This window comes from Opisthocomus hoazin, chromosome 6 (genome assembly GCF_030867145.1).
Source record: "Opisthocomus hoazin isolate bOpiHoa1 chromosome 6, bOpiHoa1.hap1, whole genome shotgun sequence".
NCBI classification, from domain to species: Eukaryota; Metazoa; Chordata; class Aves; order Opisthocomiformes; family Opisthocomidae; genus Opisthocomus; species Opisthocomus hoazin.
In genome coordinates, this window is record NC_134419.1 from 6,132,725 (window position 1) to 6,273,150 (window position 140,426).

General features: G+C 46.9%; 5 protein-coding genes and 1 non-coding gene across 10 annotated transcripts in view; 2 read left to right on the forward strand and 4 right to left on the reverse strand.

Annotated features, from left to right (window-relative positions):
• Positions 1–29,076: 29,076 nt before the first annotated feature.
• On the forward strand, positions 29,077–96,123 carry USP24 (ubiquitin specific peptidase 24). Of its 3 annotated transcripts, none has more exons than XM_075424426.1 (68): positions 29,077–29,430; positions 43,898–44,063; positions 45,046–45,113; positions 46,434–46,577; positions 47,099–47,221; positions 48,098–48,133; positions 48,724–48,789; positions 50,286–50,351; positions 51,307–51,381; positions 52,144–52,302; positions 53,591–53,705; positions 54,248–54,351; positions 55,533–55,640; positions 56,135–56,230; positions 56,346–56,507; positions 57,734–57,778; positions 58,349–58,456; positions 59,113–59,262; positions 59,946–60,077; positions 60,599–60,710; positions 60,964–61,040; positions 61,925–62,065; positions 62,220–62,273; positions 62,468–62,583; positions 63,088–63,154; positions 63,325–63,435; positions 63,834–63,932; positions 64,014–64,184; positions 64,840–64,925; positions 65,074–65,167; positions 65,428–65,583; positions 67,924–68,021; positions 68,793–68,888; positions 69,044–69,272; positions 69,888–70,047; positions 70,333–70,488; positions 71,060–71,130; positions 71,867–72,027; positions 72,897–72,958; positions 73,312–73,503; positions 73,795–73,912; positions 75,237–75,381; positions 75,835–75,954; positions 76,206–76,331; positions 76,543–76,641; positions 76,849–76,931; positions 77,161–77,302; positions 77,717–77,836; positions 78,247–78,467; positions 78,901–79,025; positions 79,666–79,807; positions 80,148–80,298; positions 81,648–81,743; positions 82,400–82,503; positions 82,900–83,013; positions 83,779–83,875; positions 85,369–85,485; positions 86,117–86,209; positions 86,556–86,661; positions 87,560–87,681; positions 88,200–88,313; positions 88,590–88,655; positions 88,933–88,999; positions 91,082–91,160; positions 91,756–91,831; positions 92,943–93,029; positions 93,366–93,476; positions 93,645–96,123. In XM_075424426.1, the coding sequence occupies exons 1-68, from the start codon at positions 29,137–29,139 to the stop codon at positions 93,705–93,707; spliced, it is 7,830 nt and encodes a 2,609-aa protein (XP_075280541.1). In that variant the 5' UTR covers positions 29,077–29,136; the 3' UTR covers positions 93,708–96,123. The 3 variants fall into 3 exon arrangements, with proteins under 3 accessions (XP_075280541.1, XP_075280543.1, XP_075280542.1); XM_075424427.1 differs by having other exon boundaries at positions 29,078–29,430; positions 86,559–86,661; XM_075424428.1 differs by lacking the exon at positions 57,734–57,778.
• Positions 96,124–97,941: 1,818 nt separating this feature from the next.
• On the reverse strand, positions 97,942–104,062 carry PCSK9 (proprotein convertase subtilisin/kexin type 9). Of its 3 annotated transcripts, none has more exons than XM_075424432.1 (13): positions 103,964–104,062; positions 103,225–103,400; positions 102,948–103,136; positions 102,711–102,834; positions 102,379–102,512; positions 101,805–101,946; positions 101,519–101,715; positions 101,184–101,367; positions 100,314–100,484; positions 99,980–100,128; positions 99,726–99,882; positions 99,320–99,501; positions 97,942–98,860 (listed from the first exon to the last, which is right to left on the reverse strand). In XM_075424432.1, exons 2-13 carry the CDS (start codon positions 103,384–103,386, stop codon positions 98,693–98,695), a joined length of 1,959 nt encoding a protein of 652 aa, XP_075280547.1. In that variant the 5' UTR covers positions 103,387–103,400; positions 103,964–104,062; the 3' UTR covers positions 97,942–98,692. The 3 variants fall into 3 exon arrangements, with proteins under 3 accessions (XP_075280547.1, XP_075280546.1, XP_075280548.1); XM_075424431.1 differs by having other exon boundaries at positions 103,937–104,062; XM_075424433.1 differs by lacking the exon at positions 103,964–104,062 and adding an exon at positions 103,829–103,858.
• A 2,054-nt stretch (positions 104,063–106,116) lies between these two features.
• TRNAG-CCC (transfer RNA glycine (anticodon CCC)) lies at positions 106,117–106,187 on the reverse strand. The gene has a single exon. It is a non-coding gene; the product is annotated as a tRNA-Gly (tRNA).
• Positions 106,188–108,358: 2,171 nt separating this feature from the next.
• BSND (barttin CLCNK type accessory subunit beta) lies at positions 108,359–111,439 on the reverse strand. The gene is made up of 4 exons (XM_075424728.1): positions 111,263–111,439; positions 110,259–110,338; positions 109,658–109,900; positions 108,359–108,907 (listed from the first exon to the last, which is right to left on the reverse strand). The coding sequence occupies exons 1-4, from the start codon at positions 111,437–111,439 to the stop codon at positions 108,622–108,624; spliced, it is 786 nt and encodes a 261-aa protein (XP_075280843.1). The 3' UTR covers positions 108,359–108,621.
• A 1,392-nt stretch (positions 111,440–112,831) lies between these two features.
• On the reverse strand, positions 112,832–120,786 carry TMEM61 (transmembrane protein 61). The gene is made up of 3 exons (XM_075424159.1): positions 120,754–120,786; positions 115,817–116,228; positions 112,832–113,205 (listed from the first exon to the last, which is right to left on the reverse strand). Exons 2-3 carry the CDS (start codon positions 116,164–116,166, stop codon positions 112,920–112,922), a joined length of 636 nt encoding a protein of 211 aa, XP_075280274.1. The 5' UTR covers positions 116,167–116,228; positions 120,754–120,786; the 3' UTR covers positions 112,832–112,919.
• Positions 120,787–137,150: 16,364 nt separating this feature from the next.
• Positions 137,151–140,426, forward strand: part of DHCR24 (24-dehydrocholesterol reductase) — a 10,560-nt gene continuing 7,284 nt past the window's right edge. The window contains exons 1-5 of the mRNA XM_075424434.1: positions 137,151–137,456; positions 138,694–138,849; positions 139,289–139,394; positions 139,669–139,787; positions 139,878–140,141. Coding sequence (XP_075280549.1) covers positions 137,226–137,456; positions 138,694–138,849; positions 139,289–139,394; positions 139,669–139,787; positions 139,878–140,141 — 876 coding nt within the window. The 5' untranslated portion in view covers positions 137,151–137,225. The remainder of the gene's footprint in view (positions 137,457–138,693; positions 138,850–139,288; positions 139,395–139,668; positions 139,788–139,877; positions 140,142–140,426) is intronic.

A 140,426-nucleotide genomic window follows, 5' to 3' on the forward strand; every position in this document is an offset into this window, starting at 1 on the left:
CCACCTTTCATGTCGAAACATGGGGAGAATTAGGAAACTTTTTAAATTAAACAATTCTACAACTGACGTTCTTCAGTTATTTTTTTTCTTGAAAACTTTTTTCAATTTTTTAATTAGAAACATTTTATTTGTCTCCTTTTAAAGCCCTCCTGGATTGAGTTAGTTGGATCAAAGAACAGCAAGTTCTATACAACTACGATCATGTTAAGTTACTGAATCGTTTTACGAACTATCTGGCTGCCTGCAGTGTGGCTAAAATGTTTTTTTGCCACCATATGAACAGAAGAGAGTCTGCAAGTCTTACATCAGACGCTGCTTTCTAATAACATGTCCTTTCATATATAACCTGTTGCCTCACATTAACTTCAGGTTCTCTCAAAGAGTATTCTTCACCATATTTTTAACAATTTGGGATATTGGAACCAATCTTCTGCTCTGCCAGAGCACTGTCATGAAGCCAGGGAGCTGAGCCTGACCCAAGCAAGACCCTACACAGCTTTCTAGGAGGTATAAGTCACCTCTGTCTTGCTGTAAAGCAAAGAGCCATTGGTTTCTCCTCTAGAACATCACAGGAGTTTCATTTTCCCACACCTTGGACCGAAAAAAATGTTCTTTTCCAAGTTTTCCCCTTGTGTGATGGGAACTGTACTCCTCTTCACAGCCCACTAATCACAAACTTTGAACCAAATGTCCCAGCTCCTGCTGCCTTTCCATCCAACAGCTAGTTACTGCTGTCCCAGAGAGCTAATGCACACAGCGGCTGGTGTGTTCAGCCACCCTGAATACACCTCCATTCAGGACACCCTGCTGTGTCAGCTTGCCATGGATCTCACCAGGCAGGTGGTTCTCCACTGAGAACTCCTGACACCTAACTAGGCTTTGTGAGAGGTAAAAGACATGTGCAGCACCACCAGCAGGTCCCACTCCACCGACTGGAAGGTTTAGTAGGCACTCCAATGTCCAGCACCAGAAGCAGGGAGACCTAGTCCTTTCTCTCCACAGGCATTCCAGCCACTCTCCTCGGCTCTTCCCAGGCTTCTGGAAACACTTTGTCCCTCCTGGGCTTGCTCAGGAGCCACCACAGCTTCCACACCACAAACAGGATTTTGTTTGCACAGGTCTCACTTCAAACTTGACACCTTCCTTACATAAATAAATTATATTTTTATAAAAAAAAGAGATATGAAAGAATTGGATGTTCCCATTATTTGTGCATGAGTGTTTTCCGCAGTCTGCACCAGAGGGTGCCTGCCAGGTTTTCAGAAGTTGGATCAGTTTGGCTGGTCATAAAGACATCTTCCAGCTATAACCCACCTTACAGGACAGGAGCCTTCAGTGGCTGAGTAAGCATCCATCTGACCCTTACAGATGTAAACAGATGCTGCAGTTTGCATGCTGTTGTTCTAAGCTAAGAGAACCAGCAGCCGACGACCACCATGGGTTATGTTCCCTTAGGACAGTAGGATACAGGTTATCTTCAGAAAAAGAAGAAACAGAAAGAAGAAATGGTATATGGGCATCAAACTTACCATTTCAGTATTGGCCTATGAATGCCATGACAGAAATCTCTCTTCCTTATTGTTAGGAAAAATGGCTATTGAAAGGAAGCAGCAGAAAAGACAAGAGAAGTCAGAAAAAATGGAAATTGCTGTATTACAGAGCTCTGACACAGAAATGAGTGCTTGCAATGTAATAAACTACCACACACCAGCTTCTCTCAGTCCACATGCACGCTCATATCCCTGGGGGGCCTTTTTTTTTTCAAAGATGGGGTAGCTTTCTCACAAGTTAAACAGAAAAACACCAAATCTAATTATTTTCCATTTATTGTGGATTGTCACAGGGTCAGAATATACCAACAGCAAGTTATTACTGGGCAGCTGACAGATGCTTGCTTGTGTGTCAAACCCTTTAGATCAGAAGCTGAGCTGAGTCCTGTTCCTTTTTAAGTCAACAGAACTTCTCCGAGATCTTTCACTATGTCCTTTCTAACACTGTTCTTTATGGCAACCTTTAACTATGAAACACCAGGGATTGTCTAAGTTAGACACCTGGCTTTATAGCAATTTCAAGTTAACACAGGGTGCTTAATGCCTTTGAAAAGCCTGCTCCACGTTTTGCCATATATTTGGATTGTGCCAAAGCATGGGCAGTAAGTTTGGAAAGTCACTTGTGTGATGTCTCACTAAAACCCCAAGGTACTATTCAATAATCCAGCCTCTTGGAAATTTTTGCGTGCTGCTTACTCGACACACTTCAACCTTTAGAAATAAATAGGAAAAGTTGTTTGCATCAAAGCTTGATAGGTTGGAAATTTTCCTCTTTCTACATATAATACGTAACAGAAGAACTGCCGGAGCTGAAGCTGCTGAGTGCCAAACCCTGTCAGTGTGAGCTTTGCCATTTGCTTCATCAAAACCCCAGTGTGGCCCTACAAGAATGGCATATACTTTATAACTGCAAGTTAAATTCAGTGTTGTTGCATAAAATATTCTCTCTCCAAATGACAGCACAGGAAAATTATGCTCTCTGCTGCACCTTTGTATTTGTATTCTATATGAAAGTCTTTCAGGCCATACTGTCTTCCTCATCGGGTGGTGGGCTCAGTTTGTCAGCCCACAATTTTGCAAGTGAGAGTGATGAATTTACTACTTGATCTTAACAGGCACTTGAATTCCACCCCCTGTTAAAAGACCTCGTTATTCTCCTGCTTAGGTTTTGGAGATGACTTCACAGGATCAAACTCATCCACCACTGATGGCTATTAACGATTTGAACCACCAGAAGCTGAGTTTAGCACAGAAAATGTCCTTGGATGACCCACCAGCAAGAGGTCATCACTATATACACAGCTCTTAATCCAGCCCTATACCTCTGATAAGGCTGCAGAATTTGGCATTTCACTCCACTGTGTAAAACCTTTGGACTCCCTGGAATTTAGACCATTTAACTTCGAAGTTCAGGCTCATTTGCTGGTGATGGGCAGCCTCACTGAGTCCCCCGGTGTGTTTACTTCCAAAAAGTCTGTCCCATATCCTGTTTCCTGGGATGTTTATCAGCTCCCTTGGGATGCTCATTGCATCTCCCCCACTGAGACAGAACATTTTAAGTTCAGGTCTTACCTGGGCTGACATACTGGGATTTGGAAGCTGGAGGACATGTCATTACCGCTCTGTGGATGCACTTTAAACTATCTGATGTCCAAAATATTGTAGATTAGTAGCCATTTACCAGGTTTCTGGTGAGGATTTTTCTATCTTCTTAACCTCCACAATACCACAGCTGGACTGCTACCAGCCCCTACATTGGTCCACCTGAAGTTACTTTCAATATATCTGCAGCCACAGCACAGCCATCACTACAGCCATATCTTGCCATGATTGGATCACCCAGGACTACAGCCCTGGTGCAAACCAGCTACTGTAAATACATTTATTCTCTGGTTAGCCACAGCACCCCACTGGTGCTTATTACTAATGCCAGTGTAGATATTAGCAAGCAGGCAGGTTCCTATGGCAGCAGGCTGCTAAAGGGCAGCAGAATAGTCTTTGCTCCCTGTGGCTTAATTTGCCTGTGCGGAGCCCCGGAAAGCCAGGCTGGCAGGGAAAACGGTAGGGTAAAGGCATACTGCAGCTGCATTTCGAGTAGACTGAAAGAGGAAGGAGGCTGCAGCACCTGGATGAGCGAGTGAATCCTGGACAAAGGTAACCACCAAGAACAGTTAATAATAGCCCAAGACACAAGGGCACATCAGAGACAAGCACTCCAACATGAAATGCTGTTCACAAAAATCTGCAAATGAGCTAACAATAATGAAGATAAGGGGCTTGGAAACGGGATGGTGGCGGAAGGAGAGGTTGTAGTATAACTTGCTACTCCTGCCCAGACCTGTCAGCGCAGCTGGATTCTGACTTGCAGCATCATCACTTTTCCAGTCTTGGCCTTCTGAACCTGCAAGCAGCCCCTCGCAGTGACCTGCCAAACTTTTGCTATCCAAACTTTTCTTCCTTTGAACAGCCTGATAAGGGGCCAACCTGTGCAGTAGCTTCTCACCATGCCCCGGAGGAAGAATACAATGAGGCCTATAAAGCCAATTGCACTTGTTACCCGAGGCAGCTTTTGAACTCTGCAAGGAGAGGCTGGAATGCCCCCTTCCACTTAGCAGAACAAAGGCCAGCCAACCTGCAGGGTTTTAAATCTGAAAGTTAAACATGAATGTGATTAATGTGTGGCTTTGAATTTCATGTATTATTGAATTGTATACATTACTCCAGGCTCGGAGGTTTTTCCCTTTTATACTACAACACAAATGCATGTTCTGTTTGGGAGGGGTGCAGAGTAGAGAACACCAGGCAAAAGTATTTCCATATGTATTCCCCAAATTCTCTGCCTGAAGGACTTGAGTGAGCCGGGATTTATACTGTGTTCCACTGACCTCGAAAAAACAACTTGAAACAGATTTAGAGAAGATGCACTGGAGCTCATTGTGATTGAAACGCTGGATACTTCTTTGACAGCCTCCAGGAATCCTTCCAGGTCCACCCTTTCCTGTGAATCTGCTAAAGCTCCAGAAGATTATCAGAGCTAAACTAATGTGCGGGATGCTGGGTTTGAGGAGATGGGTTGCCCCTGGTAAGAGTCATAAAAATGATCATCTCTTGCAACCAGTGTTCCGACTCAAAAGACTGAGTCCTTGATCCCATTTAAGTCATAATCCTCTGACAGGAGCCAGAAAGCTGGACCACACCACTCCTGCATGATCCTGTTGGCTTTGGTGGAATGCTGCATGACCAGAAGATTATCCTGGCTTTTACTACCGGGGAAACATTTAACATATTTTTAGAAACAGTTAATTAACCCCATTTGTTACACAGAAGTGGCAACTGGAAAGTGCACCTGGACACTTCCAGTCAGGACTTTTTTGTTTGTACGGCTTTGGGCAAGTCTTCTGACTTTACCACACCATAACACAAGACGAACAAAGGTGCTGAGAAATACTTGAAAATTTTACTTTAGGAATTACAGTTCTTTTTTAATTAGAGGGTTTCTCTGGAGAAATCTTAAATACAGAGTGTCAAGTGGCCGGTATCTGACATGCACTACCTGCCTTTCTGTGGCAATGGATCTCCTTCTGCAAGCCCTGTGCATTTTCATTCATTCACCCAGCCTTCTGCTGTGCTACGTGGAGTTCTCATTACGTTAGTGATTCTGTATAGAATTGAACAAAATGTCTGCATAAATGATGAAGCTACACAATTCAGTGCTCTGTGTTACGATTTTGATCTCCTGAGAAGCACCTTCAGCTTTCTCTCAAAGAAAAGACTGGTTTCTCTCCCACCATTTGTCTCGGTCTGTCAGTATTGAATCACAGGCCCCAGGGTGATGAGTTTCTTGAGATCATCCTACAGGATCCACCCAGACCTTCAGAGAACTATTTGCTTTTTGATAAGACCACTGAGAGGAGGGATTGCAAGTTGTATCATATAGCACCACTCAGCTTGCTATGGTTAGTTCTACAAGGACCACTCCAACAGACCACCATTACAATGTCCAGTGAGCTGGCCCTTCATGGGACACTTCTCACTGGGCTGGGCAGGGAGGATCTGGAAGAAATGAAAGATGATGTCAAGAGTTCCCCTTTTCCAAAGCTCAGATCTAGATGGCTTCTCATAATTTTCTATGCCAAGTTGCATCTGGAACTTCATTTGTTTGTGGAATGGACCATGGCTATTACAGAAGCATAGCTCTGTCTCCAGAAACAGTTTCTGGCTCAGAAGGAAGACTGACCTTTGTTCTGAACAGGAATATGAACTCTGTTGCCTTGGGACACCTTTGAATCCTTGTTTCCTATACTTCAGCCATTACTAGCCCTGTGATTTCAGGACATGAATATAGGTTTATCCTAACAGCACTATTAACTTTCCTAGCTTGCCAAGCTTATTACAGAGTAATGCTTCTTTAATTCTTTACTTCCCAATCAAAAGGTCCAGACAGCGGATATGGGAATTGTAGCAGTGATTCTTAGACCCGATATACATCCAGTACTACTTTTGCTAGAGTCCTCTGGAAATATGTATAGAAAAAACATAGACCACTTAGGACCTTTTAGGAGCAGAGAAGCCCAAAATATCCTATCATTGATCCATGGCCTGAGATCAGCCCTGCAACTTCATCCTCAGTCTGAAATGTGGCAAATGCTGTGCACTAGCATGGAGCTTACAGAATCTTTTAACTGCAAAGACTAAACCTGCCACATCTCCAGCTCACCCTGGTGCAGCACAGATGCAAACCAGACAAAGCATGACAACCACTTTTCTGCCAAACGAGTAAAAATACATTATGTGGTGCTTATCCTGCTATACAGTTAATGCCTGGGACAGAAGGGCAAATAAGCTTTGAGCAGGGAACTGGACAAGGACGCTCTTGCAGTTTTATGATTCTCGATCTGCCCATAAAGCACGTATCAATGTAGTAGTCAAATGTAGCAAAACTGTAAAATACATTTTGGTCCAGACCCCAGAAACAAAAAAGTCTCTACAGCTCCTCTGCAAAATGATGCTTGCACCCCTTAGATACTGCTCCCAAGCCCAGAGAACTGCCTGTTTGCTGAGGACATCTGCATCACTTCTGCTACTGTCTGCCAGCACGAAGGCCTGACCCGCATCTGAACTCATCCCAGGGATTTCTCCATAAATCTGCAGTTTCCCAGTAAGCCCAAAAGTCATTGGTTAGGACATCCCTGTCCTGCAGAAGCTAAACCAGCTCTCCCCATTTTTAATTTGGCATGGCTGGTACTCCCCCAGTCTCTTTAATTAAATGTGAGAGATAAAAATAGAAAGTCTGACAAGACCCACCGAGTGGCCTCTCTTTCCCTCTGCTCTTGTGGCTCCATTCTTGGAGCCTGACCCAGGGCAGAGCTCTGCTCTTCTACATGTATTTTCCAGTGGAAGCATTTTTTTTTCCTTTCGTAGATTTATTCAGACTCCAAACTTCAAATTCATCAAAACTGTCACGGACCATTTGCGGGATGGGAAGATATTGTGAGTCCAATCAGCACGGGTGTCACAAACAATTATCCACTGCAGAATGATCCCAATTAGTAAACACCCTGCTAACAGGCCACCTCCCCAAGGATGCTGATTGCCTGTGACAGTGTTTTTTTCAGGACGTCTGCTGGAAAACTACAACTCAAACCTTTGTGGGTTGGCTTCTGGCAAATTCCTTGTTAACCCTACAAAAGAATCTACACATAATAATTAAAAATAGATTGGAGTAGAAATTCAAAGTGCATTTAGCTTTGTCACCCAAACTCTTTATAATGAGACCTACTTCTCATCCGGAATAAAATGGAAATTCTATTCCCTGTCTTGGCTTGTACAAGGCACCCTGTGTTTTGATGCTTTGCTGTAGGCTTTTGGAACTAAATAAAGATTTCCATATAAACACTCCCTTCCACTGTCTCCTTTGTTCTCTCCTTTTCTGTTGGTGCTAAACTCTTTTAAAGAGTTGCCTGAAGGACCAAGCTCAGTAAGTGTTTGAAACCCAGCTGCATACTCCTTGCTTAAGGGATGCTGCTTTTTCTGCTCTATGCCACTGTCTAAAAGAACAACCTTTAACAATTCCAGAGCTATTTTTATTGGATGAAATCACAAAGACAGTAGCAAATGAAGATACAAAACCAAGTATTTTTTTTAAAAAGTAACCTGTTGACCACCCAGTTCTCTCCTGAAATGGACTGGGGATCATCAGACACTCCACCCTGATCTGCTATCAAATCAAAAGATAGCAAGCCCAAATCTGGCATAACCCTGGAATAATGCCACTATAAGTAGCGGAACTGCGGAGCGACTGAAGTGGGCAAGAACAGGCCTCTGCTTTCCACCACATGAACTCAGCCACTGCAGTTCATGCAAGATGGGCCAGAGGACAACTAGTTGTAGCAAAAATTCTATACATGGTGGGTAATGCCATGAGTACAGAAGTTTGAAGCTGCAGTACAAGCTCATGCTATGAACTCCCAATTGCTTGGATCAGAAAGTTTCAATTGAATGGCTCTCCCATTGAAAGCATCTCATGTTAGCATTACTGCCTATAACGCAAAGGCTATAGTCTGACCAGCTTTGTACATCCTTTGACTAGCCACCATTTTAAAAGCTCTAACATCTAAGTCACTGTTTCATACTGCTATCAGCAGATGCTCCAAAACACTAAGCAGCCAAGCGCCACACAAAGCCATATAAAAAGCCATACCACGAGCAAAATGTACTGAAGAGTAGCAATAATTTGCAATTTTCTTGCTGGTGGCTATTGAGAAGGCCCCAGGCAGCATTTGATACAAACTGGAAATCAGACGAGGAAACCTTTCATCCTTCTCCAGTCCCAGAAGCAGCAAGTCAAGCTCAGCGACGCAGGACTGTTTCAGGTTTAGCCCTTCCATTCCTACCACGCTGACTGTGTTTTATAGTGTTGTGGATGATGCAGATGGAAACTCAGCCGGAGCAGGGAAAATGATAAACAAAGTATTCCTGTTCTCCAACCAGGTGGTCAGAGCTTTATTGGATGCAAGTTGGATGGAGAAATACACTATTGAGGCACACAGGTTTCTTTCCTGAACTGACCACAGAACGTAAACGACCTGCATGCACGCACCTCTCCAAGGATAGGAGCTGAGTATGGACTACGCTGTAATGGTAAAGTCATCATAACTGGACTCCTTCCACTGCAAGTGGGCAGCTTTCTGAAAGAAAATCTCATATTGAGCCACAATTGGTTGAGCTAGACAATATTCATATGCGCTACAGTGCAGAGTAATTTCCTTTTCTGGGGGACTGCTGGGTAAAATCTCATGACTGTAGTGAAACCTTAGCCATAATCCACAGAGCCCAATTATACAGAGGTAGGAAGACTGACTGACAGCCAGCAGTCTTGCTCCCAAGGAATGGGCTTTAGTGCCACACTCCATTTCCTTTCAAGTGTGCCAAGTCCTCCCATGCTGCTCAGTAATACTCCCACACCTCTGCGATTTTGGCAGGCCTCTCTTCTGTACAGCCTCTCTCCTTCTCTGGCCTGGGGTAAGCAGACTGCCTTTAATATGTAGGGGGAAGTAGGTGCATTTAACTCATCCCTCTTACTTTCAGCTCTGATTTCAGCCCAGTTGATTGGTAATTTCTTGGCAGTAAATTCTACCCCAACTATATCATCAGCAGGGATAAACTGCCAAATCTCTACAGATTTCCATGGAGCTGTGCTGCTTACCCCAGTTTACGGTCTGGCTCAATAACCTGACTTCAGTCACCTTGTTGTTACTCTATCACATGCACCCAAGTATGCAAGCCCAGACTATACACTACTCACTTTGCTGTCTCTCACATTAAAGCTTTCAGGGTTCCTCCTTCCAGGAGAATTTGGCTTTCAGATGTTTTTCTCAGACAGAAAAATTTCTTTTCATCCTTTAAGGTTCCATCGCTTTCATTATTTTTATCCCACCAAAATTACCAAACTTCATGGTTTCCTCCATGCTTCACGTACAAGGGACTCAGTAATGTTTGCAAAACATCACACCTAAAGTTGTCATTAAAATGCTCTTTACTGCTTTGCTAATGCAGAGAGGGACCCCTCAGTAAAACACATGCACCAACAACTTCCACCAGTCACACTGGCCGAAAATCCACATGATCAGAGCCATGTATCATTTGTCATTTCTACTAATCCACATGACTGAGTTCCTATCCAAGACAAGCCAAACAGTTTTGGAGGGAGGGCAAGATCTTGTAAGACCCTGTATCAAATGCTCTACTAGGCTCCAACTGCAATATATCTAATACAATCCCTTTGTCCAATAATTTGCCTTTGCACGATCGAGGATGAAATTGCATAACTACTCCCTCCCTGCCTCTCCCCCAGGCACAATACCCTGTGGTTTGGAGCAATTTAAGACTTAGTTCAAGAATTTGTCTCACTTTTCTCCCACCCTGGTGGTCCACACTAAATCCCAACTCTTTCTCCTCTGCTTTGTTATTCCTTTCTTCCTGATCCATTATGGCCCCAGTATCCAGAGCTTCACCATTCTTCTTCTTCATCTTCAGACTGCAAAGACATCAGGACAAAATGTGAGAGAAGATATCCAATCTGACCAGTTCACCTTGCACAAATCTTAACAGTGGTGCTAACTGCTTTCCTAACCACCTTCTTCTTTCTAAAGGAGGTTAAGAAAGACTCTGAATTCCTGTCTGAGTTGAAGAGACCGTTCAGCCCTCTGTAAAACTGCAAGGGGTATCGACACTTGTAACTCTGGGAGAAAAAGCAGGCTGGCTCTCTCCCTGGGGAAGGGCTTTGCACATCAAGCTGAAGACAGAGAATCTGGCCCTGCTTCAAAGAGGACGGACATAGTTCTATTTCTGGCAAGGACACTGTGTGAGTAACTCCCTCTGAAGTTAAAGGGGTTTGCCCTCAGATATCCAGGGGCAGAAACTGGGAGCCATAGAGTCAGCTTTTGTGCCAGTTGATGGAACAAGCACCCCCAGCTGTAAAAAAATAGCTCTGAACACTGGGATAAAGCTGGTGCCACTGAAGTGTCCTTGCAGCCGCAAACAGATTTATGACCCAAAATCCAAACAGGAATTATCATTGCAACCACTGCTGATGCCAGGAGACATTCATTCTCTGCCTGTCCATCCTGTTTGGCTCACAGATGCCAGTGGTCCTCCTCAGGACAGCCACGTAATCTATGTGAAAGCACTTGGCTTCTCTGGATGCCATGAATTTTCTGCACTCTCTACTGTGCACACTCGCCAAGCAAGTCTTGATTTAGCTACAGTAATCTCTGCTGCCTGTTCCCACAGAGAGAAATGTTTATTTTACAGGGTCTGATCTCAAATGGACAGTAATAAACAGCCTGCATCTGCATCAGAACAAGGTCACTGACCCAGTCTGCTGCCCAGCAAACGTGTATAAACTCAGCCAGCCCCAGAACTGCAGTAAGAGCCAAGCCTGCCCCAACCACCTTGGGCTGCCAAGCTGGCCACCTTGTGTTGGTATATTGCAGGCAGTGAAAGCTTGGCCTGTAAATTTGCCCTGAGAGATGATGGGACATCAGGGAATTGCACCCTTGGCAAGACAGAAGGCCCTAACTGCTTTCGCCACTGCAGATCCAGTATAAGCTACAAACGGGAGAGACTTCACAGCTTGGCCAGTGGAAGCTTCCTGAGCTATGAGGAGCAACAGCACTTTGGCCTAAGAGGGAAGAAGCCCACACACAGAGCTGGAGCAGCTCGAGGCACCTCTCCTTCACAGGGACTACTTGGCGCACTATAGATCGGCTTGAGAAACGGGAACGTTCTGGCAGAGCCTGCTTTCTGGCCACAACGCTTCCAGGCCAGAGGACTCAGTGAATGTCTGGGTTGGGCTTGAAGTGTTCTACTGCAAACGGCCACTTCAACACTGCCACACACATATATACTGCCAGGTGTTACAGCAGGGCTCACGGCACTTCCAGAGCCGGAAGCTCACATCTAGTTAGCCAGCTCTTCAGTATGTGGTCACTGTGTCTTCTTCAGCCTCGGACCCCTGACCACACGATCCTGAGCCCGTTGGCACTCTGCTGTGGGGCTACGGCCTCACTTCTGCCTACTCAGCCAGGACACAGGCAATGGAGTTTTCACCAGTTTTCTGTGCCTACACCAGAAGGGTGGAGGACACCTGGCCCAGCATAAAGCCTGCTGCTACCAAGGGAATCTGTCAGGATGGTTTGAACCAGCAGAGAGAGCTTGTACTGGTCCAGCATGCTCTCTCGTGTGGCTGCAGTGTTTTGGATCCAGTACTAAAGGCCCTAAAGACAGTTTTTTGCCATCATTGGGGTGAGGACTTTGCTTGAACTCCTTTGGTTCAAGCTTTGATTTAAGCTAATGCATAATTCACAATGGGGATGATAACAGATGGCAACTTGTTAAGCCACAGGAACTCAATCAGTTCTGATCACATGACAACACCCTAAATAATTTAAATCATATCTTGCTGCAAGAGCTGTTCTGCTGGGGCCCCGTGTTGCAGAGAGACGCCAATGCCACACTGTGGGAGTCATCTTGCAAGGCAGTTGCTACCAAGTCCCCCTGTTTGCAAAGGGAGAAACTGAGGCACCAAAGTGAGTGGCTTCCACGTGCTCATTCCAGGAAAGCAGATGACTGGTGTCCTACTGCTCCTCTGCACCAGATCCCAGCCACAAGGCCCTGGTCTCTCCTTCTCTCTGTATTGTGCATGTTTATAAAGATATTTGCAAGAGGTAAATTCAGACAAAAAGCATTACTTAAAAAAGGGGTGGGGGGTGCCTATCTTCTACAGTATGATTGCTAACTCTGAGCAGACCCTCCAGAGAAGTTTATCACCAGACCAGACCTATCAGCAGGTATGTGATCCAACCAGGATAAAGGGGTCATTCAATCCATAAGGAAATCCACTGAAATCAATGGATCTAAGAAACTAGCTCCCAGCTTTCCACTGGCAAAAACCACCCTTGCTCCTGGTTTACCCTGCTGTACCAGAGAGATTGCGGGGGCAGGTGCAGGAGAGTGTATTCAGACCAGTTCTGACTCCCAGTTTTCACACTCAACTCAGCAATGTAGCCAACCAAACAGTCAGTGGGAAAAAAGTGACTTTATAGAAAAGGATTCAAAACTGTAGCAGTCCAAGCCATCCTACCCTCCAATATTAAACCAAACTCTAGGATTCCTAATATCAGGTCAAAAAAGTCAGAGTTACGTGATGTAAAAGTGGTGATCCAAAAGAAATTCACAGGTTTACCTTTTACTGTTGCAGGATCTGTGTTAGATCAGGACTTTGCCATCTCCCTGCAGCACAAAAAGATAAAGCCATCTCATCTGCTCTGGATAATTCATCAAAAATGCATGCACATCCACTCTTGCCACAGATCCAGTTTGTTCTTTGGGTATGACATGGCAGTAAAATGTTGACTCCCTGATTCTCATGACAGAATTTCTCTTTCCTCTTCGACTGCAGGAGGAAACTACCTTTCCAATACATGGCCTAAACCTCGGTGACACGAAGACCCTGCAGCGTCTCTGCAACAACCAGGAGGCCCTGCCAAATGCCTCAGCCACTTCAGGAAGCACTGTGGGATGCAGGGGAGCAGAGAGTTTTGTCTTACGAGTTTCAGCACCTTCCTGTCTTTCCATCAATTCCCAGGCTGCCACATGCACATGAAATCTGGGGCTCTGCACGGAAGCTTCACTCCCAGCGAGTTGACTCAGTCTTCTGAATGAGAATACTCTTTAGGAAAGAAATGTTCCAGGAATGTTCTAACACACTTTGGTTTACAGAAATGCTTCTACCATCGCAGGGGACAAAGCACCATAATGAACATAAAACTTTAACGAATTGTTATTATCATCTCAGCATACTTATCTACCCCTTTGAGAAGACACACTGAGTTTGAGTCTTCTCTGGAATTCCAATCAATCATAATCAGCCCAGTTAGTCCCGGCTGAAGCACAGGCATTGGCTGCTAACTGTAAGCATAATTAACACAAACTGCTGCCTCCTGTCTCTTGACATATTATAAGCGAACACTGCCTACGCTACATTCATCCTTAAACATTACCTGACTGCCAGACCATTTTTACTCTTCACTTCTAAAATCACCATCCCCTTTTTTAAACACTTCAAATACAAAAGCATTCATGAGCTGACAAGCTAAATTCTCCTACAGTAACTGTTGTGGGCACTTCATCTTCTGAACAGAAAGGAAACTGCCCCCTAAAAATCTTTCCCCATCACAGAGGTGTTTGAAGCCCTGTTTGTTGGTCTAAGCACAACGTATGGAGTTCTTTGGCACACTAGTTCTCACCAAAGCACAAGTGTGAACTGTCTCTCTGGTGCACTATTAGCACTTGGCAAAGATGTCTGCAGAAATACCATTACATAAAACAAAGCCCTGTGTGTACAAGATGGACCAGATTCTCAGCTGGACCAAACTCTTTGATTTCCAGGCAGCTATGCCAAATGACACGAGCAGAGACACAGATCCTTTTTTCCTCTAAAATCTGTGTGTTAGCAGTGAAAGACATAACAGTAGATGGTAACAACCCTGTCCTGATCTTCAGACAACGCTGCAGATCAGAAGACACCTCGTGCCACGGAGGATCCTAACACAGAGGAGCTTCCCCTTCAAATTGGTAATCATCCCAAAACTCCTCAGACAAAGCACTTTTAGATTCAGACCGAGGCCCTGCTAAATGTCTCGGTGCTGCCTGGGGCAGGGTCCAATTCTCCATCACTTCACCAAGTGATTCCAAGAGTTTAGAGAAGTTGAGGCCAGGACAGCCGGTACCCAAGCAGGCCCCAGGGAAAGTGTGAACCGCGCGTTCAACCACTGAGAATCAATCTAAAGTGATTTTGTCCATCTGAGTTTGGACCGAAGGAAGCCCTCTCTTTGTAAGGAGCAAAATCCATTTTTGCCACCATGAGTGAACAGTTCCTAGACAAGGCTCACTTTCTCTCCTCCACTCCCCAGTCCCCAACCTGCCTATATGAGAGCCAGCACAGCCAAGCTGCTCTCCCTGGGGTAGGGTGCCAAGAGGACAATTTCACAGGCAGCAATGGACACTGCCTCTCCACCTCACCTCAAGCCCAGGTTCAGCGATCAGCCCTGAAAGGAGGCCCTTTTTACACACAAGTAATTCAGCTTGCCTTTCTCAGATGGAAACCTGCAGGAACCCACACCACTCACGTGCCCACCTGTTCAGGCTCCTTAAGGAATGTCTCTTTTCATCTGAAAAAGCAACCTGACAAATTTTTTTTATTACTTCAAGCAAGTAATGACATGTCTGTCTTATTGCACAAACCATCAAGGCACTAACTTCAAAAGCAATGAATCTTACACTTCACTCCTATTACAGGGAACAGAACTATACGACATTTTTTAACATGGGGAATTGGAATGGTCTGAACCCAGACTGAACTTAACCTCAGAAGCAGGCCCAGACCCAAATCTCTACTCCGAGCACTTCCAAACTTCAGGGCAGGTTGCGTCTGGCTTATGTCTCTTGGTGCCGAGCATGCCAATTCCGGCAGCTCCACGCAGGTCCTTGACACGCTCCCAGCAAACTGGTGTGTTGGCTACCTGCCCCTGGGGAGGAGAGACGGAACGAAACGCGTGATACTGCAACACGGTGACCTTGCGCGATAAAAACTGCCCCAGGAAAACGAATAGCCGGGAACAGCTCTGAAGAAACGAGTGCCAGAGCAGGGAGTGCCAAGGCCTGCGAGCTTCGCAGAGGGTGGCAGAGAGAGGGAGGGAGGCTGGGAGTGCAGGATGAGCAAGCTGAGACAAACCAGAGCGGAACGGCGACCTGCCATGCTGGGAGGGGTCTATCCATTATCCAACAGTGTCTCCTGGTGGCAGCAGCTAAAGCCTGCCACCCGGTCACCCACAGCCCTCTCTCCATCTTCTAATTACACGAGTGACTAATGTAAGTGGATAAATAACAGTTGCTAAGTCGTTTTGACCTTGCCTGTAGCTATAAGGTCAGGGTATGGATTTGGTCAAGCTGAAGCGTGAGAATTGCAGCACAAATTGTCTACGTGAACGCACACGCTCCCGCTCCGGACTTCTCCGTGGCTGCCCGCAGACCTGCCCAGGCTGGCCACCGACAGCCGGACCTGGACGAGCTGATCACTCAGCAAGGCTGCTGCCACACGTGCAGTGCCTTCCGTGCAGCTGGCCAGCAGGAATCCGAGGCTGTCTTCAAACCCTGGCTTGTTGCATTGGAGGGGGAAAAAAAAAAAAAAAAAAAAAAAAATCCCTTGGCTGTTTTTCCAGCTTTCCCTTTTCATTTTGGTTTTAAAGAAAATTTTAGTTCAAAGGCCCAACCTCAGCAAGGTGTAAATCACTATAAAAATACCAAGTGGAGATTTGGAGTGAACTCAGTTAGGCTTGGACAGTGCTTTCCGTTGAGCTAGCCCACCCAGACAGTGCTAGCAGTGAGCTTGCAAGGCCACGGAAAGCAGTGGTGAGGCTAGGCGCGAAGGCAGGAACTTTCCACTTTCAGACGGCTGGCTGCTCACCGGAACCGGAGTAAGGAAATCACAACACAGCCAGCAGACCATCGATACACGCGAGCATTCACTGCATGGCAGACTCCCAAAAAAAGATGTCACAAACCTCAGAAACCACGGAGGTGACACATACACCCTCCCCTGAAAGGAGGGATGGAGGAGCAGAGGCAGGGGAGATCCAGCGAGACAGAAGCCATTTCTTCCCGTGACAGCAAATTTGTGCTGAATTTTTTTCATGGAAAGGTTTCCCTTCCTGGCACCCCAACTCCTCCCACCATAATCTGACTTCTGGTGGTCCACAGGCGAAGAATGCCAGGTTGTACCCCATGGCCTGAGGAAACCCATGGGCTGCCAGAGGTAAAGCTGAGCTCAAGAAGCGGGCATGGGGCTTCTCTCCTGCTCACCAAAGCCACATGCCAGGCGTGTCGTCAGTCTGAGCAGCGCAGAGAAGCCCCAGTGCTTTGGGGCTATGCCTGACCCATGCTACTCAGCACTACGGAGGCAGATGCCAGCCGAACTCTGTTAGCCAGCATGTGCTTTCCCACCTAATGACATGTTTTAGCTGTCACAGGACAACAAAAGCTGGTCAGGTAACCAGCTCTATGTTAACCCAATGTACCTCTGCACCTACAGCCCCCTCCAGGATTTAGAAACCCAAACGCAGCACCTCTGCCTCCCTAGCATTAGGCGTAAAAAATGTATTTCTCGGAGTGGGAACCAGCAAAGGCAAGCAATCAGAGACATCACTTTGGATGCTTCTTCCTCTGAACACCATGTGCTGTCAGGCTTCTTTACACCGGGAGCTGAGAATGCTCGTCAAGGGCAGGCACTCCCTGCTGAGGGGTACTATGGATCAGAAGTGATTTTTTTCTTTTAAAAGCATAAGGAAGAGTACCAGCCTGGCAGAGTGCTCAGCGGGTGTCCTGCACCCCAGGACAGCGGGTTCCTAAAATAGAAATGTCTCCTCAGGTTCTTAGTAAAAGTGTGCTGAGAGCAGAGCCCAGAGCCTGCTCCTCCTGCCCAAGCGCACAGGGCTCTTTCATGTGGGTATCTCTGCCCTGCTCTACCCCTCTGCTTCCCAGCAAGAGTGCCCCAAGCCCTCCCTCAGCCTGCCCAGGCCTTCATCGGCAGCTCGTGGTTTCAAGCCGTCTCTGGGAGGTGTGTACGAACTCCCCTGCGACGCAGAAAACCCAGCTCTCCCACTCCCTGTGTAGGTGTTTAGAGTTTGACTTTGCCTAGGGTTTGACTCACGATGCGGGCATAGCCCCCGGTGACTCTCCAGCTGTGGGGAGCCAGGCAGCGCAGAGCAGGCAGCACTGGGACGGTGCAGAAACAGAGCTACAGGCACCGGGGCGATTTGCAGTCCACATGGGAGGTGCACAGTGAGGGGAGGTGACTCCTTGAGTAAGGCAGGTAAGAGAGGTGAGACATTTGGGATCACAGAATCTTTTTTTTTTTTAGAACTAGCTCTGAGGCTCCGTGTGCAGTTAGATGAAAGGGGAGATATCCATCAACTTGTGCAGCCCCAGGACACTCACCGTCCTGGGACGCTCTGACCCAAGCACTGCCTATTTCCACCTGTTGCTCCTTCAAGAGTACGCGCAGTGGGTACGTACACTTCCAAGTCTCATTGGGTTTTCTTGCTGACAACAATTATTTTGATAAAAGACAAAACAAAAGAACACAATCGCCCTGAAAAACAGCTAACTTTCCATAGCCCCCCCTGTCTTGCTGTAACATGAAATATCAGTAATCCAAAATGGAGATAGAGCAGACTAATGAGGTTCTGCAGGACATCAAAAATGTTGAACACAATGTCAGACACTGCCAGTAGAAAATAAACCACACAAGGGCAGGAACAAGCACAACATGTAGCAGAAATGTGCCAATGTGAAACCATTACATCACACTTGTTAATACAACTGTATTGAGCAGTCCAGTGCTCAGCTTCACACTAAATTGCTCAGGCAGCAGCCAGGGACAGGCTCTGAGCTAGCATAACCCCAGAGAGCACTGCTGAGATCAGTTCAGAGATGTCTCTTTTAAACAAGTCTCTGTTCCCAGATCATTCCTATGACTCCATTACATCTGGAAGTGTAAATTCTCTTAAATGTTTTTTGTCATAATTATGATTTTCCAAAATCTACATAAAACTCTTATTTCCAAGAAAAAACAGATTAAAGTCTTCACAGAATCACAGAATGGTAGGGGTTGGATGGGACCTCTGTGGGTCATCTAGTCCAACCCCCCTGTTGAAGCAGGGTCACCTACAGCAGGCTGCACAGGACCTTGTCCAGGCGGGTCTTGAATATCTCCGGAGAAGGAGACTCCACAACCTCCCTGGGCAGCCTGGGCCAGGGCTCCGTCACCCTCAGAGTGAAGAAGTTCTTCCTCATGCTCAGACAGAACTTGCTCTGCTGCAGTTTGTGCCCACTGCCCCTTGTCCTGTCACTGGGCACCACTGAAAAGAGTTTGGCCCATCCTCCTGACACCCACTCTGTAGATATTTATAAACATTTATTAGGTCCCCTCTCAGCCTTCTCTTCTTCAGGCTGAGCAAGCCCAACTCCCTCAGCCTTTCCTCATAGGAGAGATGCTCCAGTCCTCTCATCATCCTCATAGCCCTCCGCTGGACTCTCTCTTCCACCATGTGTTCAAGAACCCAACTAGCAGATTTCTGCAGTTTCTTACAGCGTTTTCTTGCATAAAATGATAAAATCACTCATAATTTATTTTTCCTACAACTGATTCCATGTGGTGCAGATGAACCCTTTTGTGAGGTCCTGGAGGGAATGCTGGAATCACCTACAAAGTCTGTAACTCAGATCGAGTTTATAAATTACAACACACACCAGATTCCCCCACAAGGCTCCAGCATCGTTCCTTGGCCACCCGGACACTGAAGAAGGGCAGGTTCCTCAGCCCACACCCAGAGCCCGCTTAGGACCAAAGGAGGGCAGGGTGCCCTGCAGATACAGCCAGCATGCCTGGAGCTCTTGGGGAAAGAAGGGTCTTCTTTCCTCACTGCAACCACACCACCTTAGCCTTGTTTCTTAGGCAGTTAGGCTCATGCTATCCATTTTGGGTGCCTCTGAGTCTATCTCATCCTACTCGAGTCCTTTTGTCAGCCCTAAACAAGGTGGACACTGAGGTGCAGGCCTCAAAGGCAGATAATTTCCCTCAGCTTCATAAAAATTGGGAGTCAGGCAGAAAAATCATGTTTCCACTGAGGACAGGCTGAGAAGCTTGCCTGTTATTAGTCATCAGCAAATCCACATGTGGAAAGGTAAAAGACAATCAGACATGTTAGAAATTCAGCTATATTTATCTCGCTGTTCAAGAAACTGCATGCTTTAGAGAGTGAGGTAATTTGCACCTTTCAGGAGAGGAATAATGAAAGCAAGTTGCTGTATCCGCTTTCAGAAGAGTATTTGAGCAGCACAGAGACTACTTCCCGTGTGCCTGGGACCAGACTGCTCCGGAAAAAGAGCCATTTCCCCCCTGCACACCAGGCTGAACCCGCTGCAGACAGCAAAGAGGGGAAGAAAGCACAGACAGAGGCTGAATGCAGCCCAGGACCGAGCTGCGTGCATCTGCTGTGCAGAGGGAGGGGAGGACAGGAGAGGGGGCTGTGCAGCAGGAAAAGTGCCTCTTCACCCTGAAGATGGGAGATCATGCTGCAATAGGCAGAGCTAACAAGGAAACAGGGTGCCGCTTCTCCAGCCCCACTCCTGCCCCTGTAAATCCACCCCATCGTAAAGACAACGCCGAGGTTCAGAAGAAGTCGATTATTTTCAGCTCTGCACTAACCTCCTTTGAAGTCCTGGACAGATTCTCCCCGCCCGGTGGGGATCACCCTTAAACCAGAGCACAAGACAGAGATGTGGGATCTCTCCACACATTTATAGATAGTTCACCTACACATTTCACATGAGGGCAAATGCCAGTAAGCAGCTTTAACAGCAGCCCCAGCAATGACAACAGCAGCAGCAAAAACAGTACCAATGTGTCCTTACTTCCAGAATCCATCATACTAATAGGGACAATTAAAATCTGGAAGAAGCCCCAGGACACTGACAATTAGTGACTGTAGGCCAGGCCTGAAACATAGTCAAGGATCAGTAGTTACAAGTCTGTGAAACAGGCTGGGCAAGTCATACGAACTAAGCACACAACTGGCACCTCTGGTCCCCGCCTCATCCTCCCCACAAGCCTGGACCACATCTCACATGTTTTCCACACCAGGCTGTGGCCCTTCTCCTGCCCACACACCCGGCAGAGCTTTTAACTTGCCAAATAGTTTTGCACAGATCACAGTGTGGGAGGACAGGTTAGGTTTTAAGGCATAAATAAAACAAGCCCAACCTGGCCAGTGGAAGGAAAGTGATTCGTCACTACTAAATCACATTAGGATCAGCATATTGTGGTCAGGACTCCAGGTGTAAGGGATGTGTTGCAGATATGGGCTGTGCCACTTGGCTGGACCCCATCAGCAGACAAACATCGTAGCCACCGCCTTCCCTGCATGGCACAATCAAGCGTAGCAAACATATCCTCCACCCCATAGCCCAGGCAAGGCCCACCCTTAAGTGTACAGATGAAACGAGTTGGATCACTGATCTGCACCACAACAGCAGGAACTGACTGCTCTGTAAGCGGTGAGATGGCACGGGTTTCTTATACCAGAGTTTCTGCCCCAAATCCTTCAAGTTAGGAAGGATTTGCTAGGTCATCCGATAAGCACCATCTCCAGCAGAACCAGCTCAGATGCTGCTACCGGTCTTGCTTCCAACACTATTAGGAATTTAGCTGATTTTAAGCAAACAAGTTTTAAATTATTATGTTGTCTCTGCTTTTGCCCATCTGTCACTGTAAAAAACCTGTAAAACACAGAAACTGTTTTCAGTCCTGCTGCACACAGAGCACCTGTCTTTCCAGTGAGGTCTCTAGCTTTGACAGACTCAGTCTCAAATTACCAAGATCCAGCCTGGCGAGCAAAGGGGGACTTCCTGCTGCAGGACAGGATTCACCACTGCTCAGCAACACGAGGATTTACAGACCAGTCAGAGCCCACAGCACCAGTGCTGTGCAGATGGAGTAAACAGCCACTGTCCCATAGTTTTAGAAAAGAAGCAGCCACCAGACAAATGCAACAGGGATAAGGAAGGGAAGAATTAACCATACTATTATACCTGCATGTAGTGTTTGATGGAAATTGTCATCTTGTAGTAACGTGATTTCCACTATGGTTATTTGAGGATTGAGGGGAACAAGAGTTTATTTCATGCTTTATAGAAAAATTATGGATGTGCTTGTAAAAGCAGCGCACAGACAGCAGAGACTGCAGCATCTGTGGACTGATGACGGCCTCACACAATGTAACGCAGCATTAAAAAACAAGGGAAGTTGTTCCTGCGGTATGGTAACAGATCAAAGCCTGGGAGCACCCTAGGAGTGAAAAGAGTAGCTGATAACAGCGCACTGTAACAGCGCTGATACATGGGTGCGACTCAGCCCTGAAGCACCTTGCTGGTGAAGATAGAGAGCCTTCAAATGAGACACTGACAGATCAAATGCACTGTGAAAGCGACAACATGGCTGTGTGTGCCAATGCACAGATGAGACAGGAGAAATCCACAGCTTTAGGCCCTCACAGCCTTGAAGAACCTGTTGTTGTTTCTGAAAACGTAAGCTTTGTGTTTGAACCAAAAATAATCACTCACTTCCACCTCCCCTGTAGTCCCGTCCGCAGATCCCGAAGCACAGCACCGAGGCCTTCCTCAGGCACAGAATGGCTGCTGCCTCCCACCCCAGTGCTGAGTTTCAGTTTCAGTTGCTCTTTGGTCTGCACTTAATATATTATCTGCATGAAGTGACAGAATCTGCCCGAATGAGACATTGAGAAATCCTATGCAGATACAACTGAAGCAATGGTAATGTTAATCAAAAGGAGAAAGAGGTTCTTCCATCACACCCCCTCTGACTAAATACCACCAGATTTTCAGTCAGGAGAGTGGTTTTCACCTCTCCCACCTCCAAACTCCTGCATGGGGCTGCTGGTGCTAAGCAGCTGCAGTGCTCTAGCACAAAACCCTGGCAGCAGGAACACGTTTTCAGGTTTCCACATCATTGAGGGCAAACAAGGTGGTGTTTTGATCAGGAGGCAGAGGTGCCTCTTAAGAGCAGGAAAGGAGTTGTGGACCAGTCTTCAATATAAACCAGTTTTCTGTTCTAAGCCCAGCACCACACAAGCCTGTGTTGCCATGGAACAGAGTAAAATAAAAGATAAAAGGCACCAGATCTGTAAAACGGTTTCCACTTGGTGACTCTCCCTCAGCAGACTCCTTCCTGCCTATTCTGTGCTTCACTAATGAGAGCTCAAAAAATCCTCCAGCTTCACAGACTTGTTTCTCAAGCGTCAATGCAGAATTTAGACATTGAGAAACTGAAGAAGCAGGTCTTGCTTTAAAGGTCAAAACCTTATTCAAAAGGAATCTGCGCAGGGCAAAAAGCCAGCACAGAGTTCCCTGTTGCTCTATCACATTGCACCACATTTCAGCCTACGCCAGGGAAACGCCAGCTGCTTTTGTTCCTGGATATTGGATACACACGCACTACAGAAAACAGCCTTCACCGCCAGAGTACGGCGTGTTACTACAAGCGCTGTCACCACACTGCACTGCCCTTAGCTAGACTGATGTAGTCCGTAAGTGGAGCATACCCATCAGCGTTGGATTCACTGTACTGTTTCCTACCTGCCTAAACAGAGTCTCCATGCTGTTCCCCTCCACAGCCTCTTGCTTGTTTGTATTGAATTCACACTTCTATTCACAGTTCTACTGATTATAACAAGACAGCAAAGTCTGTAAATGTTGGGTTGGTACCACAACAGCCATGACACTCAAACACAGAGTGTCATACCACATCTCCCCGCCCTACAGCAGTGTGTTAACTTCAGTGACTTTGCATCACAGCATTGGCAGGATCCCTGAGAAGGGATCAGCAAATGAGGCTGAGACAACTTGAGGACAAAATAAAAGCACCCAAAGGCTACCCTGTAAAACCACGTGGTGCCTCACAGGCTTGTTCAGTGTAACAAGAACATCAGAAGTTTCCATTTCAGACTGGTTCGCTTCTAAAATGCCACTGCATGGGTTTGTCCCTGCACAAACTGAGCTCTATAGTCTACGATTACGTCAAGTTTCTTCAGCTAACTTGGCTGGAGGACAGAGTGAGCATTCAAGTGCCTACCTCTGGGTGGGTCTCTCAGGGTGCTGCTGCAGCTTGACACTGAATATCCTGTTTGTATCGTTCCTCCCCTTCGCCAGTAGCTCAGCCAGGGTCACTCCAGCATCAGAAATAATTCTGTCATTGCAGTTCATCTGATACTGAACTCACATGTCAACACGTCATTTAACTAAAATGACAGTAAAGAACTGTAACCAACACAGGGAGAGAAATGATCTTTAAAAGAAGTGATTTTACCTACAACCACGCACATTAAAAATGGATTAGTCATAACTGAAGGTTTTTTCAGGGCTCTGTTCCAAATCTGATTCTATTGAATGGCTTCACTCTGCATTTTGGCATCTTAGTGCTTTCAGCTTGTTTTAAAGTTCAGCCCTAGCTTTCACGTTCCACAAACAAGCTTGTGAAGCTTGTTTCAGGAAGAACGAACAACCCCCTTGCAATTGTTTCATTTTCCAGCCCAGAGCTGTGGAGCTGTGTTGTGAGACCCATGAGAGGCTCCGAGTCGGGGAGCTGGAAACAAACCCGTACAGTCAAGCAGAGCGGGCAGATCTGCTCAGCCCCTGGAGTCAGCTGTTCTCTCCTTTCAGTTGTGTTTCCCTTAACATACTGTTCCACTCTTTTCACGCTCATGTCATGCTGCTTCCATTCAAGGGAAACAGTATGAAACCTCATTTTTGTATTCAGGAGACCAGCGGGTACTCAGCTTCTGCTGTAGAAAAAACGGTCATGGTTCAGCTCCTGTTCCCTTTGGATGCTAGAATAACAACGGAGACAGACTTGCTGGAGGAAGCACACCAACACCACGAGATCTGTTGACCTTTCTTCTTTCCCTTTCAGCCTCACTATGGTTTGTAGCAGTTGTAAAAATTAATACATGTTGAGGAGCTAATGATACCCCTCCATCCCCCTATAAGGCTTGTTAGACACCCGTCTTAAAAGCACTGTATTAGAGCTAAATGTTGTAATTATGATTAATAGTGTACATGAATCCCAGCTTGAAACCAAGGTAAACAGCCTCTTCGCAAATCACTGCTGACAGCAGGCTTTGCCTTGGTGGTTACCCCAGCACAAACCTCCTTTCTAGACAGCCAAAAGCTGTGAAGGCAGCAAAAATTCCAAGCATAGACAAAGTCTAAAAGTATATTGCATGAATCTGTCAGCTGGTGCTCATGAATAGACTCACACACTTCTTCTGTCTGCTAAAATCTTTGGTTTGTGTCAAGCTGCATAGCTACCTGAGGAGTCAAATGCATTTTCTTATCTGTCCGTGGCAACTGCACTTCTCAGGGAGTTTACATAGTCCTTCACTACACAAATGCTTTTAACCCCTCTGCTAAAGGCAACTAAACACGATTCATCAATATCTACATATCATAAATGTGATTTGCAATAATTCAGGGGGATTTGCACTAACTGTTCCCTGAGAAGCTGTCTTAAATCCCACCTATTACATTTAGCTATAAATGAAGCTGAAGCAGGAAACTGGGAGGGACTGGGTGTGACAAGGAATAAAAGGAAGGAATGAAAGATACAGTCATTCCAGAAAACCTAACTTAGCTCTTCACAACACTATACAAAAGCTAGTTTCTATGATATCTCAGACACTCCTTCTCCAGGTAGTAAAGAGTTCCTTTGCCCAACAGCCAGCTACACAAGAAACCAAGAAGTTCCTTGTCCATCCAAACCATAAAATTATGGAAACTTTTGTAAACGTGTTCTTCTTGTCTGTGCTTGGCATGTTTAGGGGTACAGAGATGGGATATTTCTCATCAGACAGTTACCTCCTAGTCTCCACTGGGTGAGGAGATTTCCTGCAAGACAATGCCATTTGCTTTGCTGCCTCTTTGCAAGCCTACAAATAAAAACATTTACCCTGCGGCCTGTGGAGAGTGTTTCTGTTCCTCTGGTAGACAGGACAGAAGCCTATTCTTACCATCATGAGATCCAACTATATTAGCCGCTTAACCCCAAACCACAAATATCAGTAAGAAAATCAGTAAGAAGATCAGTTCTTCCCTTCCAAACGAAGGAGCTGGGTTTCATAGACTCACACACATTCCTCATTCATTCAACAACTGCAAAGGAAATTTCTTATAGCTACTGTAACTCCAGTTTTCATACAACTCCTTCTGTGTTTATTTTCCATATAGTGGTGGAGCCCTGTAATTAAATTTTGTCCTGATTTCCCATATTTAGTCATTATTTATAAAAGATTTATGAACACTAAGTTTTAGCTCGTACTAAGCTTCCCTTGGTAACATATTCCTATAGTACTTCTAACACAATATGAGAAAGATGCTCCTTTATCCTCAGTAAAACACACACGTGAAATTGAAGACTTGGTGGCAACATAAACTTTAAATTCCCTTCTATCAAAGTCCCTAAGTATGTATGTAATAGTCGTGGCTGGGAAGGTACAACAAAGAGGGAAACAAAATCGGGGTGGCAAAGGATGTTTTCCAGTTACATCTGAGATTTTGGTTGGAATTCCCCAACAGCTGTAAACAACAAGTTCAACAAGCCTGAGAGTCACCTCTTAGTTTGGCTGCATGTGTATGTTCCACCAGAACAATACAGCTGCTTCCCTTTGAGGGAAAATGCTGCATTCACTGTTTAAATAGTGAGAGCGCTGTAAACACAGGACTGGCTTTAAAACAGGCTTATGAAGACAGCATAAAAGCACTTTCAGTTAAAAAGACAAATGAACCAAACACTCCTACTGCAACATCTCTGCAGAAATCATTGCAATTCTCCATCAAACTCTATTTTTAGGCCACCTGGCAACACCATGGTCAACCCGAGCAGCCAGGTTCGATGTCACAGCATGACCACTTACCAGAAGAGTAGTTTCTGTTCCAAAATGTCTCTTTTCTGTAACATAGGGGTTCCTCATGCCCAGGTATGCTTTGGGATACACAACTGATGCATTCCGTAGCAAGTAACTACCTTCCATAAAGTAGCACGATCAAATAACTAGTAAACACGTGTCATATCAAACTGGCAACTACATAGGCACAAACTCCAAGTTATCCAAAGGGAGATTTTGATGATATTTGCTCCCTCCTTCAATTTCTTTCCTTCCCTTGTCTCCTTGCACCTCCCAGTGCCCCATCAGGAAAGACTCACTCACTGCTCTTCTTGTTCTCAGTTAGACAAGTTTGCTGTGCTTCTCCCTGCAACTTTTCTTGAACTGACCATGCACGAAAAACATTTGCAAACTGGGACTTCCAGGCTGAGTGACTTCTAGAAGAAGACGCGCCCATTCCTTCACTAAGCTGGAATGTGCGATCTTGTCCTTTAAGTAGTCTCAAGAGAGACGCTGTCAGTGAAGTCTGTAAAAACTAATTTTAGGACCACTACACCTCATTGTCAGTTATGTGGAGCTGCTGTGTCCAAGTGTTACGCTTACACATTGGTAAATTCAAACTGCCTTCAAACTTCCTTCAGCACAGCTGGACTATAGACTATATGTAACTTAATGGTAAAGCATTCTCTTCTTTCTTAGTCACCTGGGATTACAATCAGTTCCTCCATTATTTTTGGTATGTTTTCATTAGTTAGCTCAGCACCAATTTACAGGAACACTTCCTTGAAATAAAACTGAAAGCAATCATGACATCTAATAAAAGATATTACTTTTTCCTACAAACTTTTCTTCCATTAGTAGGGGAAAATGATGCCAACTGACTTCATCAGGCTGTGAGGATTAAACCATTACTTATAATATGCTTCAAAAATGAGAAAGTGTAATTTAAATGTTGGTCACGTGAGCAAGCAGTGAGTCAATATTCAGCGCATTAACTGAATGCATTTGAAGTGCTGGCATTTTTCTGAAGCCTGCCAAGCTGGAGCCATAACAGTTTCTTTTATAACCGGAGATCAGCATAAATGAAAGACCTTCCTTAGATCCAGCAGCTGAAGTTCAGAGTCATACGCTCATTACCTCCATTCCACTGAATGTCAGCCTATGGGAAAAGTATCAGACATGAATGAGCAAGACAAAGGAGTCATGATTACTGAGGAAGAACTTCTTCCCTCTGAGGGTGACAGAGCACTGGAACAGGCTGCCCAGGGAGGTTGTGGAGTCTCCTTCTCTGGAGATATTCAAGACCCGCCTGGACAAGGTCCTGTGCAGCCTGCTGTAGGTGACCCTGCTTCGGCAGTAGGGTTGGACTAGATGACCCACAGAGGTCCCTTCCAACCCCGAACATTCTGGGTGATTCTGATTCTGTATGATTACCTTTTCGGTCAGTATACAAGGAATACGAGACCACTGGTGGCATACTGCAATCTAAAAATTAATCCCAAACCCTGCCAGCCCAACAGACTGATCCATCAGTTTGTCGCTTTCTACAGCCAAACTCAGGAGCAGACACAGAGCTCTGAAAGTTCCTGTAGGTTAGACATCTAAATATTGTCGGTATTCCCTAGACCTTGAAGTTTCCTTTACACTGAATGCGATTTGTACCTAAGACTTCAGACAGCTGTTTCCAGATTCCTAACCCCAGCACTTTCAGTGACACCAGCCATCATCAAAACAGTTTGCCAGAAAAAACAAGCCTCCAAAGACAAACCTATACATGCAGACACCTGCACTGGCCTTCACATTTTTTTCATGCTGCCTCCTTCCTTCTCTTCTCTGAACACAGAGAAGATGGTGTTAAAACAAAGTGATAAATTTTGCCTGGGAGATTGCCGGGAGATCCAGATCTACTGACTTTGGTGCAGTACCAGAGTTTGCTAAATGTGTGTGAGAAATATAGACAATTTATTTTCTGCTTTGGGCACCAGCAATTTTAAATATTTTTTTTTTTTGCTGATTGCACCGTTTTGTTTTGTATGAATTTGCATCTCCGTTTGCTATATTACACGTTTAAAGAACACATTTCTGCAGAGAAACGACCTGGAAGCTGGCAGCACGCTCAGCCTGGGGTCAGACAGCAGCTTCTCGCTGTTCCCCTCCGAATCCCATTCTCCGCCCGGGCAGGCCCAAAACGCCGCCGCTCGCCGCCTCCCTTCCGGGACCGGCTCTCCAGCTGCCACCCACAGACAGGGCCGCAGCCTTCGGCGGGGGTCAGGCCTTCGTTCCTCCTTCGAGCCGACCCTCATCACCTCAGAGCAGGACGCCTGGCCGAGCCGCTCCCTCCCTGCCCACCGGCCCCCACCGGGCGCGCCAGCCCCTGCCCGCTTTCCCGCCTCGCCCGCCCCGGGCCTGTCGGGTGTTTCGCGGTGAAAGCCCAGCCACCGCCTCTCCCGCCGTGCCCCTGCGGGACTCGTTCACTGGTAACTGAAGGAGGAACTACCGGCAGCGGGCGGGGGACCGGCCCCGCAGCCCAGGCCCGGCAGCTCGGCGGAGCCCACCCGCTGAGGCAGCGCCAGGCCGCAGCGAGGCCCGGCCCTCAGGCCTGGCTCCAGTTGCCCTGGCGACGCCGCTCCCCCTCACGTGACCCTGGCCGGCCACGCCCGCCCGCTCCCGTCGCTATGGCGACGGCCTCTCCCTCGCATTCCTCCCCCCACACACCTCTGCCAGTCCATTCATGCTCGGGCTGAGCCTCCCCCGTCACGTGACGCGGGCTTGGCGTGCGCTGCCTCAGCCGGGCTTCGCCCGCCGCTTCCGGGCTGAGGGCGGGGCGGAGGGGGCGCGTGTGTGAGGGCGCGCGCGGGGGGGGGCGGGGGCGGCCGCCGCGGCGGCGGCTCTGAGGGGAGAGGCGCTCCCGTCAACATGGCGGCGCGCGGGGCGGGCAGCGCCTGAGCCCGGCGCCCCTCGGTTCGCGGCCCCCCCCCTCCCCCCCCCCGGGCCCCGGCCCCGGCGCGGCCATGGAGAGCGAGGAGGAGCAGCACATGACCACGCTGCTCTGCATGGGCTTCTCGGACGCGGCCGCCATCCGCAAGGCCCTGCGCTTGGCCAAGAACGACATCAACGAGGCCGTGGCGCTGCTCACCAACGAGCGGCCCGGCCTCCACTACGGCGGCTACGAGCCGATGGAGAGCGGGCAGGGCCCGCCGGGCGGGCACGGCTCCCCCGCCGGCGGGCAGGGCAGCCGCGACGGGGACGGCGGTGGCGGAGGCTTCGACCCGCCGCCCGCCTACCACGAAGTGGTGGAGACCGAGGTGAGCTGCGGCCTGCCCCGGGGACGGCCTCCTGTCAGCGCCGGGCGGGTGGAGGCTCCCCGGCGGCCTCCCCGCTGCGGGGGTCCCGGCCGGCGGGCGGGGGTCCGGCGGGAGGGTGTCCCCGGGGGAGGACCCCCACCCCACCCCGGGGGCTTCTCCCCGAGCGCCCTGCCGCCTCGCCGTCCCTCGCCGCCGGGCACTGCGCGCCGCGGCTCTGCCTTGCGGTGGCTGCGAGGTGGAGAGCGCCCGGGCTTTTCCTTGGCATTCGAGGAATGTGTGGCTACCGTGGGACTGGGGATTTTTTTTCCTTCCCCTCTTCTGCCTTCTTGCGTAATCCGAGGGACTACTGACTGTGTAGTGGGTTTTTTAAACGTTTGCGCAATGTGAAGGAAAGTGCAGTCTGGGTATTACATCGCATACAATTTTATTTGGATAAGCTAAGCATAAATTCAGAAACAGAAATGCAGCGAGCTTAAATATTTTCAAAACAAAGGCTTTAACTCATAACGTAAATTACAGTTGTGTTCTAAAATGAGCCTGAAGTAGAAGTGCCGGAGAGCGTCAGTCTTTCCCGGTTTCTTTCCTTCCTCCTTGTCTGCCTTTTTCTCTTCTCTCTTCCATCCTCTTCCAGAACTCTGAACTCCTCAGCCAGCAGGTACGCTCATAGCACTTTCCCTGGCGCCTGCAACACTCTCATAGCACTCACCTGTAAAGCCTTCTCCTCCTCCAGGTCTTTTTTCCAAAACTTCTCAGAGGGCTCATATGAGAAGAGCTAATTAATAGTGTCCAGATTATGGAACCCGAGGGGATGAGAACAGAGCAACAGCCCTGCTGTGCGGTACCAAAGAGCCACCTTGCGTAGTCTCTGTCTTGAGAAGTGGCCAGTGGCAGATGCCTAAGCACGTGAATAAAACCAGGGAAACTCACGTACCCTCGCAGGCTTCAGCGAAGAGTATCCTGGGGATTTCCTGCGCTGGAAGTGTTACATCTTTGTGTCTATGTGTGTATGTATCCATAAAAATGTATGTGGCGAATACATGCACGTGTTTTGTACGTAGCTACACTTGCACAGGTCATCCGTGTCCATACTCTCAAGTATATTGAAGTCCAGTCTTGCAGAACAAAGATGCGTGATCCTGTTCATTGAACTAACTGGGTTAGATCCTTAGCTCATCTAAAATGATGATGTGTGCTTGTGGAGTGAGGTGATCTGTGGGACGGCGTGTGCTGTGCAGAAGAGGAGCTGCTGTTTGAGTTCACTGGTTGAAGCTATAGGGAACTGGTTTCTAGCTTTAGCTTTGAAGGGTTGGGAGTGAATGAGAGTTCTGCTAATTTGCATTCAGATCTCTGTAGCCATCAAGAGAGTGGACTTTCCTGTCAGATGTAGTTATGGTAGGGACAGTCTGGGTTGTCAGTGTAACATTTCAAGAGAAGCTGTCAATGTAAACGTCAGAGAAACACTTTTTTTTCCCCCTCCTGTTCCTGTTACAAATGACACTTCTGACAACCCTCACTAAGAAGATTTTTTTTTTCCCCTGTTATTTCAGCTTCTATGTCAAATCAAACTTACTTGCACTTCACTTTCATTTGCTGCTCATGTTCTTGTTTGCTTTGACGTGTGTTCTTGTTAACCCACAGAAGGGAAACCAAAACATGTGCACATAGGCAAATGACTGCAAGTCCACAAAGTAGGTGCTTCAGAAGGATTGAAGTGTCTTGCTCTGTGAAACTTTATATAAATTCGGACCTCGATTTAGTAATTGGACTCATTTGCATATAAGCATCAGTCAGTTCCTGCACATGTAAGCAGAACAGTATCTTTGTAATATAAATTATACCTGTAAAAATCTGAAGACTTGTGGTTGTTGCCTGTGCTTGTGCAATATTGCAGTACAACCTAGCAGCTTTTGACATATATTTTATAAAAGAGGGGAAAATTACATATGATCAGTTCTTGGGTTTTTTGGTTCTTCAAATGTAGAGCTACATTTAATAAATTCCAGCTATTACTTAGGTGGTTAATCAATAAGTAGTTTTCCATTCAGCACAAGCTCATGGCATACGAAGCTGCACAGAAAGCCATTGCACAAATAGCTATATTATTCATTGTAGTCATGTACATTGTGTTGAAACATATTGTACTCCATACGCGCGTGTGGTAATTCAGATGTTATTTCTGGTTTTCTTCCTCTCGGTGTCCTCTTTCTAACAGCTCAGAGTCTATTCCTCCTTCTCATCATAATACCAGTTTTAACTTTTACTTAGTGGAGGGGTAGTAGTGTGGTTTTTGTTTTGATTTTTGGATTTTATATATCAATAATATACATATGACTCAAGAGCATAATTATTAGAAGGTTTTCCTTTAAAAAAAATTTTTGGTCTAGTAATCATCATTAACAAAAATTAGAATTAGATTTTTTTAAATTTAAAAATAACAAGAAAGCTTTAGTCATTCTCCAAGATGTGTGTGTAACAGGTCTGTACTTTGTATTTACATTCTTTTTTTGGCTGAGTACAGTTTACTATGCGTATAAGAATAGATTTATGAATGATTAAACACTTTACATTTTCCCTAATCAGTAATGAATCCATTACGTTTGCATATGCTTGTTTTCTACTACATAATGTTAGAATCTGTTCAGTAAGCATGTTGATCAAAGAAAGGCTTGTCTGTTGGTTTTGAGAGTAGCGCAGCAGCCAGATACATACCATACTAGTGAAAACATGGCTTCTTTAGATAAGATAGTAAAACCAGTGTGAATCCTCTTTCAGTGGTCTGGACTGCTGGTCTTCATGGCTATCTGGAAGTGTTACAGAAGCCTAAATTTGGAATAACTTGCCTGGAAGCAACACAGCTGCTGTGAGCTAGCCCAACACATGCTCTGTGCTTTATATGTGAGACTTGGGATGAAGACATAGAGAAATTCATTTTCACAAGGGCTGAAACTTCAGTTTCAGCAGTTTAATGTCTTCCAAAGAGTGTACAGTTGATTCAGTTTTGCGTTAATAGCTGTGGTGTGCCGCTGGAGTTGATGCTGTTAGCGTGACCATGCTTAAGTCATTAGAAGAAAAAGGGCAGACAAATTTGGAAATACAAAGGTGGCTTCACATTCGTTTGTGCAGTCTTCCTGAAATATCGGGAAGTTCAACTTTAGGTTCACAGCCGGTTTGAAGTTTTGCCCTGTGTAGTGCCAAACCACTTCGATAGGCTGAGAGCACCAGCTTTTACAAGAGGTAACTTTGCCTGTTTGACAGAACTGCTATGTTTATGTCAGTCAGCTGAAGTAAATCTAAGTGCATTTTGGCAAGAATCTGGGATTTCTGTGTTTACTCCTTAGGCACATTTTTGTGGTGTGATTCTTTGCGGGGGGACTGGGGAGGTGGAGGGGTGGTATTCTGATCTTTTCATACGACTGGCAGATAAGCTGTTTTATGAACTGCCACTAAATCCTTATAATTTAAAACAAGACTATAAGTGAATGTGATGACAGTGTCTGTCAGCGTGTCCATGAATTGCTGTGAGTGCCGACTTCCATGAGTTGGGGGGGAAATAGGGTGGAGAAGAGCAGGGCAAATGAATGTGGGATTGTGACCAGAGAACCTAAAATCGCAGTAAGGGGTAGGAACCCACTTACACTGGAAGTAGTGAACAACGGTTTGTATAACCTTTACTAAAATGATCTTGGTTTGTTTTTAAACAGCTTCTAAGAGTCATTACTGTGACCTTTTGGGTGAATTGTGATTAACGGATTGTATTACCTTCTAGCTATTCCTGCCTCCTGTAGCATGTGCTTTTTTTTATTTTTATTTTTTTTTCTTTTTTTAATTGGACTGGGTCAAAAGCTCGTATACGCCAGATCTTACTAGATACAGTTTATTATAAAACTTGCCCGCAATTGCTTTTGAGATGCTGTTTGATTTCAAGAGAAGGGGGTTTTGTAAAAGAAACAGCCCAGCGACTGTAGTGAGTAACAGTGCCAGGAACATTCTCGCTAGTCATGCTGCAGAACTGTTCTGTTCAAAACCCCATCTCTCCTCATTATTAGAGCTCAGTTCTGCCTCAGAAGCGCTGTGTCACGGTGGGTGTGTAACTTGACTTCTGTTTTAGCTTTGAGTGTGTAAAATGAGGGTAATGGTGCATGCGTTATTAAAAGTACCACGAATGGTAGGGTTGTGAAGTTCTTTGATCATTGAATGGAAGGAGCTGTGTTTATTTAAGGACAAAAAAAGGTATTTAGCCTTCAAGAGAATGAGATTAATTTCACGCTACAGTTTTATAAATTTAAAGTTAGTCTCCTGTTTCCTGAGCAGTGTTGAGCTTCGCAAAAGTGAATATTTCTGGCATTCTCTCATGTGGAAGTTTTACAGTGTGGCTTGTCTAGGAATTGGCCTTGTAAAACAATTAAGCAATCAAATAAAGCACTGTGGTGGATTCTGGCATTGAGTCCCTGGCTGGATGCCATCAGAATGTCAAGTGGAATTATTATTTTAGCACTCCTGGTTTTTGGCATCGCTCTTTTGAAAAATTAGTGGCCATGTTGTAGAACCTCTGTTTAGCTTCTGGTGATGTTGATACTTTCTTGGATTTTTGAAAGAGAATACTCTGATTTTCATTCTTTATATGACACAGACTATTAGAGATGCTACATGATGTTAGGGAAAATAGGGGTAAAAGTGAGAGGTGTAGTTGGTCAATTTTAAATGTAAGCTTTATTTCTAATAACTTATAAACTCCTTATTGTGTAATGTGGTTGTTAGAATAATCTTCTGATTGAGACTAGCACTTTCCAATTACTGGTTCATCAGCGCAGGTGATGCCTGTGGGGTCAGTGGAGGTAGGAGACAGCTCTGGATCACCAGCTTCTCAGCTGGGCAGGAAGTGTCTTTGATGTAATGTTCTCTGGAGGCATTTTCTGGTCATCTTCCCAGTTTACAATGCTGTTCTGTGGCAGCTGTCTAATAAGGAAGTGAAATACTGAGGAAGAATGAGAATAAAAACAAATTAGCCAGTGTTAGAGGTTAATTCCAGCAAATCGTTTGGATTGCTTTTGGATTAAGGAACAGTAGCTCTTTATATGAGGAGGGCAAAGATGGAAAGGAAGTGCCTGTTTCTTTTGTAAGCTTTTATTTTGAAAAAAACACAGATTTGTCCTGCCATAGGAATAGTCTTTGGTATGTATGCTTCATGGGCCGAATTAAAAGAAATTTTAAAAAGCCAACATGCTCAATGTTTCTTGCTACTTGATCTTCCTGCTCACTACTTTACTGCAGTTCTGACTTCAATTGTTCTGATACCTCTCAAGAGGCATTTAAAGATTTTTTTTTTTTGTATTAGTTAACCACAGTTTTGTAATGATGCATCGTGGAACTTGAATTCTAAATATTTCAGCTGCTTTGTCAGTTCTAGTTTCTGTCTCACTGTACACCAGTATGCATCCTTAGAACAGAAGTATAGATATGTATTTAGCAGTGTTATTGAACTGGTCCTTCCACAGCCTGACCTTTGGTCCCTAAAATGTTATAATGTATACTTTATCTAGTGTTTCTGCGGCACTTCTAGTAATGCCTGGTGTTTTGGCAGAGGAAGATAGAAGTATCAACTTAAGTACTGAAATGCTAAACATTTGTGATTCATTGTTTTATTGTATTAAAGCACAATTTTTATCTGATATCACACAAAGTTATTTTGAGTTATTTGGAAATAAGCGTGGCTTTTGTGCTTGTGAAGACTCAAGGGCTGGAAGGAATAATGGTATCAACTCAGAGTCTGGCTGTTTGTAGTTATGCTCATGGAATAAAGTTTTTCACTATATCCACAGACAATACTGAAAACACATGCAAGATAAGTGTGTTTTCCTTGGTTCCTTATGAATGGCATTCTTAACAGTGTTTTCCATGACCTCTCCCTAGCCTACAACTAGTTAGCAAACTTTAAAATACTTTGCCAAAAATGGTTGTAACAAATCTGTCACAGATTCCACTAAATACTATGGTAATAGTAGTGTGAAAGGGCAAAAGTATTCATCTTCTTTGAGTTTAATGAATCTTTAAATTCAAATGTGATTTGAGAGGCTCAATTATTTTGTTTTGCTGTAGTGCTGAGTACTGTATTTATCTCTAAACAACTAGACAAATACATTGGGGAATATTGCTTAGTAACATTGCATCATCATGCTGGAAATCAGGGAGACCAGTACAAGCAATGTTTTTTAGAAAATCGTATTTGATCTGCAGCTTTACTAAGAAGGGTTTAGTCTAACTACACAGTCTCTGTAATGCACTTGTACTACTCTGTTAAGTGTCCAAAACTTTCTGTGAGAACACCCACTAAACAAATCAGAATTTTCTTTGGACATCTTTATGGTGAGGTGAGAGTCCAAATCAGCTTCTGTTAGGTGGAGTCTGTAACACAGGATTTATTTTCCTTTAATGATAGACTAATATCATTCCTTTATATTAACATGATGAAAAATTAATATTTTTTCTTAAGACTACATTTGCTTGTGTAAAGTAGTGCATGGTGAAAATTTGAACTAAAGACCTTAATTTGTATGCAAAAAGAATCCCTGTATCACCCCAATGAGCTTACTTTCTCTTAGCAGAACATAAAGGACAAAAAGCATTCCTATCTATTGCTGTACTCACAAATTTTGCGTACGGATTTTTTCCTGTGGATGAAAATGCAGAAGCAAGATGCTATATCTGTTTAGGACTTAAAACAGTTGAAAACTGTACTATACTTCACAAATAAATGTCAGTTCATCAGTAAAACATTTAGGAAATCACAGTGAGTTTTGTTATTGCCAAATAAAAATGTAATATGGAAATTCCATGTATGACACCATTTTCTGAGGCTTACTAATATTGTCATGTTCATAAAAGGATACCGAGCTTGCTGTTAGCAGTGTGGGTTAAATGAGTTTGATCTGATGGCAAGAACAGGCAACTGGGAAGTATGCTTCGATTTTTGTCCCACGTCAGCCGCTTAACATGAGTTTAAAGAAGTTCTTTAAGCTCTTGGAGCACCAGTTTATAAAAAGCAATAAGGTTACAGGTACGAAAATGTAACAATTTTTTTAACCATGCAATACCTCATGCTCAGTGTGTTCAAGCGTAAGTGCAAGGTGGTAGCTTTGATTTATTTGAAAGCCTTTTCATTCTTACCCCTGGGTTTCACTTCTAGGTAACAGAATATCCTCCTTTTAGGAGTTAATTAAAAGAAAAAAGAATTGACATCAGGAGAAAAGCTGCTTTAATCAGTAGTCTGGCAGGTAGAGGGACTGTCAAGTCATGACTTCAGGATTCATAGCTTCTTCCACAAACTGATGGGTGTGACAGATCAGAGAACAGACAAATGCTCTGTCTGTTTTTATGGGTATTTAATGTATTTCTCCTACCTTGCCTCCACCTGAGCATCTTGTGGTACCTTGCAAACACTGGTGAATGGTGCATCAGCATGCTGTGTCAGAGGGAAGTATCACTGTTGACGCTTTACAGCTGGGGATGCTGAAGCATTGAAAAATTTATTTCCTCACTATTGCTTAGTATGTCTGTGATACAAACTGGAAGGTGGACGTAAACTTTTGGATTCTAATTCTGGCTTTAAGCATTTTTTTCATTACTGGTTTTCAAAGCAATTAAGTTTGGTTCTGTTTATAGGTACATAGTAACAAAATATGATTTTTTTTCCCAACAATACAGTGAATCATCAAAAATCTGTATTCTTGGCTATAAAATGGTGGTGGTTTTGTGAAAGTCACTTTAGAGAGGCATGAGGGTGAATGGAACTGCTTGGTTTGTTTGTATCTTGGAACGTCTGATCCTGTTGCTTGTTGACAGAAACACAACTTTGGGGTTCTGATTCATAAGTTGCACTAAATTCGAGAGCAGATAATGTGACTTAGCTCTGATGATAATGAATTCTGTTGGTGGCCTTCTATCAAAATCAAATTAACATTTAAATTGTAATTTAACTGTAATTTCATTACCAAGACTAACAATTAGCATCAAAAACACTTTCTTAAACTCCATGTTACTTTATGTAAAGTCACCAGTGTGGTAAACATCAGTGGCTTTAGTTAAACAGTGTTTGATGAGTTAATTGGCTGAATACTGCAGGAATACATTTTGAAGCTTTGAACTGTGACCTTTTGGCAATTAAAGTTAATTTATATTCCACTTTTTGCATGAGGGCTTATCCTTGTTCTGTGTTAGTCTTCCATGACAGGTTTTATACTACAGACTTACGCAATGCTTTATTGATCAGATATTTAACAATTTTTGTTTATTCTGCCTTGCAAACATCTCTGGGAGGTGCCAGGTCCCCAGAGTGAGAATCTTGAATCCGTGCTTGAGACTGCTGATGTGAGGATTTTTCTCTTGGGAGTCCGTGTGTGTGTATTTGGACATAACTGCATTTTCACACCTTGAAAATAAGCCAAACAAGTCAAGTAATGCCGTTAGATTGGAGGGATCTTTAGGGCTTGTGTGTAATAACAGCTATATCAGAAGGCATGGAAAATGATGTTAAAGGCTTGCCAGCAAATGTTTTCTGGTCTCAAATTTTCAGCTGCAGAATGGAGAATTGTCATGAGATGTGTGATGTGCACCATAATTTCCTAGCTCAGAAAACAGATGATTCTTACAGACCCTTAAACAGTTTCTTTGGGTGACCCATTGGCTGCCAGGAATAGGTTCTTTGCTTTTTACTATTCTATTGTTGGAGAATATCCCTACAAATCCTGAACATGTCTGGTGCCAGTCCAGTGTTAAGTCGGTTCAGCCAGAAGCGCATAGTCCTGCTTATGGTCATCAGCTGGCAGACCCCATTCTTAAGTTGTCTATTTGAGGGGAGGGGTTGAGTTTCTATGTATATGTAAAAAACCCAAGTATGTAATTCCCAAAAAAAGAAACACAGAAAACAACATTTTTGGAGGGTGATGTGGCCTTGTGTACTATTTTCATTTATAGCATAGTCTTTCTTTAAAAGCTTTTATTTCACCTCTGGACCTCTGTCAGTAGATTCTGAAGCACCAATTCCTGGCTCCTCAGTTACAAAGCGTTAATTGTGGCTGCCTGTTCCGAGCTGTGATGTGTTACAGTTGTGAATGTCAACAGAGCAATTAAGTTTTCCAGCCTGTGTCGGTCAGTGAGCCAGCTTCACGTGCTACAGGAGTGTAGCTGACATTGCACCTTGCTACCACAGCTGCTAGCTGCTGTTAGTAAATCGCTCACTTGAAAGAGATGTACACAAATCAGTTTCAAAATTGGATGGTGAACAGTTTGGGGTGGGTTTTTTTTTTGTATGGAAAGGCACTAATTGTGAAAGAGCAGCAAATGTCTTTAAGGAAGCTGTTACTCGTATTGGATATGTTGTAAGAAACAAGACTCGGTCTGCAGTAATATAAATGAACATAGCAGTAATCACCAAGAAATGCAGCATATTAAGTTTGTTAATGATTTAAAGGGGATTTTGAGTTTTTAAACTACCTGGACATTTATTTGAGACTGTTGCAGATTGCACAGTAGCTGTGAAGCTAATTGTATCTAATAGGTTCTAAAATAAAGATGAAACTCTGCCCAGAAAGTATCAAGTTTAAGTAGCACAAAACTGACAAGCAGGAAGACTTGTTGTCTCTAATTAGTGGAATGAGCCAAAGATGTGTTCCTTTAGTGCGAATAGTTCCCATTGTTATTAGGGCAATATTCCCAGTACCGCACCCCTTATTACTTCTTGTGTAAAAATCCCTCTTTTCACTACATTGTTGGTTGACTCAATCCAGGGATAGGCCAGATGTGTCCTTAGCACAATCTACGATGATGTCCTTACTTGGGGCAGGTGAGTGTACAGTGAAGAGTGTGTGTTGTTTCACTCTTTCCTTATGAATTTCCATAATATTACAGACACTGGCAATCACTTATGTGGAAAGAGGTAAATAAAGAGCAACGTTGTTTATATGCAGATGGGAAGCAGAACAACAGGTGGGGTTTATCAGCAACAGTTGAAAGTCTGCACTGCTATTAGACTGCACCTCTTAAACTGGTGTTAGTAATTGATATTTTTATTTAACATGGATGCTTTCCTCCAGGGAATGGAGCAACCGTAGTTCAGTTGCTGTAATCATTTGTTGAAGTGTTGCTTTCCTTTGCTACAAGTCTAGGCTGAACTGAAATGTGGGACTTAACAATTGGGTGTTTATATTATGCTCAGTCTACCTTTATTAGACTAATTGTTGTATCCTGTACTGTTACTGTAAGGGCTTTCTTTGTAACTGCACATTTATTTTCTGCAGGAAACGGGTTTGTGTTCTGGGTCGGTGTCCTTTACAAAAGCTGTAAACTTACCTGTTGTTTATTTAATGAATACAAGAGGATATTTCCTAGAAAACTTTTGCTTTTAAATGTTTTCAGTGTCTTTTCGTTTAGACTTGAAGTATTTAATCAGGGCATGATTTGCTAGATGTGCATTACGTTAGACTTCCATGCACAGTACTGAATCGGACAAAGGCAGTTTCAGAAGTTCATGTTCAGGTCTGTTAAAGTACACCTTCTCATAATGACAAACTTAGGACTAAATGTTTGGTAGAGGATTCGGGGAAGGTGGCACCTTACTTCCCGAACACCGATGTGTTTTTTTTCTGAGCACTATTTTATGTTGCATTTCTGTAAATTTTACTGCTGCTCTCTAGAACCTGTGAGGAAGTCCAGCCACTGTGTGCTGTCGTCACCTGCACCAGGGGTCTTTAAAGGATAAGCTCTATACAATTGCTGTTTCCTTGGCTTCATATTTTTGAATCATTATGAAAGTGAATATGACACATTTACTTTTTGATGAACAGGTCTAATCCTGCAAGTAGCAATTGCAGTGAGAGAGCTGGAAGGACACATGTCTGCATACATTGATTTCATTCTTTGTATCCCATGTCCTCCTGAGTTCAGTTCTTTCTTTAGATTTATTACTTTCTATTTGTTCCATTCACTTTCCTGATACTGGTGGGTTTGGTTCTTTTATTCTTGAATGTGTTTCCTGCTTGTCCTTCCTCCCTACATGTCCCTGGCTTCTCTCTCAGGGGATCTTGTTATCATCACTGCACTTGTGTTTTGCTCTGTCGCTGAGAGTTGCTCCTGGCTGCTGCCAGGCCTGATCCGGACATTCTGTCCTTTCTCCTTCTTGAGTTGTCTGCTCTTGTGAAGCCAGAGAAAATCAGTCCATGTGAACTCTTTGACACAAAGGGTAGCCAGCATCTATGTGAGGTTAAAAAATAAACAAAATAAATGGATAACTTGTCTACTCTTTCATTTGGCAGTACTGAGGCAGTTACCTCGTATGGCACTTCACAAGAACATGGGGCTCAGTCTGTGTCCTGCCTGTACACAGAAGTAACTGCTGGTCAGTGGCTCTAGCAAGGAAACCTGTAAAGCTGAGCTGCAGGCATCTGCTTGCTTTTTCCCATTTGCCTTCCAGAGCGTTTTCCAGTAACTCTTTTTGACTTCAGGAGAAGGACAATTGTAGTTTCCTTGTTGGACAACTGTATTTGAGATGTACATTTTTTCTTTAGATAGGTAGCTAGTAAAATAAAAAAAGTCTTCATGTACTGGGTGAGTGTCTTGTCTTTCTTAATGTGATGGGGTGAGAGGGTGATGAAATTGGCCTCACTTAGAATGAACCATTCCATATTCTACAGCAGTTGTTGAACAGAGGATTAATATGCAGCTCTGGGAAGATCAAGGTTTGTACTCTACAGTCTCAACGGGGACTGGAAGCACTTATCACTTGGCTCTAGGATCTGATATGGTAAGGAACAAGATTTGCCACCTAACTAGGCAATTAGTTAGCAATTAGTTATGTAAACATTGTAGTTATCACCTACATGAAATACATAAAAGTGTGTAATCCCTTCAATTCAAATTGAAAGATGAAGTTCTACTTTGGAAAACACAAGCAGCCTCAGGGTTTTCGAGAATTTGACATGCTTGCAAAGAGTTAGAATGTACCCTCAGCAAGTTTGCTGATGACACCAAACTGGGAGGTGTGGTAGACACACCAGAAGGCTGTGCTGCCATTCAGCGTGACCTGGATAGGCTGGAAAGCTGGGCAGAGAGGAACCTGATGAGGTTCAACAAGGGCAAGTGCAGGGTCCTGCACCTGGGGAGGAACAACCCCATGCACCAGTACAGGCTTGGGACAGACCTGCTGGAGAGCAGCTCTGCGGAGAGGGACCTGGATGTCCTGGTGGACGACAGGTTAACCATGAGCCAGCAGTGTGCCCTGGCTGCCAAGAAAGCCAATGGGATCCTGGGGTGGATCAAGAAGAGTGTGGCCAGCAGGACGAGGGAGGTTCTCCTTCCCCTCTACACTGCCCTGGTGAGGCCCCATCTGGAGTACTGTGTCCAGTTCTGGGCTCCCCAGTTCAAGAAAGATCTCCTCTCTCCTGGAGGACAGGAGAGGTGCCCGAGGACTGGAGAAAGGCCAATGTCACTCCAATCTTCAAAAAGGGCAAGAAGGAGGACCCAGGGAACTACAGGCCGGTCAGCCTCACCTCCATCCCGGGTAAGGTGATGGAGCAGCTTATCCTGGAGGCCATCATGAAGCAAGTGGAAGAAAAGAAGGTTATCGGGAGTAGTCAGCATGGATTCACCAAGGGGAAATCATGCCTGACCAATCTGATAGCTTTCTACGATGACATGACTGGCTGGGTAGACGAAGGGAGAGCCGTGGATGTTGTCTACCTTGACTTCAGCAAGGCTTTCGACACAGTCTCCCATGATATCCTCCTAGGGAAGCTGAGGAAGTGTGGGCTGGATGAGTGGTCGGTGAAGTGGATAGAGAACTGGCTGAATGGCAGAACTCAGAGGGTTGTCATCAGCGGCGCTGAGTCTAGTTGGAGGCTGGTGACAAGTGGTGTCCCTCAGGGGTCAGTACTGGGCCCAGTCTTGTTTAACTTCTTCATCAACGACCTGGATGAAGAGTTAGAATGTACCCTCAGCAAGTTTGCTGATGACACCAAACTGGGAGGTGTGGTAGATACACCAGAAGGCTGTGCTGCCATTCAGCGTGACCTGGATAGGCTGGAAAGCTGGGCAGAGAGGAACCTGATGAGGTTCAACAAGGGCAAGTGCAGGGTCCTGCACCTGGGGAGGAACAACCCCATGCACCAGTACAGGCTTGGGGTGGACCTGCTGGAGAGCAGCTCTGCGGAGAGGGACCTGGGTGTCCTGGTGGACGACAGGTTAACCATGAGCCAGCAGTGTGCCCTGGCTGCCAAGAAAGCCAATGGGATCCTGGGGTGGATCAAGAAGAGTGTGGCCAGCAGGACGAGGGAGGTTCTCCTTCCCCTCTACACTGCCCTGGTGAGGCCTCATCTGGAGTACTGTGTCCAGTTCTGGGCTCCCCAGTTCAAGAAGGATGAAGAGCTACTGGAGAGAGTCCAGCGGAGGGCTACAAGGATGGTGAGGGGACTGGAGCATCTCCCCTACGAGGGGAGGTTGAGGGAACTGGGCTTGTTCAGCCTGAAGAAGAGAAGGCTGCGAGGGGACCTTATAAATGCCTACAAATATCTGAAGGGTGGGTGTCAGGAGGATGGGGCCAAGCTCTTTTCAATGGTGCCCAGTGACAGGACAAGGGGCAATGGGCACAAACTGAGGCACAGGAAGTTCCGTCTGAACATGAGGAAGAACTTCTTCCCTCTGAGGGTGACGGAGCACTGGAACAGGCTGCCCAGGGAGGTTGTGGAGTCTCCTTCTCTGGAGATATTCAAGACCCGCCTGGACAAGGTCCTGTGCAGCCTGCTGTAGGTGACCCTGCTTCGGCAGGGGGGTTGGACTAGATGACCCACAGAGGTCCCTTCCAACCCCTACTATTCTGTGATTCTGTCTATGGATCATCACTCTAAAGATGAAGAGCTACTGGAGAGAGTCCAGCGGAGGGCTACAAGGATGATGAGGGGACTGGAGCATTTCTCCTACGAGGAAAGGCTGAGGGAGCTGGGCTTGTTCAGCCTGAAGAAGAGAAGGCTGAGAGGGGACCTTAGAAATGCTTATAAATATCTGAAGGGTGGGTGTCAGGAGGATGGGGCCAAGCTCTTTTCAGTTGTGCCCAGTGACAGGACAAGGGGCAATGGGCACAAACTGAAGCAGAGGAAGTTCCGTCTGAACATGAGGAAGAACTTCTTCCCTCTGAGGGTGACGGAGCCCTGGCCCAGGCTGCCCAGGGAGGTTGTGGAGTCTCCTTCTCTGGAGATATTCAAGACCCGCCTGGACAAGGTCCTGTGCAGCCTGCTGTAGGTGACCCTGCTTCAGCAGGAGGGTTGGACTAGATGACCCACAGAGGTGCCTTCCAACCCCTACTATTCTGTGATTCTGTGATTCTGTAATAAGCACAGCCGCTTTTTCTGAAGCTACTCAATCTTTTAAAGTGTCTAGAAGAGAGATAAGAATTGTTTCACTTGAACTTCCTTTTCATTCACAGAAAAGTGATGAAAATGGGAATTGCTCTGGTGAAGGTATTGAGTTTCCAACAACTAACTTGTATGAGCTGGAGAGCAGAGTTTTAACAGATCACTGGTCCATACCCTATAAGCGGGAGGAGTCTCTAGGCAAGTGCCTCATTGCATCCACCTACCTAGCAAGACTAGGTAAGTTCTCTTTCTACACCTTGAAAGATTATCTGTTCAAAGGGTTTCATAGACAGTATGGTTGGCGGTTACGTTTTTTGCGTTCATCTTGCAGCTGTTTATTTAGCACCCTGCAGAATGATCGCATCTCTGTGGAAGTGGTTCACAATGAACTATTCTACCCAATGCTGTAAAAAGAATGTTGATCTCTTTTTTTTTTTTCTTCTCTAAAGTAATTTGTTTACTTCAGCTTTTTTAAAAAGTGGAGCACATGTTTCTTTATGTTCTAATGATTGTAGGAATTACTGTTTTTCAGAGCTGAATTACTGACTCTTTTTTTCATTGTGCTGGTTATTTTCCATTCGTAAAAACAAGCTGTCATCTAAATCCATGCTGTACCACGCTTGTATAACTGGTTGTTTTTCCCTAGTGAAGTGCTTATATTGCATTAGCCCTGAATTTGACTTTTCTGTATTCAGTACTTTGGCTGGGGTGAAGAGTGTTATGGAGGCATCATGCCCAACAACTGGTATATAATAGGAGTGCAAGATAGTTTTTCTATCATGCCTAATGGCAGACTAAAAGGAGGTTATAATCTGTTGAAGAATGGAAGTTGTTAGGTTGTTCTGGTTTGCTTCTTTGTTTTGAGCTTGTGTTAGAAGAATGTACTTAGATTTGGTTTTGGCTGGAGGCTGTGAAGCATCAGAAATTATCTAAAGTTAGTATAAATTATAAACTTCGAAGGGATAAACACAGTGCTAATAATGCTTGAAGAAGCTGTAAAAGATGGAACATTCGGAAACTTCTTATTTCTGAATGGCAAGTTCTCTTGACTTACGCTTTTTTGTGGCTGAAATAGCATACTAGTTGTGAGTGAACAGCAGCAAATTTATTACTGCTGGTTTTGGTTGGTGTTCCCAGAAACTTGCAATGAGCTCCCTGATGTAATCTTAAAAAGTGTATTTTTAAAATACTTTTAAAAAGCACTCTCCTTTCTGTAAAGGTATTTCTGATTCTGATGAGAATTGCAAGAGATTTATGGACAGATGCATGCCTGAAGCATTTAAAAAGGTAAGTAGGTACAGTGGACCAATTCAGTGTTTCTTTGCATTGTTCACAGTTGGAAGGTAGTGTTTTGTAATCCAGACTTCAGAAACTATGGTAACTAGTGAGTATGTTCTTAAATTAAAATCATAGTCAGATTGTTTTCCTGGATTAGAAGCATGCATAGACTGAGATTAAAATCATACAAAGTCCCAGTTCTGCAATTCTGGTCAATGCTGCCACATCGCTTTTCTCTTTTTTCTCCCCTTCCCCCCCCACTTTTTCTTCTTTCTTAAATGAAGAACTCTATAGTAATTAGTGGAGCCTAAAGACAGGTTTAAAGACCCTTGGATACAGCCATTAATGGCAAGTTCAGAATCAAATTTCCTTTAACTCTGTTCTTTCTGCTGCTGCTTTGGAGAGTTGCTGAATTCTTTCTTACTTCTTTGCATGAGCTGTTAGAATTTCTTTCGTCTCGGTGCTTTATGCTGAGCATTTTAATCTTAAAATACAGAGAATATATTTAAGGAATATAGAAATTTAAGGGGAAAATTATTTTTCCATTTGGCTATTAGAGTAATAACTTTACATACAGTGTTTTTAAATCCCTTGGTATTATTTGCGTATTAAATAAACAGTGTAGAGTGCTCCTCCAGAAGGATAATCTGTAGAAATCTTAGGTTCAGAATGTGTTGAATTACAATTTGCTGAAATACTTGCAAGAAACTCTCGATTCTTAAAATGGTACGAAAAGTTATTCTGTTTAAGGTATTAAGCTTTTTAACTGATTATGTTCAGACATAGCTAGTAGAAATTTGCAGATGGAAGCTTAATGTCCTTTATAAACAACCACATCAGACCAGATTTAAAGAACATGTTTCAGTAGGTGGGAAAGCAGCATTAAATACTTCTGTCTTCATGGTACATGTTCTTTGTTTTCCAGTAGAAGCTGCTCAAAAAGTGTGAATTGTTACATGGTTATTACAGCTGAATCAGTGCAGCTTTGTGACACACCTACTTGAAGATTTAGTATTTGTGCGTTCAATCTGCAAACAAATTAGTTTCATATTGGTTGTTCTTTGCAATGTTTACAGTCTTTACTAGTGCATGGAAACGGAAAACAGTTTGATACATTTTATTTTCTGTTATAAACTGATTTAAGGTGTTCAATGAAATTACAGATTTAATTAACTCTTCAGCCAGTAGTGCAGGAAGAGCATGTGAAAAACATACCAGACAGTGATTAGTACACTCTAAGGAAACATTTGCTCTGAAAACAGTCTCAGGGCTTGATAAATTTCTCCTGTTTTGTGATTGTGCTCAAACTTACTTTTTTTTTCCCCGAAGCTGTTGACTTCCAGTGCTGTTCACAAATGGGGAACCGAGATCCATGAAGGAATATACAACATGCTTATGTTGCTAGTGGACCTGGTTGCAGAAAGAGTGAAACAAGATCCTATTCCAGTGGGCCTGCTTGGTGTACTCACAATGGTATTTGACTCTCTGATGCAGTTTCTAATATTGGGGTATTTGATATTTCATACTTATGCTGCTGATGCTTTTTCTACCTATTTAAGTTGTAGTGTATTGTCTTACAATCTGCAGCCATTGCGTGCTGCAGAGTTTTAACATCCGGTATACAATTCATGAAGGAGTGAGTGCTGTTCAAAACTTCTGAAAACTAGTGCTTTAAAAAAGAAAACCAACATATCTGCTGTCATTTCACTGTTTATTTTTTGGAAATGGTACTTCAGGTTCTTCTCCCCCTTTATACAGTTATCTGGTTCACATGGGTATTGGATGTTGTCTACGTAGAATGCGAGCTTCAGAATGCTTTTATACAAGGAGAACTGAGAGGCAGGAGCAGGGGTCTTCTGTTAAACTTTATTTTTTGCTAGCTCTTTAACTGTCAACCAGGAGAATGCTCAACTCAAAAAGTAAAATATTATCAAGATAAGTTTTGAGACTGGCATAAGGCTTGTTTGTTCATTGCCGTGGGCTTTTCTTTCAAGGCATTTAACCCCGACAATGAGTATCATTTCAAGAATCGAATGAAGGTGTGCCAGAGAAACTGGGCAGAAGTCTTCGGGGAAGGGAACATGCATGCTGTCTCGCCCATAGCCACTTTTCAGAAGGTGAGCATGGTCATGCCCTAAAACCTATTTTTAGGGTAGATGTGTTTGTTTCAGAAAAGATTGTTTGATTAGTAAGTATTTGTAACACAAGAAACCTTAAATCTGTCACCAAGAGTTACAGCAAATAGCTCTTCAGTGTATGTTGGTCTGTAGAAATGAATTTCTCCTCTCAAATTGGTCCAGCTCTCTGTCAGAGGCTGGATTTAGAAACTGGTGTACTTTCCTGTCTGAATCACAACAATCAGACGGGTAGATCTGTTGTATCGAAGGACTGACATCTGTTTGGCTGTTGAGTGTGAAATGACCAGGATAACTCTTAGTGTACAGTTCTAGCAGAGAATTCGTGCTTTTCTGATAGTCAAGGATAGGATATCTTGAAGTCAGACACACTGGCAAAGGAGGCAGTTTTTGAGGCTTGTGCTGTCTTGTCACAGTTGTTCCAGATGGGTGGGTCTAAAAAAGCATCGGTGGAGTTGATCTCTCCTTCAGGAAACAAGTTTGTGGCCATAAAAAGAAAATTCTACGTCTGCTGCTTTGGGCAATGTTCTTTAGTAATGTTCCACACTGATAATGTGCTATAAATATAGTTGCTTGTGAGTCAGCAGCCACAGTGCATACTGTTGCCACAGCACATGGTCAGTGATGTCATGCAGAGTCCAAGAAAGGACGATGCTAATGAGAACCTCCCAGAGCTCCAGCTACTTTCTTAGTAAAGAAGCTGTTATAAACATTGCTGTTGTATTTGAAATAACAGTGCATGCATTTAGGGTGTAGGTTAACGTGCTGAATGTGTCTGTCCAAATCTCTGTTTCAGAAGACAAATGTTTATCATTGACTGTTACAGCTACTAATTTGTTAATATTTTAATTATTCAAGGAACCTCATGGGTGGCTGGTGGATCTGGTAAACAGGGTAGGTAAATGCAAACGAAGCAGAATTGCTATTTGTCACTCGAATTCTTTGTGCTTCAGAGGTAATTTCTTCTTCCCCCTTCCCTATGATCTGTTTTTCCACTATTCACTTTTGTGACAACCACAAAACAAAACCCAGTTTAAGATTTTACTCCTACCTAAATGTAGGGAAGGAGCCCTGCTAAATGAACCGTGTTCAGTTGCTGCCTTCTCCCTTGAGCACCTTTACCTTAACATGATAGCTATGACTAGAGGAGGCTGAGAGCTCAGCTTAGGCTGTGGTTCTGTTTCCCAGTCAAACGTGCTAGGCCAGTTAGCTGTTGCTATATGTGGTCTAGCTTTCTTCCCTATATCCATTTTTACCTCAGACAGTTTCTAGATTGTTGTTTAAACTGCTACCAGGTAGAACTGCATTCCCCAGTGTGCCCCTGAATTCTCATGAAAACATAAAGTTTATGTTGAATGTGATGTTCCATGGTAAAGATACTTGTTGTCATCCCAGAAACTCTCAACGGAGCATTTTCTATAATAGTTTATTTAAAAGATATAATACTGTAGTTCATTAACATCATACTGATTATTTTGTTTCAGTTTGCGGAGTTGGGTGGATTTTCAGCAATTCAGTCCAAACTCAATTCAGAAGATATTGAACTTGGGGTAAGTTCATCTTGAGACTTCTCCCTTTCCATTACACACTTTATGTAGAACCAGTAGTGTCCCTTTTGGCACTGCTCTTACCTTTGCTTTGGTACCAGAGCAAAATTCCCACAGAGCCCTGGAGAAGTGCTGTCAGGTCAAATGAGGTTGTGCGTAAGAATCCTGACTGAAGAGTTTTTGAGACATCACAGAAAAAAGGAAGGGTCAGTGTACCTTTGTGGCTAACATTCAGCCTTCCAGTTAGACATCAGTCAGTCTAGTTTCACTGTAAATTCACAAGTAGGTCCCTGGTTTTCCGTTTACTGCGGCTGTAGCTGCATTTAGCTGCAAGTGAATTGACTTATGTCATTTGTTGTAGAAATCATTGTTTAAGAAAAAAAAAAAACAACTTAGGAAGACAGGTACTGTCTAATCCTAAGCAACTTCTCAAGAGCTGTGTCTAAAAACTGACTAGTTCAACTAGTTTTAGCTTCCTAACCTATATTCAGGAGACTTCATAATCTTTCAAACTTTGAAGAACAAGGAAGCAAAGAGAAAACCACGTCATTCAGAATCTTGTCCCTCAGTATAAAATCAGTCTGCTTTCAGTGAAATGCCAGTTGGAGAGAATTCAGCTTCTTTTCTTGGGGTACTAATATTTGCTACTGTGTGAAGAAATAGGCTTATATATATATGAGCATGACAGAAGAAAAAGGAAATTTTATTTAAATCCTGATACTGCAATAGAAACTTTGACTTTGTTTAATGACTAATAACTGCTGGCTTAGGAAGGAAGTCTAGTTCAGCATCATTTAATTTAGTTCTTCGACTGCGGTGGTGCACACTCAGTTTCACATTTCTTGATCCAGTGTGAGAAGAAACCAATTTTGATATTATTTATTGGCAAAAAAATGTTGTTATACTTTTAATTTCTTGATGATAGACATCCCTTGAAAATCATAGAATAGTTTGGGTATAGAATTCCAAATGTAGTTTGGGTAGTATAGGTGTATAGTTTGGGTATAAAGTAAATAAGAATAAAATCATGCATTGAAGAAATTTTGACATGTATATGACACATTTACAAAAGCTTTCTCCCATTTAATGCTTTGGGGAAGAAATTTGCCATATGGCTTTAAGTCTTGCATTCATGCTTCTCATTTCTGTAGAGAGCAACCAAAATGTGATGTGTCCTTTTCCATCTGTTTACTTCTGTGACTGAAACAGGATTAGACAGAGAAGACTGAACAGAATACTGAGAGGACCAAAATTAGTGAAAACTGGGAAAGTGTGTTTGATTTCAGGCAAAAATATATATGCCTTAGAGTAAATCTTTCCTGAACCATGTGTGGTTGTAAAGGAGTTGCACACCAAAATCAATTTGTAGCAAATGACTGGAAATTGTGGTATGAGACAAACAGTGCTTATTCACCTTCATTTGCCTTTTAAGGTATAGATCACTAGCTCTGAAAAGGTCTCTTTTAAGTGCACCTAAATACTTGCTGTATTTCTTTCAGGCAATCTCTGCGTTAGTTCAGCCATTTGGAGTTTGTGCAGAGTATCTTAACTCTTCTGTAGTACAGGTAAAGTGCCTTTGTTATGAGTTCTTTTCAGGAAATAGTACAGCCTTGAAATGTGATGGTAGTAGTTTGCTCAGATTTAGATGAAGCTGTCTGTGTTAAAGTAGATCTTGGGCAGTATGGTATCAGAAAGACAACTACGCGAGAACCTGTGCTTTTTACCGTAGGAATTTGAAAGAGAGGACTGAAAATTACTTTACAGCTGTGTTGTTGTGAAACTGGTGACTAATTCGAAAAGCCTTCAAAACTCACTTTGCATAAAGTACGAGAATCATTTTGAGCATCCTGAGAGTGATGGATAGAGGGCGCAGACGGTGTTCAGATTCATTTTCTAAGCACAGTGATCTGTAGTCACTTGCCTACATCTGCAACAGTGAGAAGCTTTGCCACTGCCATTAGTAAGCTTCATCGGTGTAAAGCATGTGGGAAAAGAATCTAGCTTGCTGGATGGATTTTGTTTTAAATTTAAGTTTCTGGCTGAGATCAAGCACATACATATGGGAGTTTACACTAGAAAAAAATGCGGTACAGGAAGAAAAATTCACCATGGTATATTTGTAGGTACAAATATACCCCAGGCTTCACACCTGCGCTCACTAACAAAACTATCAATTTAGTAAGTGACTGGAAGTCACTTATTTGAAGAGGAGGTAGTTCAGAAGCCACTGGAAGTCAGAGAGGGAGATGCATCTAATAACTGATGCATTTTTGAAAGATGTTTGTTTGTTTCTGTTTTTTTTTTAACCTGTATTATGGTGGTCTGAAATGGCTTCTTACTCTAATTGCTTCTTTTTCTGGCTGTACCTAGCAGGATAGTTTTATGTATGTTGCTTTATGGCTAAGATAATTGTGAGCTTTCAGCTACATATTTCACTTTGCTGCCGCCAGATCTTCCAAGTAATGTAATTGATTTCAGGAAACATAAAAAGATTGTCATGTCTTTTCTCACATTCTTTAGCCCATGCTGGATCCAGTCATTCATAAAATGATTAAATATGTACAGAATGTAGAAGAGAAGGACTTGAAAGACAAGGTAATCTTTTATATATTAAATATTTGGGAAGAACTTACTGTGTATCTTGGAAATGCTGGCAAAGTAGACTAGAACAATAGCTTTATTTTCACTGACAAAAATACAGCCTGGTCTGAATTCTAACTGAATGACATAGAACAAAATACATTTACCCAATTGCATTCAATACCTTTTCCAGTAGATATCTGATGTCATGATTAAAATATTTTGCTGCTGTTGCTATCAAATAGGGTTTTGTTGGTCCCCTTCTGAAGTGTAAGGACTACTCACTTCTCTGACTTGAAGATGCTTACTGTCTTGCAGTCTGTTAAATTCTTACAGCTTGTATGCATATGACTGTTGCATTAGCTATTTGCTTCTGAGAATTTGGTAATGGTTGATAAAATATTCATGTAACTTGTGACTAGTTCCTGTATTACCTTGAATTTGCTGTTCAGCTTTATATTTTTGAGTGTTGACTTTTTACTTAAACTTAAATTGATAATTGTAAACTGAAAAGTATGCATAGGTTGTGTAACTAAAGAGGAGCAATTCAGTGTGTCAAATCTGTAGCAGGAGAGTCCACTTTAACCAAAGGTTTTGTTGTCTTAGAATTTCTAGTGTACAAGTAATACTTTCAGATGTACCTGGTACTGTGTTTCATAGATTACAGTCTGTGTTGGGTCACTAAACCTGCTCTTTGTGAATTGTTGAAGTCTGAAATAGAATAGCAGAAATAGCAGTGCTTCTGTTTCTCCTTTTTTGTTTGTTTGTTTTAAACAGAGACTGGTCAGTATCCCTGAGCTCTTGTCTGGTATCAAACTGCTGTGTATGCGCTTCCAGCCTGATTTGGTAACTGCGGTGGATGACTTACGGCTGGACATTCTGTTGCGCATGTTAAAATCTCCTCACTTCAGTGCAAAAATGAATTCCCTCAAAGAAGTAGGTTTGCTTTGTGTGTGTGTGTATGTGTGTAGGTGGGAGAGGTTGTTAGTAAGTCGTTGAAACCACAACCTTAAAAAAGAGATGGCGCAATATTTCCTGACAAGTGATGTTGCCTTAGCAAAAGCTCAGTTCATAATAAATACCAGGACAAGTTGATATGACGAGAGTTGTTTGTAATGTTAGTAGCCACTGCGAGGACCATGGCCTCCCGATTAGAAAACAACTAGACATAGTCTGAACCCTTTCGAAGAACTGCAATTTCAGATTGATTTATCAGCAAGAGTGTGTGCTATTCATTGAATATTCACTCTGAGATAACCCTGATAATTCAGAGCATCCTATGGGGATATCCCTTTTCTGTCCTCCTTTCATTGAGAGAAAAGCAAGAAAAAAAACAAATGGGACTTAATCCTAGATCGGTGTCTCAGTCCAGTTAGATCATTACACTGTGTAACTTTTTTTTTTTTTTTATTATGATTGTACATGGACACTGTAGTAGCACCTAGGAGCTGGAGTTTATGGACCAGGGCTCTGTGCTTGAAGCTTATATCGAAGTAGAAGATGAGAACAGTTTGTTTTTCACCAGAGTCATGGTTTAAGTGTAGAATTGTTCATTCATCTCTTCCTTCCAGAACTTCTGCATTTTAAGTGTCCCAAAAAAGGCATTTTTTTAGTATGCAGACATTGTGAGGTGTTTTAGAGTCCCTCTTTTGTGCTTTTTGCTTTTTTGTTTATGGGAAAGTTGGGCTGTTAAGCCTCATTGCTATTTGGTTCACAATCATAAATGCCATGTATCCTTGGTGAAGTTATAAATGTGTTGCTTTTGAAGGCTTTGGCAGAAATATACTCTTTCTCCCTAGAGTGAGGAGCCTGTATCAGTTCTGTATTGGATAAAAATAGGACACTGATTTGAGTGTAAGAAACAGAAGCCTGAGGTAACCTATTTCTGGTATATCTGTAGAAACATACCTGGCAACACAGGCCAGCTTTCCTGTGTCACACTGGGAATAAGAATTTGCTGCATCAGAGACTGATGGCAAGGAGCTGTTTCTGGTTAGCAATTTGCCTTTAAACAGCTTATTAAAAAACAAAATCCGAACAACCACAAAACAACAAAGGAAACCCCAAAACCAACCAACCCAAAAAACCCAAATATCTCCTGTGCTCAAAATATTCCAGCATTCACACTGAAGCTTTGCAGTAAGCCTTTTGAACAGATTTCATTGTGTACGTGTATAATGCATGTGGGAATCATTGTTAGAATCTCACATTTTGCAATTTCTAGGTAACGAAATTAATAGAAGACAGCACTGTGTCCAAGTCAGTGAAGAATGCAATAGATACAGACAGATTACTAAATTGGCTAGTAGAAAATTCTGTCCTGTCCATTGCTCTAGAAGGTAAGCACTTTCACAAAGACTTTTGGCATGTGCTTTGAATGTCTTCAATGTAATAATTTCATCTGTTACTTTCAATGCATTTTAATGGAACACTATTTAAAAAAGAGTTCAAGGTTTTTAGCATCTTCAAAATAGAGTAAGGAAAACCCTGCAAATTCTCCTGCTATCATCTAGTCCTCTATTTGATATCTGTGCAGATGTCTTCTGCTGTACCTGGGGTTTTTACTCTCAGTTTATCTTTGCATATTTTTAGCCTCTGGAAAAGACAGTTGAGAGGTTTTGGGGTTGATTTTTTTTTTCAAGTAGTAAGGCCCTATGGGTGTGAACTGCTACCAAATGTGTGAATGTATTTAACAAAATAAAAATGGAAAGAGCCTTTTCTCTTTCTTTGAGCTGATGGATTTGTCTGTAACAGTAAAGAAAAAAATTGCAAATGAACATAACATATCTTCCTTTTAAAAGAACTTGTTTATTCTTATGCATTTAATGTACCTAATACTGTTTTAAATATATTAATTTAATGTCCTGCCTTTATTTCGTAGGTAATATAGACCAAGCACAATACTGTGATCGTATAAAGGGAATTATTGAACTGCTGGGCAGTAAATTATCTCTAGATGAGCTCACTAAAATTTGGAGAATTCAGGTAAGCAACCAAGACTAGGCAGGTGCTTTCAGACTGTCTTACAAAAGCAGACATTCTAATGGTGGGATTTTTTGGTTTATAGTATAGGCATCTCTTCATTGCAAAGTGGAGGTGTTGAGATTTTAACAGTACAGTTAATGCAAACGCTTTCTTCTACTTCTTCCTTTACCATTTAAAATCAAGTGTTCTGGCAATTTCTTGTAACACAGCTGTTAAATCTTATGATGAAGTTCAGTTATTTGCAACAAGTGTTAAGGGGCTGCAAAAATATTGGAATAAGAGGTTGTCAGCCTGAAACCGGTGATAGTGTTTGTCTAGACCAAAGACCGTGCCTAAGAATATTAATTTTTGTGGCTGGAGGTATAAATTTGAATGCAGCTCACAGTGTGACTTTAAAGAGAGTGGGCTCAAACTGTATGAATTCCCGTTGAACTTCCTGTATATAATTGACTGACAAGTCAACTTTTCACATTCCTTTATGTATATTCAACTTATCTCTGTGTAGGAAAGGTGATTTGACTACTTCATGCAAATGACATGCGGAAATTTTGACCAGAAATGTAATATTCCGCTGCAGGAAATGATTTTCTTCTCTGTCCAAATGTTGATGTTTTAGACTAAACTCATTGGACGCTGTCAGATCCGCAGTATGTGCGGGTATGGTAGCAAGTCTTGCGTGCTTGGTAGAGCTGAAGCGTGATTCTAGCTTGCTCACTTTTGTTCTTTAATAAAATGCAATACTTTCTCCCCCTTCTGGCTCTTGTTACCATGGTGCTCCCATCAGTGTGGGAGGAGATTTTGTATTGCTCACTTTTGAATAAAGCCTGAAAGAGTGTCAGAGATGGAGCACCCCACACATGAACTTCACCAAGCAGCAAAAATGGTGACGTTTGTACTGCTGGCACCACACCTTATGGTGCTACGTGCCATTGCAGCCTCTTAACATTGCTGTAATAATGGCAGACAAACTTGTTCTTTCCTGCTATAGAATGACTTCCAAAGATCTCTCTGCCAGTGAAGCGAGGAGCAGAGACAGTTAATCTTACCTTCTGTTTCTAACATGTCAAAAGCTGTTATCCTTTCTCATTATTGTGAATAGTAGGATAATGCTTACATGAAGATTTTTCTCTGTCTCATTTGGCATGAAGACCTACCTTCATGTGTTTTCTTCCTCTTTTCAGTCAGGACAATCCTCCACTGTGATTGAAAACATACATACCATTATTGCTGCAGCTGCTGTGAAGTTTAGCTCCGACCAGCTCAATCATTTATTTGTCCTAATCCAAAAGGTAAGTTTTCACATTAATTTACATTCCTTAGGAAGAGAATTTATGAGATATACTTGTGCATCCAGCCTGCCAAAAGGCAAATGCCTTGAATACATTTGTACTCTCTATATAAAAATAGAAATATGAAATTGACTACAAAATAACACTTTTAATACTGACTATTTTCTTGCTAACCCAAAAACCTGATCTGCTCTTGATACTGCTAATTGACTTAGATTTTTATGTACATGATATAGGCAGTGCTAAGGTACTGAAAAAGAGACATTTTATTATTCTATTTAATCTCTTCTAGTTTATATTTGAAAAAGAGTTGGGCAAATTAGTACCGTAACTCCCAGTAACAAAAATAAGGAAGTACGCATGGTGGAAATATGCTTGTTTGTTTGATTTTCCAGCAGTAAAAAATTGTAAATTGTATTTTTGTGTACATTTGAGACTTAACAGACTGACAGTGCTTGCTGCTGTAATAGTGAATGTCATTTTTGACCATACAGAGCTGGGAGACAGAGAGTGATCGAGTACGACAGAAGCTGTTGAGCCTGATCGGGCGCATTGGTCGAGAAGCACGGGTGGAGACAACCACTGGAAAGGCATGTGAATGTGAAATAAAATCTCTCTCTTCCCCCCCCCCCCAATTTATTAAACATAGGGTTGCTAGTCTCTGTACTTCCTAGGTCCTGACTAACCTTGCACTTCTTCGTCTAGGTTCTGGAAGTACTTTGGGAGCTGGCTCATCTTCCAACATTACCATGTAGTCTTATTCAACAGGCCTTGGAGGAACATCTGACAATCCTCAGTGATGCCTATGCAGTGAAAGAGGCAATCAAAAGAAGCTATATCATCAAATGCATAGAGGATATAAAGAGGGTTGGTTTATTATTTTATCTTTTCCCAAATGAAATGTTATCTAGCTTTGATGTTGCCCTTTCTTTCAAGATGCACAAATTGCGTGTCCCATCTGTAAGTTCTTACCTTGGGGAGTCCACGAGAGGGGTAGGCTTTGTGTGAGCCAGTTTGTTGACCATGAGACTCATAGTAAGTCTCTTGCCTTTGTTTTAAGCAAATTTTCAGCACAAGGAGTGATCAGTTTATGGGAAACTGCCAGGATGGGCCCAAGGTTAGAATTTGCAAATGGAACCACTGTAAAGGTATGTCAGTATTTTAACTGTCCCTTTCATGTGAAAGCCTAGATTAGTTTTCTTTGAGTTAAGCATGTGTTCTGGCATGGCTGTTAAGTTGCAAAATGCAGATCAATATGTAAATCATAGTAGTTTTGTATTTTAATAGGTTACTTAAATTCTTTTCATCTAACGTAAAGAAGCCATTCCCACAGCTGCCTGTGCTAAGACGTTTCCTGGCAGCAGCAGAGATATGCATGGCTTGAAAGACTGCATATACTCTATGTTGCGCTGTTCACATAGCAGGCAGTTTTTCTTGAGGTCTGCAGGAGTGCTGATGTCTGATTTTTTTCAGTCTGAAGTATACCTGTAAATAAAGAAACAGACTTGTACTTTTTTCATGCATTTATTTCATGGTAAATATACTTTTGTCTGTGGTGCAGAATCTGTAGAGGATTTCAGTTGTTTAGGAGGTATAGTATGTTGCTTCTTGATATTGATCACACTTTTTTGTGTATGCTTATGAATACGGATTTCAAACTTTGAGTTCTCAATCTCTGTGAAACTTGCAGTCTTTTCTTTTGGATCTTCGCTTGTCCTTTCCTGTTGTGCGTTCTTTTTAATTACATTCTGGCAAAGGTCTTCAGAGAGGTGCTGCAGTGGGGAACACTAAGGGAAAGCTGTCATTGTAGGCTGGATGGGACTGGGGTAACCATACAGCAGATGTTTAAAAAGACATGATTTTCTAATTTCACTTCGTTAGGGGAAATGAAGGCATAAACTGAGAAGGAATGTAATATTAAGGCAGCATTCTCAAATACACGAGGGAGTCTTCAGTAGAGAGCTCTGTTACAGACAGGGTACTTTAGTCTCTCTAAATGTGTAGGTGGTATTGGTTGTTGTCAGTATTTAAACCAGACATCACGTCTCTGAACAAGCAACCTCAGTACTGGTTTGTGTGGTCAAACTTTACAGAAAATGAAGCCTCCCAGAAAAGTGATGAGCAGTTCTAACAATGAGGTAGGAGGGTTATTCTTTGTAGGATCTCTTTCAAAATGCAGCTTGAATATTCTTTGCTTCCTATCAGAGGGCTCCTTGCACCACCAATCAGAAATTTTGTCTTGTCTCTTAACCCTCAGTATTTCAGGTCCTTTCTTCTATTATTCTTGCTTTAGCAAGAAGTAACATCATTTGACTGGATTTGCCCCTTTTATGCCCTAACAGGCCTGCTTCATCTCCCATAATTGAGGAAGGTGGTGGTTATAATCTCTCCCTCATGCAACTGAGCTCTCTGTCTTCTTAATTTGCATGTTCTCTAGCAAAGAGGTGGTACTTGGGGCTTAATAATAAGGATTGCAAAATGGTGTGTGTGTGTGTCAAGGGTCTTCTTGTAGAAAGTGAAGGAGGGCACCTGGAGTGTGTTTGGAAAGGGACCAGGAACAGGTAACTGAAGCCTGCAGAGCTAGCAGGTGTTGTTGTGAAGCAGTGACACTGATAGAAATCATTAGGCTTCTGGGAGTCTTAGAGGAAAGTTAATCTGTTGCTGAGCCTGTACACATGTGTAATTGTTTTTGCCTTTCTTACTACTAGTCGTCCCAGCACAATAATCCTCAGTTTGTGTGGGTGGTGCCAGCATTACGTCAGCTCCATGAAATCACGCGTTCGTTTATTAAGCAAACTTATCAAAAGCAAGACAAGGTAAGAATATATGGTGAGATGATTTTTGAAGCCCTTGTTATGTCTGTGTGGCTCTTCTGTAGAACATGGAAGTCTGAATTTAGAGGGGGGGCGGGGGGAACTAAATACCACTTTGACAAGTACAGTTGAGTGATGTAGCATAAACAAACTCTGCAGGTATGGATGCTGTGTTTTGTGCCATCCATTTGTGTGTGCGTGTATATATGTCTATAAATATGTTTGCTGTGGTAGGACTAATTTATTTTTGTTCTCAGCTTTTTGTTGAGTAATTAACAGGCATGTCTCCATTAAGAAATGAACAATGGCTAATGTTTAAACCAGCTGCTTTGTAATTGAATTGACATTGACTCTTGGAAAACAGACTAAAATACCAGCAGGTCACATGTGTCATACAGTGGCTGAGTGGAGGTGTGGGACTTTGCAATCTGCAGCAAATGTATTTCAGCATATGCTGAAAACACTGACGTTAGGGGGCTTTGGATGCTTGAAAGGGATACAGCTGACTGAGGGGGGAACGTTACTCCTTCTGAGAAGACACACATCTATAGAATAGCAGACTGCTGTGTGCATGTGCCTGTTTTTGTATTTTCTTAAAAGCCTCTTTTCTCAGTGTTTTATATTTGGTTGTTTTTGTTTTTGTGGTTTTTTCTGCCAAGAGCATTATTCAAGATTTAAAGAAAAACTTTGAAATAGTGAAGCTGGTGACTGGAAGCTTAATATCATGCCACCGTTTGGCTGCATCTGTGGCAGGTCCAGGAGGGCTTGTTGGAGCAACATTAGTGGATGGTCGATACACTTACCGGGAGGTACTGGACCCTGAATTTCTTGCTACCTTATGTTTTTGAAAACGTGTAGTGTATCACTGACCAAGTTGCGTAAGATTAGGTGATGTTTCATTTTTGGAATTCGCTGGTATGTATGTTCTCCCTGGTGAATAATTACACTAGTTTTTATTTATAGTTCTGACACTTATCTATTAGGGCTTGTTGTAGCTTTGTTGTTATATAACAGAGCTAGGATCGACAAACTTTTGGCTTCTCCAACAGCTTCAGTTCAACTACTCGCGCAGAGACTGTACCTTCGCATTTGGTGCGAAGCTCTTGGAAACACGAAAGTTTTCCTAGTTAGGACATGGAAGCCACGCACAGAGAGAGCTTGTAACACTTTGTTGCAAAGGTTTTGATAATTTTTTTTTCCACACTAGTTGTGACTTAGTAACTAGTGTCAAATAGTATCGATATTGGGAGAGTAATAGCAAATCCAAGAGGAATTCAGTGATCTCTTTTAGAAAGGTAATCAAGAAGAAGTAACGTTTAAAGCTGTGTGAAACAAAAATAAATCTCACTGCAGAAACACTTTCTGGTTTCCAGGCTTTGCTAAGTGTACTGTTATTTGACAACTAAGTTTGCAGAAAATGAAAAGAATGCCTAGAGTTTTTGTTTCAGAAAGAAAAGTCTGAACGCTTGAGTTTTTGTTTCTTCTTTCTCAGTATTTGGAGGCACATCTAAAATTTTTGGCATTTTTTCTGCAAGAAGCCACCCTTTATTTGGGCTGGAATCGTGCCAAGGAGATCTGGGAATGCCTTGTAACTGGCCAGGATGTTTGTGAGTTAGATCGAGAGGTAAGAAAAAATTGAAAAGTTGATGTCTGTGGTTGCAGAGTGAATCTTAATGGATAATGAATTGCACATGCATTTGCTGAGATGTGAAACATAAGTAGCAAACACAAACTAATAATGCATTTATATGCTTTGTGTAAGGTAATGGTGCCACTGTTAGATGTTCACTTATGACTAGGATGTTCTTTTAACACTAAATTTGACTGAAGTACAAACACTGGCCAGGAGATTAGTTATAGGTTATGGGTGCTGGTTCGAAAAGGGGTACTTGCAAGTTTGCAGAGTCGTAAGAGATGTTCAGCATTATTTGGGTAAAAGATGACTATGAAGATGAAGTGCCCTGATGCTGCAATACAGCCTGTAAAATAAGTGAGGTTATTGGAGGTTAGATTTTGAATCTCTTGCTCTGGATAAAACTTCTGTAAGATGAGTTACTGGCGTGTCTGACATAGTTTGCCAATACTGTATGAAACTAAAATATTTGTCATGACAACGGGTTAAAAATACGTATGCCTTTCATTCAGATGTGCTTTGAGTGGTTTACAAAAGGACAGCATGATCTAGAGAGTGATGTACAGCAACAGCTCTTCAAAGAGAAAATTCTTAAACTGGAGTCATATGAAATTACTATGAATGGTAAGAAAATGGCTTTGGTCAACAGATCTGTTTTTGAAATATATACCAGAAATTTGCTTTCTAAGCCTTCAAAGTAAATAGCCAAAAAGTTCTGTAAATCACTATAATAAAGTGGTCTTTTTCTATCATTTTGAGTTTTGATAGTTTTAGAGGGAAAAGGTCATTTCCTGTATTTGACATCTACATTTTTTCAAAAAAGCATAGAAACTTAGCCTGACCTGAATAAAAAGCTTGCACCTTTTTTCACTTTCAGGTTTTAGTTTATTTAAGACTTTCTTTGAAAATGTGAACCTGTGTGACCATCGACTAAAGAGGCAAGGAACTCAGTTGGTGAGTGTTCTGGCAAGTTCGTTCTTGTATACCAGCTGTGGCATCCTGGGGATGGGAGGAGGAGAGACAAGGATTCTCAGCAGCTATTTGGTGTGGTCATGTTTGTATTAATACGCAGATCGTCCTTCTGGTATTACCATTGTTAAATTTTGAAGCCTAAACTCCAGAATTACAACTGTTAAAATTCAGCAATGAGTAGCTGGAAGCTGGTATGTAGCTTCTAAAAGTTTGCAAGAGAAATGAGTGGACCACTTTTTTATTAATAATCATGAATTCTAGTGTGCATTTTTTGCTTCTTTCTAGCAGCGAAATGTTTCTTTTATTTTTGTTTTTCTTTTTTACAAGAGGTTTAGGCTTGTCATACTCAAATTATCATCTGCAATATTTTTTAACTTTGATCCTTCAGTGTTTTTATTAAATTAATGGCTGTGTTAAGTAGTTTTCCATAGGCATTTTAGATCTTTATCACAGAGACTTCTTTCAAATGGATACATTTTTGCCAAGTATCATAGTAGGTTTTGTGATGGTTTATTATGTGGTTAGTTACCATTTTGACCTTTGTGAAACAAATTCTAGTCCCAGTTAGGTTTCTCCATGCTTTTGAAGTTTCTAATTTTTCTCTTGGCTTGACTGAGAGTGTTCTTTGGAACTTGTTTATCCATCTGCAAACAAATTACTTTTTTCTAGTACAAATATACAAATCTGCAGCTAGTGATTTCACTTTGCACTGTGCCAAAGCTTGGCAATGTGTTTGACAAGAAAATTTTTAAGATGCAGTCAAAAGATGCTTTTCCAGCAGATGGAAGACTGTTTTGTTCCTGTGGTTCGACTCACTATTGCGTAAGAAATCCAGTCATGTTTTACTGTTGTGCTTTCTTGCATAGAGTGTAGAAAAACTGGAATTGATAGGAATGGATTTCATTTGGAAGATTGCAATGGAGTCACCTGATGAAGAAATTGCCAATGAAGCTATTCAATTGATAATAAATTACAGCTATATTAATCTAACTCCTAGATTGAAAAAGGTAGGCATGTATTTGGACACGCAAGTGCTTTGACATTCATAGAGCCTTGGTACTCTGAATGTTAAAATGTGTAATTTGTTGCATTCTGTCAGTTTATGAGTAATTCCCATGATTTTGTTTTAAGTTCTAATTCATTTGTACATTTTATCTTTAGGATTCAGTATCACTGCACAAGAAGTTTATTGCTGATTGCTACACACGATTAGAGGTAAAGCACAAATTTTAATTGTTCTTGTACCTACATCCTTTTTCAGTTTTGTGTCTTAGAATTAGAGTAATGGACTACAAGAGTTCTATTTAAAGAAAAAATTTCTTTCCACAAATATTTCTTGTCCTCTTAGCTCTCCAGGCCATACTAATTGTCCATGTAAACGAGCACTTCTACTCTGCTTTGTATTCTAGGCAGCCAGCTCTGCACTCGGTGGTCCAACATTAACACATGCTGTCACAAGAGCTACAAAAATGCTTACAGCAACTGCTATGCCTACAGTAGCAACATCAGTTCAGTCTCCTTACAGGTAGGCCTGCCTTTAGAAGAATAAACATGACAGTAAACGTTTGCTCCTAGCTGCTTCCCACATGATTTTGGGGCCTAATTAAAATTCTCAGTATTGTTAGTAGTATATTCTGGTGGTTTCTCAATTAAATATTCGAATTACAATACAATTTGAGTTCCAAAGTGACTTTGAAAAACCTGTGGGTTTTTTTTTTTTTAAACAAACAAAAAAACCCCCTCCTCCCCTCCCCCCACCCGGCCCATTCAACCAACCAGCCCAAAGAAAACCCACAAAAAACCCCACAGACTATTACCAGCCTATTAGTCACGTAATATTTCTGGGGAAGTGGGGTTTGGTTTTGTTGTAACGTAAGCTCCTTGGCCTGTTTTCCTAATTAGTTTCAACTGAATTAAATTTAGGTTTAAGGAGTTATATTTGAAAACAGCTAATTCATCGTAGTTACCCTTGGGTGTTGAAAATTAATCTCTGAGACAGGTTACTCTTGTTTTCATTGTTTATCTCTAGGTCAACGAAACTCGTAATAATTGAGAGACTGCTGCTGTTGGCAGAGCTTTATGTGATAACAATAGAGGTAAGATACGTAATTTCTTACTAAGCAAGGCTAAGAACACACCTTCCAATATTATTAAAAATAGTAAAACTTATTTAAACCTATGCAACTCTAGTAACTTTGTTACATACCGTCATTGACATGTCTTTATTTTCAAGGGTGGTATTTACTGTCATCCTTCTCTTCTGTAGGACCTTTACTCTGTGCCCCGAACTATTCTACCTCATGGTGCCTCTTTCCATGGACATCTTTTAACACTTAATGTTACGTATGAGTCTACCAAAGATACCTTCACCATAGAGGTATGTGTGCGCAGGTTATGTGTGTGTCATGCGGTGTTGATCGCTTAGATCCTCGTGGGTTTTTTGATGCCTGGACTGAACAGAGGAAGCTGGTTTTAAGGACTCCAATCAACTTGAAAATTCTACTTTAAAATGTTAAATGTGTGTATAGGGCTACTGTAATGGAAGTGTCTGTACACTAAATGTGTTTTGACCATCATTCTGGGGTGGGAAAAGAAGTTGCTAACTGTCAGTGATGGAATATTTCTACTGCTGTCCTGCCCTGTCAGTCTCTTTTGTGGACAATGCCTTTAGACCTTATGCAGAGTAGCCAGGAGACTTTAATGGATGATTTTTCTTTTTTTCTCTAGGAATTTACTGCTTGAGCAGACTTACTGAACCAATGTTTAATTTTACAGGCTCATAGCAATGAAACTGTAGGGAGCGTCAGGTGGAAGATAGCCAAGATGTTGAATTCACCCGTGGATAATATACAGATATTTGCCCATGACAGCCTGGTATGTTAACTACAAAGAATTCTCATTCTTTATGCAATTGAGTCTCTTTTCCAGAACTAAATGATAAACATTTTCTTGCAGCTAACCGTAAACAAAGATCAGAAATTACTCCACCAACTGGGCTTCTCTGATGAACAAGTCCTTACAGTAAAAACGTCAGGAAGTGGGACTCCATCAGGGAGCTCTGCGGATTCCTCGACCAGTTCCAGCAACAGTGGCAGTGTATTTAGTTCTTCCTATGCAATGGAACAGGTACAGTGTAATAGTCTGAAACCTTCCCTCGGAATTTTTCCTGGAGGGGGGATAGCTGGGGGAGACACAGCTGGGGTGGAAGAGCTACAGTAACATGAGACAGAAGTGTTCACATCAGCCTGAGTATCCAGCCTTTAGTAATCTGGTTCTGCTTTCAAACGGCAATTGAAACAAAGCATTTAAATATACAATTGCCTTATGCATGCATATTGGACTTTATAATCTGTATTCTGTCATCTGTTGTAGCCTGCTTGGGATTTATTAATCTCTACAGGGTCTTTTAAACAAACAAGACCTTTATGATTTCATTTTGAGATTGTATATTTGTTGAGGGGAGAGATTTCCAGATTTCTATTATTAATAAAGCTGCAGTATGAAAATAAACTGGGAAGCATCAACTGTTGTGTTTGGACCACTCCTGGTCTGCTTTGTACATCAACCCTAACTAACAGTTGACTTCAGAAATTGATTGTTAAAAGGGAAATGAGGTAATTGGGTAATGTAAAAATTCAAATGTTGTCTCAGTCTAGAAAGTCGCTGGGATTTCTGCGGGCCGGGTTGGCATCTGGGTCAGTTGCTTGAGTGAAGAGCTCTCTTAAATTACTTGCAACAGAGAGGGGAGAAATAGACCTTTGTATTTCTGCTTAATTCTCAGGAGAAATCCCTCCCTGGAGTAGTCATGGCTCTCGTGTGTAATGTGTTTGATATGCTTTACCAGCTTGCCAATCTAGAGGAGCCAAGGTAGGCAAACTAAATGGTTATTAAACACTGAAGAAATGCTAACACTGCAAAGTTTGAATAGCTACTTATTTTGCAGTGTGTAGGCATCCACTAGGCCACAGTGTGGCTGAACCCTATTTTGCGCAAGTAACTTCTGATAACTTTTTAGGATAACACTGCGAGTGAGAAAACTGCTACTCTTGATTCCCACTGACCCAGCTATTCAGGAGGCTCTTGATCAGCTTGATTCCCTGGGAAGGAAGGTATGGATTAAACAATAACTAATCTTGGTGAGTTTAACCAAAAGGATTTTACTACCAGGTTTCTTAAATTCCGTGTCAGAGTGTAATCTGTGAAGGGTTTGAAACTCTACTGCAAAATAATGCTGATGTTAGGGATTATTGATTTATTTCCAAGCAGCTGGAGGTGAGAGGGTTATTACAGGGATTATAGGAAATGTGTTGCCAATTACAACAAAACGCAGTAGTCTCAAAATATTTCTTCCATGACTTACTCCTCCTAGAAAACACTGCTATCAGAATCGAGTTCTCAGTCTTCAAAATCACCCTCCTTGTCTTCAAAACACCAACATCAGCCCAGCGCTAGTTCAATACTAGAAAGTCTTTTCAGATCTTTTGCTCCAGGCATGTCCACCTTCAGAGTGCTCTACAATTTAGAGGTAAGAAAATAAATTTACTTCTTTCTGCTTGTGTTTCTGAGCACTAAGGTTTAAGTAGTTCTAAGTTTCTTGGCCAGGAGTCCACCATGACAGGGTCATTATGCAAAATGCAAATGTCATGTCATAGTCTGCTTTTATGTATTTGAAAAATTCTACACAGAGCGGAAGTTCCCCTTTAGAGACTTTACTGTGAAGCCAGGCCCCTCTTTTTGTCATTTGCAAGGTGGAAGGAGTATTCTGAAGTAAATGGAGAGAAGCAAAGAAACATTAAAGTCCTTACTGTTTAGGCAGAATTCCTGCTTGAATCTCCAGAAACGCTAGAGTATGTGATTTCTAGTATATATATTAAAGAAAAAAAGTTGGGTGTCCCAAAAATTAGTGGGAGATGTTGTTTAGTTTGATTGGTTTTGCTCGATTCAATTTGAAAAAAAATAAAACCCCAAAGCAAATGCTAACTTTCCTGCTATAGAAGTCTACCGCATTCTGTTTGTAGAGGCTAAGGAGTATTTTTGAGAAGCATTGAACTGTGTAGAATTTTCACTACCCAAACGTGCAGGGCTTTTACCCAGAAGCTTCTAGGTGTTTTTAGCTGTGCATGTAAAGTGAGTGGAACAGATACGTTTTTTTTTTTTTAACCCTAAGTATTCTCCTAAGTTCTTTAGCCAAAACCCTGGATTGGACCCTGTAAAAAAGGCTTTTTCCAAGTGTTTAGCGCATGGATTTTAAAGAGTATAAGAGTTCAGCTGGTGTCATTGTTAGGCCACTGTAATCTGCAGACTCTAGGAAGCTGGACAGTTTCTAGTTCTACTCGCGGCCCCCACTGTTCGTAAGGACTCATTACAAATATGGTTTGAACAACTTGAAGCTGGAGGACCGGTTGCCAGCAGCTTCAGAAGCAGTGGACAAAGTTACTCTCTTTCATTCCCGGTGTGTGCCAAGATTACTGTAGGAATTTTCTTGTAGTTGCTTTCCTTTGGGTTTCTACAGTCTAATGTTAGTTCTTTGTCTTCCTACACTGTCATCACACTGGAGCATTAGGATTGCCTCCTTTGCTGTACAGCTGGAATGAAAGATGTTTGATGTCTTCGAAAGATGTTGACAAGTTCTACAACTGAAAGCAAATGGTTTAGCATATCACAGCAAGGTTATCTTGTTGAACTGGAAGGTTATATGATAGTATGACAAGACAGTTATCTGCTGCTTCTATGCCAGAGAAAATAATAAAAGCAAGTAATAAATAGCTTGCTTTTCTGGCAAGGGATGAGAGGTAGAAGGTTGGATTAGATGTGATGATTATATTGAGTGGACTTGTTCCTCAAGTCCAGGCAAGCCAATTGGAAGATGATTTCCGTCAGGAAAAAGATGATGTGCTTTTTTATCCCCTCAACTGGGGATGTGTTGAAAATTATGGGAATCAGTCTGAAGTGCTCTCTGAAAAAATGTGCGCAGGAAATTTGCAGAGCATATGAAAGAGATGAAAATTAAACATTGCAGATGTTCAGGGTTATATCATGCAGTGTTGTGATAGGATTTCATGCATGGAACTCTGTAAACCATTCTTCTGACCTGTGAACCTGCAAAAAATGTATTTGATTTTCCCACATGCAGCATTGTTGGCTGTACATGGCAAAGAGACTTTCCAAGAAAATAAATAACTTCAGGGGGTTTCCTGGGGTTTTGGGAGGGGCTGGGGTTTTTCGTTTGGGTGTTGTTTTGGTTTTTCTTCATGTAAAATGAAGTGAAAGTGGTTACGAATGTACATGAGATCTGACCCACAGAGACCACAGACTTCCTTGTGGCCACACCTCTGAGCATAATTGCATGCTGAAGTTTAGTGCTGACTTAAAACAAGGAGGGTGATACAGTCGTGATGTTCATAAGGCCCATAGAATTACCTGGACCATCTGTTACAGAAATAGCAATAATAGCAATGCGGTTATATTTCAGAAGGTGTGAATCAATAAGCCATCTGTAGGGTGTTTTATAGCGTACTGTCAACTGAAAATCTAGAAAGGAGAAGGATTTGGGCTCTTAAGGAGCACTAACTGAGTCGGAAGACAACATTTTGTGTGCTAGAGTATGTACATTATCCTTTCGCTTAACAAGTAAGATGCCATGAGAAAAAAATGCCCTTTGATACGGAAGAAGTATCTGTGATAGCCATAGTTGTGCTGAATATTTTTAATGGGATTTCTCTTTACTGACTACAGCTTCGCTTAAGTGTCTTTTAAATTGCTTCATTTGTAGTGGATTTTTTTCTGTCGTACTCCTAACCTTCAGCAGATAAAGAATACTAAGGGGAAGGGGGTGTATGCACGTCTATTTATTCATTTATTTTAGGTACTGAGCTCCAAGCTGATGCCAACTGCAGATGATGAAATGGCAAGAAACTGTGCCAAGTCTTTCTGTGAAAACTTCCTCAGAGCAGGAGGTTTGAGGTTAGATTTCAAAATCTCAATTATATACTCAATTTATAACACTTCATTTAGTTAGCGTTTGTGCGTGGTGTCTTGACTTCCACACTGCAGCACACTAGTACACCTGTCAGCTTCTTTTTCAGAGAAGAAAAATCCACCCAAAGCTCTTTTTTTCATTATCCAGTGTCTGAAAAGCTACTGTAGCTACCATAGCAATGTAACAGAGTACATGTTGTTAAGCCTCAAAATAAAGTTAGGCACAGACAAGCTTGTGAAGTGTAGCTTTTACTAAGATAGTTGATGTTTGGATAGTTAGCATTCAAGTGTTTCAGTTCAAATTTGCAAGTGTGTACATTACAGTACGTCCTGCCTAGATACCAGTGGACACTTTAAGCAAAGCATAAATTGTGCAGTGGGAACCAAATCAGATTTTACAGTCTCCAAAATTCAGACCCTTCAGATAAGAGTTGAGGCACAGAGTGGTTTGGAAGACCTTGCAATACTGCTTGTGTCAGATTTATCAAGTATATGTTGCTCTTAATAATTCTACCCATCCACACCCCCCCACCCCGTAGATCCTGAAGCATTTTTCAGCGGGAGCAGGCGGCTTCCCTCTGTACATGTAGGAGAGGAAAACGGGGATGTTAGTCTCTAAAGACGTTGGTTTGGCAGTTTTAACTGGCACTCAGCTGACAGAATAGGAGGAGAGAAGGATCGAGATAAAGTAATTGCAGCGCTCTCCTGATGTGAAACATTTTCAAATGGAGTCTGTCTTACTGATTTGTTTTTAAGTTTGGTGGTGAATGTGATGCAGAGAGATTCCATCCCATCGGAAGTAGACTATGAAACAAGACAGGGAGTCTATTCCATCTGCCTGCAACTTGCAAGGTATGTAATTGCCTTTCATTAGAGAAAGTGCTGCTTGCTTGGCTTTTAGAGTGCAGCTTGTAATATTTAAGATTAATTGGTACTTTGAGTTCTGTTTCACTCACTTGCTGTGAACATTCAGAAATAAACCTGACGTTTTTGCTCTGTGAACGCAGGTTCTTGCTTGTTGGCCAGACAATGCCTACCTTACTGGATGAGGATTTCCTTAAAGATGGGGTAGAAGCGTTGTCCTCACGCCCCTTCCGTAATGTCAGCCGACAGGCAAGTAGGCAGATGTCCATTTGTGGAACACCTGAGAAGTCATCCTACCGACAGCTCTCTGTGTCTGATAGATCCTCCATTAGGGTAGAAGAAATCATACCAGCAGCAAGAGTTGCCATACAGGTAAGGAAATGCTTGATGATTTATGGTGGTGTTGCTGTGTTGTCTCCAGTGACAGCTGTATAACTCCTGTATTTTTTAATCAAAAGTCTACTTTTTATGCAGGTTCTTGCCCAGGCTCCATTTAAAAGCCTCTGAAAATCCTGACCATCAGTCTCTCTTCCTGATCTTGATCTGATTTTTAATATAGTCTCAGAAATTATTTTGGCAGTACAAAGGGAAGCAGGACCCCAAAAGTACTTACCAGAAACAGATCTACACAGAAATCTTATTAGTGATTTATTTTCAGTCACGCTAAACTCTAAGATCCTATTCTTGTTAATTTTCTGTGAATAGAAAGGGGAAAGTTCCTGCTTGAATGGCTTATAGTCCATGTTTCTTTGAATTAGAAATTTTGGGCAAGATTTTGTTTCAGATAGTTCATTAAAAATTAAATTTGCTTGATGGTACCCTGGGGAAAAAGGAAATTTTTATTTTTGATACTTTAAGAAAATGCTATTTTCCGCTTCATAGGCACATTGGTGTAATTAGTCTGAGACTGCCTGATTACTAAAGCAATCTAATCTGACAAAGGCTGTTGAATATCACAGAAGTAACTGCTGTTTCTTGTTCCTTCAGACTATGGAGGTGAATGATTTCACTTCCACAGTGGCTTGCTTCATGCGACTCTCTTGGGCTGCTGCTGCAGGACGACTGGACCTCGTGGGAAGTAGTCAGCCAATAAAAGAGAACAACACTTTATTTCCTGCTGGGATTCGAAACAGACTTAGCAGCTCAGGTAGGTTAACTGTGTCTCTACACCAGTCTAAAAAAAAGTGTTAGGTTTATTCTTAACTGAACACTCTCGGAGCTTGAAGTTGAATTCATTGGACTTGGATTCAATAATCCTCTTGGGTCCCTTCCAACTCAGGATATTATATGAATGCATTACACAAATCTGAGCAAAATGCTGTGCATTCTTGTGGCATTTGGAGAAGTTTTGTAAATTGCAAAGAACTGACCAGAAGCTGGAAACATCTGAAGAATATGATGGATTACAACATTTGTTCATTTCTTAATGCAGGAAGTAACTGCAGTTCAGGAAGCGAAGGAGAGCCGACAGCGCTGCACGCTGGTATCTGTGTGAGGCAGCAGTCCGTATCCACCAAAGATGCTCTGATTGCGGGAGAAGCCTTGTCCCTCTTAGTAACCTGCCTTCAGCTACGCAGTCAGCAACTAGGTATGAAACACAATTGGATTACTCACTATTTGGAATACAAGTAAGTGGGGGGAAGGCTTTTGGAGACAGACAAGTAGAAAAACAGCATGAGAAACCTATAGCTTTATAAAGCTCAAGCTTAAAACACAGAACTTTATTTAAAAATACAGGTTGTTTTTTTTTCCCCGGGACTGAGGAACAGGTGGCATGAAACAAGGCGCATAGTGCTGTGCCCTAGTGAAATGTTTTGAGAAAGCTGACTTACTGCCAGTATATAAATATATGCACTGGCTTTGAAGTATGTAATTCTGCAAGTGCTGATGTTTGCATATCTAGTGTTTAGTACTTGAACCTTTGTGTACAAGAAGTATAAACATTGGTGGTGGTGGAAGGCGAAGGAAAATGCTGTTATAATGTGATGCCAGTCTCTAGTGAGGGAAGGAGATGGGGAAACGTGCAAATAGCCATTCCTGCTTTTCAGTGTTGGCAGGGGGATATCCTCTAGGTCCTATGGTATTTTAATGCAAGACTATAACTGCCTTATTTTAAACTATTATTTTAAAAAAGATAGCCTGGTACTCTTCTGTTCTAGGATCTTTTTACAATTTGCCCTGTGTTGCCGATTTCATCATTGACATACTGCTTGGATCACCAAGTGCTGAGGTGAGGATTTTTCTCTGAAAACTTCTGAAATGTATACGCTTAGATCATTCAGTATGGTCTGAAGATAAAATTGTTCATTACAAACATTCCCACATTTTTTTATTTGAATGAATAACCTTCGTGTAGTTGTTATTAATTCCAGTATCTAGTGATGTGTTGACAGAAAATGCTGACGTATTACATTCTTTAGACATGTTTAATCCGTGAGGCGCACGGGACTGTGCTGTGGCTAGTCTAAAGAAAATACTCATTTTGGTGAGACAAATTCTGTAAAACTACTACTTTAGGGAAAATTCCAAGCAACTTTCATCTTGAAAGATTTGGGTAAGATTTAATGGACTCTCTGGAACTTTTGAAAAATTCTTCCAAATGTCATAAAATTCATTCTTTCTTATTTAAGATTATTCTGGATATTTTAAAATCTAGAGATTTTCAAGTCACGCTTACTTCATTTCATTGCATCTCATATTTTACATGAAGTCATGGTATCTTTCCACCTTATCTGAATTTATAATCTGTGTTTAATAAAGCATCCGATCTTTTAGCTCAGGGATGAAAGTGGATTGCTAAATCCCTATAAATAGAGAAACCCTGGCTGGCGGGTGCAGAGCTCATAGTCTGGTTTACGCAAGCTTTTCAGTGTCTGGTTTTTTTCCGTTAGATTTCTAACAAAGCAGAAGTGTATTCTTTGCAACCGTTGAGCAACTGCTAGTGTTTGACCATGACACTGTTTCAGATTCGTCGTGTTGCCTGTGACCAGTTGTACACCCTTAGCCAGACAGACACATCAGCTCACCCAGATGTACAAAAGCCAAACCAGTTTCTCCTGAATGTTATTCTTGGTGCCCAGCTGCCTCTTTGGTCACCCACCAGCATCATGAGAGGAATCAACCAGAGGTAAGTCAGTTGCATGTTTATCAAGGAAGTAAATCTATCACATTTTTAAACGAGTAGCACTGTGGAACCTCAGAGGCACAAGGGGTTAGGATTTTGGAAGTCTGTCAAAAGTAGACGTCCCTGTCACACGCCAGATAGTTTTGGAAGTATGTAAATTGAAGGGAGATAAAGCTGAATTCTGAAGGTGCAACTCCTCCTCTGTGAACTCTCATGGTTCAACTTACTTGACTTGCCATCTGGGAGGTGTTAGTTGCTAAACAGGCCTGCACTTTCTAGGATGGTCGTGGCAGTCAGAATTTGGCTGGAACCCTACATGAGGCGTAGAGGTGACGAGGTGCATAACGGTAACATTGAAGTTATTTGATAGTATTGCATAGATCCGGATGAGAAACCAATCCTAAAGGCTCTGGCCTTTTCAGTGATGTCTGGACCAATGACTTCGCCCAATTTCTTGTTGCTTATATTACCCATTACACCTGTAAAGGCTGTAGGTATCAATCTTGTTAACTTGTCCCTGACTGGCCAAAAGATGTTGAATTCAGTAGTAACTTTAAACGCAATTTCTAGAGAAATCTGAATAGAGGAGTAACTGGGAAGTTAAAATATGTTATTGTGTTATCATCTGATAATTAACTAGAATTGTTATGAGGTGAAGGAAGAAAGCAGGATTAAACATTATTCATAACATTCAGAAGTAGCTGTTGGGAAGGAATTTGTTTTAAAGCTGTAGTGTGTACATGCAGAAGCATACCTAGATAGCTATGCCGTTTTGGATCAGACGGACAGAGTACACAGGCCTTAAAGGCAACTGCTTAGAAATAAGTTTCTGATTTTAAATGAAACCTTTCTTCTGTTTGTTACCATTTCAGACTTTTGTCCCAGTGTACAGAATATTTTGACCTGAGATGTCAGTTACTGGATGACCTCACATGTGAGTATGCACAGGCACACATCATTCTGATTGCAGCTTCCAAGCATGTCTTCCTTCTGTAGACAAGATGTAGAAGTGTCTTCACGGAGGGGTTACTACGCCATGAACTCGATGTGACCTGCCTGTGTGCTGGCTGTCCTGCGTTAATGCCTGACATGGACTGTTCTTGGTGTTTAGTAACACCAAGGCAGCTTGCTCCTTTTGGAAAGCGAAATGAGTTTCTCGCTGGAAGGTATACTTTGTACACATCGTGGGGGAAACTAGATCGTTACCAAATTGTTTGAAATTCTTTGTGTTTGTATTCTACATTTATAGAGCTGTTAATTTTTCTGGGTTTTCATTTTCTCTTGCAGCATCAGAAATGGAACAGCTAAAGATAAGCCCAGCTGCCATGTTAGAAGATGAGATCACCTGGCTAGACAACTTTGAACCCAACCGCACAGCTGAATGTGAGACCAGTGAAGCTGATAACATCCTGTTAGCAGGACACTTGAGGCTCATCAAGACTCTCCTTTCACTTTGCGGGGCAGAGAAGGAAATGGTTGGTAAGTATTCCTTTTTATGCTGAAGTGACTAGACTAGCATGAATTCTGCATAGCACTAACAGATGACTTGGTCAGCAGACAGTACATATGAAGACATTGTAATACATCAGTAGAAGTGACACAGAGCTATAAGGAGTAATTTTGGCAGTACGTTTGACATTTGATAAAATATTTGGATATGTGTTTTGTTGATGTGATGCTCTTAAGTGGTTTTGCTGTTGTGGAAGACCTTCTGACATTTACAGTGATAGTGTAGGTATTTAACAGTAGATGTGGATTACTGTGTTACAGGTTCATCTTTGATTAAGCCATTGTTGGATGATTTCCTCTTCCGAGCATCCAGGATTATTCTGAACAGCCATTCTCCAGCAGGGAGTGCTGCAATCAGTCAGCAAGACTTTCATCCAAAGTAAAAAAAAAATGGGTTTTTTTTTAGTTTATTTTGGGTTTTGTCCTAGATCTCATGAATTCAAATGTCACTCTGGGGCTAATACCAATGTTGGAAAGTTTCTCCAGTTCTGTACATTTCCTACAGAAGTGTCCAAATAGCATTTTTGTAAGTTTTTGTGACCCAAAATCATTGCTTTTCTGTACTTCCATAGTCTGTGCTTTGTTTGTTAGATCAATGACGAACTGCTAGCACAACTGAGTGCTGATTTCATCAGTCCAAAGAGTATTCCTTTAGTTCATCATTGCTTGGGAAGCTGCCTGAATTGGAGCATGAAAAGGAAATTAACTTTCCAAGCCACTTGTAAATGAGAATCTCAAAATTCCACTATCTTATTTTTCCTTTCAAAAGAACTTTTGTAAAAAGCTAATGCTGAGCAAGTCTCCTTGTGCCTGAGAGAGCTGATAATAGCCCAGAATATATCAAATGAGGAAAAAAGAGTGGGCTTTCTCTTTCCTGTCACACCTGCCTTCTGTAATTGCCATACAACATCTGAAGGGGCGGGCAAATCAGCTCATGTGGAGTTTTGTGCTGCTGCAGCTGGATTGCTCACATTACCCTGACTAGTTGGTGTTAGAGCTGGATCAGGCACATCCGCGCTGCCTTTCCACAAACCCGAAAGAATGTTTCAGTGGAGCATTTAGCAACCCCTTGGCGGAATGGGACTTCCTATACCTTAGTGCTTTTCTCCCTTGCAGTTCACCTCAAGCATGCTCATTTGTTTGCTTAAAGTAAATAGAGCCTTTTCTTTGACCTTTATAAGAAAGGACTGGTGTGTTTGATCCACTGAAAAGAGCTAAGTAGAAGTGTTTTGTAGTGGTCCAGCGCAGCTTAGGTCTAAGGTCATCTCTTGTAGCAAGTAAGTTATCTGGTCTAGCTCTTTCAAAGCTTGTCTCCCTGTAAATAAGTCATTATGTCTCTATCAGTGTTACAGTGAGAGAGAGTATGTGTCTGTCTGTCCTCAGATGTACAACCAATTCTGTGTCTTCTTTTTAGGGCACCTACTTTTCCTTGCTATTGGATGTTAACAACAGATGTCTCCATGTCAGTAAGGGAGGCTTATTTAAAGGAGCGTTCCTGGTGCTGCTTTTCTGATTCGAGTCTTCCCTGTTCCCCTTCCATAAGAAAGAAAAAATAGCACTCTGCGGTCTCTCAGCAGTGTTTTATCATTTGAAGTGCTCTTTTTGTAGAGTAATTGTCGCTTGTTCTGAGTAATATGGCTTTCTGGAATTAGAAATAATTGAGTCATCTACAAAATAGATCTCAAATGTGGTTTTCTTTTTAGGTGCAGTACAGCAGATAGCCGATTAGCTGCTTATGAAGTGTTAGTAATGCTGGCTGATAGCTCGCCTTCCAATCTCCAGCTTATTACAAAAGAGCTGCTTTCTATGCATCACCAGTGTGACCCTGCACTTACCAAGGAGTTTGATGTAAGCAAAAAGCCTTTTTTGATTTGTTTTAGCGTGGTTTGGCGTACTGTGTATCATCTACTTAACTGCTCCATTCATGAAATTTCCGTGGTCTCCAACTGAAGGTGGCAAAAATCAGAAAAGAGTAAATGCAGACCCGCTGGATTTTCCTCAGAAGCAAATACTCCAGTGGGTCTTTGTCAGTTCTTATCTGGATAAGAAAGAAGTACTTCCTAAATATCACTATTTTATGTAGATGCATTTTAGGCCATTTTTAACAGTTTTGTGTGAAGTGTTAAATACCTAAATGACCAAATATAGTGCTCTCATGATCTTTCAGAATTTATATTCCTGGTTTTCCATTAAATTTCTCTCAACATCTGATACAAAGGTGATTATGAAAGCTATAATGTGTTGTTGGCATCTCATGCTTTTTATAACTTACTGGGACAAAAAATGTGTTTGTCATTCTAGTATCTTCCACCAGTGGATAGTCGCTCCATCTCAGGATTTGTGGGACTGAAGAATGGTGGTGCTACTTGTTACATGAATGCTGTCTTCCAGCAGCTGTATATGCAGCCTGGTCTCCCAGAGGTAATTGGTTCAACATCCAGTAAAGTCCTCTTCTTGCAATTACTGTCACCTGAACTGCACGTTCATCTTAGCACCATTTGTAAATTAATTGTTTAAAAAAAATAAATAAACCCTGTAAATAAGTGGGTATACATAAATATATACACACAAGAAGTATATAAATTATGAGTTGTTGTGCTGTGTGTCATGACAACTTAGAGTAATAGTTTTGCCAAGAACCAATTTAGTAAGGTTATTTGTTTTCCTTCCAGGCCTTGCTTTCCATTGATGATGATACAGACAATCCAGATGACAATGTGTTCTATCAAGTTCAATCTCTCTTTGGTCATTTGATGGAAAGCAAGCTACAGTATTACGTACCTGAGAACTTTTGGAAGGTATTATGTCTTTTTGTTTAGAATACACAGCTTTCACACTCCACAAGTAATCATTTGTTCAGCCTTTTCTCACTGCAGAACTTCCAGAGATAAAGTTCTAGTTCAAAAAGTCCAAACATGTAAAAATAACAAATTTCTTTTAAAAATCACTTTCGTTAGTGATATATATATGGAACAACTGCCTTTTAATATACATTTATACTTTATACAGATTTTCAAGATGTGGAATAAGGAACTTTATGTTAGAGAGCAACAAGATGCTTATGAGTTCTTCACCAGTCTTATAGATCAGATGGATGAGTACCTCAAGGTAAAAACCTCAGGGGGTTCTTTCCTTGTTTATATGCCTCTCCTTGGTACCTTTTCTCTCTTTCTCCTTTGTTCTTCAGAAAAGAAGGCAGAGTGCCATTTGTCTTGTTTTATAATCTACATAGTGTTCAGAAGTTTAAAATTCCCACTGCTTTCTTGATCTTTCACTCTGCACTTTCACTGATGTTTAACTTTACATGTCCAACAGAAAATAGGAAGAGACCAAATATTTAAGAATACTTTTCAAGGAATCTTCTCTGATCAGAAGATCTGCAAGGACTGTCCTCACAGGTGATGTTACTTTTAATGCATTAGTTACCAAGTTATGTGCTCCCATAACTACTAAGATACATAGATCAAAATAGCACAAGAAAGTAGAGGTATAGGCCTTTGTGAGCATTACAGCTGTTGGTAACTATAGGACAAATGCAATATTTTTTCCTAAGCATATGTCTTGTTAATGCAAGTTTGATAGGTTCTACTCTGTCAATGCCTTGACTGTTTTTCTTCTTGAACTTAGATATGAGCGTGAGGAAGCCTTCATGGCTCTCAACCTAGGTGTGACTTCATGTCAAAGTCTGGAGATATCATTGGATCAGTTTGTTAGAGGAGAAGTTCTGGAAGGAAGCAATGCATACTACTGTGAAAAGTGCAAAGAAAAGGTATTGGTTCTTTATGTGAAAGAAGATTCAGCTGTAGCTTGATATTTTCTTAAGCATTACATGGTCATAGAAGCAGTGCTTAGGTACTGCTTACTCTTTCTACGTTGAAGACATAATCAAAAGGTTAAATCCATAAATCCATGCAGATAGCATTTGTCATTCCATGTAACTCATATTGTAGATTGAACATTTAGAGGGATGGCAATATGCTAAAATGTTCTGTAACATACTAGCTCACTGCACAAACTCTGTAATACCTGTAGTAGTACCCTCTCTGTACGTATTATAGTCATCCTGCCTCCCCTGGCTGGATTGTAAATCCGTTCGAGATGGCTGGAGTTGTGCATCTATAGAAGAATACTGTAGAATGTTTGAGGTATATAGATAGAGGTGATACTTTTCTTTCTTTTTAAGAGAACTACAGTGAAGCGCACATGCATCAAGGTCTTACCTAGCCTGTTGGTGATTCACCTGATGAGATTTGGCTTTGACTGGGAGAGCGGACGTTCCATTAAATATGATGAACAAATAAGGGTAAGAAAACTTTTCTGTATGGCTTCCTCCCTGCCCCACTGCTTCGTGGAGTTGGACAGTGGAGTGGACTCTCACTCTTCCTATTCATTCTTCCTTCTTTTCCCCACATTTTGATACAGGGATTTTTAGTACCTGGTACATTTATGACATGATCATGCTACAGAAAAGAAGTTTTTTTCCTTAGAGCTTTCCTTGTCTGCAACATTCTTGGGGTCCTTTCAGAAAGCAAGAGCAAAAACCTCTGTAAAGACGTTTTATTTAACTTCTGTGTCATAAGGATAAAAAGTTGAAGTACCATGTTTTCCTTTGATGTTCCCAGCGTGGGAAGTATTAATACAATTCTCACAAAATTACACTAAGCATATACACAGTATGATGTCTCGGTTAATCTGAAATATCTCTTGAAACAGTTTCCCTGGATGCTGAATATGGAACCTTACACTGTGTCAGGGATGGCTCGCCAGGACTCATCCTCGGAAGTGGGGGACAATGGTAGAAATGCGGATCAAGGAGGTGGAGGCTCCCCAAGGAAGAAAGTTGCCCCTACAGAAAACTATGAGCTTGTCGGTGTGATTGTTCACAGTGGCCAGGCACATGCAGGGCACTACTACTCCTTTATAAAGGACAGGAGGTAATGGCCAAGAAGATTTATCGGGGGGGGGAGCGGTCTAAAGACTGCCTGTTTTGGGGAGTTGTAGTGAGCCATCCAGAGCTCTGCTGGAAGCACTCTACCCTGTCTTAACACCCAGCATTGTGAGTGTTAAGACAATAACACAAAAGTACGGGACACCATATTATAAAAGTCTCAACAATTCTTACATACCTTGTATTGCAGTTGGAGGGCTTCCTGTGACACTTAGTTGCAGGTGATGTGCTTCTCATATTTTTAATCAAGCTGCTTCTTTTAAAATGTAACTTTGACATTGAACTCTGCTTTCTATCGACTGTCAAAACAAATGTGAGTTCAGCGTTGTCATTCCTAGGGTATTCAGGGTGGTTTGGTTTTTTACTAGACTATCAAGTAACTTTATTTCTGTTCTGTTTCTGTTCTGTTTTGATCTTAGGGGATGTGGAAAAGGAAAGTGGTATAAATTTAATGACACTATTGTTGAAGAATTTGATTTAACTGATGAAACCTTGGAATATGAATGTTTTGGTGGAGAGTATAGACCTAAAGTCTACGATCAATGTAAGCAGGAGTACAGATTGATTTACAGTAGCTTTATATTTCATACTGGTTCTCAGTAGAGGTAGAGCTAGTCCATTATGTCTACTTTAAGTTACTTGGTCTAATAACAGTTCTGAAGCAGTTATTTCCTGAAGCCTTCTGTTTTCAGAAGGGCATAACAGCTTGTACATGTCCTAATGTTTGTGGAACCATGTTCACTGTTGTTCAGCACTTTGTAGACTTAGTAGCAGAGGAGATTCAAAAGTAAGATGTCACCTTGTTAAAATAGTTTAAAAAAGAAAAAAACCCACCACAAAACAGGCCTTATTTTAGGCTAGTGAAAATGACTGTGCATAGAACGTGGTGTGGCATCATATAGTTAAACAGTGCTGTAAGGAATTACTTCCAAATACATTTCTACCAGTATTTGCTTGTTTCATAATTCCGATAATTGTCTTTTTAAAATATGTATGCTTTTTGCAAAAATATTTTAGAATTCAGTTTTTCATTATTCACTAGCATAGACTGACGTTTTGATCTGACAAGTGACTTTGTACCGCCACAGTGTACATTACTCGCACACCCAGTTTCACTTCCCCATAGGAATGAGAAAGGTACTAAACCTTGAAAGGCCTCCATCGAATGCCTTTTCTCCCATCAGCTAACCCTTACCCTGATGTGCGTCGGCGCTACTGGAATGCCTATATGCTGTTTTACCAGAGAGTGTCTGACCAGAACTCTCCAGTCTTACCAAAGAAAAGTCGAGTGAGTGTTGTGCGTCAAGAAGCTGAGGACCTCTCCTTGTAAGTTTCTCTTGTGTCTATAAAGGTTTCTTTTATGTTGATCTCTAGACCCTATCTGCAGAACTAAATGAGTAATTCCTGTTCAGCAAAGGAGTATGTTGACCTTTCTGTTGTTTAGGTTTGTTTTTTTAAGCTGCTTAATGAATAGTCTTTTATTGCTTTTATAACTTCCTCTTCCATACTGCTGTCACTACTGCAGTAAGAAGCTCAAGCTGACTGACAGACTCATGAAGTATTTAGACTGTAATCTAAATTTCCCTTAAGATTATACTGGCTTAAACTTGAACTGTAAATTTGTCGTAGGATTTCATTATTCACCTTGAGCTTCTATATATTTCAGATCGGCTCCATCTTCACCAGAAATTTCACCCCAGTCATCACCTCGACCCCATAGGCCCAACAGTGACCGCCTCTCCATCTTGACTAAGTTGGTTCGAAAAGGAGAAAAAAAGGGACTTTTTGTAGAGAAAATGCCTGTGCGGATATATCAGGTAGAGCACTCTGAAAGTGGGACCTAAGTCCTACTCATATGAAATTTAAGCACATAGTAAGACAAACACAGTCACTTTGAAGGTGGCCTTGAAGTAATTCCCTTTTTGAAAGCAAAGCTAGACAGTAACTCTGGATTCTGACATAAAGTTATTAACAAGCTGTTTGATGGTACATTATTGTAAGTTTTGCTGTCCCTTCTCACAAAATTGACCCATCATTCTTTGCTTTGAAGAAACTGTAGGCAAATTAGTCAAACGTGAGATATGTCAGCAGTCAGCATGCAAGCAGGGAGAGAGAAGAGCAGAGAAGATGTTTCCTTTGAAGTACACTTGTGTAGTAATGGAAACGATGGCAAATTACAGCCATCTTCAAGTTGCTGAGTTCACAAGAATGTAGAAAGGGGAGGAGAAGTGAGAGAAACCAAAATCAGCTTCAATTCTGTTCATGCATCTTAGCTTATGTAGTACTGAATATGATCTCAAAGCAGAAAACACGGGCGTTGAAAGCAACTTTGCAAGTCAGGACTGAAAATGGAAGTGCGATGGCATTGGCAGAGCAGTAGGAGGGTGGTAGAACCTGCATACCGGTTAGCTGTCATAAAAGGAGGGAAGGGCTTAGTCTGCAGGCCTGCAGCTCTGGTCCGTACAGGGGAGGGTACAATCCTGCACATATCTGGCCTTCTGAACACACACCATCCTGCTGATATGCACATCTGCAAGAGAGCCCACATCACATGCATGGTCAGAATAAACTGTGCAGGCTATGTATGGCCCTCCACATGGGCTGTATACGGGCATTAGTAGCCACTTCAGGCATTATTGTATCCGGGGTTGTATTATTACAGTAAACAGAACTTGGCTCAAATTTATGGAGAGTCTTTCAGCGAAATCTCATTTAAAAAAGGAGGACTTGGCATTTGAGTACGTTATTGTGGCTGCAGCTTGTAATTAAACGATGGCTTCTTGCTCTCTACATGTAAATTTTGTTAAGCGAGCCTCTCAGGTTTGAAGGATATTCTCAGGGCTTTTTTATTAAAAGCGAGCAAAAAAAAAATAGAACTTAGCAACAACTTCTTCCTTTTTCTTTTCCCTTAATGGGCAAATGAAGTCTCTCGTCTGTTGTCTCATGTGTTGTAATACCATTGGAAGAAAATCACTGGTTTATACAAATATTCTAAGTCTCCTATATGTATTTTTCCCTCTGCTGAAGCAGTGATTCAGAGCGTGAGCAGAGTAGGTCTGACACTGGTTTTTAAACACCACGCATATTTACATGAAAGATGGAATTTTAGTTAAAGAAACGTAGTTTGACAACATTTTAATTTTTGTGTCTTCTTTTATTTTTACAGATGGTGAGAGATGAAAACTTGAAATTTATGAAGAATAGAGATGTATACAGTAGTGACTACTTCAGTTTTGTTCTGTCATTAGCTTCACTGAATGCTGTAAGTACCTAGTTTTTAATCTTGGACTACTTGGAATATGTTGGGTAGAAAGGGCCGCTGATGCTCTTCGGGTCACAACCAGGAAAACTGGAAGGGAAGGGTTGGTGTGATTTTGCTTTTCCAGCTGTGCAATTCGTTGTCTCCAATAATTTTTCACACTGATAACATCTGTCTCAAAGCTGACTCTAGCCTCCTGTTCTAGTAGTGGGAGAAACATCCTTGTGCCATAGTAAAATTTATGAAAGAGCACACACCTTTTTTAATGATGTGAACTGAGCTCTAGAGGGACAGAAATTCCTCCCTGTATGGAAGATCCAAAAGTTGGTGTTAGTCACCTCAAAGTTGGTAGACTTTCATTGGAAATACAGTTTGCTAATTAAGTTTCTCTAAGTGAAGTAATAAACAAACCAGCATTTATTGAATTTATTAAATCCACAGATCCTAGTGTGCCTTACAGCAAGTTTGTTCTCGTTTTAGCATATTTGTTAACTAGCATAGTCAGCACTGGAGACTGTTTTTAGCACAGAAAAATGCTTTGGTTTATTTTTTCCAAATGAAGTAAATTACTTGAATAAAACATGTTGATCTGTTGAAAGAGACAGCGTATGTGCTGCAGGCATACTTCTGCTCTGAAGTAAATTTGACATTTCTTTCAGACTAAGGTAAAGCATCCTTATTATCCATGCATGGCGAAGGTGAGCTTACAGCTGGCAGTCCAGTTCCTCTTCCAAACCTATCTCCGAACCAAGAAGAAACTCAGGTAAGGCCTTGCTCTGGATACTGTAGCAACACATTCTGAGCTTTTTGTGCTTGTCATACCTACAGTGCCTTGAATACTGCGGGTAGCATAGACATTCACAGAAGTAGCAATACATTTCTGCTTTGAACTGGAATCCTGTTGGAAAGAAATCTAAGGGAGGACAGAGGGTCATATGTAACCTGTCAGTTTGCTGCCTCTCCCAGCTGTCTGTTATTTCAGTGGTAGTGGTTTGAGCATGGAGAGACTTTAATGGATTTAAAGACAGCAGTATTTTTGTCTTAAGCCATCTAGTGTATGTCAATTAAAGTAAAATTGTTTCTATTTGGCAAACAAGAAACATGGCTTAGGTTTTGGAGGTGTTTTTCATTACTGACAGTTGCCCCTGTTTTGTTAAAGGGCTGACACAGAAGAATGGATTGCTACCATAGATGCACTGCTCTCCAAAAGCATTGATGCTTGTCAGTGGTTAGTTGAATATTTTGTCGGGCCAGAGGGCCGGGAGCTTGTAAAGTAAGTACTGGTAATTCTATTTTAAGTGTTTTGTGTCTCATGTGTCTATAAAGCTTCTCAATAACATGATCTGGGCTATACTGATGTGTTCCCAAAGAGCTGACTGTGCACATTCTTTAAACAGACACTGTAGATAATCACTTGGGGTTTTATTTCTAGTGTTTTCCTAGATTGTGCAGCTTTCTGAGTAATTCTGAAAATCTGATAGAATAGTGCAGTGTACGTGGAGGACGATGCAGATGTTTAATTCAGTGGAGTGCCTTGGAATGGGCCTAAGTTTATGTCTAGTCACTCATGCAAGCAGTGGGAAAGGACAATATGGTGAAAGTGTTTGGGGTAAGGTAAGTTAAATGCTTACCTGACAAAGATCACAGATAAATTGAAAAGAATTCTTCTCGCCAAGCTCAAGATCCACTAATAGGTGTTTTCAAAAGACCTAAGGCAAGTTCTTGGAGAAATGACAGAGATGTGTTGATGTAAAGAAAATTTTCTCTGTGAAGTTGCATTGAAAGACAGGATCCTATGATAACTTTTAGTTTTAACTCTTTTGTTATTTGAATTAATAAATACAAAGTAGTATCACTGGACTTACTAGTGACAAGCAGGAGTGCAAGAAAACAAGTTAAAACTTACCCACAGAGGTACAATACAAAAAGTATCCAGACTGTTATCCTTTCTAAAATTTTAGACACCATGCTTAATCACAGTAACCATGTGTACACGTTGATTCCAGTTCTCTTTGCAGCTTCGCCTTTTATCTTCCAGGACTTTCCTCCTGGAATGCAGTGTAAGAGAGGTGCGAGTTGCTGTAGCCACTATTCTTGAAAAAACCCTCGACAGTGCCTTGCTTTATCAGGAGAAGGTGAGTGTCACCTCATTACCGATGATCCTGGCGGTTGTCTCTACCTAATGGCTTTTGCTGTGTTTGCAGACAATGCTGTGTGATTTGTAAATGACAGGGTGAAAGGCTCTCGTCTTGGTCGTGCTCATAGCTCTTTCTTGAATAGGTTGATACTTGTCTGCTCCTACTCTAGGAGGCAACATGCTGTAATTCTCAGAATTTAAGTTCAAAGTATTAGTTATAAATAATTCTTCCTGATTTCAGCTTGTCTTGTAAAGTGACGTCACGTATTCTTTTAATAGTTTGGGAACAATTTTCTTAAGATTTATTCTCTTTTTCTGTAATCGAGACATTCAAGAAATCAGCTTAATTTTTAGCTGATTCTCCTTCCTCACTCAGAAGCCTATAGCAGTAGTAACTGAGCTATCTTATTCTAGAGAAAGACCATAGCTATGGTTAGTGTTCAAAAGTTTCATTTTCCTTTAGAAAATCTTGGCAAATAAGTTCAGGAAGTGCAGCTTTGTTACATGTGACTGCTCCTGATATTGTAGGAAGATTCATCAGGAGATCTGTGAAAAGGAGTAACTTGCAAAATGTCTGAGATTCACTTATTTCCCATGGGATACCTGGACCATATCATTTATATTAAGAGAATTCAGACAGAAGTGGTATCTGTGGTGTATTCCTGTAAGTTGTCAGTGGGTGCTTGAACTCTTTTGAACACAGAATGTCCAAGTCTTGTTTAGTCTGAATTTTTTTCTTTTTTACATCAAGTTTTAATATTTGATGCGATAGAATGTTTTTCCGATCCCGTTTCTGGGGTGTATCCTTTCTTTTTCATCCAGTGTCATGGATGGAAGGCACTACGGGTCTACAGGCTTCTGCTAAGAAAATTTGCCTTATTTAGAGGTTTTAGGAAAGATTACTATGAGGTCCTACAGCTGAGTACAGTAGTAAGGAGATGAACATTTACAATATAGTTTGATAGTTTTTGGTTACTTCCTCTTGGCTGTTAGTTCCTGTCTGTTAACTGAGGTGTAATAAACTGTATACCAGTGTGTATACCCTTAGTGTGCTTTGGTGCAAACTAAACGCTTTTTGTGTAGCTGAGTGTGATAGTGTGCCGACAGGAGACCTTGTGTGACAGTTTACTTCTAGTCTGGTTTGTTTTGTGTTGCTGTAATGACCGGCACATTTGAACATAGTTCACTTTGAGGAGTAATTTGAACTGCTTTAAAAATATTGCAAACTTGTGTAACTGCTGAGTTCCACCTCTCTGAGCGGGTTACCTACATGCCAATGCTTTCATTACTTTCCTGTTTAATATATGCAGCATTCATTCGAAGAGTTAAAAATGGGAAGGCTGCAATCCTTTGTTAGCTATTCATATTCATCACAGCAAGCGTATCTGACCATACATACAACTATTAACCATACCTTAACTCCAATAAGCAAAACTCTTTTGTTTTACAAGTAGTAGATGACTGTTTAAATTCAAATTAATCTTTTCACAGTTAAAAAGTCTACATAAATTATTGGAGGTGCTACTTGCTCTACTGGATAAAGATGTACCTGAAAACTGTAAAAACTGTGCTCAATACTTTTTGCTATTCAACAACTTTGTACAGAAGGTAAGAAACCATTGTTTCTTTCAGGTTCCTTTAACTTTAAAGGACAGCAGTAAAATAGCTCGTCATCTGTATTCATAGGAGGTTTAAGCAGCACAGTGAAACTGTTCCAGAACTTTTATTCGAGGGGGGGGGGGGGGGGGGGGGGGGTCTGTTTTTGAAAAGTAAATGGCTTTGAACACTGGATTAAGATAAAATCACACAAAAATATACGAGCAAAGTATACATATTGAAGATGTCATTTGCAAAGTCTGAATGTTGCGTTTCTGTTTAGGGAGCTTGGTTTTGGCTGTTCTTGGAAAAAAAAAAAGTGTTCAGGACTTTATTTCTATGGGAAACAAAACAACTGACTGGACTGTGCTGTTCACCCCAGTGTGGTTTCTCTCTATTCCCCTATCCTTGTTTCGTTTTGTTTTTTATATGACACTTGTTTTGCATTTGCTGATTCTGGTCTACTTTGTGTAATGTGCTCAATATAATGAGACAGGTTTTAGGGGTGTAGCTTATTGATCTATGTGACTCTTACTTTTAGAGTAGGAAATGCAGTGTTTAGGCTATACTTTTTACGTTTGTTCCCTAGAGTATTCGTTCTTTACCTGCACAGGAATGTAACTTTTTTATTGTGTCCAAACAGCAGGGTATAAGGGCTAGCAGTCTTCTTCTCAGACACTCTGCTTTGAGGCACATGATCAACTTTCTTCTTGGCCCCAACCGGCAGAGTAATCAGGTAAAGCTTACATAGCATGTGTTCTTGTGCTGTAGTCTGTGTCCATCCCTGTGTTTTTACAGTGTTTAAATTATGGATAAATACTTCTCAGGTGGTAGAATGGACTACTCCTTGGATTATTCTGTAAACATTGCGCAAGTCTTAGTCTACCTGTGTGTACTTAACACGAAAACAGCTGTGTTGTCAGAAGTGAGTGTATGCTTTTGATAATAACAACATTTTCACCAACTTGAAAGTATTAGAACATGGTGCTGGACTGTCAGGGACATTGCTTTGTTTTGACTTAGCAAAAGCTGACTAAATCAACTAATGAAAATTTAATTAAATGTCTCTCCTTTGTCTCAAGCAGAATCGCAGGTGGAGCTCAGCACAAGCACGTGAGTTTGGATATCTTCACAATACCGTAGCACTACTTGTTTTGCACTCTGATGTCTCCTCACAAAGAAATGTTGGTAAGAATTGCGTTTTTGCCTTTTGATGACTTTGCATTTTAGTTACTTTGACTAGGAGTAACGATATCAGCAAGGAAAATACAATAACTTTGAGCTTCAGGCAGTAGTGGTTAGCATACGTTTCATTACTTCTTATTTTGCTGTAACTGTACCAAGAGGCTGTGGCAAACGGATAGTATTACAGGCACTTGGGGCAGGGGGAAATCTTAATATTGACATTATTATGCCTTCCACCCTCTCCCATATGCCTAAAAGGTCTTTCCTTATGTGAGGGAATCAAGCTGTGCCATTGCTGGCTGGAACAGACTTGCAGCCTATCAGAGGCTGTATTTTGCTTAGATTTGTTATGCCTTTTGCTAATCTGAAGGGGAGTATTTAGCCTGAGCTACAAATTACAAGCTGTGAAATTCTTTCCTAGATATTTCTTACAAGAAGCAGAAATATCCAAAGAAGGATAATAAAGGAATAAATTGAGATCTTCAGTTTCCTGAAGGAGGAATTTAAAGTTGTATTTAAAAGAATAACTTTATTTCTGTCTAGGGTTTAAAGTTTCTGGAGTTGGAGGTGGTCGAAAGTCATAAAGTAAAAGAATGATAAACGTTCTGAATATGATGAGTGTGCAACAGTGATTGGGAGTGAAACTAAAGTTCAAAGTACTGATAGTCAATATGAACACTTTGCTTTGACCTTCTTGCAATTCATTTGCCTATGTTGTCACTGAAGTAAATGACACTTCAGCGTGCAAGAGATTGTTACTTGGAGTGGCACCGTATGAGCTATAAGCTAGTTGAGATGAATACCATTACAGATTATGTGGTGCCAGATGAGCAGCAGTGTCTTTAAGGTGTGTAGAACAAACTAATTTATTAGTGGATTGTTTTTGTATTTGCTGTTATAGCTCCTGGTCTCTTTAAGCAGCGTCCACCTCTAAGCATCACCGCTTCAGGTCCACTTTTGACTCTCCATGAAGAAGTGGAAGCCTTGTTATTCCTGTCTGAGGGAAAACCCTACTTAATGGAGGTATCTGGTCTAAATTCTGCCCTAATAGAACCTAAAATCTGGTCTGATGTGATTTCTTTGAAGTATCCTTGCATGAAAACACTGAATGTTAAAAAGCAGCCAGCTAGGAAGTACGTGGCTAGTATTTTGAGCCTAAAAAAGAAGGGACCTTTGGTTTCTTCTTGACCCCTTCTTATTCTAGTATATCCCTAAACTTAGGGGTCTCATTTGAGAATTTACGAAGTTAGCAAAGGCAGCTGAACATGTTTGGCAAGTGCCCATGCAGTCAGTTACCGTGTGTCAGCTGGAGGTGCTGACTTGAATTGCTCTGACTTAATGGACCATGCTTGACCAGACCCTTGGAGGTGGACAGCAGGAGCTGAATGGTGTGCTGTGAGAGCAGGGGTTCAGCTCGCTGGGCCGTGCAAGTGCCAGGAGAAAAAGCTGCATCCTTCCTGGAAAAGACTAACATTCTATTACATACTTACTTAGAAGTAATTGTACAGCTGTGTCTGAAATTGTTTGCACTTTTCCATTAGGTGATGTATGCGTTACGAGAGCTAACTGGATCTCTGTCGGTTCTCATTGAGATGGTGGTCTACTGCTGCTTTTGTAATGAGCACTTTTCCTTTACTGTGCTACACTTCATCAAGGTATGGAGATAATCAAGATAAGCTTTTTACATAAGCGTTTGTCCTAGGCTTTGGTCATACTGCGTCTGGTTGGTTAGAATGGCACTGGAATCTGCAGAACAATCAGTACAGTTTGTTGGATTTGGGGAGGGGTGTTTATGGGTTTGAGGCTGGGGTTTTCTTAGGCTTTTACTGTTTAAAACAACAAATTTTCAAAAACCTGTAAAGCTGTCTTGTAATTCTTTGCGTCATCAATGTATTTTACTGTCCAAGTAACTTTATATTTCTTACATGCAGACTCAGCTGGAAACTGCTCCACCTCATGAACTGAAAAACATATTCCAGTTACTCCATGAGATACTGGTAGGTGAAGGGTAAAGACTCGTATGGGGTAGATTTTGTATTGATGCGTAGTGAAAAAAGTCAGGACTGCGTTGGTAATTTCAGCATCCACATATCTTTTAATCCTTTGGTCTGGAGTTTTTATGACTTTTTTAATTGCTGTCTTGATAATCTGGTGATATATGAAACTTCACAAGTCTTATTTGTCTTTCATGTCAAGGTGGTTAAAACCATTCTGTAGAATAGATACAGGTATCACACACAACTAACTTACATTGATTTTTTTCTTTGCTGACAGGTTATTGAGGACCCATTACAAGTAGAGCGCATCAAATTTGCCTTTGAAACTGAAAATGGATTAATAGGCAAGTAAGCCAGTTGGTGACAACTCCTATCTCCTGCTGACCCTCATGTTGGTGACGGTTCATATCATCTCCTAGTTTCTAATTCTTCTAAACTGTTCTACTTCTCAGGGAAAACAACTTGACACATTTGATTTAGCCACCACCACCCTATAACACTCTAAGAAAATCTACAATAAGCATTAGAATGTTATAGTAATGGCAAACTGGAAAGGAATATAACTGGGAAAAACTGACAGCAGCAGTCAGCGAACCCAGAGTGGTACTTATATACTTAGAGGGACCTTAAGGAACCTTAGCCAAGGGGCTGGCAAGAGATCTAACTTTTTTAAATAAGCAGTGGATCAAGGTGTATACATAATGCAGGGGAGGAAAAAGAAAGTACCTTGGATTAACATAGCAGATTAGCTCTATGAATCCTGTAGCCTTAAAAATTAATTTTTATTGCTTACGTATCTCAATAAATTGCCAATTTTTTTGCTTTGTCAGCATCCTAATTACCATGAAAAGAAACTGGTTCAGCCTGGAAGGGTGCTAATACTACTAACTGCAGGATAGCCTCCTAATCTGACTGCTGGCCCCTGGGTGTTGCTGCTCATACAAAGTCTTGTCTCTCCATTTGATACAGAGACTTTCCTGAAGTTACTAGAGCATTCAAAAGCAACAGATAAGTCCCAGAAGTGGTGAGAGCTTGCTTCATGTGAATCAGGAGAAGAGACTTTGTGTACGAGAGAAATGTGGGGTAGCCACATGGTGCTCAAAGAGCAACTCTGATGAGTTAGGGCAGCCTGAGCATCTCTTTCGTAGCTGTTTGGATGAGGAGCTGCTTTGGATTGTGGCTTTCACCTTGAGTTATTTTGGATTCTGTTTCAGTGAGAAGGAATATTTAGCTTTGTTCTTTATTTCTCTCTTATACTTCAGTGCTCTTCTTTTTAGTAGTTTCCGTGTATCACGGATAGAAGAGAAGATAATATGCAGCAGTGTAAAAGAATAGCTAAGTGGTGGTTTTATTTCTGGGTAAATTGGTCCCACTTGGACCAATTCTGTTCTGTAACTTGGGCAATACGTGACCTTTCTTCCTCTACAGAAGAGAGGTGCAATTATTCGATTGGATTTTTATGCTGAAGGCTTCAAGAACTGCTCTGAGTTTTGGGAGTGAAAGTTCATTTTACCTTGGAGTTTCCTTGCGACAGCACTGAATGTCATGTAGTCTAACTGCACGTGGACCGTGACCGATCCATCACATTGGCTAGTTTTATTCCAGGAAAGGAAATCAGCAAATAATAGTTTTCTGTGGCCCTCAATACAGTGTTCGTACGTAATTTGCAGTACACCAGTGCTGTAATTTTAGTCGTCTGCTGTGGTTCAACATGAGAAAAACCAGTAATTTGCAGTTCCCTAGCAGTTATTTGCCAATTTTAGAGGTTTCACTACAGTGTTATTTGCTGCCTGCTATGGACAGAGCAACTTTTGAGCAGCAAATCTGATTGTGGCAGCTCCCTGGAAACCTTTGTGCTTCTCCTCAGTCAAAGAATTTTGTTGAAAGATGTGGGAATTCATGGTATAGATAACTTCCTGGTAGGAATGGCCTGGGGTTTTGCCCAAGTCTCCCACGGAAGAGATTCATGGCTCTTGAAATCTGCTATGCTTGTTTGTGTGAAGAAGCTTTAAACATTCTTCTAACTTCACAAATTTTGATCCAGGTGAAAGCTGGTGATCTGGGCCATTTATGGGTGTTTCGGACTTTTTTTTTCCTTCAGATAGATGTAACCGTAGCAATTATCTAACATAGAATGCGTTATAGGGGAAGAATAACTGCACTAGGAGAGGACTGTTTAAAATTCAGGTACCGCATTTGAAAGAATGACTGCGTTTTCTCTTTGATCCAATGGAGACGTGGAAGTACTCTGAACTGCCAGCAGTACAGCAGTGTGTTTAACACAAATACTCGTGCTAACGTCTGTAGAAATAACTTCTACCGCCTCAGTTAAACTAAGTTTTACCTTCATCTTTGTTATGTTTTCAGACTGGCTGGTACCCAGAAATCTGAATTGTGTTTCTTAATCCGTCTGTTTCTCCCCACAGCCTTGATGCACCACAGCAACCATGTGGACAGCAGCCGTTGTTACCAGTGTGTCAAGTTTCTTGTTACTTTGGCTCAGAAGTGAGTAATAAGGGTTTCGGAGGTCAGCCTCATCCCTACCTTAGGCCCCTCTGTGACTGTTTAGACTGCTGCTCTTTCTACTTTTGATCAGCATTATCTGTTGTTACTGTGATAGAAGTGGTGCTCAGAGGCCTGGATAGTACCTGTGTCAGTATGAAGTGAAATCTTTACTGATTAGTACCCGAGATGGATTTCTCATATAACAACCGATAATTACTGTTTATAAAGGCAGTTCAGCTATGCTCTGTAGAGCAGGAGCCTAGCACTAAGACCAAGATAAACATAAGGAAGCTGTCCTGGATTTTTGAAATATTATGATTCCGAAATTGTCTTTGTTTAGAGTTTGGCATATGTCCCGATAAAGCTTACTTCGGAAATACGTGAATCTGTGTAGCAGACTACTTCATGTAAACTTCACCAGACGTGCCTGCTCTTGCTGATTCACTGAACAGGGCTGTACAGTTTTAAGTCAGAGTTTGCAGTGACAACGGTGCGTACAGAGGGCAGCAGTGCAAAGAGAGAGAAGTCTCTGGGGGTTTTTAAGTTTGCCAGAATGCCTTGCTCATGACTAATGAATATGATTTCAATTTCCAAGGTGCCCTACTGCAAAAGATTATTTCAAGGAGAATTCCCACCACTGGAGTTGGGCTGTGCAGTGGCTACAGAAAAAGGTAATTTGGCCGTAACTTTACGGAGAAACTGTCACTTTGTTTACAACGAGAGTTATGAAATCTCCATGCTTTGTATGGCGCTCTGAGATGACTCTAAAGACAAAATACAAGCTACTTTACTTTTTACAAGGTAAGTTTGGATGCAGCTGAATCTGATGCGTGCAAGAACTTCAGTAGGCCCCCATATGTTTCAGCCGTGCATACATATACAGGGAATAAAACCAAGTGTGACTGATCGCAGTGATTATTCCCTGCCACGTGGGAAGCTTTCAGTGCCACTGTAGTTGTGTTAGAAGGTTTTGGTTTTTTAAACTCGCATCAACACACAGGCAAGGGAAAACAGCAAGGGAATGCATAAATGAGTGGATTCCTTACAGAATCATTGCAGCTTTGCACAAAACATAGCTGTTGACAGATACAGCTTTTTCCTCCCACACGTATAGTTTTTGTTCTTCCCTCTAAACTTAACGTAGGTTGGCCAACGCTTCTTTAATAAATACCCAAGGATGCTCTGGAAACAAAGCTCAACAGAATTGGCCCAGGTTTGCCTACAGTCAAGCAGGACCGTGCTTGGTCTCCCAGCACCGCATGCACAACACGCTGGTATCCCAGCTCCGGGCTGCTTTTCTGTCCTGACAGCTGCTGCCAGGCAGATGTCAGATGCATAAACTGTTACTGTACTGAACACTGGAAGCGGAATTAGTGGGATGCTGGCAGTGCAGCTGGCACAACTTGTTGCCACTCTTCTCTTGAAACACAGTGAACTGGCAGGTCTGGGTAGTCCTGCTGGACCCGTTTTTACTTTGTACTGGCTCACATAAACCCTGGATCCACCACTCTTCAGCTGGCATCCAGTAACTTGCACACACGTACAGCTACCAAATAAAGGGGGTTGGTTGCTGGCTTTCAGCTGAGGGGCAATAGCATCTCGGACTGTTGTGGCTGCATTAAAAGTGCACGCTTGTTGATGCCCCAGATCTCCAGCTGATTGCCAAAGGATTCAGGAAGCTTGTTCCCGGCTTATTAGTTCACCTGCCATCAGAAGTGGGTGAGGCTTTACACGTGTAAAACTCATGTGGCAATTTTACAACTTTCTTGACTTTTTATGCAGATGTCTGAACATTATTGGGCTCCACAGAGTAACGTATCCAATGAAACATCGACTGCAAAAACCTTCCAGCGCACTATTTCAGCACAGGTATGTATCACAGTCTTGGGAGACAGTGTTAAACTTGGATTATTTCCTTTTTTGCTTTTCAGTTAGTGTCTTTGGTTTGGGCAGTTTTAGTATATTCCAGTGCACTTAAGACCATTCTTCCTTTAGAAGCCCAGACCCTGTGGTTGTTCCTGAAAAAACTAACCCTTAAGTGATATTAGTCAGTACCTCACAATTACCTGTGATGACTCAGCCGTCTCACTACAGCAGCTATATTGTTTCAGAATGAACTTTAAAAAAAAAATAATAATTATAATGATTATGAGATGAAGATATCTCCATGGCCCCTGACACTCTCTTGGGCTGTTTCCAACTCAGGACACACTGGCCTATGCCACAGCCTTGCTGAATGAAAAAGATCAGTCTGGAAGCAGTAACGGGTCAGAAAGTAGCCCAGCCAACGAGAACGGAGAGAGACATCTCCAGCAGGTAACAATAAAATAAGGGCATGTTTATCTTCTGTTGCGTTGCTCTGTTAGACAGCTTGTTCCCGGGGCTCGGGTCAGAACTGTCACTGAATGTTGTAAGGTGCCCAATTAATGTGGCTAAAATAACATGCCGTATCTTTCTCTCCCCATCCCTTGTGTGCATTGAAAGGGCTCAGAGTCTCCTATGATGATTGGTGAGCCTAAAAGTGACCTTGATGACGTTGACCCATAGAGGATGCGATACCTATGAACACAAAAACAGGTCAACTCGAACGTTTAATGCCTGGTACCTACTGAAACTGGAGTCCTGTTGCTTATGCTGTTAGAAGAGTCTGGAAGAGAAGTGGCTTTGTGGGACCGGAAGCCACGCTGGAGGAGCTTGTTGCCCTGAAAGCTAAAAGCATTTTTTAGCCACGAAGGCTTCAGATCAATAAATGCTTTCGAAAACTGCATCTTCACCTGCAGTAGCTTATGACAGTCCAGACACCGAAAACAGTTTGTCAAGAAGATTTTTATCAAATACACAAACGCTAGTGGTTGAATTTTTATGTGAACATTAAATGAGTGAATGTAAAACTGTTGCTTTTCTGTGATGCTGCACAAAAATTCTTTTGGTTTTTATACAGGAAAAAAAAAAAAAGACGCCCTTATGTATGGAGGGCCAATTTTTAATCTTTCTGATAATATTGAATAGGAATATTCAAATTTCTGTAAAGATGTGTGATAACTTACATTTCATTGTAAAATATTAGTTAAAGAATGGGTTTACATAGGGACTTCTGTATTTAATATGTCTCCCTGCTAATTTGTAAAGCTCTTTGAGAAGGATCAGTAAGATTGCTCTGTAAGGAGAGCGATTCCTTACGGGATGGTTTGGTGAAGGAGCTCTGGATCGGGTCATCTTTTCTGGCACCCTTCCAAAAACCACAGACAACTGGGAAGGGCGATAAAAGAAAAGCTTTGTTCTCTAGGTATGCAAGTGTTTATTATTAAAGGATGTTGGTGAATTAAGAAAAAAAAAAGTTAATGAGTAGCTTCAAAGAAAAAAGCACTTTAAGACGGAATTCTGTTGCAGTTTTACTCATTAAATTTTTTTAACCTTTGGAGACATATTGAATAAGCTGGAGTCTCAATCATGTGATCTGCAATCACTTGCTTATGCTTTGAAATTACTGAGAAAGTTGGTATTGGTTGTATATGATGAATAATTCCTGGAGTGAGTTGGACACTGTTGTGCAGATTTTATAGCAATTTGAACACGGGGAAAGAATAATTTGGCTTTGTTTGTATTTTCACTTGACCAGGCAATGTTTATAATATCACAGCTCTTTTGATTTCCTCATAAACAACTGGAAACCAGTTGGGATTATTTGAGCACAGTTTTCTTTTCCACATCAAGTGCAGTTCAGTGATTTCTGGCTCTGGATACAAGCTTGCTTTGTGCCAACTAACTCTTCATCTTTGGTACATTTTGTGTTTGTCACATTCTCTGCACTGCTTTTTGCCTTTATTTATGGATTCTGCCTTACTTTAAAAGAATTATATAAACAAACATGCACAGAAATGGGGGACATCTTAAGGAGTGCCTGGGTACCTCCAGAATAGATAAATTTGCCAAGTTAAAGGCACAACCAGCCAAAAAGTGCCTTTTTTTTTGTTTTGTTTTACGTACTGTTGCCAAAACAAGGAGCAGCAGACAGCTTTTCACTGTTGTGCACTAATATTGAAATTTGAACCAGTCATTTCACTGTTGGGAGTAAACATCTGATCTGATTTCAGCTGAACAGCTTCGTCACTTCTTGCGGGTTAGGAGAGCCGTTGTCATAAATTGCGCGTGCGGAGAAGCAAGGGTGACGTTGTAGTGAACCTCTCACTTTCTTTTCCAAACAACGTCTTCATAGACACGTGGCGGAGTTAGCATTTTATAAATGTTTCTGAAAATGTGATGGGACATTTTAAATGTGATGTTTTAAATTAATTTTGAATGAATCATTTCTTACCGATACCCCTTCTTCCTTCTCCCGTCCCTAGTACTTTATGAAAGGGTCATAAATCATCACGAGAAGACAGTACACAGCGGTGATGGTGACGGAAGAAGCTGGCAGTGTTCCTGTGGGTTGGCACCGCTTGTCACTTCAGGCTCCTGTTATTTCCTATGGAAACAACATCCTCGATCACCGCAGGCCCAGAGAAGCATTGCTGAGAGAGTTGTGTCGAGGTGGCTCATCACCACTGTATACTTGAAACCAATACAAACTTTTTCATGGTTCTGCTCACGCTTGTACAAAGTCGATGGTTATCATTTGCAACAAGATGATACATGGTCAATTATTTTTGTTTCCAGCTGCTGTCATTTGAACCTGCTGAAGATTATTTTTTTGGAAAAATAGAGTTCAACAAAACTAGTTTTTGTGTAAATTGTGATGCATTTCTATGTTGTAATTTTTACTGCCAATCTTTTTGGATGAAAATGTTTTTATACAGCTTACAAAATGTTCAGTGAGGAGCAGCCGCAGCCTGCCTGTGAGCATTCGGGGCGATACTGTCTGATTAATACGTAGACATTTGGCACTGGAAAAATAGGCAGTCTTGATGAACAGTCTTGGGATTCCTGGTCTATGGAATAAAGTTATTCCTTTCACAGAAAACTAGTGTAATCTTTAGACTGCGCATACGCTGCTACGCTGTTGCCTTGCTGATCCTCTTATCGTCACACTCCATAGGCCGGTCCTTCAGATAACAAGCTCAGAGAGGTTGCCCTGGCTGCTGTTTTGGCTCCAGTCCAGAGTAAATCGCAGCGGCTGGAGGGCCCCCGGAGCTGCGCCGCTCTGGATCCTCGTGCCGTGGCACGTTCTGGTGCTCCGTCAGATTTGTATCTGAGAGCACTTTCTTCTCCTGACCTTCTTAGCAGAGTGATTTACCCTGGCCGCGCTTGCAGTCGTGGATTAGACCAACTTCTGTGGGTCAGAGAGCGAGATTTGCAGGCGATTGAATTAATTCTGCCTTCTCTGTAGGCATGAGATGCGGGAAGCCGGCCGCGCGGCAGAGCCACGGCGCTGGTATTCCCCTGCTCACCCCTCTGCTGCCGTCCTACGCAGAACTAGGAGCGACAGCCCGGGCTGCCGGCTGGCCCTGCCTTCCCTACGGGTGGCCTTGTCCTCTGCTCGAAGGACGATGACTTTCACATTTCCAGCATGACCCAGCTTGCGGTCTCCACTGGTCGTGGGAGCGGGGACTGGGTATTGCACAGCGTGCTGACGGCACTGTCCGCAGCGTGCCTGGGGTCAGCGCAGCTTGCTGTGTGAGGGGCTTTTCTGCCCACCCACGTACAAGGTGCTAAGCAAGGGCTGATCTTTCAATACTGTTTCCCTCCACCAGCCTTATGCAGGCTTCAACTAAGCCATGAAAGCTGTGTCTGGTTTATGGTCTGCGGAACGTGCTCGCACCTTCTACTGGGAGCCGGCGGGTGAGCGGGCAGCTGGATGTTCCACTCTCGCAGGGAAGTCAGCAGGGGTGAAATATCTGGTGCCTGTTCTGAGCGGTTGCAGCCAAAAAACTCTGCAGAAAAATTACCAGCTGTGTCAAAGCTGTTCAGGAGCTCTTAGGCTAATATCCCTTTTTCTTTTCCCCCTCGTTGTGCAGAATTCACATTATAGCTGATAAAATTATGGGCTGTAATTATACACACATTCTGTAATTACATGTTTAGATTAGGGTTGGGCTTTTGCCATCTTTAGGTAACAAGTTAGAAATAGGTTAAACCTTCCAAAGCGGTGCTTCCTACTGGGTCTCTGTCTTCTCCTGGCAGTTAAAGCTGGAGTAACGGATCTGTAAGGGGCTTTTTGATGGGGGAAACACCCAGTCCACAATAGCCAAAGTTTGACAGGTTAACCTGGTGCTATCTATCCTCAGGTAACACCACACAAGTTATATATTGTAGTACCAGGAGGCTGCGAATCACCCAAAAAAAGTGACACCCAGCTTTGGTGGCCTCTGGTGCTTCTCAGCCTTTCAGCTCTCGGAGCATCGACGCTCCATCGTCTCTCTGGGGCTTCAGCGCTTATCGAGCCATGGCCGGTGTTGCTAACAACAGCAGCAAAAAGCAGAAGGGCACGTCCCCCAGAGCTGGATGATGGTTTGTTTCCATAACTGGAAGCTCTCGTCCGACACCGCTGTTTTGAAAACAAACTCCCGTTCCTGCGTGTGCATGGGACAACACGACTCGGCCCCGGAGCTGGGGCCAGCGGCGGGCGAGGGCCAGCTGCGCTGACCCGGGAGGATGTCGGCCCTCGGCCAGGGGCACCTCGTGCCCAGGGCAGGGACCAGAGCCACCCACGATGGTGGCCTGGGGCTGGCTCGCTGACGGAGCAGAGCCTGTTTGGGGAGCAACGTCCCTACCAGCTGGGTGCTGGCTCCCCCTTCCAGGCTGTTTCCCCGTGGGGGTGAACATGAAGCCAGACGATGGATCATATCAACTGAGCACTGGTCTATGAATTTTATTTCAAAAAGACATTTATAAAATGTTTATTTATAAAATTTCAAATAAATATTTAAGGTACAAATGTAAAAACTAAGGTACTATGAAAGCTTTTTCTTCTTCCTTTTTTTTTTTTTTAAATGGAATTACAGCTAATACTACATGTCTTGGGAAGCTCTGAAAGGGAAACTGTTACAGCGGCACGGGACACCAGCAGATCGTTAACTTTGGCTTAACAATGAATAAAACACTAACAAAGCACTAACTGACTCTATAGCAATGCAGATTAAAATCTAATTAAAGAAGCAGACTGTTTAAACTAGAGCCCTTACGCTTGACTAGAAAGTAACGAAGTCTCCTAGATACATGAGTAGGCAATTATAAAACTGTCCGAAAATGGCTAAACTATGGTTTTTTTCCAGGTGCTAAGTGGCAGTAGCTGACATCTACTGAGCAACTAACCAGGAAAGAAGGAGCAACCCTCACCACAATTTTTTTTTCTTGGGGAAGGACGCCAGGATGGCTCCTGCGATGGGGCAGGGCTGCGGCTGCTGCTTGGGGAGCTCTGGCAGAGCCACCCAGGGTCCCGGTCCCGCTGCGTGCGAGAGGGTGATGGGTTTGTACCCCAGTGTCGCGGCAGCCCACGCGTGGAGGTCACCGGCAGCCGCGTGTCGGAGCGTGGGCCGTGCCGGGAGCGGCAGCTCAGCCCCGGGACAGTACAAAGTTGGCGATGCCCGTCCCTACTGCCGGCTCCGGCAGCAAATGGCGACGGCTGCGGCCGCGCTGCTGCCCGGGACGCTGGCTGCCACGCAGGTGTCATCCACGGCGTAGGCCCCCATGGTGCCGGGGCTCAGGGAATGGGCGTTACAGCCCGTCAGCGTCCAGCCGTCGTCACAGGACACCGTCACCTAACAGGGGAGAAGAGGTCACCCTCCGCTGGTCAGCAAAGGGGCAGGGGTCTGCCTGTCCCCGGTGCTGCTCAGGGTGATGTGGCCAGCGCCACAGTGAGCTGCTGGACCCCAGGCTGGTGCCTGTCCCGTTGCAGGTGGGTGACCGGGGTGCCAGGGAAGGCTGGGGCTGGGGCTGCACTTGCAACAAGATGCCGGAGCCAAGCCGACCCCCCATCAGGGCAGCAGAGGGAGGAGCAGAGGTGAGGACAGCACCATGGCAGAGGGATGTGCAGAGGTGAGGACAACACCATGGCAGAGGGATGAGTGGAGATGAGGAGAACACAGTGGCAGAGGGATGGGTGGAAGCGAGGACAGCACTGTGGCAGAGGGATGAGTGGAGGCGAGGACAACACCAGTGCAGAGGGATGTGCGGAGGTGAGGACAACGCCATGGCAGAGGAGCGTGCACTGTCCCTACCTTCTCCGCAGCACCCGGCGCCGCGTGCTCCTTCACCCGGCACTCGAGGCCGGCCGCGGGGCAGCACAAGGCGTGCGCCATCACCTCTGTCCCACCGGCGCAGCGGCTGGGCTCGCTCCCCGGCCCTGGCACCGGCCTGCCGCCATCACCCAGCGCCGCGGCGGGGGAGTGGAAACTGCACCCTGCCCAGGGAAGAGGGGCTGTTGGCTGCCATGGCAGCATCCCAGCACACACACGGGCGCCAAGGGAAGTCCCCGCCGAGCCCTGAGCCTTCCCCGCCTCCCCTGTCACCCCAGCACTCGCACCTGCCCTTGTACCCCCCCATCATGGAGATTTTCTGGCAGAAACGCCCTCGGCCATCAGCACGTTGGCTCAAGGCTCTGCTGCCCGGCGAGTCGGGAGTTACCGGTCAGCACATGGTCCCACGCGGAGCAGCCGGCCCCGTCGGAGCTGGCGTGGATCCGGCACTCGGCCCGGGGCCACGTGCAGCACCGGGCGATGGCGTAGACACCCTGGCCCCGGAAAGCGTTGTGTGCCACGCACTGCTTCCACCCGTCCTTGTCCTGCGGCCGGGGCAGCACGGTGTCACCAGGGTGCTGGGGGCCTGGGGACACCCCGGGGACATCCCAGGGACAGCCCGCCCGCCCGCGCTCTGCTCACCTCCATGTGCTCCCCCAGCCGCTTGCCACTGTGGGAGAAGCTGGAGCAGCTGAGCATCTCCTCGGCGCCGGCGCAGCGAGCCACGGCCGTGGCGTGCCGGGTGAGCCCTGAGCGCGCTGACCACACCGAGCGGCAGTACAGCTGCCCGTCTGCAACGGGGCAGCCGGCGTCGGCAGCGGGGCAGGCACTGCGGCAGCACCCACGGCATGGACCGGGCCACCGGCGCCTGGGCTCCGCCGTCCCCTGCCAACGCACCGGGCTTTCGCCCAGGTGCTGCTTTCCCCAGCAAGGGCAGAGCTCTGCCAGGTGCCCAAGAAGCAGCCGAGGTCTTTACCTGCACCCAGCCGGGCGGGCAGCCCGGCCACACTGTTGGGCGTCTGGAGCCGCTGTTCCTTGGGGAACCACGCCATGTCCATCACGTTCTTGGTGGTGAAGTGCAGCAGGCGCTGCCGGAGCTCGGCGAGGCTCAGCCGGGGCTCGGCGCTGAGCAGCATGGCGGCGATGCCTGCCGAGAGCCCGCGGGCTGCGGTGAGAACCGGGGGCCGCGCAGCCGCCTACGCACGACCCTTCCCAGCAGCGCAGCTCCAGGGCTACGAGGATGATGAGGGGACTGGAGCATCTCTGCTACGAGGAAAGGCTGAGGGAGCTGGGCTTGTTCAGCCTGAAGAAGAGAAGGCTGAGGGGGGACCTTAGAAATGTTTATCAATATCTCAAGGGTGGGTGTCAGGAGAACGGGGCCAGACTCTTTTCAGTGGTGCCCAGCGAAAGGACAAGGGGCAACAGCCACAAACTGAAGCAGAGGAAGTTCCAGCTGAACGTGAGGAAGAACTTCTTCACTCTGAGGGTGACGGAGCACTGGCACAGGCTGTCCAGGGAGACTGTGGAGTCTCCTTCTCTGGAGATATTCCAGAGGCGCCTGGACAAGGTCCTGTGCAGCCTGCTGTAGGTGACCCTGCTTCGGCAGGGGGGTTGGACTAGATGACCCACAGAGGTCCCTGCCAACCCTGACCATTCTGGGATTCTGTGATTCTGTGAGAGGGAATCGCTGCAGCCCATCACCCCCACGCAGAGCAGGCAGGAGCTCTGCACAGCGTGCAGCACCCACAGCACTGTGGCATGCAAAGACGTCCCCAGCACAGGCCACCCAGATGCCCTGCGCCCACGGGGACGCGTGCCCTGCCTGCCACCCCGGAGCCCGGCTCGCCTGCCACGTGCGCGGCCGCCTGCGACGTCCCGCTCTGCGCCGTGAAGCACGTGCTGCAGTCGCTGGAGGCGCCGATGATGTCATCACCCGGGGCGAACAGGTCCACGCAGCGGCCGAAGTTGGTGCCCAGGGTGCCGATGGAGGCGGGCTGGTCCTCGCTGTTGGTGGCACCCACCGTGATGACCTGCCAGGGCGGTGACGGGGGGGACGTGGGGTGGGATGGGATGAGCAGCCCCAGCCCGCTCGCCCGACTTGGAGCTGGAGCGGGTGGACCTGGGGAGGTGGCAGCACGTCCCTGCGTGTCCTCACACCTCAGTGACCCCCCCAGCCCATACCTCCGGCTCGGACGCCGGCGAGTAGCGGCAGGCATCGTCCTTGTAGTTACCGGCAGCCGCGACCACCACCACCCCCCGGTGTGCCATCCGCCGGCAGCCGGCATTGAGCACCCGGCTGTGGGCGCCGGCGAAGGGCAGCAGCACCACGAGCGGGGTGCGGGGCTGAGCCTCCAGCATCGCCTCGACGAACTCCAGGCCTGGGGGGTCGAGACGAGGGACGGGGCACTCTCGCGGGATGGGGACCCAGCGAGGGGCTCCGGGAGGGAGGGAGCGCGGGGTGGCTCACCGGTGAGGGTCCCGCTGACGGTGCCTTTCCCCTGGCAGTTCAGCACGCGGAGGCTGCGGACGCTGGCGCCCGTGGCCACGCCGGCGTCGCGCCCGCTCAGCACCCCGGCCGTGTGGGTCCCGTGGCGGTCGCACTTGCTGGCCTGGGGTGGGCATCACGGTTTTACACCGCGGCGTCCTCCCCATCCCACCCCACCCCTCGTGCTTTGCACCAGCGAAGTCCCACTGCAGAATAAATCTTTAAAAAGATTTAAAAAGATCCCCATCCCAAGGCGCGGGCAGCCCTGGCGGCCCCGGTGTGGTGTGGAGCGTTGTTCTCTCCTGCGACGACACCTTGATGTGCACCCGTGCCCCCCCCAGCCTGCTCTCGCCATGCCCTGCTCAGCCACAGCCCCAGACAGACAACACCGAGGGTCCCAACGTCCCCCAGGACCACAGCTCCGCTGCCACGTGTCCTGCCTGCGATGTGCCAGGAGCCCAGCGGCTCTCCTGTCCTGGGAAGCCCCACGAGACCCTTCAGGGTTTGGTGGGTGCGGGGGGATGCTCTTGCCAGGCTGCAGCACCTCGGGGCTCACCTGCCTGTGGAAGCGGGTGCCGTCCTCCTCGGGGACGCTCTCGAAATCGGTCACGAGCACCCTGCCCCGGATCTCCCGGTGGGTGCTCTGCACGCTGGTGTCCAGCAGGTAAATCTCCACCAGGTCACCTTTATCTACCAGGGACGCAGATGGGGTGGGGAGAAGGGCAACCACCGCCACGGTCAGCCCGGGATGCTCCCACACCGCAGCTCCAGACCCGCAGCTCCACGGGGTTGGGTGATATCCCCCTCCCCAAGACATCAGGAGAGGGGACGGGGTCACTAACCCTTCCCCTCACCCCCACAGTCCCCCCCCTGCGCCCCAGTGCTTACTGGGAGGGCTGTAGGCGCCCGAGCTGGGCTGCGGTGGCACGATCCTGCCCAGGTTCCAGGGGATGCTCTGGGCGAAGACGTAGGCGTCCTCCTCGACGTACTCCACGTGCGGCAGCCTCAGCGCCTGCGGGGAGGTCGCCCAGCGCCCGGTGTGCTGGCAAAGCCCCCGTCCCACCCCGGGGCTGGGGCTGCCACCTCGTAGCGGTGCCCCGGGACCCGTCCCCCTGCCCCACGTACCGTGTCCAGGACGTCGCTGCTCATCTTCACCAGGAAGGCGGGCAGGAGGTGGAACACGTGCAGCAGCTCGGTCAGGTACCCCCGCCGAGCCGCCCGGGCCTGCAGCCGCCGCGCCGCGCTTCGCACCTCGTCCTCGCCGCTTCCCGCCCGCAGCATCACCACGTAGCGCCCGGGCAGCCGCCACGACGCCTGTGGGGACGCAGCGGCCTCGGCGCTGGGGGATGCGCGCAGGCACGGCCGCCCCGTCCGGGACCCCTCGCTGCCCCACGCTCCTCACCTTGGCGGCGCGGTGGAAGGTGGCAGGACCCGAGGGGTCGGCCCCGACGGCAGCTGCCTCCTCCTCGGCTGCCCCCAGGGCCAGCACCAGCTCCTCCGCCAGCTCCGCCGCTGCCCGCGCCAGCACCAGCGCCAGCACCAGCGCCAGCGCCCGCGGGGCCATCCCTGCCCGGGGACCTGGCGGCGAACGTGGAGGTGACCGTGGTGCCAAGACCCCCGGCACGGCGCGGACCAGGGCGCGGAGTCGCTGAGCACCAGTGGGGCTTGGGGGATGGAGCCCACCCACGGGGACGAGGAGCCAGAGCCCACCCGCGGAGCCGAGGGGATGGAGCCCACCCATGGGGCCGAGAAGCCGGAGCCCACCCACAGAGCCACAGAGCCGAAGCCCACCTGCAGAGCCGAGAAGCCAGAGCCCGCCCACGGAGCTGAGAGGATGGAGCCCACCCGTGGGGCCAAGGAGCCAGAGCCAAACATGGAGCCGAGGGGATGGAGCCCACCCGCAGAACCGAGGAGCCAGAGCCCACCCACAGAGCCAAGGAGCCAGAGCCCACCCGTGGAGCCGAGGGGATGGAGCCCACCCGTGGGGCTGAGGAGCCGGAGCCCACCCGCAGAGCCGAGGAGCCAGAGCCCACTCACGGGGCCGAGAAACCAGAGCCCACCCCCAGAGCCAAGAGGATGGAGTGCACCCGCGGAGCCGAGGGGATGGAGCCCACCCGCAGAGCCGAGGGGATGGAGACCACCTGCAGAGCCAAGGAGCCAGAGCCCACTCGCGGGGCCGAGAAGCCGGAGCCCACCCGTGGAGCCACGGAGCCGGAGCCCACCCGCAGCTGCGGTTTGCCCGTCGCGGCAGGGTGGGCAGGGATCACGCCACCGCCGCCAGCCCCCTCGGCCCACCCAGGTGGGTTAACCATTAACGGGCCCGCGGGCGGGAAGGGGCGGTGGGCCGGCAGCCACGCGGGACAGCGGCGCGGCGTGGGGGGAGCCGGCAGCCTGGAGATCCCCCCAGAGCCCCCGCGCATCTCCGGAGCGCTGGCGCAGACGCTCAGGGACTGTTTTCAGAAGGGGATGAAAGCTTTTCTGTGCCTCTCGCTGGCTGACTTGGGAGATAAATTCCCGTGAAAGCCTCTAATCCCGTCGAGGCATTTTTTACAGAGTCGTCACACACCGCAAATTTTATTTTTCCGGGATACGGTTGGTGCTTCCCCGTGGCTCTCACCGCTGCCTCCCCCCCCGTCCCGCGCTGCCCCGCTGACCTTCGGCAAAGCCCTTCCCTGCTCCCCGCTCCGGAGGGAAAGAGGCTTTTGGGGGGGGTTACTGGCTAGTCGTGAGCTCCTCGGAGCTTATTTATTCTATATGGATACAGATGATTTATATGGATGAGTATGTTTTTAAATTATGTGTGTGGTTTATATGGATGTATATGTTTTGTAGGAATGTGCATGCTTTATATGGTTGTGTATGTTTTATAATGATGCATAGGGTTTATAAGGATATGTATTTTTTATATAGATGTGTATGTTTTATACAGATGTAAAGGTTTCATATGGATGTACATATTTCGTATGGATGTGTATGTTTTATATGGATGTGTATGTTTCATAATAATGCATAGGGTTTATATGGATGTATATATTTTATATGGATGTGTATGTTTCATATGGCTGTGTATGTTTTATAACGATGCATAGGGTTTATATGGGTGTGTATGTAAGTTTTATGCGGATTTATATATTTTATTTTTAAGGAGAGCTCGAGTGGGTGCCTGCACCCTGGTCTGGGTAGCTCGGGGGGCACCAGACCCCACTCGCCTCGCACTCCCGCTGCGGGGAGCTGGCATCGCCAGGGCCCGGTGCCCGGCAGGCTGCTCGCGGGGACACGTCTCGCTCCTGATTTTCGGCTCAGCTTAACCAGGCGCCGCTGAGCCCTCCCATGATGTGGAGCTGGAGCTTTGGGGCAAGTCTGGGGCAGCTGAGCACCGGGGGACCCCATCTCGAAGGGGAAAGTCATCCCTTCCCTGCAGAGTCGCTCCCTTCCTTTTTGCAGGGAGGACGGGTGGTGTCCGAGGGAAGGGTGGGGAGAGCCCACAGAGGAGGAGGTGGCAGAGACACCCCCCCCCAGCCCCAGGCTCTGAGCGACCCCGGGAAGGTCGAAGTTCCGTCTGAACATGAGGAAGAACTTCTTTCTTCCAAGGGTGATGTGACCCTGGCACAGGCTGCCCAGGGAGGTTGTGGAGTCTCCTTCTCTGGAGATATTCAAGACCCGCCTGGACAAGGTCCTCTGCAGCCTGCTGTAGGTGACCCTGCTTTGGCAGGGGGTTGGACTAGATGACCCACAGAGGTCCCTTCCAACCCCTACCATGCTGGGATTCTGGGATTCTGTGAATACCTGGCCGCAACGCATGAGAGACGCCCAGCCCCGGAGCTCTCTGGAACGAGCGCATATCTGCAGAAAGATTATTTTTTTCACAAAAAACTATTCACAAACAGCCAAAAAACTTGCATCGTGCAGAGAAGAGATCTGTTCCCCATCCAGGGGAGCTGCTGGCAGCAATCCCTGCTGCTGAGAGCTGTGCCTGTGTGAGGGGGTGGGCGTCCTGTCTGGAGGGGAGGAAGGAGAGAGCTGAGAAGGCAACAGAGAAGACCCCACAAAAGGGGGAAAGGGCCCCTAAACCCCCTGCCACCTTCCAGCAGCGGAGCTGGCAGAGGGGAGAGTGATGCTGGCTCAGGAAACTCCCTCATCCCGCTGTGGCTGCAGCAGCTGCGAAACTCGGGGCAAAAAAAAAAAACAAACAACTAAAAAACAAAAAGAACAGCTACTTTTAAGCCATGTTTGGGGGTAGATCAGTATAATTTGGTTATTTGCGAGGCATCAAGCCACAGAGGTTGTAGAAACGTGCACCAGCCGGGAATCGAACCCGGGTCGCAAGAATGGGAATCTTGCATGATACCACTACACCACTGGTGCGTTGGGATGATGAAGCAGCGGGACCCCACTCGTGCTTCCCCCCGCACCCTCACGCAGGAACCCCGCGGCCGTGGGCCGCGGGGTTCCTGCGTGAGGGTGCGGGGGGGTGGTATTCGGCCGTGGGTTACCCCCACGGGAGACCAAGCGGGGTGTTGGACGCCGCAAAACTCCTAATTTCATGCAGAACTCCTAATTTCATGCAGGAATGTCCCGTTTCTTGCAATGTTTAACCTCGGCCGGCGTCGGGGAGCTGAGCCCTTCGGCCCCGGCAGCCTCCGACCCAAACCCGGCTGCACGAAGGGTTCCTGGGGTGGGGGTGGGGGTCCTCAGCCCTCTCCCCTTTTCCGAGCGGCGTCCCGGGGTTGGAGCGAGCGTAAACGGTCGGGCGATGCTTCCTCTTGGACGGCCGCCCGCGATCCCGCCGGCGATGTTTAGCAAACACCAGCGTCTTCGTTCCCCACCCTCCTGACCGAAAACACCCCGAGCGTCACCCGGTGACGCAGAGGTGAGCACGGGGTGCGGGGGCAGCGGGAAGGGCGTTGCGGGGGTGTGAAGCCCCCAGGCAGAGCCATTAGTGATAGGACAAGAGTAACTAGTGACAGGACGAGAGGCAATGGCCTCAAGTTGCGTCAGGGGACATTTAGATTGGATATTAGGAAAAATTTCTTTCCTAAAAGAGTGGTCAGGGATTGGACCAGGCTGCCCAGGGCAGCTGTGGAGTCCCCATCTCTGGAGGGGTTCAAAAACCATGTGGATGTGGCACTTCGGGACATGGTTTAGCAGGCGTGGGGGTGTTGGGGTGACGGTTGGACCTGATGATCTTAGAGGTCTTTTCCAACCTTAATGGCTCCGTGATTACTACGATTTCTTGCCCCACCCTGGGCTGTAGCACCAAAGCACTCCCCAGCCGGCATGGGAGCGCGGGGGGCATCGTTTCCAGGGATCCCATGCTCCAGCCCCCTCGGGTGCCAGAGGACAGCTCTCCCCCCGCTTTTGGCCTTGTCAGCCCACACAGATTTGTGCGCTGTGTGCGCTTGCAGCCCAGAAAGCCAACCGTACCCTGGGCTGCATCAAGAGCAGCATGGCCAGCAGGGCGAGGGAGGGGATTCTGCCCCTTTACTCTGCTCTCGTGAGACCCCACCTGGAGTCCTGCATCCAGCTCTGGAGCCCCCAGCATAGGAAGGACATGGATGTGTTGGAGCGGGTCCAGAGGAGGGCCACGAAGATGATCCGAGGGCTGGAGCACCTCTCCTACGAGGACAGGCTGAGGGAGTTGGGGCTGTTCAGCCTGGAGAAGAGAAGGTTCCAGGGTGACCTTAGAGCAGCTGCCAGTACCTGAAGGGGCCTCCAGGAAGGATGGAGAGGGGCTTTGCACAAGGGTGTGTAGTGATAGGACAAGGGGGGATGGCTGTAAACTAAAAGAGGGCAGATTTAGATTAGACATTAGGAAGAAATTCTTCAGCATGAGGGTGGTGAAACACTGGCCCAGGTTGGCCAGAGAAGCTGTGGATGTCCCCTCCCTGGCAGTGTCCAAGGCCAGGTTGGATGGAGCTCTGAGCACCCTGGTCTGGTAGAAGATGTCCCTGCCCATGGCAGGGGGGTTGGAACCAGATGAGCTTTAAGGTCCCTTCCAACCCAAACGATTCCATGATTCTGTGATTTGCCGGAGAGCCGCTCTGGCAGCAGAGACGTGGCCCCAAGCCTGCCAGGGCCATGCCGGGCACAGGCAGCATCCAGCCCAGCTCTCCCAAATCAGGGCGAGGGGCTCTCAGCATCCCCACACCGCTGGACCGAACCCGGCTGCCCTGGCACTGCCCTCTCTGCGGGTCGCAGAGAGGCTGCGGAAAGCCGCCGTGTCACCCGTGTCACGGTGACAAACCAGGCTCAGCTCCATCCGTGCGACTGGAGACCCACGCTTGTTATTCAGGAGGTGGGGGGGGACAGCAAGGTGTGTCCCTCCCCGTCACCCCTCTCCCAACCTGGAGACACGAAGGCTGCCCGCTGCCGGAGTCTCAGGATCGAATTTTAATTCCGAGGCGGCTTTGATAAGCGGGAGGAAGGCTTTGTGGACATCTCCGCCTCGTAAAGCCGACCGGGGGTGAACGTGTCTTCACCTACCTCCGCGCCGATCCCGTTTCAAGCAGCAAATCGAATCCTTTCCCTTCCCAAGGACGTGATTTAACCCGGATCCTGCCCAGCCCGGCATTCGCGCCGATCTGTGCCCACCCGAAGGGCTCCGGCGAGGGGGTCCTTGCTGCCGACGGTCCCCTCTGTCGTGGAAGTTCGGGGTGTCGGGAGACGGCGACGCTCCCCTCGGATTGTGCGGGCTGGCAGCGTTTCGGGGCGCAGCCCCGGCCCCTCTCCTCCAGGCTGCGACGCCCGCGTCCCCACCGCGAGATGGGTCCGTGCCAAGCGGCTGTTCCTCTCCGGGAAATCAGTTTTCGGGCTCGAAAAGGCGGTCACTATCCTCTAGGAGAGCGTCCGGCCCCTCTCGGAGCCCGTAGTAGAGGTCGTCCTCCTCCCTGGTGCCTTTGTGGGGGGAAGCGGGGTGCTGCCCCCCAGCCGGGGAGCGGGTCGGGGTGCTGCCGGAGGGGGTGGCGGGCGGCGCGGGCCGGCGTCGTGGCACGGGGCTGCCGGGCACGGAGCCCTCCAGCGATGGGGTGTCCATGTCCTCCAGGAGGGATGCCAGCGGGGCGTCCCCCGGGGCCGGCCGGGGGGGGCTGCGGGGACAGGGAGGGCTGAGGGGCGACGGGCAGGGCAGGGCTTACACCCAACACAGCTGGGTCGGAGCTGGGGTTTCTCCCAGCATCACCAGTCCCCTTGCTGGGTGGCTGGGACACCCCAAGGAGCCCCTACCTCAGCCCCCGGTGCCCGCCTTTACGGGGACAGCCCCTGTGCCACGTCCCCTCTCCTGCCCGAGGGGCGAAGCAGTGGCTGCCCTCGCACCCTGTTCCCGCACCCCAGGGAGCAAGCGGAGCACCCAGTCCCGACGGTAGCGGCGTTTTGGCAGAGGGGGTGCCCGAGCCCTACGCCCCGAGGCTGCACGGGGACCCCCATCACCCGCAAAGCGCTTTTGGGATCTCCTGGCCCGACGCACGGGTATCGCGCGTGGCATCTGGTTCGAGGGAGCGTACTGAGCGTCTCATTTCCACCAAAGCCTGCCCAGGAGCTTGGGATTCATTCTGGTCAGGGAAACTGGTTGCATTTTAAAAATAAAATAAAAGCAAAATGCAAATTACAGCCAAAGGCAATCCAGATTTCCCGCTGGTAAATAATTTGGCGCTGAGACTCCTCATGGGCTGAGACACCACCCGGGCTCCAGCGGGGCTGGGGGCTGGGGGCTGGGGGGGGGTTGGTGCTGTGCAAAGACCCCTCTGCCTCCTCTCCCTCCCCTCCCACCGGGGCTTTGACCCCCTCGGTTTCACCCCACATCCCACCGGTGCCACCCCGACCCCACGGGCATCACGTACCAGCCGCCCGCCGCCGCGTCCAGCCAAGGCGCCGGCTCCCGGGGGGGGTCTCCAGCACCCCCCAGCTCCCGGTGCACCTCTGCTTTCGCCTGCACGGCCGACTGGGAGCGGCTGCGGGGTCTGGGCTGGGCCGCGGACGGGAGCGGGGACGAGCCCACCGCCTGGCTCTGGATCTGCTCGTAGGACGGCAGGCTCTTCTCGTAGGTGCCGGTGGCCTCTTGGTCGGGGCAGGGTGCAACCAAGCTGCGGGCGAAGGAGGAACGGGGTGCTGAGCAGGACCCGGATCCCTGCGGAGCCGGGAGATGCTCAGGGACACCCACACAGGGCTCCGCCAGGTCCTCGCAGCGGGATGCCCGCAGGAACGCGGCTGGATGCTCAGCACCCCCCAGCATCGCTCCGGCTCCGACCCCGGGGGGGTCGGCCAGCCCTTGCCTCCCCCACCCCGGCCCCCACTTGTCATTTTTTGCTGCAATAGGTGCAGTTGTCCCCGGTGTCGCTGTGCTCGGACACTGCCCTCGTCCCCGGGGGCACGCAGATAACCCTGTGTACCCACGAAAACCAAGCCAAGAGGAAACCGGCAGCGGACGGCGCTGGGACCTACCGGGTGTCCCTCTCCGGCAGCGCGATGGGTTTGTGGTCCAGGAACTGCTCGGCCTTGGGGTCCACAGGGACGAACGTTATCTGGGGGGGGAAAGAACCGCAGAGCCAGGGGGCTGCGCTGGGCGTCACAGGACCCTCGGCTGGAGGGTCCCTTCAGCTGGGCTTTCGGTCTTTCCCCAGCACACACGGACATCTTGCTTGGAAATTATTTTTTTTGGGGGGGAAAGCACTAAGGGATTGAATGAAGTCAGCACGGCCCCGTTCCTCCCCAGTGGGGTCATGCAGTCGTTGGGGTCCTGGGGCTGGTGGAGGAGGTTGGTGGCCAGGGACGACGCCGAGGGTGCCCTGTCCTTGAGCCCTGAGCCCAATGACGAAGCCACATCTCCCTCCTCAGCAGGGCTGAGCTCGGCTTCGGGGGGAGCTGGGGTCCCAGCTGGGTCCTGGGGTCCCACGCACCGCCCTGCAACCTGGGGTGCGGCCAAGCCGCCAACGGGCCACCCTGCACCACCGCGACCACCGCCACCGCTGCCCTCTCCTTGGGGAAAAAAAGCCGTTTTCTGCCAGCTCAGTTTCCCGGGCAGGGACGCGCGGCTGCCCGCTGCACCAGCAGTGCCCTCTGCCAAGGAGACCGCAGGTGGGGGCTGTGCTCGGGGGGCCAGGGCCCTCCAGACCTCCACGGCCACCACAGACCCCGCTCGGCGAAGCTGCGGGCTTGGGAAGGTGCAGGGGCTCGGGGGGATGGAGGAGCGGGGCCGCAGCTGCGGGCACCGGCAGGGGGGTGTAGCACGGTGAGAGCCCCCCAAGCCAACCCTCCCCACTCCGGACCACCCCGGCTTGCTTTCCCTTGGGACTGGCCAATATGGCAGGACCCCACGGATGGGGAAACTGAGGCACAGCCCGAGGCTACACGTCCACAGTAGTGAAGTGAGATAAGGAGCTGAAGCCCCCCAAACCCAGCTGAGCCCTCAAGCCCCCCGAGGCGCGCAGCGGCCGGCCGGCCCCTACCTTCGGGTAGCACTGGCACATGCTCCAGATGATGCCCACGGCTACGAGCAGGACGCCCAGGGCGCAGAAGGTGATGTAGATCTGGGGTTTTTCCACGCTCATGATGAACATCCCCGTCATTACCAGGAAAAAACCCAGGATGATGAAGCCGTAGCGAAAGCTCTTCTCCTCGGCCATGGGCACCAGGTGGGAGAGACACTGGGAAGCCCGATTCCCCGCGGCTGCGCCCACTGAGCACACCTCCGGGGTAAGGCGAGGAGTGGTTTCTTTCTCCGGAGGCTGCCAGGGGCTGAGGATCAGCTGCACGTCGAGCCCGGTCCTGCCCAGGGCTGAGCCAGCCAGTTTTTAACGGGTTTGTAATGAATGCAAACACCGACCCGCCGTTCACACTCCAGTGAAGCCGCCCGGCACGTGTCCGGGTAACCTTCCCTGCGGGCACGCGTGGCCGGAGCCCGCGCCTGGGGAAGGGACGGGGAGGGACAGGGGGGCACGGCCGCAGAGACGGGGACCCGGGGAGCGGCTGGTCCCGGTGGGACCTTCCCAGACCTGGGGGCTGGAGCTGGACTTGGCTGTAAATCGGAGCCGGCAGAGCCCCAAAATAAGGGGGACGCCAGGGCGCAGTGTGTTTTCCTTTTCGGGTTGGGAATAGCCCCTGTCTGGCTCCAGCTGGGTGCTGGGGAACCCCTCGGCGGGGCTGCCTCGGTGGGGAGCAGCCGGGCAGCGAAGGGGGGCATAAAGCCACAGAAGGACGGAGCAGGGTCAGTCCACCCGGGACAGCGAGGACACAGCGTCCGTGTGCCCCGTGTTTGCGTGAGAAGGAGCAGGGCTGCTCAAAGGCAGCCCCTTCCCACCGCATGTCCGACAGCCGGGCAGCAGCGGTGGCTTTAGAGCCCTCGGGTTGTTCCCTTGCTTGCCTGCTCGTGCGGGAAAGCATGTACCTGGCTTATGAAAAACAATGTATTATATTATAAATAATAAGCCCGTTATTTCGGTGGGATGGAGACACTGGCAGCAGCCCCCGACGCAGCCGGCCTTTCCTCTGGGCAAGGCTGAAAACCCGTCGGTGGTGGGCAGGGAGCGGGGCAAACTGCTCAGGGCGTCTTTTCACAGGACACTGCCTGAAACGCCGAGCGCGCTTGGACGCCCTGAACGCCCACACGAGCCACCGAGCATCCCTACACCAACTGAGGCGAGGCGCGGGAGTCAGCGTGCGGGGAAGCAGGGTGGAAGGGATGGAGATGCAGCTGGAAGGGGCATTGAAAAGGCAGAGGAGCGGCACGGAGCTGGTTTTTTTCTCTGCCCAGATTCCTGGTTCTTTGCTGCGGTTTTTATTCTATAGCTCTTGCTTTGAGTGTGCAGCCCCTGGTCCGACACGAGCTCCTCAGGGTTGATCAGAGCAGGGAACGCAAAGCATCTGCACCCAGCAGTGGTTTTATTAAAAATACGAAGGCTTTCAAACACACCAGTTACCCCCGCCGCGCCGGACACGTCGCCCACAGGCCCCGCAACCCTGACAGCCCCGGACTGATCGCTGGGACCCCTCCGCCTTCCCCCTCCTTTCCCACCCTCCTCTCACCCCAGCAGAGGAAGGGGCTCGGTTTAAAGCCGAGGGACCCGGCAGCCACTTGCAGCGTCCCAGCCCCGTGCCACCGCCGGCTCAGACACCCCGGACGCTGATGTTTTCGTAGCTTGGGGGAGGCGTTGCCTGCGGCTCCCCAGGGTGCTGGGTCTCCAGCCAGGACAGGCTGGGGCGGAACAAGGCGCTGTCGGAGGAGCTGCGCCGGCGGCCGCCCTCCCAGCTCTCGTCCTCGTCCAGGTAGTGATACAGGGGTGGCGTGAGGTCCTCCTTCCTCTCCAGTGGCTGGACGTAGGCTGGGGCACCGTGGGCAGGTCGGCAGGTCAGGGCTTCTTCGTAGGTGGGGATGGCGCTGGAGTCCCAAGTGCTGGGAGGGAAAGAAGAAGAAACCCAGCAGTGCACCCCATCAACAAGAGCGTCCCAGCGTCCATAAACCAGAGCATCCCAGCATCCATCAACTGGAGCATCCCAGTATCCATCAACCAGAGCATCCCAGCACCCAGCAACTGGAGCATCCCAGCACCCAGCAACTGGAGCATTCCACCACCCAGCAACTGGAGCATCCCAGCACCCAGCAACTGGAGCATCCCAGCACCCAGCAACCCCATCAGCTGGAGCATCCCTGAGCATGGTGGACATGTGTGTGCTGAGGATGGCACATGGGCAGGTTTTCCATGCCCTGAGTCAAGAGAAGACCACTTCAGCCGCTTCCTGGCACCAGGAGGGTGGGGGTCCAGGTGGGAGGAAGGGCACCATCCATCAGACCTTGTAACAAAGCAGCGTTGCCCAGTTCCCACTGAGCTGATCAACCCCTGTGCAAGAAGAGGAAGGGCAAGCCTCGAAGAGTTGCCACCTCCGCTGTGAAGAGCTACAACCGCAGCTGTGGCTGACCACAAAGCAGCGGAGGTGCTGGCTCTGGAGACATCCGCCCCTTCGCTCTGCACCGCGCTGCTTCCCACGGGCAGCAGAGCACCCTCAGTGCCTGCCTAACCCCAGAGTCACTCCCCGAGCACAAACAGCCGGGCAAGGGCCGGGCATCCCGGTTCAACGCGGTCGCACCCCACCCTTGTGCCCGCCGGAGCCCTCCACACGCCGGCCAAGCCCGGTGACACTTCCAGCAGCGCTTTGCTGAGCAAACACAGCTTGTGTACAGGGAAAACCTCCGCCCAACCTTTGCCCTGCGCGCGGTCCCGCTTGGCACCCTCCGAAACGGTGCAGCCCCGAAGGCGGGGAGGCTTCGAAAGCAGCTCACCATCCGCTTGCTTCTGCTGATGAAAACCCCACGGAGGGGCACAGCTGGTCCAAAGGGAAAGCTGCGACGCTCCGCAGGGATGCCTCCATCCCGAAATCGGCAGCCCCCTGTCCCAGACCCACCACCCCGAGCGTCCACACCGCGGCTTTGCCAAACGGCCTCAGCTCGCAAAGGGACGCTGCCGCGGGAACGCAGAGAGGGGGATTTCCTCCCAGCACAGGACGCTTTGCTGCGGGAATGCCCGCACAGCTGGGCTGGAGGAGCTGCCGCAGCACCAGCAGTGCCAGGGAGATCCTTGGCCTTCCCATCTGGCACAGGGGCCGGGAGCTCAGGGAAGGGGACATTCACAGAATCACAGAATCACAGAATGGTCGGGGTTGGAAGGGACCTCTGTGGGTCACCCAGTCCAACCCCCCTGCTGAAGCAGGGTAACCCAGAGCAGGCTGCACAGGACCTTGTCCAGGCGGGTCTTGAATATCTCCAGAGAAGGAGACTCCACAACCTCCCTGGGCAGCCTGTGCCAGTGCTCCGTCACCCTCAGAGGGAAGAAGTTCTTCCTCAGGTTCAGACGGAACTTCCTCTGCTTCAGTTTGTGCCCGCTGCCCCTTATCCTGTCGCTGGGCACCACTGAAAAGAGTCTGGCCCCATCCTCCTGACACCCACCCTGCAGATATTTAGAGGCATTTCTAAGGTTCCCTCTCAGCTTTCTCTTCTCGAGGCTGAACAAGCCCAGCTCGCTCAGCCTCTCCTCACAGGAGAGATGCTCCAGTCCCCTCATCATCCTCATAGCCCTCCGCTGGACTGTCTTCAGTAGCTCCTTATCTTTCTTGAAGTGGGGAACCCATTCCCCGTGGGGGACACAGCAAAGCCCTCCACGGGAGGAGGAAGTCCCCCAGACTACCCAGACCGGCTCACGATCTCACCCCCAGATATTCAGAAGGGCACTGAAACCCCCGGAGAACCAGGAACGTGCCTCCCGCACCGACTGAATTTTTATGGTTTTATGTTCTTAAGAGCTTCTTTTAGTGATGTTTTTCCCCAGAGCCTGATTTATGCTGGAGCCAAGATCTTTGCTGTGACCCCATAAAACAGCACTGGGAAGGGCCGGCTGGCTTGGCTCCCACAGCAGCCTCTGGAAAAAAACCCTCTTTTGATCAAAAAACTTTTAAATCAAGAAGTGGGAATAAATCTCAGGCTCAGGCGGGAAGAGTCTGGGGATCTGACAAGCAGCAGTGGTGTATGGGGGGGTGAGGGGGTCTTCCCACACCCCGAAACGGGCTACAGAGCGAGCCCACCTGCACTCCCCTCTCTCCTTACGCCAACCCCAGGATTATTTTCCTCTTTTTCACCCCCTTTAACATAGATTTTTAGTCCCTTAAAGATGGCACAAACCCCATCATCCTCAAAGAGCACTGCAGACCTGTGCCACCGGGGAAGGTCTCGACAGCGGGACGTCCTGACGACACCGCCACCCCCCTAAACCCAGACCTTCTCCCAGAAAACCGATGCAGTTTTCCACGTGGCAGCTCCACTAAGGAGACTTCTGCCTCGGCCAGTGATGGCCCCGTGGGGCAAGGAGAGCTGCCTGAGGCTGAGCCCGGCGTTTCTGCTCGTCGGAGCCTGCCATGCAAGCAAGCCTGAGAGCAGGCTCCGCTCCACGGCCGTGCCGGGACAGTCAGACCCACCCTCGACTTCTTCCCAGCCAAGTATGGGACATGGCACCCACCTGCGGTTCCACTTCTCCGGAGGCTCCGCGCTGAAGTACTGCAGGTCCCTGGGGAAGTGGTACTGGTAGCGGCGGGAGACCACCCTGGTGTTGGCTTTCACGGACCAGAGGAGACCAAAGAGGAGGAGGATGCCGCCGATGCCGCAGCAGAAGAAGCTGACGGAGCGGAGCAAGGCGCCGGAGGAGGAGCTGGGCACGGCCTCGGCTTCCCGGGGAGGCAGGAGGTGAGCCCCGCTGCCAGCCGAGGTGCCCACCTCGCTGTCGCTCCACCAGGCAAAGCACAGCGTCCCGGTCACCAGCAGCACGGCCCCAGTGATGGTCACGCCGTAGCGGAAAGAGGCGGCTGCCATCCTTCGGGAGAAGGTCTCAGGAGGGGAGAAGAGCGAGACAAGGCATGGGAGAGCCCACGTCGCTGCAAGACAAGAAAGGGACCGGGTTTGAGTGGGACAAGGTCATGGACGACCTTCCAGAGGAGAAAACGACTGAGCTAGGACATCTCTGGGGGTTGCACGCTCTTTAGCTACTTATTCTTGACCATCAGAAGGGGCATTTCCACCAACTCAGATGGGAAGCCCTTGAGCAGAGCAAAGTCAGCGGCCAGTTTGGACCCACCAACGTCCCAACGGCCTCGTAAATACATCCTTGTTTCCAAGGAACAAGGCGGAGGCAGGGTGGACACCCCAGCCAGGGGAGCTACGGCGCCAGGGGCTGGCACAGCTCCTCCATTTCAGTTTTATCCCAGACTCCCCCCAATGCTCCGAGGACCACCAGATGGGTTCCTGGTCAAAGCAAGGCTTGGGGAAGAGGTCAGGTAGAGGGACATAAGCATGTCATGGTTTCCGAATTATCACTGCACACGTTTACTCCTCTGAAACTGGAGGTAAATCAGCCCCACAGCGACAGCGGGTGTCTGGCACGGCTGCACGCAAGCCGGCAGCCCAGGGGATTCAGGGCCGCGCCGCTTCTCGCTTTCTCAGGGAGGAGGGCCGAGTACCACCTCTGAAAGTCACAGAGATGCTAATCCGGGAGGAAAAATAAAACCCCAGACCCTCAGATGCAGCCAACCCGGAGGATCTCACCTAGGGACGGCTCCTGAGACACCAAGCGAGCGGGGACCCCAAAGAGCTCTCCTGCGAGTGATGGAGCCCACAATAGCTGTGCTCCCTGCCACGACCAAGCTCAGGGCAGGGATGGGAGCAGGAATCCATGAGCATCTCCAGTAAAAGTCAAGAACGTGCTGGATACAAGCTAAACCCTCAAGGGGGTATTAGCTGCTGCTGAAGTACTTCTGCCATGCCAAGGGGACTAAAGCAGCAGGCCGCTGAGATCTACGAGGCTCTTACTGACCCAGCTACAATGCCCCATTTCGGGACACTCCAGAAGTGGAGAGGGGTTCAGTTTATTTTGAAGGCACGGTAAGAGTGGACGAGTCCACTCAACCTTCATCCAGATGAGCTTTTGCACATCAAATCTTGCTCCTCTGGGTCAGCTCCAGCACACACCTTCTCAGCTCCCCAGCACAATCAATCCCACAGATGTCATCACCACCTTCACCATCCTATCAGGGTGGTCTGGGGTGGGTTTGACAAGCAAAGAGATGAGGCGGTGCCACGTGTTCCTGCTGGGCAGCACTTCTCAGCTCGATGTCACACACTGAGAGCAACCCTCCTTCCTATTCTGGGGAGGGGGAACAGGTTTCCGACCTCTGGGGCTCTCACCCCCCCTTGCTTTCTCCAGCAAACAAGAAGCATCTTCTTGCTGGGCATGGGGATCCCCAGCCCCCAAGTAACCAAAGAGCACTGGCAACCGGGGAGGCAGAGAGGTCCCACCACGTGCCCTCTGGCCTTGCTCACTGCCCAGCAAGAAGATGCAGGTTCAGCTCCCACTTCTTGATGGACAAAAAGCTTTGGACCATGTGGGAATCAAGCACCAGCACCCCCTTAGAGGTTCAGTCCAGGGTGACTCCTCGGTGAGGGCTTCTCACGGTGGCAGTGTAGCCAAGAGCCTGCACACCAGGGGATGGCCAGGACGAAGACAGAGGTGGATGGAGAGCCGGGTGACCCGCGCACAGCCTCCACCGCTGCCTTCATCACTTTGCCTGTATGTCAGTAAAATTAAGATAATCTGATGACTTTGGTCTCCACGGCTCCAGGCAGGGCTTGCTTCCTACAGTGGGGTAGGGCAGGGAGCAGCAGTCCAGCACAGACTCAGTGTGATCAAGGGCAGGTGGAATTTTGTTATTTCAAGCCATTTTTTATCAGATGGGCCCACTACATGGAAAGCCAAATTACATCGTAGTGAAAGAAACACCGTCTGATCTGATCTACCTTTAATGAAGGAATCCGATGAGAAGTGGGATTTAGGAAACCTGGAAGAAGGCTGAAGGACTGGGAGCCCCGACAACACGCTCCAGCTCCTGTCCTGCGGTCATAGCCGGAATTGTCACCCGGCTGGGGGTGGCCGGTGGTCCCTCCAGCAGCCGCAGCCACCCCTGGGAAGGAGGTGGTGTTCCTGGGCTGAGGGGACAGAGCTTCCCCCCCAACGAGGGGACGTGTTCAGATGCTCCCTCCGGAACGGCAGGGGTTTGGCTGAGCCGAGATGGAGACGGGACTGCTAGAGCCGCTGTTAGAGGCGGCTAGGGATCAGCGTCCTCCAGCTCACCACCAACGCGAGCAGGACACGGCGGACAAGCTGGGCTCACGCTGCCTTGCAGCAGCAGATGCTCAGGAGAGCGCAAGGACCCTGCTGACCCGTGAATCCAGCTCCTTTTGAGAGCATCGCATTCACCTGGAAAATTTTCAGCCAATATTGTTTAAAAAAAAAAACCAAACCCACAACCCAAGAAACCCTGCAGCAAAGCTCTCGATCCAACCGTGTGGAAACGACAGGTCACTCCGAACTGCAAGCCTGGGCTGAAACAGCACCGAGAGTTGCAACGTTCAGCTCCTGCAGCCAACGCTCTCCTCACTTTGGGGTCAGCCTCGTGCAGTTTGGGAGATGCCACGGTTCCCCAGGCAAGGTTTGGGAGATGCTGTGGTTCCCCGGGTGAGGTTTGGGAGATGCTGTGGTTCCCAGGGTGAGGTTTGGGAGATCCTGCAGTTCCCCGGGTGAGGTTTGGGAGATGCTGTGGTTCCCCGGGTGAGGTTTGGGAGATGCTGTGGTTCCCAGGGTGAGGTTTGGGAGATCCTGCAGTTCCCCGGGTGAGGTTTGGGAGATGCTGTGGTTCCCCGGGTGAGGTTTGGGAGATGCTGTTGTTCCCCGGGTGAGGTTTGAGAGATGCCGTGGTTCCCTGGGTGAGGTTTGGGAGATGCCGTGGTTCCCCTGGTGAGGTTTGGGAGATGCTGCAGTTCCCCTGCCCAAGCACAGGGAGTTCTGCAGCCCCCGGCGCTGCACACATCTGGGAGCGCTGGCAGTGAGGGGGAGGCAGACGTGGAGGGAAGGCGGAGAAGCCTCTGCGAGGTGATGGATTGACAAGCTCAAGAGAATAAACTCTTCACTCTTGACAAAAGCAGCGCGGGGAGCGATGCTCCCAGCCCCTCCAGCCTACCTGGCACGTGCTCCAGCAGCGTGTGTGCGGGGGCAGCTCCTCCACGCTGGGTGACATTGCCATTGCACCGTCCCCCTCCCAAAACCCCTGCCGGGGTGGCACGGCACTCCAGAGCCTCTTTAAAAGACCCAGGGACGTTTTTCTCAGGGCACCAACGGCTGGAAGAAGAGGCCAGAGGAGCCGGGGTGGGAGTGGAGGCTCCCAGCTCCGCTCCCGGGGTGCTGAGCACCCCACATGTCAGGTCTCCCGCCGAGCACTTCCAGGGCAGGCTTCCTCCGAAGACGGCAATTACCGGCTCCCAAAGAGCCACCTCCACCCGCCAAGCCACCCCAAACATCTTGTTCTTCCCCGTCTCCTCCTTTGACCTGCTCCGAAATAGTCTTTCCGGGGAAATACATTCGCACGCCGCTTGTACAAACAGATACGAATGTTGATAGTTTACGTAGTTCCAGCGAGATGCTGAGAATAGCATCCCCCTTACAAAGTTATGCGGGTGGTGATTCATAGGGTCTACGAAGCGTTGCTCGGAAAAACACCCTCACCCGGCGACGCAAGAAACGAAAAGGGTTTTGAGATCTCTCCCACCGCCGCCAAGCAGAAACCCACCCCCACAGCCTGCCCTTCCACACCGTGCCGGCCGGAGACCCTTAACCACGCTCAGGCGTGGCGAGAGGGACGCCAGGGAGAGACGTGGCGAAGTGCGAGCGTGTCGTACGATCACAGCATCACTAAGGCTGGAAAAGACCCCTAAGATCTGGAAAAGACCCTGCTTCGGCAGGGGGGTTGGACTAGATGACCCACAGAGGTCCCTTCCAACCCCTACTATTCTGTGATTCTGTGATTCTGTGAAGATCATCAGGTCCAACCGTCACCCCGGCACCACCACGCCTGCTAAACCATGTCCCGAAGTGCCCCATCTACACGTTGTCTGAACCCCTCCAGGGATGGGGACTCCACCGCTGCCCTGGGCAGCCTGGTCCCGTGCCTGACCACTCTTTCAGGAAAGAAATTTTTCCGAATATCCAATCTGAACCTCCCCTGACACAACTTGGGGCCGTTGACTCTCATCCTATTACTAATTAGTTGGGAGAAGAGACCAACACCCGCCTCACTACAGAGATTCCTTCCTGCCTGTATCTGAATTTGCTATTATTATCATTATTATTATTATTATTATTATCCATTAAGGGTTCGGTACCCCCCCAGCCCGCAACAATAACGCAGCTTTCAGGCGGCCGCCCCAGCCGGGCAGCCCCCCCCGCAGCGAAGCACACGGCCCCCGCGGCCCCCGCGCCCCGACGTCCCCTCGCCGGCAGCGGCCGCCGCCCGGTGGCACCCCCGGGGGTCCCGTCCCCGCCGCCCCCCGCCCCGCGCCCGCTGCCGCACTCACCCCGCTCCGGACCCGCGGCGGCGCCCGGGGAGCGCGGGGCGGCGGCCGGGCGGGGCGGGGCGGGGCGGGGCGGGGGGCGGGTCCCGGCTCGCGGCGGGCCCCTCCCGGCCCCGGGGCTCCCGGGGCACCGGCGGCACCGAGCTCGGCCGGCCGCGGGGGCGGGACCGCGGGACCGGAGCGTCGGGGGCCCGGGAGAGCTCCGGGACGCGGGGCCCGCGGGAGGGGCGCGGGGTGCGGCGCGGCTGCCCGGTGGGGGGGACACCACTGCCCACGGGTGGGACACCGCTATTGGGCAGAGAGGAACCTGATGAGGTTCAACCAGGGCAAGTGCAGGGTCCTGCACCTGGGGAGGAACAACCCCATGCACCAGTACAGGCTTGGGACGGACCTGCTGGAGAGCAGCTCTGCGGAGAGGGACCTGGGTGTCCTGGTGGACGACAGGTTAACCATGAGCCAGCAGTGTGCCCTGGCTGCCAAGAAGGCCAATGGGATCTTGGGGTGCATCAAGAAGAGTGTGACCAGCAGGTCGAGGGAGGTTCTCCTTCCCTCTACACTGCCCTGGTGAGGCCCCATCTGGAGCACTGTGTCCAGTTCCGGGCTCCCCAGTTCAAGAAAGTGAGGAGCTACTGAAGAGAGTCCAGCGGAGGGCTACGAGGATGATGAGGGGACTGGAGCATCTCTCCTACGAGGAAAGGCTGAGGGAGCTGGGCTTGTTTAGCCTGAAGAAGAGAAGGCTGCGAGGGGACCTTATAAATGCCTATAAATATCTTAAGGGTGGGTGTCAAGAGGACTGGGCCAGACTCTTTTCAGTGGTGCCCAGCAACAGGACAAGGGGCAACGGCCACACACTGAAGCAGAGGAAGTTCTACCTGAACATGAGGAAGAACTTCTTCCTTCTGAGGGTGACGGAGCCCTGGCACAGGCTGCCCAGGGAGGTTGTGGAGTCTCCTTCTCTGGAGATATTCAAAATTTGCCTGGATGAGGTCCTGTGCAGCCTGCTGTAGGTGACCCTGCTTCGGCAGGGGGGTTGGACTGGATGACCCACAGAGGTCCCTTCCAACCCCTGCCATGCTGGGATTCTGTGATTCTGTGAACACTGCCCGGTGGGCACCACTACCCACAGGTAGGACAACACTGCCCGGTGGGACACCACTGTTCTGTGGGGACCTATACCCACGCGTGGGACACCACTCCCAGTGGGCAACCCTAACCATGTATGGGACACCAGTGCCTGGCGGGCCACCTCTGTCCTGTGAGCACCACTACCCATGGGTGGGACACTGCTGTCCTGTGGGCACCTGTACCCACAGGTGAGATGCCACTGCCTGGTGGGACACCACTGTCCTGTGGACACTGCTACTCAGAGGTGGGATGCCACTGCCTGGCAGGACACCACTGTCCTGTGGGCACCCCTACCCGCAGGTGGGATGCCACTGTCCTGTGGACACCACTACCCACAGATGGGTCACCGCCACTCTACAGGTGGGACACCCACTCTGCAGCACGGTGGGATCTCTGAAGTTTGCTTTATGACCACTTTGGTTCTCCTCACCTCTCTGTCAAAGGCCGCTGCTGCCCTTTTCCCCGTTCCAGCTGGATCTTCTCACCTGGCAGCACTCATGGGGATACCTGGACATTGCCCAAGCTGAGGGTGCTCTGATGTGGGGTTCAGGATGGTCCATGTGACGGGCACCTTGAGGTGGAGGTAGCTGCCACCAACAGCTGCCGTGCTGCGCTGTGCCGCTGCTGTGCGCTCTCACAGACCCACCGCGTTGCTCTTCAGCATCACTGACAGATGAAGCCATTTCTATGGATACATCTGCGCTGCAGCTGAACCCCGGGCTGCTGCTCCTGCGCTGCTTGCAGCTCCATACCTTGCTGGCTCCACACCAGCTCAGGGTCCGCCTGCGCAGGCTGCAGGGACTGCTGCAAAACCCCGCTGTGTCACGCACACGTGCTGCAGATCTCTGTGGTAGCTGCTCAGCCTAGCTGGAAGCGCGTGGGTGTGCAGCCCCTTCTACCTGCGGACGCTGGAGTTCTACAATCGCTAAACTGAGGCACGAGGAGAGCCAGTTCACATGGGGCTGGCCCTGCGGCAGGTTGGGTCTCCATCGCAGAGGAGCTCGGGGCAGTGGTCCCCGAGGTCAGCAGCCCCCCGCGCTGCGATGCAGCAAGGTCCTCAAACCCCAGGGTGCAGATCCCTGACAACAAATCCCAGGCGTCCTCTGAACACCATGGTCCTTGCTCCTTGGCAGGACGGAGGGTGGCCCCGGGATCCCAGGAGCGAACTTCTGGATTCCTCCCTCGCAGATGCGCCAGGGCCGAGCGCTCACATTACCGTCCACGAGTGACACGAGCACTGTGAATCACCAGTTCCACTATTAGAGGACAACGAGTCATCTTCTGCTCATTACCTGCTCGGATATTATATCGAACAGAAATTTGCCTGTCAGCTGGCTCCTGGAGCACTTCCAGGTGGTGTCAGCGCATGGGTCTCCGTGCTCTTCCCAGCACAGGGCTGCAGAGAGTGCGGTGGCTCCATGCCTACGCATTGCTCCATCCCTTTGGTCCTCCAGCCCCACAACCAGCTGCGACCTTCTTGTCTTCCCCGGAGAGCTGGCCCGCAGGCCAAGTATTTCAAATACAAACCCGTGACAAATATTTCACCGCAAGGCAGAGGCTGTAGGTGCTGAGTGGTGCCAGCACCTCCGCCTGCTTAGCAGCGTCATGGCCAAACTACATTTTCCCTCTGAGAACTTTCCTGCTGGTGGACAAGGTGCTGCAAGAGATCATGGGGCACGGGCAAAGGGCTTCTCCAGAATAAAAGCAGAATAACTGTGCAAAATATGTAAAACATCCTGTGCGCGGTGAAACCGCAGTGGAGAAAACAAGAAGATATAAAAGACAGTTACAGCCTCTGCAAGAAGAGGAACAAAGGAGGAACGGAGAAGGAGAGATTGTTTCCAGTAATTGCCTCCCCCAGGTAAGGACGCGGTGCCTGCTCAGCGCTGCTGGCACGGAGCAGTGCTGCTGATTGATTAGCCGTTCACCACGTCTCGCTGCTGCGGCGAATGACACATAAAATGGTGTATTTCACCGTACAATGAGGCTAAATAAATTAGCGCTCTCAATACCTGTGTGTGTGTGCACACGCGTGCCCTTTCTGCCCCGCCGTGACAAGGTGGTTGACGCCAGAGCACCAAGCCAGGAGCGACTTTGGGTGCCCCAGGGCAGCAAGCCCAGCCAAGAGGAGCCCAGGCTCCCTGCCAGGGCCCTCAAACCCAGGACGGAGTGCCGACACCCTGGGCCAGCTCGCAGGTCTCCGTCGGTGATTCGGCACCCGGGCCACTCTACCGCTGCCCCTGGCAGGCACACCTCGCTGCTGCCACCCACGATGGAGCCACTGGAGACCCACCGATGAGGCTTGAGGGAACATATCTCAGCAGTTGTGAGGTGCCCACGTTGTCTGGATCCGTAGAGAAGCCATTCCCAAGGGGCTGGCACGCCTCGTGTTGTCCCTCAGCACGGGCCATTGGGCACAGCAGAGCCGGGAGCAGCCTGCCAAGCTGACAAGGGGCTGCAGCATGCAGCCATGAGGATGTGCAGATGGCAAGGAGTTCCTGCACCCAGCACACGTAAAGCACAGGAGAAACCTCCCGCTGTTTATCTTTGCCTGAATTTGCATCTTCTTAAAATTCCTAAAAAGCTGCGTTAACTGATATGCTGGCTCAGGCGCTCCTATTTAATCCAGTAAGTAAATCTAGGTGTTGAAAATACTTGTCCTACATCTTCAAACGATGCAATGTTCACCAGTGTCCTTAGGCTTATTTTGGGTTGAACCTGCAGCTGGCCACTTCATGGTTCTGCTATGTGGGGAGCTGGAGGGTGTGAGACTCTTCCTCACTCTCCAGCAGGACAAGCCTAGCATCTGGGCGTGAAGGGTCATCATCCCCTTGACTAGAAAGTGGTGTTTGTTTGCTGTGGCCAGTTTCATCAAGAACAGCTCTTTCTGTGGACAGATATTTTTTTTTGCCCTGAGACTTTACTGACTGCAAAAAGCTATTTTCTACATAATATATCTTGTTTAGTTCCAATGGCTTTTACTGGATTTGAATTATAGCAGAAGAACAAGGGGTGTATAAACTACATTCAGCTCCATCACTTGTTGAATATCCATTTCTGAAGTGGTGTGTGCCCTAGCTAGGTCAATCATCTAGCAAGGTTCCGGACCCACAACCTCCGAGTATCTTAAAGCTTAAAAGAGTGCTCACCTAACCATAACAGTGTCCCCACCAGCAGTTTGTAAAGCTGCACCACGCTGAGGAGCATGGCTGTGGTGGGAAGTCTTGGAAAGGGAGAAGTAACAATACCATCATCCACAGAGAGCTTTATGGATGAGCAATGATCTTAAATCCTGTCCACTCTTCACTGGGGACTTGTGTTAGGACAGGAGCACCAGGCTGACGTGCTGCCTTCCGTTGAGGCTGTTGTGTAGATAAATGGGTATGATAAATCTGTGGGTTTCTTGTAAGGAAAATCTCTGTGCTGCAAATGGGGACAGCAAGAGCTTCCCAGGAGCCTTCCACCCAAATCTGCAAAGGATTGGAAATTCACCTAAAAAAGGGTGGGGAAAGGAAAGAATTAAATCCCAGTGCCTCAGTCTTTAGTCAGGCAAAACTTTTCTTGAGCTCCTGGAGATTTTTGCGTCGGGGAGGCCCCACGAACTCTGTGCTTTTCAGGTCTGAGCTTCTTTCTCCAGGAAGGGGCACAACCCTTGTGCTAACGGGTGCGCAACCCCCCACTCAGCTGTTGTACTCGCTGCAGGTGCTGCGGCTCTGCCAGAGCACGAGCTGCGGTTTGGCTTGTGGTGAAGAAACATCAATTCTCAGCCTTGTAGGCTCCTCAGTCAAGCTTGATGCCAGCTGTGAGCGCAGCTATCACATCTGAGCAGAGAGAGCTATCGGAGATCTGTGCTGGCTGCTGAAACACGGCAGCACTTGGCTTCTTTTTTCTCAGTGTGCCCTGGTTGCCAAGAAGGCCAATGGGATCCTGGGGTGCATTAAGAGGAGTGTGGCCAGCAGGTCGAGGGAGGTTCTTCTTCCCCTCTACTCTGCCCTGGTGAGGCCCCATCTGGAGCACTGTGTCCAGTTCTGGGCTCCCCACTTCAAGAAAGATGAGGAGCTACTGAAGACAGTCCAGCGGAGGGCTATGAGGATGATGAGGGGACTGGAGCATCTCTCCTGTGAGGAAAGGCTGAGGGAGCTGGGCTTGTTCAGCCTGGAGAAGAGAAGGCTGAGAGGGGACCTTCAAAATGCCTATAAATATCTGCAGGGTGGGTGTCAGGAGGATGGGGCCAGACTCTTTTCAGTGGTGCCCAGCGACAGGACAAGGGGCAACGGCCACAAACTGAAGCACAGGAAGTTCCGTCTGAACATGAGGAAGAACTTCTTCCCTCTGAGGGTGACAGAGCTTTGGCACAGGCTGCCCAGGGAGGTTGTGGAGTCTCCTTCTCTGGAGATATTCAAGACCCGCCTGGACAAGGTCCTCTGCAGCCTGCTGTAGGTGACCCTGCTTTGGCAGGGGGGGTTGGACAAGATGACCCACAGAGGTCCCTTCCACCCCCTACCATGCTGGGATTCTGTGATTTTCTGCACATGTTGACTATCTGAGGCTAAAGCTCCTGTGTATCCCTGACTCCAAATACTGACATTCAAAAAGTAGCAAGCACTTATAATCAGAGACAAAATTGGCTAAATTTGCTTTCCAGCAAACTCGGCATTAGACACAGGATGACTTCAGCTACTCCGACATCGCCGAGACCCTGTGCAGTCTTCATGTCTCTGCTGTACTCAGCTATTACAGTGCTCTCCAGGGAGCAGGTAATTGGCTTTTTAGTTTTTTTTTCAGCACAGAAATGCAAAAGAGAAGCTTAAAAGCGGCATTAACTACGATTTTTAGAAGAAGGATAGAGCAGCCATGTAGCTTTTCTGGTGGCCACCGTGTGTGGAGCTATAAGGAAACCCTCGGTGCCCACCACACACCCATCCCAGATGCTCCACAGCTGGATTCCTCTCCCAGTGCCTCCTGCAGTACCTCACCTCCTGACCTGGCATTGGGCTGTCCACGAGCACTTGCTTACGTCGGTGCACTATGCTGGGAGGTTGCTGAGGGATATTACGCTGCCAGCAAACCCTGCAAAACTTTTGTGGCAGGGACGACAGCCTGAGGAGATACACAAGGTATGGCTGAAAGGAGAGGGAGGTCTTTTTATTAGTCTAAAGGATATATAGCTGGAAAAAAAACAAACAGGCTTTCAGGCACAAAAGCCCTTCTATAAGTCAGAGTATATGGGGCAGCATCTGGTGTCTACAGGCGGTGGGAAAGGTGCTGTGCTTCTGACACCAGCTTAGGAGGTAGCTGTTCTTTAGCTTGGTTCTCTTCTCTTCAAACCATGCGGTCTCTGTTTCAGACAGCAAATATCACTCTCTTCCTTCCAGCGGCAGAGATTGTTGCTCTCGCTGTACTGCTGTGCCCAAAAGCTTGTCTGCTTTCTTCAGACTTTGTCTCCAGTGTCGCCTGTTGACCCAGTAAAAGCTGTTGTTTCTGCCTTCACAATTTGTCTCACTTTTAACCTGGAACATTTACATCTTCCTACCCAAGTTTCTAGGTAACTGGAGACAGTTTTGAAATCCTGCAAAAATGACAGGAGATGAGTTTGGGAAATAAAGGGCTGCAACTTCTCAGTAATGGCATTAAAAGTGCCAGAGCCAGGCTGGCTGCGGGTACCATCTCCAGTGAAGCCAACGGCACTGCCGCGGCTCCTTCAGCAGGGAATTTGGCTCCTACTCAGGTTAGCTCCATAGTTGGAGGTTCTGTGGAGACCCCAGGCCCAACATGTTCTGCTGATTCACTCCTGAAAGGAACAGCAGAAGCAGAAGCTTTCTCTTATGGAGGTGCAGGAGCAGGTTGCTCCTATCTCTTCCCTTGATGTGTCAGAGAAAAACAGACTCTGTACCGGCCTGGGAGAAAGAGAAGGGTGTGAACATGAATAACAGACACTTATAAAGATGCATGTGAAGAAACAGATGGAAGACATCACCTAAATTACTTCCATTCAGGATTAAAAATAAGGTCTCTACCTCCCATATCAGGATGACTTACCATCAGCATCTCAGACTCCGGGAGGACCACAGAGAAAGCACCCGTAGCATTCTTGAGACAGAAGACCTGCCATCGCTGACGGCGGAGAACGTAGCCTTCCCTGCTCGGCGCCCCGGTGAAGTCACCCGGGGCCCAGATGGTTAATCTCTCTCCCCAAAATGTATCCTGTCCTTTCCTTAGCTAGGAGCTAGTCTGGCTACTCATCTTCCTTGAAGGAGTGTAGTTTTGCTTCCCCGGTGGTGTAAAAACTCCTGTGCCAGAAAACTGCCAACTCTTGCTGGCAGGAGACTCCTTGCCTTACAGAGGGATGAAATTCTCCTCCCTCAGTGATTCACGGTGCCACTTCCAGCAGGAGGGAGAGCTCATCCCGGCCCTATAATCTGCATCAGTCTGGATGTGAACGGACACCTCTGTGCAATAGAAGTTCAGAGCTTATTACAGGCTCTCGGCTGATACTGGAGATAACGGTAATTAGCCGCTCTGCGATGACAACGGTTTCTTGCTGGCTGATCTTGTAAAAAAATGGGCCTTGCTGAGGATGGAGAGGGCAGAAGGAGACAGAAAGCAGGTGTGTGAGTCTCCAGCTCAGTACGCGAGGCTTGAGAAGCGCGCCGAGGTTTGAACGGGAGCTGGAGTCAGGGTCTGTGCATTGACCCGTTCTCAGATCTGTTTCAGGAGTTACAGGATTTTTCTGGGGGGGTCTAGAAAGGCCACTCCCCATTAGCACCGCTTTGCGGGCATCGCATTTCTGTGCTTGCTAGAAAAAATTGGGTTTTGATTGTGCCAGGAGGTACTGAAATGGCTGTCTCGTTTTACCAGCTATTGCTATAATCAAGTCTGCCAAACTGAATTTTGCAGTAATCTCTTGTATTAAAGGAGACTGAGCAATCACACCCTCGTCACCTTCCCGTGCAGACACCTTTCCCAATCAATTACTTGCAGGGGTGCGGACCGGTCTATTTATTCCGTCCTCATTCTGAAATTGCTCTGTATCTCCACGAGATGCTCCACACATGGGAGCACGTCCTGTGGCTCTCCACAGAAAAGGGCAGGAACCTCTTCTCAAAGCCTCCAGATTCCTTCTGCTCAGCTCCGTAAACGTGGGAGTCGCTTCCCAGCATGGATTGCCACCAAGGCACATCAGGCAAGTGACTCAGAGGGGAAGTAAAATGGCTTAACGGATACCGGCAATGAGCTTTTGACCTGATTTTATACTGAGTTTTCTAGTGAAAAAGGGGCACTTGTAGTCTATCAGCATAGCACTGAACCATATTAACGCCTCCATTTATCTGGAATAAGACTAATACAGTTCCTTATTATTGGAAAAATGGTATATTTTTGTCACCCTTAATTATTAACTTATCTGGCTGCAATTGCTTCCCTTATGAAAAGGATATGTGAGGTAACTATAATAGCTATATAACTCTTATATAACCAACATTTTAGACGGATTTTTTTCAACCGTTCTTTTCCTTTTCTTCTTTGCTTACAGCTTTTCTATTTTTCTCTGGCATAGGTAAGTAAACCCAAAGGGCTAGATGCTACAGTTACACTGATGTTTTTGGAGCATGGCCTGGAGTTTTACCAGTTTACGTCATCTGAGAGTGGGCCCATGAAATTTTTAAAACGTTGAAATAAATGAAAGCAGACAGGTGACAGAGTGACAGCACCAGACGGAGAGAATGGCGACGGCCAAGGCGGCGAAAGCCTTGGCTTTATTTGGAGGAAAAGGGGCCTGCAAGTACGTCTAGTACCGGGAGGCTGAACACACACGCAGATTTGCTGCGAGCTGAAAAGGGGAGAAAAATGTGGCCTGTACAGAAAAATAACTTCCAGTGTTTTCCTCCGGTGACATTGGCAAGCCCTCACCGTCACATTAGCCCCGCATGCTCTTTGCATGTTCCCACTGCACTTGCTGCTCCAGGCAAGAGGAGGCCAGAGGCAATGGGTGGGAGAAGGAATCCTGGAGACGTTCATCACCAGCCGTGGCTCGCAGCTGCCTGCACGGCAAAGCTCTCCCTGGGTGTCTTGGAGGCCACTGGCACACGTGTCCATTATAGGGAGATACGTATATATATGATGAGTCTGAAATGACACGTTTAGTGCATAGGGTGTGCCTTTCAGTGACTGCAGCTCCTTTAGATGCCCAGCACAGTCGGTGTCTCCAGGATCTCACCAGTGGAAGGAGACAGGGACCCACCACCGCTCCTCCGACTGCTGCGCCTCCTCACTCCCAGAGACCCTCACACCCAGAGGGGCCACGAAGCCAACCGATGGCTGCTCATGAGCTCACTCCCCTCCACTGCTCACTCACAAGGAGTGCCACCTGCCTTGGTGTGTAGCTTCAGTGCTGGGACCCCAGTCCTTCAGCAACCAGCTCATGATGCCAGCTACCTTGCCACAGCCGTTTCTTTTTTGCTGCCGAGGACACTGGCCCCAGTGACAACGAAGGGAGGGCAGAATTCCTTTCCCAGCCTGGCGCTCTGTTTTGACAAGTGATTCTTTTTATAAATCCCAGACAGCGTGTCTTTTCACAGGCAGTTGTAAAGCTGGATTTAAGATACGTCAGAGAGAACACACGAAAGCTCTCGCATGCTCTGTGGCATGGGTTTTTTTCGGCAGCTCTGCGAACGCACTGACTGGCAGCTGAACTTGCCTCCTGACGCAGCGCACAGCCGCCGAAGGATGGGTCCGTTCTGCCATCGTCGATATTCCAGATTTCACTTCACACCCTACATCTGCTTCCTCCCAAGACGACAGCTGGGGCTCCACCAGCCGTTTACAATAACTCATTGCTGGAGGAACGGGGCCACAAAACACGGCCAGTACGCAAGCACACAGGGTACAGCCCAGGCATCCTCGGTTCCTTGTCCTGCCTTGCAGCACCAGGGTTATTCCTTTTCTTGGTGAAGCTCTTCCCAGTGCAAACAGGGTGAGTGCAGCCTTGAGAGGACGAGGGGAAGGCAAAGAAGAAAGAGCAAAGTCACCCTGAGGACTAGGCGTGCTGAGCAGGATGGGCTACAGCCACCTGGAGACCCTTCTCCACCACGGACATTAAACAATTCCTTCCACATTAGATTAGGTCCACCTACACCTAAAATAGCCTAATCATCCAGAAGATCCTTGTCTAAGCCTTCAGATGGTGTTTCACCTTCCCTGAGAGCTACCTGGCAGTTTCTAAAGCAACTGTAATCCCATTGTCCCTTTTTGATCGATTTTCCAACAGCCACCTCAGCTACAGCTGTTGTACCAAACCCTCTGCCCTGCTCCTCCTCCTCCAGTCATCATGCACCTCTGCTCCCTCACATGAAATATTTGTGAAATCTGAGAAGGGGGTCCTGGACAACAGATATTCTATTGACAAACACCTTTCAAAATACATCTGGAAGCCGGGCAATTGAACAACCTAAGATAAATGACATTCTTCCCACATACCCTCTAAAAAGGAGGTTTTCTAAGGTACAGCGTGCAGGTGTGATGAATCAAACAGCAGTAGAAATGTCTCTGCTGTCTTCTGAAATCTCCTGGGCCTTGCAAATGTGCATCCAGGTGGAAAAAGGGCACACGGAGCCACTCCAGTTCCTACGTCCCTGCTCTTCAGACAGGTAGGACCGTCGCACCAGCTATTCTCCATGGAAGTTTACACTGCCAAAACAATTTAGCAGTGTTTGGCCACCCTTCCTTGGAAATTCACCCCAATCCCAGCACGTGGCTCTCAGGTGTAAGGTGCGGGACATGCTTCTCCTGCCTGGTGCAGCCCTGCTGTGCCTCAGAAAGGCACGGAGCACTCCCCAGACCAGGTGGCTTTAAACCTCGCTGCACCACAAAGCGACTTTTTTCTTTCAGCGGTAATACGTAAGTACGTGTCATCCCTCTGGAACATTCTGGCAGTTGTTCTGATATCATCAGTCTACCAAACAGCTGATAATATTCCTCTGTATTTATCCCTTCAAGCTGAAATTTGACATCTTTCTTCAGTAGAAAGCTCTGAAGATTCGTTCAGGCCATACCCAGAACAACGTGTGTCAACCTGCCAGAGTCACACAGAAAACCCCCACGCCGGCCTACGTCCCCCGACAGGCTTTTCCTCCGAGGCGACCAAATATACGTTGCTTTTCTCAGCAGAGGGAGCTTCTCGCACACCAGTTTGAACACCACCTCCTTGGAAGCCTCCGAACCCGCGTCCCGCTTCCGGCAGTGCCAGCTCTGTGCCAACCGAACGCGCAGGAAACCTGAAGGTCGAGGATTAGCGAAACCTGCTCCTAACCCCTAGTAACCATGGGCTGGTGTGTTTATCGAATTAAGAAGGCTTGCAGCCTTCCCAAAATTCTTGAGTAGTTTTCATAACTATTGCTGTTAAAAGGCCCGTCCTTCCGACATCCTGGTACCACTCAACAGCAGCTCTGTGGCAGTCAGTACCAGGGCTCTGAGAGCTTGCGTGAAAAAAAGGGCTTTCAGTGCCTGCCTTTGGTTGCTCCGAATGCCTCCTGATACTTTTCTTACAGAGACAGAAGTTTTCAGCCTACTTTTTCTGCAGCTTGAATGCTCTGCATGTTATTATCATGTCCCTTTTAGCTGTCTCCTTAGAGAAACAGCTGCATCTTTTCATTCTTTGTCCAAAAGCTTTTGCACAGCTATTGCTAAACCCTGCTGGGTAACGAACAGGGTCCCGCACAGTGTCGGCAGGGCGGTCTGTGATGAGCTCTCACCGAGGAGACGGGTAACTCCGGCACAGTCAGCGAGAAGCCCCTGCTCTGCTCCCTGCACCCACCTACACGAGCATCTGTGGGGTGAACTCCACCAGAGAGCTGATCCCGGCAGAGAAAAATTTATCTAAAAACCAGACCGGTTCTTCAGTCAGATCGGTTCCCCAACCTGTTCTACCGAGTGACAGCAGAAGCGTTTGTACCGCACAGCGTGCCCAGAACAGCGTGAGTGGGCGGATGGGATGGCAGGAGCGGGAGGGAGGAGAGGAAGGGGACTGCTTTTTTAAGAACCACGAACAGCTTCAACACACTTAAAATTATAATTAACTGAAGAGACCGGGGATTTTAGTCTTAAAAGGATACCAAGGGAATCTTAGCTTTTCAAACCGGATTTGCAGATGATGTTTTCCTAAGCCTACATAGATTGTTGGATGATGTTTTGCTCACGCGTAAAATAACCAAAATTGAAAAATATCAGTGTTTGAAACATCGTCCTCCCCTTCCTTCAACCCCTTCTGATTCCCGTAGCTTCTCTGCTTGGCATCACTAAGTACACAGGCAATTTCACCATAATCTTCACGGTGATTCACTCATCTGTTTGAAAGCACGGTTTCACATCACAATCTTTGAGCTCACCTGCTCCCTTCTTGCTGCCTAGTGCCTCACAAAACCAAGAGCAGAACACGGAAAACATTACAAATACTTCTAATGGGTCTTCATAAAAGCAATTCCAAAAGAGTGTTTACACTGAAGGTATAAATATCCCCTTAGATGATGCTGTTATCCAATAAGCCCTGCACTTGATCATGTTCAGATAAAGAATAATTATTTAGCTCCTCAGAGAGGTCAAAATAACCTCTCACAGGGCATGGGAAACTTCTTTTCTATGCGTAATTTCAGTCAGCAGACAAATCAGTCAGCAGAAGCAGGTAACATCAACTCAGATGTAGGAGGAAAAGAGCTAGTGGGCAGACTAGGCACAAGCACAGCGGATAGAATTTGGCTGTGAATAAATTTAGGCTGGAAATCAGGAGACCATTTTCAAACATCAGAGCAGGGAAGTTTCAGACTGGTCTTTCGATAAAAGCACTGGGACAAAAAAATGAAGTAGGTTCAAAACAAAGCCTGTGAGCTGTCTGAGGGAGACTGCAAGGTGTGGCTGCCTGCCGTAGCTGAGCTCTGAGCCTTGACCCTGCGATCTCTCCCAGTCCGGTGCTCCCCAGTATCTCCTGTGGCCGCTAAAGGCATGGGTGACCATTAGTCCCACTGACAAAGAGCAAGAGGCTCCATCGAACACCTCAGTGTGCTACATCACTGTGGTGGCATCCTCACGAAACACCTGGATGCCGTGTCCCTCTGAACGCAGCAGTGTGGAGTCTCTGCCGTTCCGGGGTCCCAGACGGCACCGTGCAGCATCACCTTCTCCCGGGGTGGCCACGGCCTGTCATCGGCCTCTCAGACTGCACACCTCCACATGGACATCGGCAATTTTAGCTTTAAAAATCCTCTTATCTTCCTCACAGGCTTTATGTATCTTCCCTCCCGCTGTTCCATTGTGGAGAGTGGGAGGAGAAGAACTGAAGGGCCGGAAGGAGGATCCTGGGAACTATGGACCTGTCAGCCTGACCTCGGTGCTGGGCAAGATTATGGTGTGATTCATCCTTCACTTCACTTCTCCACTCAGAGGGTGACGGAGCACTGGAACAGGTTGCCCAGAGAGGTTGCGGATTCTCCTTCTCTGAAGACATTCAAAACTCTGCCTGGGCGCAGTCCTGTGCAACCTGCTCTAGGTGGCCCTGCTTTGGCAGGGGGCTTGGACTAGATGCTCCACAGAGGTCCCTTCCGACCACTACCATTCTGTGATTCTGTGATGCTGAGTGCACTCACCGGGCATGTGAAGGACAACCCAGGGATCAGGCCCAGCCAGCACGGGTTCATGAAAGACAGGTCCTGCTTGACCAACCTGATCTCCTTCTATGACCAGGTGACGCAGCTAGCGGATGAGGGAAAGGCTGTGGATATTATCTACCTGGACTTTAGTAAGGCCTTTGACACTGTTCCCCACAGCATCCTCCTGGAGAAACTGGCTGCCCATGGTTTGGATGGGTGTACTCTTCACTGCATAAAGAACTGGCTGAGTGGCCGAGTGCAGAGAGTGGATTTAACTCCTGCTGGAGTTAAATCCAGCTGGCGGCCGGTCATGAGTGGTGTTCCCCAGGGCTCAGTTTTGGGTCCAGTCTTGTTGAACATCTTTATCAATGATCTGGATGAGGGGATTGAGTGCTCCCTCAGTAAGTTTGCAGATGACACCAAGCTGGGCGGGAGTGTTGATCTGCTTGAGGGTAGGAAGGCTCTGCAGAGGGATCCGGACATGCTGGATCGATGGGCCGAGGCCAATTGTATGAGGTTCAACAAGGCCAAATGCCAGGTCCTGCACTTCAGTCACACCAACCCCATGCAACGCTTCAGGCTGGGAGAGGAGTGGCTGGAAAGCTGCCCAGCAGAAAAGGACCTTGGGTTGTTGGTCGACAGCCGGCTGAACGTGAGCCAGCAGTGTGCCCAGGTGTCCAAGAAGGCCAACGGCATCCTGGCTTGTGTCAGGAACAGTGTGGCCAGCAGGAGCAGGGAGGTGATTGTGCCCCTGTACTCGGCACTGGTGAGGCTGCACCTTGAGTGCTGTGTTCAGTTTTGGGCCCCTCACTACAAGAAGGACATTGAGGTGCTGTAGCATGTCCAGAGAAGGGCAGCGAGGCTGGGGAGGGGTCTGGAGAACAAGTCTGCTGAGGAGCGGCTGACGGAGTTGCGGCTGTTCAGTCTGGAGAAGAGGAGGCTGAAGGGGGACCTTATTGCTCTCTACAACTCTCTGACAGGAGGTTGTAGTGAGGCAGGTGTTGGTCTCTTCTCCCAAGTAACCAGTGATAGGACAAGAGGCAATGGCCTCAAGTTGCATCGGGGGAGGTTTAGATTAGATATTAGGAGAAATTTCCTCACTGAAAGAGTGGTCAGACATTGGAACAGGCTGCCCAGGGCAGTGGTGGAGTTTCCATCCCTGGAGGCATTCAAAAAATGTGTAGATGTGGCACTTCAGGATATGGTTTAGCAGACACGGTGGTGTTGGGTTGATGGCTGGACCTGATGATCTTAGAGGTCTTTTCCAACCTATGATTCTATGATTCTAACAATTTTCCACCAGGGTTTTAGATAGCAAGCTGCGTTTTGGAGGGGAGGGTATCTCCTTCTTCCTTCTAGAAATGGGCTGCCTGGCACTTCTGAGTTTCTGCGGGAGACACCTGCGCTGCCAGGTTCACTGGTACCTAAAACACCACCAGTGAGTGTGCCCGACAGAGGTGTGCAGAGGTGTTTTGCTCCTGCTCACCAACCCAAAGGCACCAGGGCGAGCCCCTTGCCCAAGGACACTGGCCACCACAGCACCTCTACCACAGAGCTGCCAAGGGCCTGTCCCCAGACCCCCAGATTGAGAACAGCCCTGAGGAGAACGACTTGGGGGTGCCGGTTGACCAGAAGCTCAGCATGACCTGGCAGTGTGCACTCGCAGCTCAGAAGGCCGACCGTGCCCTGGGCTGCATCCCCAGCAGCGTGGGCACAGGTTGAGGGAGGGGATTCTGCCCCTCTGCCCCACTCTGGTGAGACCCCCCTGGGAGTGCCCCTCCTCTGGAGCCCTCAGCACAGGACAGACCTGGAGCTGTGGGAACGGGGCCAGAGGAGGCCCCAGCAATGATCCGAGGGCTGGAACCCCTCTGCTGGGAGGAAAGGCTGGGAGAGCTGGGGCTGCTCAGCCTGGAGAAGAGAAGGCTCCGGGGAAACCTTAGAGCAGCCTGGCAGTGCCTGGAGGGGCTGCGAGAGAGCTGGGACAAGGGCATGGAGTGACAGGACAAGGGGTGATGGCTTTGAGCTGAAAGAGGGCAGATTCAGGTTAGGTGTAAGAAAGAAATTCTTCCCCATGAGGGTGGTGAGGCCCTGGCCCAGGTTGCCCAGAGAAGCTGTGGCTGCCCCCTCCCTGGCAGTGTGCAAGGCCAGGCTGGACGGGGCTTGGAGCACCCTGCTCTGGTGGAAGGGGTCCCTGCCCGTGGCGGGGGGGGGCACTGAATGATCTATAATGCCCCTTCCAAGCCAAACCATTCCACGAGTCTGTGACACCCCCTCCGCCCTCCCTGGGGCGAGGTCCTCTGCCTCAGCCCCTGTCTCAAGCCCTGGCCTTCGCCTCATGACCCGCCCCTAGTCCCGGCCGGGGGTCTGGCCGTGCCCCGGGCCCCTGCCGGCCCCAGCCCCGGCTGCTCCGCGGGGCGGGGCCACCACACGGCGGGGGCAGCGCGCCGGGCGGGGGCCGGCGGCCGCGGCGATAAGGGGAGTGCGGGGCCCGCCGGACGCAGCCAATCGGCGTCCCCAGCGCCTGGTCCGATCTCCCCGGAGCGCTCTCATTGGTCGTTCCCCTCCCCTCGCCTCACGGGCGGAGGCCGGCGGCGGCCAATGGGGCGCGCGGGCGCGGGAGGGGAGGCGGGGCCGGGCGGCGAGCGCGCGAGCGGCGGGGGCGGCATGGCGGGCTGCCGGCGGCCGTGAGGGAGCGCGTGCGGGGCGGCCGTCGCCATGTCGCCGGTGTGGTCGCTGGGTGCCGGGCTGCTGCTGCTGCTGCTGTGGGTGCGGCACCGGGGGCTGGAGGCCGTGCTGGTTCACCACCGCTGGGTCTTCGTCTGCCTCTTCCTCCTGCCGCTCTCCATCCTCTTCGACATCTACTACCAGCTGCGCGCCTGGGCCGTCTGGCGCCTGCACAGCGCCCCGCGGCAGCACGCCCAGCGCGTCCGCCACATCCAGGCGCAGGTGAGGCCCGGCCGGACCCCCGCGTCCTGGGGGAAGAGCCGGGGCCCGGCGGCGAGGGCTTCCCCCCCCCCCCCCCCCCCCCCCCCCCCCGCTGCCTCCCCCGGAGCCTGGGCCAAATCCAGCCTTGAATCCGGTTGTGGGGAGAAGCGAGCCAATAAAAGCCAGCGGGTGTTCCTGCCCCTGTGGTCTGGGTTTTTTTTTTCCCCTTATCTGAAACTCCTCTCGAAGTTGCGGCCTCAGCCCCTGGCAGGTGCAGGTGTGGCTGCTGTCGTGGCACCCCGAGGGGCGCGCTGCGGCTCTCCGCACGCTGACACGGCTGGGGCACGAACCTGTGTGCGCCCAGGTCACCTGGGAAAAAGTTCGTCTGGCTCAGTGCCCTGCTTTAACACCGCTTACATCCTGCTGCTCGGCGTTGTTAGCTCCGAGAGATGATTGAGGGGGAGCTGCAACTTCTCTTCCGCCCAGAAATGCAGATGGCTTTAATGTTTCTGTGCTCTCCAGTATTTATGATAACTCTGTCGCGTCTACTTCTATTTTCTTCCTTGACTCTCATGTTCATTGCAGATACAGATGGGTATTAGTGTGCGCGGAGTTGTTCTTTGAGGGTTTGGGGGTGGGTGTTTTATCACCAGCTGCAGTAGCAGTTGAGCTTTGAAGAAAATGCTACAATTGGTGTTTGTTCTCCGGATGTGAACCGCTGTGGCTTGGCAAAATTCATGGATCATGTGTATGGCTTACACATTTTCCTTCTCAACTTTACTCTCTTTGCCTGTTCATGTTCAGGCCCAGACCATTTTTTTGGTGTGTTTAAGAGGCGTTGTTTCATTAACCTTCACGGAACTGACATTACTTATGACAGTGGTAATACCTCCCTCTGAGTATAGGTTTCCCTGTAGGTCTTTAAAACTTTCATTCTAGTTTTTGGAGTCCCGTCTCCAAAAAAACCCAAAGGCCTACGGGGTGTTAGAAATGCTTCCCTACATGACTAGACCCCTCTGGTGGTGTTTTATTTAGAAGTTCAGAGATCTGCAGAGAGAATTCCAAAGTGTTGCTGCTCAACACAGGGACATCCAGGCTTTGTTACTTGCAGGTAACATGCTTCTAGAGGAGTTACAATATTTCTGAACACTTATTTGCAGCGGGGAGGGGGGGGGGGGGGGGGGGCGCAATGGGTCTGCTCTGCATTATTGACGACATGTATGCCTTACAGCATCAGTTCAGTTGTTACCTCTTGCAGGTTCGGGAATGGAAAAACGAAGGCAGCAAAAGATACATGTGCACTGGCCGGCCTGGCTGGCTGACTGTATCACTTCGTGTCGGAAAGTACAAGAAGATTCATAAGAACATCATGATCAACTTAATGGATGTTCTGGACGTGGACAGTGAAAGACAGGTAACAAATTCGTCACAAGGCTTTCATAATAATGACATTTACCGCTTTTTTTACTGTATTTGTAGCTGAAGAAGGGATTAGATTCCATAAAGAACAAAGTATTTTTGTAGGAGTAGACCCCACCAAATTTCAGGTTTTACAACGTGTGCTTGGATCATTCTATCCAAAAAAAGCAGCATATGGAATTGCTTAGCTTTTATGTGCTGAAGTCTAAAAGACCAGATTGATTTATGGTTTGGGGGACTGAGCAACAAGATGTTAAGGCAGAGGAGGAATCACTGAACAGTTTCAACTATTTTTAGTAGTGCTCTTAGGAAAGTAAGTCTCTGAATTCTGGTAACAGATGGAAGTACAATCCAGTTAGCCATGTTTTGTCATCGTTAATGCTGAACACTTAATTTGTGTTTGGTGGGGGGAATTCGGGTTTTCTGTGGTTTAGGTTGTTCGTGTGGAACCTTTGGTGACCATGGGCCAGTTGACAGCACACCTGAATCCCATGGGCTGGACCGTTCCTGTGGTTCCAGAGCTGGATGACCTTACAGTAGGTAAGGGTCGTTGTGATGAGAAAGGAGTCACTGATTTTGCTGCATTTTCATTAGCTTTTTATATAGTAACACGTTGCATTCTTTTAAAAAGTTCTGGAAATACTCTATTGAACCTTACGTTCTGTTGTGGTATTTATGTTATAAGCACTTCCTGTTTTTTCTTTTAATAGTCTTAAAAGCCATGCCCGGAGCTTAGAAGTGGGTTTTTGTTCTGATAAACCACCTTCATTTTGGACTGTGTTTCATTTGATTTGTTATGTGCTCTCTTGATAAGGTGGCCTGATCATGGGAACTGGCATTGAGTCTTCATCCCACATCTATGGACTTTTTCAGCACACCTGTGTGGCCTATGAACTTGTTCTTGCTGATGGAAGCCTTGTGAGATGTTCACCAGTAAGACAAAATATTACTTTGCTATCATTTACAATGTCGTTGACAGTTATTGGTATGGTTGTATGATTTAGTATGACATACTTTTTGCAGACTGAAAATTCAGACCTATTTTATGCAGTGCCTTGGTCTTGTGGTACTCTGGGTTTCCTGGTTGCAGCAGAAATAAAAATGATTCCTGCCAAGAAATATGTCAAAATACATTATGAGCCTGTGAGAGGACTGCAGAAGATTTGTGAAAAGTTTACTGAAGAATCTAAGAAAAAGGAGAATAGTTTTGTGGAAGGACTTGTGTATTCTTTGGAAGAAGCAGTCATCATGACAGGAATCTTGACCGATGAAGCTGAGCAAAGCAAGGTAACTGAAGGGAAGTTACTCACAAAGGAAAAAAACACCCCCAAAGTTTAGCTGAAGCTGTACTATATGCCAGTATAAAACCAGTATCATGAGATTGGAACAGTCTCTTAACGTGGGATTAAAAGTTAGATCTGTCCGTCAGAGTATTCTAAATTACAGCTCTTTGTTACTATGACAGAGACTGTACTCTGAATCTCTTCAGTTGACAAGAAATGACCCACTAATTTCATTCTTCTAGCAAGTAATTTAGTCTATAGCCTTTTCATTGCAGTACCTAAGGAGGAA

What these genes read in the sequence shown, in the direction of transcription:
- USP24 (XM_075424426.1), top strand. Translation starts at nt 29,137, where the DNA reads ATGGAGAGCGAGGAGGAGCAGCACATGACCACGCTGCTCTGCATGGGC. An exon ending in TTGATTCCCTGGGAAGGAAG is followed by an intron (nt 65,168 to 65,427) that starts GTATGGATTAAA and finishes TACTCCTCCTAG; the next exon opens with AAAACACTGCTATCAGAATC. An exon ending in ATGAGAGGAATCAACCAGAG is followed by an intron (nt 72,028 to 72,896) that starts GTAAGTCAGTTG and finishes TTACCATTTCAG; the next exon opens with ACTTTTGTCCCAGTGTACAG.
- PCSK9 (XM_075424432.1), bottom strand. Translation starts at nt 103,386, where the DNA reads ATGGCCCCGCGGGCGCTGGCGCTGGTGCTGGCGCTGGTGCTGGCGCGG. An exon ending in GGCGGCCGCGCACGTGGCAG is followed by an intron (nt 100,485 to 101,183) that starts GCGAGCCGGGCT and finishes GGCTCTCGGCAG; the next exon opens with GCATCGCCGCCATGCTGCTC. An exon ending in GGCTGGGGGAGCACATGGAG is followed by an intron (nt 99,883 to 99,979) that starts GTGAGCAGAGCG and finishes CCCCGGCCGCAG; the next exon opens with GACAAGGACGGGTGGAAGCA.
- BSND (XM_075424728.1), bottom strand. Translation starts at nt 111,439, where the DNA reads ATGGCCGAGGAGAAGAGCTTTCGCTACGGCTTCATCATCCTGGGTTTT. An exon ending in TGTGCCAGTGCTACCCGAAG is followed by an intron (nt 110,339 to 111,262) that starts GTAGGGGCCGGC and finishes TTCCCCCCCCAG; the next exon opens with ATAACGTTCGTCCCTGTGGA. An exon ending in CTGCCGGAGAGGGACACCCG is followed by an intron (nt 109,901 to 110,258) that starts GTAGGTCCCAGC and finishes CTTCGCCCGCAG; the next exon opens with CTTGGTTGCACCCTGCCCCG.
- TMEM61 (XM_075424159.1), bottom strand. Translation starts at nt 116,166, where the DNA reads ATGGCAGCCGCCTCTTTCCGCTACGGCGTGACCATCACTGGGGCCGTG. An exon ending in CCGGAGAAGTGGAACCGCAG is followed by an intron (nt 113,206 to 115,816) that starts GTGGGTGCCATG and finishes TTTCCCTCCCAG; the next exon opens with CACTTGGGACTCCAGCGCCA.